General features: G+C 47.7%; 38 protein-coding genes across 38 annotated transcripts in view; 16 read left to right on the forward strand and 22 right to left on the reverse strand.

Moving 5' to 3' along the window:
- VFPPC_05389 (corA-like mg2+ transporter protein domain-containing protein) overlaps window positions 1–399 on the forward strand; it is a gene marked incomplete at both ends in the record, with an annotated part of 2,922 nt that extends 2,523 nt beyond the window's left edge. Inside the window, one exon of the mRNA XM_018284594.1 lies at window positions 1–399. This exon is cut by the window's left edge and continues 554 nt beyond it. Within this exon, the coding sequence (XP_018141360.1) occupies window positions 1–399 (399 nt within the window).
- Window positions 400–1,962: 1,563 nt separating this feature from the next.
- Window positions 1,963–3,756, reverse strand: VFPPC_16148 (hypothetical protein; the record flags this gene model as incomplete). Its single annotated transcript, XM_018293901.1, has 4 exons — window positions 1,963–2,211; window positions 2,261–3,220; window positions 3,278–3,382; window positions 3,466–3,756. 4 exons carry the CDS (start codon window positions 3,754–3,756, stop codon window positions 1,963–1,965), a joined length of 1,605 nt encoding a protein of 534 aa, XP_018141361.1.
- A 19,221-nt stretch (window positions 3,757–22,977) lies between these two features.
- Window positions 22,978–23,295, forward strand: VFPPC_05392 (NADH:flavin oxidoreductase / NADH oxidase family domain-containing protein; the record flags this gene model as incomplete). The annotated part of the gene is made up of 2 exons (XM_018284596.1): window positions 22,978–23,127; window positions 23,188–23,295. The coding sequence occupies 2 exons, from the start codon at window positions 22,978–22,980 to the stop codon at window positions 23,293–23,295; spliced, it is 258 nt and encodes an 85-aa protein (XP_018141363.1).
- A 1,714-nt stretch (window positions 23,296–25,009) lies between these two features.
- On the reverse strand, window positions 25,010–25,501 carry VFPPC_05393 (hypothetical protein; the record flags this gene model as incomplete). Its single annotated transcript, XM_018284597.1, has 1 exon — window positions 25,010–25,501. The coding sequence occupies one exon, from the start codon at window positions 25,499–25,501 to the stop codon at window positions 25,010–25,012; it is 492 nt and encodes a 163-aa protein (XP_018141364.1).
- Window positions 25,502–27,339: 1,838 nt separating this feature from the next.
- On the reverse strand, window positions 27,340–28,389 carry VFPPC_05394 (fatty acid hydroxylase; the record flags this gene model as incomplete). The annotated part of the gene is made up of 1 exon (XM_018284598.1): window positions 27,340–28,389. The coding sequence occupies one exon, from the start codon at window positions 28,387–28,389 to the stop codon at window positions 27,340–27,342; it is 1,050 nt and encodes a 349-aa protein (XP_018141365.1).
- Window positions 28,390–32,581: 4,192 nt separating this feature from the next.
- VFPPC_05395 (lactonase, 7-bladed beta-propeller domain-containing protein) lies at window positions 32,582–33,715 on the forward strand (the record flags this gene model as incomplete). The annotated part of the gene is made up of 1 exon (XM_018284599.1): window positions 32,582–33,715. The coding sequence occupies one exon, from the start codon at window positions 32,582–32,584 to the stop codon at window positions 33,713–33,715; it is 1,134 nt and encodes a 377-aa protein (XP_018141366.1).
- A 96-nt stretch (window positions 33,716–33,811) lies between these two features.
- On the reverse strand, window positions 33,812–35,044 carry VFPPC_13832 (2,6-dihydropseudooxynicotine hydrolase; the record flags this gene model as incomplete). Its single annotated transcript, XM_018291604.1, has 1 exon — window positions 33,812–35,044. One exon carries the CDS (start codon window positions 35,042–35,044, stop codon window positions 33,812–33,814), a length of 1,233 nt encoding a protein of 410 aa, XP_018141367.1.
- A 689-nt stretch (window positions 35,045–35,733) lies between these two features.
- Window positions 35,734–36,294, reverse strand: VFPPC_05396 (ADP-ribose 1''-phosphate phosphatase; the record flags this gene model as incomplete). The annotated part of the gene is made up of 1 exon (XM_018284600.1): window positions 35,734–36,294. The coding sequence occupies one exon, from the start codon at window positions 36,292–36,294 to the stop codon at window positions 35,734–35,736; it is 561 nt and encodes a 186-aa protein (XP_018141368.1).
- Window positions 36,295–37,277: 983 nt separating this feature from the next.
- VFPPC_05397 (penicillin-binding protein) lies at window positions 37,278–39,190 on the forward strand (the record flags this gene model as incomplete). Its single annotated transcript, XM_018284601.1, has 4 exons — window positions 37,278–37,830; window positions 37,893–38,015; window positions 38,073–38,331; window positions 38,386–39,190. 4 exons carry the CDS (start codon window positions 37,278–37,280, stop codon window positions 39,188–39,190), a joined length of 1,740 nt encoding a protein of 579 aa, XP_018141369.1.
- Window positions 39,191–39,451: 261 nt separating this feature from the next.
- VFPPC_05398 (Zn(2)-C6 fungal-type DNA-binding domain-containing protein) lies at window positions 39,452–40,612 on the reverse strand (the record flags this gene model as incomplete). The annotated part of the gene is made up of 2 exons (XM_018284602.1): window positions 39,452–40,317; window positions 40,369–40,612. The coding sequence occupies 2 exons, from the start codon at window positions 40,610–40,612 to the stop codon at window positions 39,452–39,454; spliced, it is 1,110 nt and encodes a 369-aa protein (XP_018141370.1).
- Window positions 40,613–43,711: 3,099 nt separating this feature from the next.
- VFPPC_16149 (hypothetical protein) lies at window positions 43,712–46,072 on the forward strand (the record flags this gene model as incomplete). Its single annotated transcript, XM_022428996.1, has 3 exons — window positions 43,712–43,769; window positions 43,835–45,156; window positions 45,206–46,072. 3 exons carry the CDS (start codon window positions 43,712–43,714, stop codon window positions 46,070–46,072), a joined length of 2,247 nt encoding a protein of 748 aa, XP_022284251.1.
- Window positions 46,073–46,505: 433 nt separating this feature from the next.
- VFPPC_05401 (C6 transcription factor) lies at window positions 46,506–48,578 on the reverse strand (the record flags this gene model as incomplete). Its single annotated transcript, XM_018284603.1, has 1 exon — window positions 46,506–48,578. The coding sequence occupies one exon, from the start codon at window positions 48,576–48,578 to the stop codon at window positions 46,506–46,508; it is 2,073 nt and encodes a 690-aa protein (XP_018141372.1).
- Window positions 48,579–49,073: 495 nt separating this feature from the next.
- On the reverse strand, window positions 49,074–50,411 carry VFPPC_05402 (ADP-ribosylglycohydrolase; the record flags this gene model as incomplete). Its single annotated transcript, XM_018284604.1, has 1 exon — window positions 49,074–50,411. The coding sequence occupies one exon, from the start codon at window positions 50,409–50,411 to the stop codon at window positions 49,074–49,076; it is 1,338 nt and encodes a 445-aa protein (XP_018141373.1).
- A 593-nt stretch (window positions 50,412–51,004) lies between these two features.
- On the reverse strand, window positions 51,005–52,002 carry VFPPC_05403 (short chain dehydrogenase; the record flags this gene model as incomplete). The annotated part of the gene is made up of 3 exons (XM_018284605.1): window positions 51,005–51,205; window positions 51,274–51,387; window positions 51,448–52,002. 3 exons carry the CDS (start codon window positions 52,000–52,002, stop codon window positions 51,005–51,007), a joined length of 870 nt encoding a protein of 289 aa, XP_018141374.1.
- Window positions 52,003–52,654: 652 nt separating this feature from the next.
- On the forward strand, window positions 52,655–54,997 carry VFPPC_05404 (dihydroxyacetone synthase; the record flags this gene model as incomplete). Its single annotated transcript, XM_018284606.1, has 4 exons — window positions 52,655–52,821; window positions 52,873–53,986; window positions 54,039–54,200; window positions 54,257–54,997. The coding sequence occupies 4 exons, from the start codon at window positions 52,655–52,657 to the stop codon at window positions 54,995–54,997; spliced, it is 2,184 nt and encodes a 727-aa protein (XP_018141375.1).
- A 1,116-nt stretch (window positions 54,998–56,113) lies between these two features.
- VFPPC_16150 (hypothetical protein) lies at window positions 56,114–57,816 on the forward strand (the record flags this gene model as incomplete). Its single annotated transcript, XM_018293903.1, has 2 exons — window positions 56,114–57,295; window positions 57,412–57,816. 2 exons carry the CDS (start codon window positions 56,114–56,116, stop codon window positions 57,814–57,816), a joined length of 1,587 nt encoding a protein of 528 aa, XP_018141376.1.
- Window positions 57,817–57,942: 126 nt separating this feature from the next.
- VFPPC_05405 (ring finger domain-containing protein) lies at window positions 57,943–58,377 on the forward strand (the record flags this gene model as incomplete). Its single annotated transcript, XM_018284607.1, has 1 exon — window positions 57,943–58,377. The coding sequence occupies one exon, from the start codon at window positions 57,943–57,945 to the stop codon at window positions 58,375–58,377; it is 435 nt and encodes a 144-aa protein (XP_018141377.1).
- A 797-nt stretch (window positions 58,378–59,174) lies between these two features.
- VFPPC_16151 (RAS-like GTPase, Rho2 subfamily) lies at window positions 59,175–60,111 on the reverse strand (the record flags this gene model as incomplete). The annotated part of the gene is made up of 5 exons (XM_018293904.1): window positions 59,175–59,465; window positions 59,532–59,723; window positions 59,783–59,788; window positions 59,850–59,928; window positions 59,990–60,111. 5 exons carry the CDS (start codon window positions 60,109–60,111, stop codon window positions 59,175–59,177), a joined length of 690 nt encoding a protein of 229 aa, XP_018141378.1.
- A 3,986-nt stretch (window positions 60,112–64,097) lies between these two features.
- VFPPC_05408 (stress response protein nst1-like protein) lies at window positions 64,098–67,742 on the forward strand (the record flags this gene model as incomplete). Its single annotated transcript, XM_018284608.1, has 1 exon — window positions 64,098–67,742. The coding sequence occupies one exon, from the start codon at window positions 64,098–64,100 to the stop codon at window positions 67,740–67,742; it is 3,645 nt and encodes a 1,214-aa protein (XP_018141379.1).
- Window positions 67,743–68,828: 1,086 nt separating this feature from the next.
- VFPPC_05409 (adenovirus e3 region protein CR2 domain-containing protein) lies at window positions 68,829–69,635 on the reverse strand (the record flags this gene model as incomplete). Its single annotated transcript, XM_018284609.1, has 1 exon — window positions 68,829–69,635. One exon carries the CDS (start codon window positions 69,633–69,635, stop codon window positions 68,829–68,831), a length of 807 nt encoding a protein of 268 aa, XP_018141380.1.
- A 1,377-nt stretch (window positions 69,636–71,012) lies between these two features.
- VFPPC_05410 (hypothetical protein) lies at window positions 71,013–71,320 on the reverse strand (the record flags this gene model as incomplete). Its single annotated transcript, XM_018284610.1, has 2 exons — window positions 71,013–71,139; window positions 71,190–71,320. The coding sequence occupies 2 exons, from the start codon at window positions 71,318–71,320 to the stop codon at window positions 71,013–71,015; spliced, it is 258 nt and encodes an 85-aa protein (XP_018141381.1).
- Window positions 71,321–71,621: 301 nt separating this feature from the next.
- Window positions 71,622–72,280, forward strand: VFPPC_05411 (PUA domain-containing protein; the record flags this gene model as incomplete). Its single annotated transcript, XM_018284611.1, has 2 exons — window positions 71,622–71,635; window positions 71,683–72,280. The coding sequence occupies 2 exons, from the start codon at window positions 71,622–71,624 to the stop codon at window positions 72,278–72,280; spliced, it is 612 nt and encodes a 203-aa protein (XP_018141382.1).
- A 488-nt stretch (window positions 72,281–72,768) lies between these two features.
- VFPPC_13833 (hypothetical protein) lies at window positions 72,769–74,103 on the reverse strand (the record flags this gene model as incomplete). Its single annotated transcript, XM_018291605.1, has 1 exon — window positions 72,769–74,103. The coding sequence occupies one exon, from the start codon at window positions 74,101–74,103 to the stop codon at window positions 72,769–72,771; it is 1,335 nt and encodes a 444-aa protein (XP_018141383.1).
- An 861-nt stretch (window positions 74,104–74,964) lies between these two features.
- Window positions 74,965–76,798, reverse strand: VFPPC_05412 (serine protein; the record flags this gene model as incomplete). Its single annotated transcript, XM_018284612.1, has 4 exons — window positions 74,965–75,409; window positions 75,488–75,629; window positions 75,695–75,824; window positions 75,887–76,798. 4 exons carry the CDS (start codon window positions 76,796–76,798, stop codon window positions 74,965–74,967), a joined length of 1,629 nt encoding a protein of 542 aa, XP_018141384.1.
- Window positions 76,799–78,291: 1,493 nt separating this feature from the next.
- On the reverse strand, window positions 78,292–79,386 carry VFPPC_05413 (1-aminocyclopropane-1-carboxylate deaminase; the record flags this gene model as incomplete). The annotated part of the gene is made up of 2 exons (XM_018284613.1): window positions 78,292–79,147; window positions 79,199–79,386. The coding sequence occupies 2 exons, from the start codon at window positions 79,384–79,386 to the stop codon at window positions 78,292–78,294; spliced, it is 1,044 nt and encodes a 347-aa protein (XP_018141385.1).
- A 522-nt stretch (window positions 79,387–79,908) lies between these two features.
- Window positions 79,909–81,493, reverse strand: VFPPC_05414 (delta(14)-sterol reductase; the record flags this gene model as incomplete). The annotated part of the gene is made up of 3 exons (XM_018284614.1): window positions 79,909–81,011; window positions 81,077–81,384; window positions 81,447–81,493. 3 exons carry the CDS (start codon window positions 81,491–81,493, stop codon window positions 79,909–79,911), a joined length of 1,458 nt encoding a protein of 485 aa, XP_018141386.1.
- Window positions 81,494–82,929: 1,436 nt separating this feature from the next.
- On the forward strand, window positions 82,930–84,806 carry VFPPC_05415 (siderophore iron transporter; the record flags this gene model as incomplete). Its single annotated transcript, XM_018284615.1, has 3 exons — window positions 82,930–83,147; window positions 83,199–83,486; window positions 83,543–84,806. 3 exons carry the CDS (start codon window positions 82,930–82,932, stop codon window positions 84,804–84,806), a joined length of 1,770 nt encoding a protein of 589 aa, XP_018141387.1.
- Window positions 84,807–86,610: 1,804 nt separating this feature from the next.
- On the forward strand, window positions 86,611–87,758 carry VFPPC_05416 (short chain dehydrogenase protein; the record flags this gene model as incomplete). The annotated part of the gene is made up of 4 exons (XM_018284616.1): window positions 86,611–86,693; window positions 86,761–87,043; window positions 87,121–87,419; window positions 87,470–87,758. 4 exons carry the CDS (start codon window positions 86,611–86,613, stop codon window positions 87,756–87,758), a joined length of 954 nt encoding a protein of 317 aa, XP_018141388.1.
- An 86-nt stretch (window positions 87,759–87,844) lies between these two features.
- On the reverse strand, window positions 87,845–89,705 carry VFPPC_05417 (fungal specific transcription factor; the record flags this gene model as incomplete). Its single annotated transcript, XM_018284617.1, has 6 exons — window positions 87,845–88,501; window positions 88,570–88,666; window positions 88,732–88,792; window positions 88,845–89,168; window positions 89,241–89,454; window positions 89,532–89,705. 6 exons carry the CDS (start codon window positions 89,703–89,705, stop codon window positions 87,845–87,847), a joined length of 1,527 nt encoding a protein of 508 aa, XP_018141389.1.
- Window positions 89,706–90,310: 605 nt separating this feature from the next.
- On the forward strand, window positions 90,311–94,462 carry VFPPC_05419 (ankyrin repeats (3 copies) domain-containing protein; the record flags this gene model as incomplete). The annotated part of the gene is made up of 5 exons (XM_022428456.1): window positions 90,311–90,737; window positions 90,795–91,044; window positions 91,113–91,667; window positions 91,732–92,129; window positions 92,445–94,462. 5 exons carry the CDS (start codon window positions 90,311–90,313, stop codon window positions 94,460–94,462), a joined length of 3,648 nt encoding a protein of 1,215 aa, XP_022284252.1.
- Window positions 94,463–95,527: 1,065 nt separating this feature from the next.
- Window positions 95,528–96,721, forward strand: VFPPC_17989 (hypothetical protein; the record flags this gene model as incomplete). Its single annotated transcript, XM_022429654.1, has 1 exon — window positions 95,528–96,721. The coding sequence occupies one exon, from the start codon at window positions 95,528–95,530 to the stop codon at window positions 96,719–96,721; it is 1,194 nt and encodes a 397-aa protein (XP_022285292.1).
- A 371-nt stretch (window positions 96,722–97,092) lies between these two features.
- VFPPC_05420 (hypothetical protein) lies at window positions 97,093–101,781 on the reverse strand (the record flags this gene model as incomplete). The annotated part of the gene is made up of 5 exons (XM_018284619.1): window positions 97,093–98,002; window positions 98,048–99,251; window positions 99,457–100,337; window positions 100,450–101,470; window positions 101,523–101,781. The coding sequence occupies 5 exons, from the start codon at window positions 101,779–101,781 to the stop codon at window positions 97,093–97,095; spliced, it is 4,275 nt and encodes a 1,424-aa protein (XP_018141392.1).
- Window positions 101,782–102,734: 953 nt separating this feature from the next.
- VFPPC_05421 (subtilase family domain-containing protein) lies at window positions 102,735–105,665 on the forward strand (the record flags this gene model as incomplete). The annotated part of the gene is made up of 4 exons (XM_018284620.1): window positions 102,735–103,516; window positions 103,574–104,632; window positions 104,683–104,998; window positions 105,057–105,665. 4 exons carry the CDS (start codon window positions 102,735–102,737, stop codon window positions 105,663–105,665), a joined length of 2,766 nt encoding a protein of 921 aa, XP_018141393.1.
- Window positions 105,666–105,801: 136 nt separating this feature from the next.
- VFPPC_13834 (hypothetical protein) lies at window positions 105,802–106,605 on the reverse strand (the record flags this gene model as incomplete). The annotated part of the gene is made up of 1 exon (XM_018291606.1): window positions 105,802–106,605. One exon carries the CDS (start codon window positions 106,603–106,605, stop codon window positions 105,802–105,804), a length of 804 nt encoding a protein of 267 aa, XP_018141394.1.
- Window positions 106,606–107,541: 936 nt separating this feature from the next.
- VFPPC_05422 (ethyl tert-butyl ether degradation EthD) lies at window positions 107,542–107,938 on the reverse strand (the record flags this gene model as incomplete). Its single annotated transcript, XM_018284621.1, has 2 exons — window positions 107,542–107,764; window positions 107,853–107,938. The coding sequence occupies 2 exons, from the start codon at window positions 107,936–107,938 to the stop codon at window positions 107,542–107,544; spliced, it is 309 nt and encodes a 102-aa protein (XP_018141395.1).
- A 796-nt stretch (window positions 107,939–108,734) lies between these two features.
- On the reverse strand, window positions 108,735–109,906 carry VFPPC_05423 (hypothetical protein; the record flags this gene model as incomplete). The annotated part of the gene is made up of 2 exons (XM_022428457.1): window positions 108,735–109,627; window positions 109,696–109,906. The coding sequence occupies 2 exons, from the start codon at window positions 109,904–109,906 to the stop codon at window positions 108,735–108,737; spliced, it is 1,104 nt and encodes a 367-aa protein (XP_022284253.1).
- Window positions 109,907–110,724: 818 nt separating this feature from the next.
- Window positions 110,725–113,033, forward strand: VFPPC_16153 (P-loop containing nucleoside triphosphate hydrolase; the record flags this gene model as incomplete). Its single annotated transcript, XM_022428997.1, has 2 exons — window positions 110,725–112,707; window positions 112,815–113,033. The coding sequence occupies 2 exons, from the start codon at window positions 110,725–110,727 to the stop codon at window positions 113,031–113,033; spliced, it is 2,202 nt and encodes a 733-aa protein (XP_022284254.1).
- Window positions 113,034–114,637: 1,604 nt separating this feature from the next.
- VFPPC_05424 (acetyl xylanesterase) lies at window positions 114,638–115,760 on the reverse strand (the record flags this gene model as incomplete). The annotated part of the gene is made up of 3 exons (XM_018284623.1): window positions 114,638–115,060; window positions 115,168–115,247; window positions 115,325–115,760. 3 exons carry the CDS (start codon window positions 115,758–115,760, stop codon window positions 114,638–114,640), a joined length of 939 nt encoding a protein of 312 aa, XP_018141398.1.
- Window positions 115,761–119,324: the final 3,564 nt, after the last annotated feature.

Consider the following 119,324-nt stretch of genomic DNA (forward strand, 5'->3'; position numbering starts at 1 on the left):
CGCCGGCAGATCCCAGGGATCGAGACGGTCCAAAAATGTGGTTCAAACAGTTCCGACGGTTCCTTCACAGCCAAGGGCCTATTGAACGATTACGAACAGCTCTGTGCTCGCTGCATCGACTTGTCAAAAATGTGCACTCGAGGCATGACTCTGGCAATGAACAAAGCTACGATTGAGGAATCCAGTAAGGCTATTGAGCAGTCTGAACGACTGAAGAAATTGACTTTGCTTGCAACGTTCTTCATTCCTCTTAGTTTTAGCTCCAGCCTGTTCAGTATGAATATTGACCTCCTTGAGCAGAGAGTGAAGTTTTGGTGGTTTTTTGTCTTGTGTATTCCAATCACTCTGCTTGCCTACATTCTTTACCTTTGGGACTTCTCGGCAATGAGGCAGTTTTAGGTGAGATTCTGGAAAGTATATCACGGCGTTAGACGAGACAGGGCGTTTGGAAGCAGCGAAAAAGATCCGAGTTATGTTGTGTAATCACGTGTTTTAATATGTAATGAGACTGCTGGTACCCATGCCTAGAATACTTTAACATATGCGGAGTACTCTTAGCAAGGACACATGCAGTTTAAAGCGGAATGCCTGGGGCACCGCACCTTCGAGAGGAGGGCCATCTTTCTCTTCGGCGGAATAGAACACGATACGGACTAGACGTAAAAATAGATAAACTTCTACTCATCAGAGAAGATACCCGTTGTCATTGTGTCCTATGGAGCCTCAGGTCGAGAAATAGTGCACTTTTACAAGACAATCGAGCGGTGATGTTCCAAAGGACAGACAGGAGTTGAGTGGAGACCAGCCAATAAGGCGAATGACTATGTGAGTACATGCATGCCCCCGAGCAAGGAAACAGTAAAGCAGCTTTTAATCCCGTGCACTAATGGACTTTACATCAGCATAGCTGGCGCATTGTATGAGAAGGCCGTTAGGACCGCTAGTAAGGGACGGCAAAATGTCACAAAAACAAGTGGACACCAAATTAATACAGTAGCGCAATGTCCCGCCACGGGTACAAAAGTAGTGGGTCGCGCTGCAGCAATCGGACAAAGGCCCAGTCCATGGATCCCATGTACTTTGAAAACACGTACACAAAAAACACGTGCTATCCGACATGTGGTCTCACCATATGCTAGAAAGATACGGCATATTTAGAACACGAACTCTGCTTTTGCTGGATATCAAACTATCGGACGTTTTGCGCAGATCCCACTGCAGATTGAAGGTCAGGACCCAAATATCTGCTCAGATCTTATTGCACATTTCGCTCCCGATACCATCACTTCGGACTTAGTCGTCATCTAATACTTATGGCTGCCCAAGACAGAGAGTGAGTGAGCTTAACAGAGACATCCATGCATGGCCGTTAGCAGCGGCATTTGCGGTGCCTACGTGAGAACACTACTGTATATCCCGATGCTAATAGAGACTACCGCCAGCTTCCCCGCCATCCGGGCTTGCATTTTTGACATGGACGGGCTTCTCATCAATTCTGAAGACATTATTACCATCTCCACAAACCAACTTCTTGGGAAGTATAGACGGCCCGGTTTTACTCGGTCGATTCGAGCTCAGCTCATGGGTGTTCCAGACTCAACAAATGGCGACGTGTTCCACGACTGGGCCAAGTTGCCTATCTCCCGCGAGCAATTCGCTCGTGAGTTGACTGACCAATTCCGACTACAGTTTCCGAACTGCAGGCCACTTCCCGGAGCAGAGAAGCTTATGATGAACCTCAGCCGTGTACGTAATGTTTCTTCCGGAAACAGGGTCGAGCTGGCCCTGGCATCCAGCACCAAAAGCCACAGCTACGATTTAAAAACATCGGCACCAGAAACAAAACGGCTGCTTAGCTTCTTCGAGTCCGACAAGCGGGTTCTGGGCGATGATCCACGAGTGCGGCAGGGTAGAGGGAAGCCAGCACCCGATATATACTTAGTCGCGCTGCAGTCGCTGAACTCAGCCGTAGGTGATGGCGAAAAAGTCATCACGCCCAATGAATGTTTGGTCTTTGAAGATAGCATAGCTGGGGTAGAGGCTGGGAGGCGGGCTGGGATGAGGGTTGTCTGGGTACCACATCCAGATGTGGCGGTCGAGTATCAAGAAAGGCAGAAGAGCGTTCTGGCTGGGAGAACGGGGATATTTGGGGTAGGAGACAACTGGCAGCTTGGGGATATAGATGACGGCTGGGCTGAAAGCATACCTAGCCTAGAACACTTCAATTACGAGAAGTACGGCTTTAATGTGCCGTCCTAACAGCTTCTTTAGGGCCGTTCCGATTCAAACTAGCGCTTTCACGGTAGGATAGACATCCTCTTTCACGGAACAGGGGAAATGTTGGGCATGTGGTCAGTATCCCGTCCACGGCAAGCTGCCGGCCTAGATCAAACACTGTCCAGTCGCGAGGGAACGGGGGATTGGTCGACCGACGGACCGAGGACAAATCGCACGAGCTGCCGGATGAACTGCCGGATGAGCTGCCGGTGCAGGAAGCATGGGCATCTACAAACGTCGTGGAGAGCTCGCACTCGGCCCGGCTGTAACTGTTTCTGCCTGAGTATGATTCCCATATGAGCTTCCTGGAGGCATTGCGGGTTGCTCCCGATGTGCTGAGACTACCCCTACTACATGGTGCAGAAATCGCGATTTGATACTGAGTGCCGCCAGCCCCTGTGGCCCATCTGCAGTCATAACCATTGTTCGGAGACAGGGCACTGGGCGCAGTATAATCAGTATAGTTGGCCTGAGATGAGAGGCCGAAAACGGGACAGGAGATGGACAAGTAGGAGCCAGGAAGAATAAACGACGTGTTTCCCAAACTAGGCAGCGGCTTAACCGGCATTCCGAGAAGCGACGAGTACGTCATGTTATCGCTGCGAGGCATGGCTATCCAGCCGCTCGTCCCTTTGGTCCCATTTTCGAGCCTCTCAATTGCCGGAATTCGGATGTTACCCCAGAGGTCCTGATTACGGTTTGCAAGAAGTGGAGCGGCCATCAGGGAAGCAACTACGGTATTGATAATCTTGGTATTTGCCGTGATTAGACCAGTGGCATCGCTGTACCGGTACTCAGAGGATGTGTTAAGCGCAACCAGGCTCGTTGTGCTGCTGGTCGTACTCGTTGTGACGGTGATAACGCGGAGGGATGCCTGACTTCCCACGGGCGAGAGGCACCACAGACTTACAGAGAGGATACCGAGAAAGTTAAAAGCTCGCAACTGCAGCTACGTCGTAATTGCACGCGTAATGGTCTGGCTTCCTAGACATTGCTCTACCATGCCAACCGTTGCTCCCCGGCGGGACTGAATTCGCCAAGATGCAATGCTCCTCATGCCGCCTCCGATAGTGGCAGCGAACAGCACTGGAAAGATGGTCGGCGCCTGTTTGGCGTTTATAAGCATATTCCAAGAAACAAGAAGCGGAAGAAGAAATCATAGGGACAGGAAAGGATGGATCTGCTCACATATCGTGACACCTCCAGTAGTTTAAGACCTGTTGAGCCTGGAGCGGCCGAGGTTCCATCACTCTTGTATACCAGAAAGCCAAATATTGCGTAACATAGCGCCATGGAAGCAATAATCAAGTCCAGTGACAATCTTAAGCCTCTGTCAAGGAGAGATGTCTCCAGAGTCTGCGGAGGGAGGTGGTCTTGTTTATCGTGCTTATCTTTTGCCGGTTGATTGTCCTCGGTGGAGTTGAGCAGACGGTCGAATAGCTCCTGCGAAACGGTTGGAGGGTGTTTTCCATCTTGCATCGTTGTCATTGATCGAGGTTGAGTCCGTCTTTTCTTGTATTGTACCGCACTCGTCTACAAGTTAGATGTTGAAATCTGGGCAAACGCATTGCGTTGGGTTATGTTCCGAAACGAAACCTCTAGTCTTTTGAAAACACGCCAGCCGGGAGACAAGGCTGAATCACCCAGCTTGTGTTCCCCTAACCCCTTGTCAATGCATGCTCGGCCACTCAGCGCTGAAAGCGAGACACGGTTGTTCAGAGGCTAGGGTTACCTTTACTCAGGGTTGTTTGGTTGTTTGGCAGAAACAATTTAGGGCACGGAGGACAAGCCCGAAGTGGTTTCTGGCACAGAAATCTCCAGTTCAGTCAGGCGTAGTTATGCAGTATTGTTTGTAATTGGCAACATGATTGCTTACTAATTCAAAATTGCGCGTCGATCGGTTCGAGCTGCCAGTTACTTCCAGACACTTCAGGTCAATCTGGTGACATTTCGAATTCAGAATAGACCTACCGAACGACCTTGTTCAGCGAAGAACCCCGATGAGAAGGACACGTGGCAATCCGCCCTGTAGACTGTCGCCGTTTGCCTACCTTTTGCAGAGAGCCTAGCGTCTTGAGCCTCTCACAGGAACGGGATTAAAGTGCCTGTGTATAGTACGGTAATTATAGTACGCTCAGACAATCTTCATGCCCTCCTTTAACCCCAACTGGCAAGCCGGTGTCAGGAACAAAAAATCGCGCCGAGACTTGCATCGGAGGCTGGCCTCATCGAGCTTTCGGGCTATCACGATTACACCAAGCCCCGCCTAGAATGATCCTAGCCCCGGGTCTAGAACTTGTCACTGGTCTCACCTGGGGCGCAGCAATCAGCGGCCCCGCGTCGCCTGGCCAGGTTCCAGCCGGAGGCACATGCATTTGTCGGAATCATGAGGTGGTCGGTTCAAATGCTATTCAAGTCTGTATTTTGTAGTTGAATTTTCTTCTTATTCATTCATTTATTTATTTATTACGTCTAGTGGAGGAATACCAAAAAGGCAACTTACACCTATGATACGTGTACATTCTGAAGCTGAGCCTTTGTCCCATTCAAGCCCTGAAGTCCTCATCATCCAGATTCTGCTTTTTAATCCAAGAGGTCTACAACTGATTTATAGTTGGAGATGCCCCCTAACACTATAACGCCGCTCCAGTACCCTCATCTTAGGGTATTGTAGCACATACCACTAATGTACCATATTCGGGTACACAAAGGCACTTTTTGTCGCTTTAGGTTGTCTGTTTGCGAAGAAGCGGAAAGTTGCTATTTAAAGCAACTGATATTGGGTTGTAGTTAGCGGTTACATGGGTTGGGAGGGGTGGGTTTAGGGCAGAGCTTGTGAACGGGCGAGAACGCGACTTTTGTCCGTATTTAAACCTCCACAAACCGCTGTTCTGCTACTAGTAGGCGCTTGCATGGTAGCGGTAGGTTGGTACAGTATTTTTAGGTGACAAGAAAGAAAAATCCAGAATCGGCGCACGTAATTATGATTACACTTGCATTTTCCGCCTGTCTGCATTGAGCAGGATATCACATGGTGAACTGCTATTACTGCATCCGATGGCCAATGCAATCGTCCGAAATTACTCCGCTAAACTTACGAGTATGCAACATCCGAAGAGTCAAAAGATAAGAAGCACCTGGTGCTACGAGGCCTTATTAAGGGTTTGATACGGTTGGCATTCTAAAGCTGCTATGTTTGGCTGGCCATTTGCTATCCGTGAAAGATAGGGCATTTTCTACTACCTTCTATAGTGGCCACGTACAATCTTAAAATGATTTCTGAAAAGGCCCGCAGAGATATTACTGCTTCATCATAGGAAATGAGCCTGGCGTTACCGAGTTTGCATACTATTGTGGTCTGGACGGACTGCCTATTAGGAATAATGGACGAGGCAAAAAGTAAAAGTAAAAGTCTTGGTTAGCCAATAGCACTTACACATGTTGGTTGCGTCGACGTTGCTGAGTGAATATGTCACTGGTGGCTAATGAACAAAACTGACGTCCACAGGTATGCCATACCCCCTAAATCCTTGTGAACGTCTTGCCATTCTCTTGCTTAGTGTCCTTAATATCTGTGGGACATATTGGTGGATTTGGCAGGCGGGGATCATTTAACACATCCTTGCGTGTAAGTCTCTACTATACAAAGTTACATTACATACACATGGCAAATCACTTGCTTGCCCGTCCAAGTTCTTACATGAATTTTTGCCCTTTCGGTGTCAGCCACCTCCGCCGCCTTCACCTGGAATAACTTGACCAATTTGAGCATTTTGACCATCTATACCGTTATGACCGTTTTGACCGTTTTGACCGTTTTGACCGTTTTGACCGTTTTGACCGTTTTGGCCATTTAGACCATCTCTACCATTGTCACCATCTTTGCCACGGTGACCACGGTGACCACGGGGACCACGGGGACCACGCCTGCCATAACAACAGAGCCATGTCACTCCAAAGCTTACAACAAATAAGCCTAGTAAAGTTCCCAAAACAATAGCGAGTGTGCTATTGGAGTCTGGTTGGGTACTACCCTGGCTAACTTGCTGAGGTGGTCCGGTTGATGGTATAACAGTTGTCTCCGTTTTCGCGCATGGCGTGTCGCCCAGACAAACTATCTTAGTCTTAGTATAATGTTCTCTCACTATGGTGAGAGTGATGAGCCGCCGCGCGGAGATTATTGCAACTGTATCATTTGCATTGCTATGGGTGGGTGGCGTAGATGGAAGAGATGATGGGACGATCATGTTGGCACTTGCATAAGTGACTGATTCAATAAGATACTTAAACGGGCAAGAGGTCATACCCCTACGCTCTTTCCGTTAGACCAAAAGCTGATAATAATAGTAATAATAATAATAATAATAATAACGAGAAGCTAAGTTGTCCTGGCAATGTAGGGGATGTTGAGATACAAGACCAGCTACAGTTTTTATACGAGCAGAAGGAGACAATTGCAAGGCCGCGCTTGATAGCTATCTACCACGTTTGCTCACAGAAGGCTGAATCATTTCCATCCCAGATGGGTACTGATTAACTCATACCAAATGACACGTCATAGAGGGATGTGCCATCTCAGTTAGTTGTTGGCCAACTGCATGAAGTGTAAGAGCCAACTGCATAAAGGATTCCAATTAGCATCTTGTGTGCTAAAGAACGCAATACGAACCAACGTCCAACTCGCCAATCAACCATATCTTTCAGTAGTCTGAGACTTGTATTGCAAGCTGATCTACTCAGGATCGTAAATTGTGAAAGTCGAGCCCAGTTCCAGCGGAGATATTGAAGTCACATACGCTTGCCATGTTAGAGCCAATTGACAAAAGATGCTTCAATCGGACCAGTAACTGTCAGCACCTAATGCGATACCAAAAGCGTAGCTACAGTCAGCTGCCTCAGCTTCTGTAATTGCCCAATGAGCATCTGACACGACAAATACCTGTCTTTCGATAACAGCAAGTGTGGAGGTAACAGACCCCCTGTTGAACGGCCCGGCCCGCGAACTGACTGGTCAAGGATTCCCCAGACTGCCGGATGGGCCAGATCTGGTGTAGTGCAGAGAGAGACAAATAGCTGCTCAATTTAACGTTTGGGTAAACCGCTCATAACTTGTTGTCGTTGGGCAGCCATGCAGTTTAGCCGTAGACAACAGGAAGCCTGTTAGCTACTAGGGGGCGTGTCAAAAGCGATCGGTGCCGCTTGCCCAAAGTTGGACAAAAGGGGGGGGTCTGGATGGTGGGCGGGCCGTATGAAGAGCGGGTAACGCAGGAAGATTCGGAATGGCATTTGAAGGAGACGGAGAAGAAACGCCTGGAGGACGTTGGGAAGTTCCTGAAGGACCTCCAAGAAGCAGTAGAGACTGCTGAGTCTGGAAAGCAAACCATTTAGTCAGAGCATCCAAATCCGCAAGTTCCTCGGGGTCCCATTAGAACAGCCGATCACACTCGCAGCCATCACTCATGACCGCTTTCAGGTATTCCATTAACTTTGATGCCCAATCAAATGGGCATCTCGCCAAGATGGACGGGATATTCACAACTGCCTCCCTTGGAGTCGGAGACCTAACCCAGGGCAGACGGACTCGCGGCACTGTGATTGGCCCTTTCACCGAGCCAAGTGAAAGGTATCAAGAGTGATTATCGTACTATTGTACGTGCTGAGCTAGTTACCATTTACCTGCTCTGGGATCAAATGGTGAATGGAGCGCAACGTTGCTTCAAGCATAATTATTCCCGGAACTGGTGACTATTCAGATTCACATGATTAGAGAAGAGGCAGGTAAGGCCGCAGCAGCCGCCTGCATTTGACAAGGTGCATTTGACAAGAAAGACCTTTCAAGCAGAGCAACTATTATAATATTACGCTGTACTTTAAAACGTCACTCCTATTATTAAAGCAATCGGCCACGCTAACTAGCTTTAGAGAGAGCATCTCTAGCATCTTGCTTTACTAAGGCTGGCAGCATATTTCACGTAGATTTTTTAGTCAACTTAAAGCTCTTCCTATACTGCTTCTTAAATTTAGAATGCCGCTTATTTCCCGCTTTACTAGCTAATACTATTAAAGTCTTACCTACTAGAGCTAACTTGTTTTTACCAGCCTAAATATTAATGCTCACTATATCCTTTAATATTTATTGCACTATCTTTGTTGTCTATGTGCTCTCTAACCTGCCTTGTCCTCTACCTAAGCCCTTAATTTATACCGTAAAGGGTCTTCCCGTCAGTTAAGACTATAAATTACACTATATTGCCTATTGTGTGATTCTTAATTACGCTTATAGTCTTATTAAAATAGTTACCTGCCAATAATAGGATATCTATTAATTTGCGTGTAGATTCCCACTCTTCTCTTAATCTCACAATATTAACTTTATCCTCTAGTAATAAAGTTAAAGCGCTTATTTTCTGTGTTAATTAAGTAAATAGGTCTTTTTTGTAGTTTCTTAGCCTTATAGTTATGCGTGTAAGGCTATACTTATACTCTTCTAGGCCCTTATTAGTTATATTTTCTAGTATAGAAGGGGAAGCTATACAGCTATTAGAACTAGCAGTCTAGCTTGTCTTAAGTTAGATCTAACTAATATATTTAGAGAGCTAAGTATATATTTCTAGACTTTTCTCTATGCTTAGTTTCTCTTCCTTAATTTACACCACATTAGATACATCTAATATTAACTCTACTACTACTTTTCTAAGCATTATATTAAGCTTCTTATTAATCCTCTTAAGTTAATCTTCTAAGTCTACTCTAGTAGTATTAAGGAGATTAGTATAGCTCTTAATACTATTTGCTATTATAATAGATTTATAACTGCTTAGTCTAATTAGAGATAGCATTAGAATAACTTATAGATAAGAATTATAAAAAATACTTATAAAGTTATATCTATTAGAGCAACTATAATAGTTATCTTGTAACTTGCAAGCAATTATCTAAAACTATCCACATTATCTCCCATATATTTTAGCCGCGCCTAATCTTAAAAACTAGCCTAAGACCCGCTAGATCTTACTAAATATTTTTGTATTTCTTAGTTAAACTTATCGCATGCTTTCCCATATTACTTTAAAGGAATCTTAAGGGCAGAAAAGTCTAAGTTAGAAGTAGAACTAACAGTCGCAATAAGCAATTCTAACACCCTACTAAGAGCGCCTGCCTCCTCTGTGAGATCTTACACACGCTACTAATATAACTAATAGCTATTAATTGTCTGGTAAAGCGCAACACTAGATTAGAGTGTAATAGTACCTATGCCTGCTATCCTAGAGGCCACGCTAATTACTTTTGCCATATTAATAACTTATTACTATTTTCTCCAGAGAATACCCTAACAAGAAAGCAAGAACTAGGTGATACGGATGAGTGTAACTCGAGGTTTGCAGGCTGAGTTGGCGCCTTTAAATAGCACCCTGCCCCTTAAGCATGGTAATTCGGGAAACATATTTTGTTAGCCCAAAACAAACACACCTAAGAGCTTAGAGTGGCCCGCGTAATACCGCACTTACACGCAGCTTATTAGCAATTTACTCTAGATTATTACTTCCCTTTAGTCTAAATAGTTAGAATTCTTCTAATTAACTAGATCAAATAGTATTTAATCTTTAATTGCTTTAGTCTTTCTAGAAGACTTTAGTAATATTATTTAGTAGTATACCTTTATAAGGTATAACCTATAGTAAAGAAAGGTACTCTTAGTTAATAAGAGTTTTAGTAAATAAGTATTAGATATACTAAGTAAATAGCTCTAGTTAAGAGAATTGCGGTTAAGTCTATTAATTTTTTTTTCTAGCTAAAGGGGGAAGAACCTCCCTTTTATCTGTGTGCTAGCTACTAGATTAAATAAAAACACTAAGTTCCTTCTTTCTATCCCCTTGTTAGGCCCCCAAGTGTGAGCAATTCTGCCCACATAATACTAATTATTTAGTTATAAGGTCTATAGGCTATTATTTGCTTATTAAGTGACTAATACTATAGGCCTATATAATTAAGGCTTACTGTGGTTTTTATCGCCAGAGAATAGCCTATATATCTGCGCTAATTTCTCAGCTTAAGTAGTAACGCTAGAATAGTATTAAGTTTGTATAACCTATAGCAAGATTTTACAGCGCCTTGCTTATATTAGCTATAGCTAGAGTAAGTTTAAAGCACTTAATAAGAGATTAGTTAGGATATACTACTCTAGTTAAATTTATTTACTGCGTTATAGCGCAAACTATAGAGAATAGTAGGATATTCTAACCCTAAGACTTTGCTAACTCTTCTAATCTACTGTGTAACTATCTAGTAGGAGATAGGCTTATCCTAAGATAACTTAAAGCTAGTTAGGGTTTTTATAGCCTAATAAAATATATATGTCTCTTTTAATTTGTCCTTTAATAGTAGAGGTAACTCTAGCTCTTATAGGTAAATATTAAGGTTAGCTAGCTGTACAGGAGAGGTAAGAGTTATAGCACAGAACGCATAATAGCAAAATAAAATACTAAGTAAAAAGACATATAAGCTAAGTAGCAAGAAAGGATTATATAAGTTCTTAGGGACTAGGTAAGTTTTTCTACGGTATATTAATAAGCTATTTCTAAAAAGGATAAAAAGTAAGGTTATTGCCTTCTTATGCGTTTTTAACCCTAAGATATATCTTTATAAAGGCTAGTATAAACCTAATTAGAATATTATGTGGCCTACCTTCTAGGTCTCTTGCTAGCACAAGCTAGATATCTCTAAACCGCATACGCAAAATAGATATAGAGCGTGCTCTTATAGGTGTAAGGAGGAGGAGAAATAGAATAGCAAGAATACGTAGCTCTTTTAGCTTAAATAACTTCTTAGTTATGCTTATTACTATCTTAATTTGCTTCTTAAGGTCTTTAATATTATATAATAATTTATATAATGTACTCCACAAGCAAGCTAGACACACAAGCAAGCTAGACACCTTACTAGATTAATAGACCTTTCCTTCTTTAATATTATATTTCTCCACTAAATATTATAGATTTATTAAGTAAAGAGAGCTAAATAGTCTTAGCTATTAAAGCTATTTAGAATACTTCTAAACTAAGCATTTAAGCTATAGTAAAGATCTATATAGTACTCTATAGTATATTAAGTACTTATATTAAGAGAATTAACTTATAATATAATATTATACCTAATTCTTAAAAACTTATAAATCTAGAGGAATTAATAATTATTAGATATATTCTTAACCTAGACTTAAGATTATTTTCTTTCTAGCTTAATAGTATATAAGATATAATAAATTACTTACTTGCTAATTATAATATGCTTTCTATAGAAGTTAACTAGGCTTTAAACTTTATTAAGCGCTAATTATAGCTATCTATATATTTTATATATTAATATAACTATTAGAGAGCCTTATATAAAGATCTAAAGATAATTAAACCTTAGTTTAAGCTTATATATAATATAGTTATAAAATATAGCATATAAGATAAGGATTTTTATAACTTTAATAAGACTAGCTTTATAATAGGTATAATCTTAACTATAATAGTAATTATAAGCTTAGATAAATATAGTAAGCTAAGTTTAGCTTAACTAGGTAATAGAAAATAGGTTTTAGTACTCTAATCTATTAATTCCTAAGGTAAAGCTATCCTACTATTTATTATAGCTATAGGGTAATATTACCTTAGAAACTAGTATAAAGATAGCATGCTACTAAAGAATTAGATTATCTCTATAACTTATAATAGCTAGACTATAAATAAGAAAGCTATAGATTAGATCTAGTACTTTAAAAAGTATATTAAACCTAAAAGTTATAGTATATATTAACTTCTTATCCTAGATAGATATAAAAGTTACTACTTAACTAAATTTAAAGTCTTCTATAAAGACTATAAGATTATTATGCTTTATATGCTATCTTATTTATCCTATATTCTTTAGCTATTAGATATTAGCTATTTTAGGCTACTAAAGAAGGCATATAGTAAAGAAATTAAAGGACTTATAAGAGTATATATTATATATATTATATAAGCTAACTTCTTTCCTATATTTTATACTGCCTTTAAAGCTATAATAACTAAAGAAAATATCTAAGAAGCTTTTAGAGGTATAGAACTTATTCTATTTAATCTAAATAATATCTTATTATATCTAAATATAAAGCTATAAACTCTAATACTAATTAAAGAGGCACCTAAGCTACTAAATCTATAGGTTTTAAAGACCCTAAATAATCTAACTAAGGTAACTTTATAGACTAACTGTAAGGTGCGCGAGCGCATAGACCCCGCTTTACTACCACTTACGTGTTAACACATAATTGCTGCTATTTAGCTAGCACCTTATACATCTAGATGTACAAGAGTAAGCTTAAGTCTTAAATATAATATACCCTATTGCTGCTACCTAGCTTTATCTACTACTATTATAGTGCTTATTATAATTCTTAAGCTTCCTTTTAAGCTACCTAGAAGCAATATAGGGACTAAAAGCACGCAAAATACTCCTATACCTATAGCAAGCACCTAAATAGCCTTAAGTATAGAAAATACTATAACCTCCTACTAAGAGATAGTAGTTCCCCTCCTAATTAAGGCGGAGCAGGCAGCTATTTGCGCGTAAATTATATAGCTAGAGAAACTATAGAAATTATAAGAATAGGAGAACTAATTGCTCTAACTTATAAATTGCATAGGCAGCCGCTTATCTAGCGATACTATGATAAGGCATTAGTAAGACTCCTAGGACTTCTTAGGTAGTAGTAGCTAGAAGATTAAGGTTAAGAATATTATAGCTCTCTCTTACCTAACTAACCTGTAAAAGCATAAGATCTAGATAAATAACCTAACCTATACCTTTAATAGGGCAAAATATAAGTACTATTATAACTATTAAAAGATCCTCTTTGCTCTTAACTATATAACCTCTACATGTAGGGCAAGATAGGACTAATATCTTAATAATAAACCGGATAATAAGCGGGGGGAGATTAAAGATAACTAGGATAAATTCTAGGCTTAAATACTTACCCTGCTAAAGGACGCTATAAATAGGGAAGCCTAGATAGCAATATAGCTTAAAAAGGCCTAATAGCTTAGCAGGCAAAGCCCTATAGACTTTAGCATCTATCTTAATTTACTAGAGAAATACCTAGAAAGACCTAGCAAAAAGGCCTAGGCGCTTACCTTCTTTGTAAAGCTATACTCTAAGCTATAAGACTATATTAACCTATACGCCTTAATAACTAGCCTAGCCTAAGAAGAGGTTATATAACTAGCCTAGTAATTCTAGGAAGTAATACTAGGGAAGAATAAGCAAAAATAAGAGAAAGCCCCTAGTAGGGAAGGGAGCTATAAGGCTAGTAAGTACTAACCTAGTAACTTGCTAGGAAATTGCTCCTTCTTCCCCTTTATACTGCTACTAAAATACTAGCCTTCTAGCCTAAATAATATTAGGCCTCCCTAAAAACCTTAGTGCTATAACTATAGAAGTAAGAGATACTTACGCTTAGCCTGTAATAAGCTACTAAAAGACTTGCAAAACGCTCTAGGAAATAGCTAGCAGCAGAAGTAGTTACTCTTGCTTTTACTACCTAAAAGAAAGTACCTATAGGGTGCTACTTTAAGAGCAAGGTAATTATATATAGCTAAAAAGCTATTAATATATATATAAATCTTAATAGCTATACTGCTATAGACCTTATAAGCATCTAATTTATAAAAGAATACTAACTCCCTAAGGTAACTATAATTGCTCCTATTATACACATAATTAGTAATCTTATAGTTCCCTAGTATAGTGTGTATAAAGTCCCTCTTACTGTAATAGACTTATAGGGCTAGGAGAAGTAGTTCTCTATACTATATATTGCTGTTAATAGAGACCTAAATCCCTAGGAAAGTCCCCTACTAATTAGGATGTATATACTAGCTACTTATAGGATATACCTATCTATATATAGCTAAGAATAGTAGTATAAGACTTATAGAGACCGTTTTAAGCTACTTAATGCCTAGCAATTTGCTAGGAAAGCTTAAGATATAGCTTTTATATACTCTATATCTATAATCCTAAGCAAGGATTTATTACCTATAGAGGATAAAAACCTAGCAAAAGGACTAGAAAATCTAGGGGATATCCTAGTAGAGCTAAGAGCATTTACGGACGTGTTTATAGATATACAAGTAAGTATTCTGCCCTCTTATAAGGAATCTAATTATAGTATTAACCTAATATCTAGTATAATGCTACTATATAGTCCTATCTACCCTCTCTCTTAGGGGAGAGCTAATAGAATTTATAGTAATACCTTAAGAATAACCTAGCAAAGGGATAGATAAGACTATCTAAGAGCCTAGTAGGAGCCCTAATCCTATTTATGCTAAAGAAAGATAGAACGCTCTAACTATATGTTAACTATAGGGAACTTAATAAGATAACAGAAAAGAATTACTATATATTACCCCTAATTTTAGAGATCCTAGATAGGTGCTAAGGAGCTAAATTCTTCTCTAAGATTAATATTAAAGATGCCTACTATTAAATCTATATTAAGGAAGGGGATAAGTAGAAGACTGCTTTTAGGACTTACTATAGCTATTATAAATATCTAGTAATACCCTTTAGGTTAACTAATACCCTAGCTACCTTCTAAAGCTATATCTACTAGGCTCTAAGAGAGCTAATTAATACTATTTATATAGTATATCTAGATAATATTCTTATCTTTTCTAAGACTAAGAAAGATTATACTAAATATATATAATAAGTACTAGAGAGAATAAGAGCAGTAGAGTTATTTGCTAAACCCTTAAAATACTCCTTCTACTAGGACTTAGTAGAGTTTCTAGGGTTTATCCTCTTAATTAATAGGATATCTATAGACTCTTAGCAAGTTAATACTATCCTATAATAGAAGGAGCCTACTACTTATTAAGAGGTATAGGTCTTCCTAGGATTCTATAACTTTTATAGGCGGTTTATATAGGGATACTCTAGTATTATAGTACTATTAAATGCTCTTATAAAGGGTAGCTAATAGGGGACTAAGCTAGGGCCTATTATACTAGAAAGTAAGAAGAAATAGGCATTTACTTGCCTAAAGGCTGCCTTTAAGGAGGCACCTCTCCTCTAATATTATAATCTAGAACTTCCTATACATATAGAAATAGATGCCTCTAATTTCGCTATAGTAGGCATCCTCTTATAGCTAGATATTTAGGGGTAATATCACCTAATAGCCTTCTAGTCTTAGAAATTTACAGACATAGAAAGGAACTATAGGACACTAGACTAAGAACTACTTGCTATAGTAGAGTTATTTAAGCACTAGCAATATTATATTAAAGGGGTAGCTAACCTAGTTAAGGTTCTATTAGACTACTAGAACCTTTAGACTTTTATACGTTAGCTAAGATTAAATAGAAGATAAGCACGCTAGTATATATTCCTAATGCCTTTTAGTTTTACTATTAAATATTAGGCTAGGAAGTCTAACCCTACTAATAGGCTATCTAGAAGGCTAGATTATGCTAGCAAACCTATAATAAATAGGGAGCTATTACTAGACCTTAAGAGGAAAATAGCACCTACTTAGGTAGTAGAAACTATACTAATGCATTAAAGAAGATATAGCAAAATGCTAGGAGCTACTAGCTCTATCTTAGTTAAAGCTAGTAAAGAAGTCCTAGTGCTTACTACTTAGAGAAATATAGCTCTTATAGCTTATATAATAGCTAAAGATATAGTAATTATGCTCTAAATTAATAACTAAATTAGGGAGAAAGTAGGGTCTATATAGATAGTTATAGTAGAGAAGGTTTAATAAGCTCTTAGGCTATAACCTACCTATAATAATAAACTAGCTAGGCTACTAATAGAAATACTACTTAAGGCCTAAAAGGAAGATGCTAAACTATAAAGGCAGGCTAGTATAGATTCTATAGGGAATAGCAGGAGAAAGAGTAATACCTATACTTATACTATAAGTAGCCTAATATTATATAATAATAGAGCTATTATCCCATAGGAACCTAGCCTTAGGCAAGAGCTATTATAGCTATATTATAATAATCTACTAGTAGGTTACTTTAGAATAGAAAGAACTATTAACCTGCTATAGAGGTATTTCTATTAGCTTAGAATAAGAGCTAAAGTTAGGAACTATATTGCTAGCTATACTACCTATTAAGGGGTTATTACTAGATAGTATTGCCTATATAGATCCCTTAAATCCCTACTAATACCCTAGTAACTCTAGGTTAAAATCTTAATAGATTTTATCATAGGATTGCCTATAAGCTATTATAATAACTAAGAGGTTAATGCAATCCTAGTAATAATAGACTAATATACTAAGTATTCCCTCTTCCTACCTATATCTACTACTATTAACGCTATAAACCTTATAGAGCTATTCTATAAGAAAGTAGAACTTTACTTTAGAGCCCTAGAGGGGATTATATTAGATAGAGAGCTAGTCTTTACTAGCAAGTTCTAGGGAGACCTCTACTATATATCTAAGATAAAATGCAAGCTATTAATAGCTTTTTACCTCTAAACTAATAGGCAGATAAAGCAAATAAACTAGATAATTAAGTATTATCTATAGTACTTTATAGGCAAAAACTAGGTTATCTAGCTACTATTACTACTATAAGTATAATATGCTTGTAATAATACTACTAGTAGTATAACTAGCTATATACCTTACTATGCCTTAATAGGTTATATACTAGAGTTTTGCCTTGCTCTTAAGGCTAAGAGCTATAGGGTAGAGGTGCCTAGCGCTAGGAACTATATTTAGAAACTCTAAGAAGTCTATAGAAGACTAAAGTAATACTAGTAAAAGGCTATAGAAATACAGGTAAAATACTATAATAAGTAGTACTAACCTCTTACTCTAAATAGAGGAAACTTAGTAGGGCTTACTATAAAGAACCTTTAGTTTAAGAAAGAGAAAAGAAAGCTAATTCCTTATTATATTAGCCTATTTTAGGTTCTTAAAGCTATTAGCAAATAAGCATACTAACTAGCTCTACCTAGCTAGTATAGCTGCCTCTATAATATATTCCCTATAAGCGCGTTAGAACCCTAGAAATACTAGTAAGAAATAGAAGAGAAGCTACTTTCTATGCCTAACTTAGATAATAATAATAATAAGTATAAGGTAGAGGAGGTTAGAGATTAGAGAACCTCTTAAGAAGGTACTTTATACCTGGTAAAATAGAAGGGATAGCCTTTAGAATATAATTAGTAGGTGCCTGCTAAAGATATATATATGCCTCTTGCTATAGTAGCATATAGATAGGGAAAAGGCAGTAGAAAAGGCAGCAAAATATCATAATAATACTAGCTAAAGGAGATAGAAAAATCATAGAAAAGGCATTACGCTACTAAAACTCTATTTCTGTGAAACTACTACTATCTACCTAGCAAAAAATAAGTAAAAACCCTATTAAATCTAGGGGATAGGAATTAGAAAAGCTTCTAGAGTATCTAGGAAGTTAGCATTATACTTATTAGCAGTAATTACCTTCTTAATGCTATAAAAAAGACGGTAAATTGCTACTGCCTAGGGGCAGTATCTAGGGTCTAAGGGACACAAACATAACACCTAGGTAGCCTTCTAGGTATCTAGGGTACTGCTATAGGCCTTCTAGAAGGAAATTAGTAGGCAAAATTATAGCAAAATAAGAATAAAGAGCCTATATATACTAAGTTAAAATAAGAAGGAGAAACTATAGTAACTATAAGTTGCTATTAAGTAATAATATACTGCTTGTAAGTAGTAGTTATAAGCTAAATAGAGATATTAGCTAGCAATATATAGGCAATTATACTGGGTAACTATATACTAAATGCGCTTTAGCAAAACTAGTTAGCCTATAGGTAACCTAATAGGCAGTCTTAGCGTGATTAAAACTATAAGTAAGGTCTAGTAAAAGCTAGGCAAAATAGAGGCAAGTTATAAGCGTAAATACCTAAAACCTATTATTATCCTCTAGGTTATCTAATTGCTTCTTTTTAGGGACTATTGCTATAATTAAGCCGCATAAAAACTCTAGGAGCTAGAGGAAATCCTATATATCTCCTGCTATTCTAGCTATAAGCTATATATAAATATTAGTAAAGGAAAGGAGAAAGTATAGTAAAGATATAGCAACTTACTGCTTTATAGGTATTAGCACGCGTAATATACTACTAGTATCTCTTACTTAGCTCTTTCTTAGAGTTAATCTTAGTATTAAATTAATAGCAAATCTCTAGCACTTTAGGAAAGCTTATCCCTCTAGCGCGGAATTTATTAATTATAGTTTACAGGTAGTATATATAGAAGTGCTTTTCTATGGTAATAAAAGTTATTTTAGCAGTAATTAGGTAGTAATTTGCTTGTGAAAATAAGTTTAAATAGTAATCTAGGGTAGGAAATAGTAATAGAAAAGATAGTATAGTAGGAAGGAAAGATAAGTAAAGAGTAGGCAAAGAGGTAGTAATATATATATAATATTAGTTACTATATAATAGTACCTTAGGTTATACACACTAATATTTTTATAATAATAGATAGTTATATTAATATTATAAGGCAATTTATAACCTAATAGCTAGCAAACTAACTGTAAGGCTGTCTGGCAACTAGCTATAGTGGGGGGGGATAGTTATAAGGTGCGCAAGCGTATAGACCCTACTTTGCTATTACTCACGTGTTAACACATAATTGCTGCCATTTAGCTAGCACCTTGCACATCTAGATGTGCGAGGGTAAGCTTAAGTCTTAAATACAATGTACCCTATTGCTGCTACCTAGCTTTATCTACTACTATTATAGTGCTCGTTACACTAACTATATTAAAAGATAAATTAATTACTATTAGGAAAGCTTACTAATATTAATTTTAACTACTATAGATTAGATTATAAAGGGAATATATAGAATTATATATTAGGTTATACTCTTAAAGGCTAAGGTTAACTAACTTTAGAAAGCTAATATACTACTAAGTAAGTAGTATAAAGCTAAAAAAATATAATTATACTAAGGCAGTAGTATAACTATTTTTAAGGGATAAGCTCTTTAGGATTAGAATAATATAGAAGAGTAGATATAGCAAGAAGATTATAAAACTAGAGGTTAAAAGCCTTAGAATAAGATAAAGAAATAGTAATATAGTATATATAGTAATACTAGCTATAATATATAAACTTATTAGATTAATTTAGAAATATCTAATAAAGAGAATAATAGTAAGAATTAATTAATTTCTTATATTATAGTTATGTTTTATTATACTCTTTATAAGAGGATAGGTTAGGCTGTCTAGCTTGCTTGTGTGTCTAGCTTGCTTGTGGAGTACATTATTTCTTATTGCTTAAGCTATATTTTTTAGCAAGATCTTAGAGTACCTACTTAGTTAGCTGCTTACATTTGTGTAACAAGCACTATAATAGTAGTAGATAAAGCTAGGTAGCAGTAATAGGGTATATTATATTTAAGACTAAAGCTTGCTTCTATATATATATATATATAGCGCTAGTAATATGCAGGCAAAGAGGCAGTAATATATAGTAGAGAGTAGGATATTACTTATGCGCGCGTGCACCTTACAATTTGCGTTAGCAGGGATTAGCTATATCTTATATATACGCTAATTTAGCTTTAGATTAAGCTTATTTCCTATAGCTCTCTTATAGATAAGATAGAAGACTTTCTAGTACGTGCCTAAGAAGCTACTCTTTCTAGTTTCTCTCTTCTTCCTTCTATTCTTACTAATTTTCTAATTAAGTAACTAGTTAAAAAGGTTATAGAGGAGGCACAAAGCGTTAGCCTTAGAGATAGACTTAAAATAGCTTTAAGAGTTACGCTCTAGCATTTAGCAGTATCTAGAGGGTAGAAAGCAGATAAATTAGCAGCTAGCAAAGAGAAGGAAGTTATATAGCAGGTTACATACTAGCGCTATTACTTCTTATAGGCGTCTAGGAGTAGCAAGCTACTATTACTATAGTTCTAAGTTTTATAGGCTCTCTTATTAAAACTCTTAATAGCATATTAGTAGTACTCTAGAGGATAAATATTTTCTCTAAAGAACTAAACCTAGTTATTAGTATTAATATTATTATAGCTATCCTTATTACTAAGGCTTAGATCTTTAATATCTATGGCCTCTATTTCTAATTCTAAGTGGTTAGCACTATTCCGGTTAAACAGCTTATCTTTAATATTATTATCCTTAGGGAAGTATAAGGCGTTAGAGTTGTAAGATAGAGTAGAAGAGTATAGTTAACGTGTTATAGCTGGAAGCTTCTAAATCTAGGCGGTAGCAAGTCAGTTAGGCATAGCAAGTGTGTGCAGGAAAGAGAAAGATAAATGCTATACTCCTAACCGCTCTTAACGCGCGCGAGTGCCTCTTAAGTACAATCTGTGTAATACTGCCATGTTTGGTAGTTGTGCCTTTGTATTGGGGTGTCCGAAAGGTGTTTTTGAGAAGGCAGCCTTAACTTGCCTGGAGGCGCTTACTTTGAGAGTTTAAGCTTTACTGCGGTGAGTTATGGTTGGTAGGGCGAAAAGGGACTTTAGAGGTATATGGCGCTAGCTGGTGAAATTGCCCTTCTAGGAGAAGCAGCCGTAAGGTCTTAAAGCGGCGCTGGATTCTGGGCAAATTGTCCACCAGCCTTAGTGGGTAAAACTACCATAACCGGTGGTGAAATCGCCGTCTTGTTGTTTAAGGTAGTAATAAATTATAAACTATAACTAACGTAAGTGCATACCGGATGCACCACCCTAAATCCCATACAAATAGTTAATTTTATATCCCTGCAAAAACCCGCATTTATAGCTAAAAATAGCTATAAACTTAACATAAGGTATTTAACTGCTAAAAACACCTAATTCTAGATTTTCTAAGCTTTAGGGTAGCTACTTAGCTAGAAGTCTAAAAAATTCTAATTTACACTATATACTTTATAGAATCTTAAAATATTTATATATTAGTAAGGCCTAAAGGTTAGTTATTAGCTTTAATATAATATAGATAATAGAATAGTAAAATAGCAATTAATTTTATTTACTTTTTGCGGTTTTAACTAGAAGCTTAAATGCTAATTTACTATAGAAGTGCGAGTGGTGCATCTAATGTGCTGGTGCATCCGGTATGCACTTACGTTAGTAATTAATATAATTACTTAAAGTATAAACTTGAAAATATACTAAGGATTATTATATTAGAAGCTGAAAACTAAAAGCTATCTAAAAAGAGAAATTTAAAGAACGTATATACTAGTAGTACTAGTTACCTTAAAAGTAAGTCTTAAAGATACTTGTTTGTTATGGATTTGAGCGTAGTGCGGATCTTAAGGGAGAAGGAGACAAGTGCACTAGAAGGGTTGCCCAAGGACTTGCCGCGGGTTTCCACTGGAGCTTAACCGGATTCTATAAGGGTCCCCTATGGGGGCCAAGCCAATCTCTCTCCCCTTTCTCTTTTCTTTCTTCTCTCTATGAGAAAAGTTACTACTAGTGACGCTAGCTCGCAGTTGCCGCTAGGCCAGTCCCTTACATTGTTATACATTTAGTAGTTAGTATTATATATACTTACTTATTTTAACTAAGTGCTTTTCTTGTTAGTTATTATTCCAACTATTACTCTATGCACGCTTATAATTCTTCTATAAAGTAGCCTCTATAACCAGCCTAACCTGCAGCCTACAGACAACCTGTGAACTGGGAAGTAACATAAATTCGCAAGTTTCTCGGGGTAGGCACCGCTATTGTTAACTCTGAAAATAGTGCATCCGAGAAGATGATCAGTTCTGCCTTCAAACCCATCAAGATTCGAGGCAAAACTTCCAAAACCGTATCTGGGTTGCGCCCATATGCATGTAAAGTTATCGTGATAGCTTGTTTAGCAACTTTCATGTCACTTCTTACGGACGGTAGGCATTGCGAGGCAGTGCCTTGATCACTCTGGAGGTGACTGCAGTTACAGCTAGGGTTATTGCCATCCATCCTATGTCGATCTTATATGTACGTGCTGGCTAACATTGGACTCTTATACCTAGGGCCACAACACTCCACAGGATGCTGCTCTGTGGTCTAACAAGCACATCCAGCCGCTAAAACGAGTCGTTGATGTGATTCATTCGCAGTCGCAAAAAGCTGCAATTTAGCTCTAACAAGTAGGTCGCAAGGGTAGCGTCTGCCCGCCCTGGATTGGACTCAAGCCTGTACCTGACGAATTTGGAGGGTATAGCAACGACGTTCAGGGTCCTACAGCGCCTCTTGGAACGAGAACTATGCTACGCCGGGTGAAATGTCAGAAAAGAAATTCTCGAGACTATTAAAGCATATGGGCAGGCTGCTCGTCGAGCTATTGAGGCTGGTGTCGATGTAAATGCAGCCCACGGAGCTCACGGCTATCTCTTGCACTCGTTTGCGTCGCTGGCGGTGAGCAATGACTGTTCTTTGTCTAGATATCATCATTGAATTGGCGCGTGTGTGCCACATGGACGAACAAGCGAACCGATAGATGGGGAGGTTGTTTTGCGAACCGCATCCGTATCGGCGTCGAGGTCATTCGAGCCATACGGCGTAACATCTCAAGAGACGTCCCCGTTTTCTGGAAGATCTCTGCAGTAGATTGGCTGCCCAAAGGCAAAGGTTAGGACCTGGACGATACTCTCCGTTACGTCCCTATTCTAGCGGCAGTGGGTGTAGACCTATTCGACATGTCAAGCGGCGGCACGGATAGACGACAACAAGTCCAGCTTGGTCAGCAATACCGAGTGCCGTTCGCTGAGGTCGTCAAAGATCTGAAGTTGCCCAATGTATTTGTTGCTGCGGTTGGCTGGATTAGGGATGCTGCTACGGTTCACGATGTAGGTCACCATCTATTCCTTCTTCATGGTGTGAATAACCAACGAACGATGTAACTTCAGATTTTGAGTAATGGAAAGACTGATGTCGTCCACGTTGCGCGCGAATTCCTTCGTGACCCCAACTTTGTTCAAAAAGTTGCGTTGGATACGGGCACCGAAGTATCTTAGGTGGATCAATACCACCGCGCTCCTAGTAAGTCGGATTATGAGATATGCCGCGGCCAAATAATTAGGATCTCTGACAAGATATTTAGTGAATAAAAAATATGTCGAGTCCACTATCACTATTACGACGGATGAAAAGGTGTCAGAAACGGTTATACAGTCGCATGATTACCAGATAACGAACAAGTTGGCGGTTTCGGCATAGCAGCATAGTATAAAACCGGAATCACGACGGACCCAGTTTCCTTTCTCAAAGGAGTTCCTAAGTTGTGACTGCTTTTACCTGAGCAGTTTCTAAACCTTAGTAAGCTGGGCTCGGCTCTAACATGTAGTCTGTCTGGTACTCGTGCGATTCCATGACGGATACCGGGCTGGATCTCCGAGAGTATCAATATACGGCAAATGTTCTGTCCCAATGATTTGTCGACGGATAGCTGGGAGACTAGAAAGGTCACTAGATATTGTGTTGTAATTTTTGTTAACATTATATGGGTTCCACGGACTCTTCATTTGTAGCTTTGAGTACATGCACTGTCAACGAAATATAACCTGTACTATCTCTCTGCATCAGCGGAGCGTTCCCTTTTGCTGAATGACCTAGCGGTCATTTTCTTTGATATGCACACTATTAACTTGCATAACTTGCAGGTTTTACCAGACTGCACAATATCTGTGTATGCATCTGACGCCTTAATCTACTTGACTTGTTGGGATGGTGGGGGGCTCTTGTATTCCACTGAAACGTGACTATAATTGTGTCAAGTGGTTCAAGTGTCAAGTTATCACTGGGGCAGTGCAACATGGCTCTTGAGTACTTCAGCCTCACTACCGTACCCATTGCCCTGCTTTTGTGGTCATGCTGTCGAACGTGAACTGGTGTGCGAGTGAGCCACTTGAGCTCGTTCGCTCCATGTATTGCTCATCTTGCAGTTGGCCAAGTATGCGGGGGTAACATTGAAGGGTGCCTCGGTTGGCCAGGTGTCTTCAAAATTGCATGTTTGTGGCCAATGCAAGCAAGTAATTTAACTAATTTCTAGTAAAAATAAACAAGAGTTTTGGGGCTGTTGACGGAACGGGAGTGAGGCTGTCTGGGCGGGTATGAGCCCAGATGAATTCATTCGCTATTCGATGACTTGAAAAGCTTCGGGCTGTGCACAACTGAGCTGCATGGCGGCCCAACGATAGCATGTTATGAGCCAGGCCGTCCAAACCATGCCTTGAAATGACGAGCTGTAACTTTTCAGAGCAACGAGACCAAATTTGGCCGATTCAGCAGACTTCCCAGTTTGGCATCATCTTTGACGAGACGAGTCCATGAAATAACTGATAGCAACCCACTCGCGTACTTGTACACTTCTGTGGGATGGAATCCTGATATGGAGCCTGAAAACAACTTCAATCAATATTACATCACTGTTCCCCATCTATTTAGCACAAAAAAGTGTGGCACTTGTACTACACGTAGCTCCATCGTACACTTGCGGCCATGTCACCAGGCGCTGGCATTTTGGTAAGACATGGCGGCTGGGAGGATAGAATGGCTAGGCGCTAATATCAAATTTGCAGCCTCCCAGTTAGTCTGTAGATCACACGGCAAGCCCATAAATTGTAAATTGCCTAATTAATTCTAGCCGTTGAGATTGATTGGCAGATCCCGTGCCACTTCATAGGACCAGACAACAAATCCCAGTGTCTGATCAAGGATCATGCTGTGTCATCAATCTTGCACCCTCCAGTCGACCTCACTCCGGTCGACGAGGTTCGCCTTCGTAAATGGTTCGCAGATGATGTAAACCAGATCCTTCGGCACATTCAGCCCCGCGCCCCGGTATGAGACACCCTCAGCGTAGTTGTCCAGCCGTCTGTACTTGATCGGGGGTACGCATTGCGTCAGACAGACAAGCATGATATCTAAACCCTCTCGACCCTTGCTGCGCAGCAGCTTTGCTCTGGCGATGGCATCATCCTTGTCTTTATAACCGGGTATAAATGGTGCACGGCAATCCAGACTGTCGAAGACCTCCTTGAGGCCCTCTCGAATATCCTCCATGAGTTCAACTTCGGTGTTTTGGGGCACATCTGGAGAACCAGGGAGGTGGAAATATGTCGAGGTAGCTCGGCATGCGGTGAAGCTCTGTCTGCGCATCTCAACATCTCCAGCAGCCACCCAGCACTGTACTCCATCCTTCGAGCCTGTTCTAGAGGCCATTGTCAGATCAAATTCGAATAACGCGGACACGATGTGTTTTGAGTGCCGTAATGTGACAAGGGCACTCAAAGGCCCTCGAACCGTCCCGCCCCGTGTGACATGTAACGTCGATGGCAGAGTCGACAATGACTGCCCCGAGATGAGGCTTCGAGAGGCTATTCGTCTAGGGGCGACCCTGGAGTCGTCGCTACGAAAGAGGAGATCAGCCTTTAAACTGTCTGTCTCACTGAATGTATTTAACAACCAATTACGGAGTAAATGCTCATAAATTGCGTGGCGAAGGGTGATCTAGCCCTCGGAGTTTTTTCAAGGCAATATATAGGAATACCAGGACATTTTCAGACAGGTGTCGTAAGCTTGCAGTACGCTAACCCTTTAACAATTGAAAATAGCCAGAAGCAAGAGCAACAGGCTGAGTGAGGCTGTCGACATTCGACCTGCGGCTCGCCCAGAAGAGAGCTGCTTATCCGTGCGTGCAGAGTGTGATGGTGTGCTCGTGTCCAAGAGATCCATCAGTAAGTCAGACACACCAATGCTACGTTAGACACACCAAAGTGACCAGACAATTTTGTTCCCCCCATGCTGCCTCAAGATACTCATTGTGTAGGTGAACAAGCCATGCCAACCAAGGTTGGTGAGATTGTTGGTGGGCTGTAATGGACTATCGTATTGCTGTAGTGTTGTAGCCATGCTTCACCGGAATTTCTCTGGTCAGGGATATGCAGCTGATACTGATACCCGAGATTTATATGGTTAGATGCTTCATCGTCAGGCAGCAGTGCGGCTCAGCTTGTTGGAGTGCAGTTGGGTTGCACGCAGGTGCAACAACGCATGCATATACATACGTGAGGTATGCAAGGATGCTGTGACGACCCGCCGGTTAAACTGATGAGCTGTGATGAACTCTTGGTAGACTGGTTATACAACAGCAGTCCACTACATACTGCTTGTCAAGAGCCTCACTCAGACTGTGTGGCCTTGCCATTGGCGTTCTGCTTGTTTCTGGCCTTGTTATCTCCCCCGCATTCAGCGGACGTAGGGACATTTAATACATTTTGCGCAGTACAACCACAGCCTTGATGAATAATGGGGTCTTGAGCCATGCTGATGCGTGAAGCCCGCTGAACGCTAACAAGCATCAAATTTTGCCATTAAGTGCTCCAGTCTGATACTCTTTTGTATTTGATTCTACTTCTCCCAGGTTGGCAAAGAGGCTGATATTTGAAAAGCTGATTTCCCGCCGCCGCTCAACTTTCCACCGCCGCAGCACCCGTCGAATTCCTCCGTATAAGATGCTGAAAGAAAGTCCGGGTAGGTAGAGAGAAGGGCGGTATTCGCGTTACCCCTGTGGCTGCTCGTGAACCTACTGCAAGATCGAGACGCAGTCAAGGCAAACCGGTGTGAAAGTAATGCTGCATACGGAACAGGTCAGCACAACTCGGCGAATGTGTAGATATCAGTAAGACTGATAAACATGCTGCCAGCAACATCAAAACAAGAGGCATTCACGACATGATGGACCTACCTACAACTAATTGCCTTGGATGGCCAACACAAGATCCTATCAAAGCAGATTATTAAGGATAGCTGGTTTCAAATTTTTGTAAACTCACTAGTCCACCCTTGCAACAATCTTGGACCAAATAGAGTAAAATATTTATTCATAATTTCATAACGGGATATCTCATCTATGCCAAATCATCACATAACCCCCCGAACCAACCATTTTTAATCCAATTAATCAACACCGCACAACCTGCCTTGCATCGTTCATTCATCGTAGAATCCATTTTAGCCAGCCCCTCTCCTCACACCTCCCTTCTTCCTCAGCACATCCTCTACAGAAGCGGCATAGCAACTTGATTATCAAAATCAATATTCGACAAGTCACACTCAATCCGATCCTTGCAAGTCCCAAACACACGGTCCCACAAACGCGTCTGCTTCCCATAATTACCACTAGACTTCCACCCTTTACGATGGTGTAAGTCATGATCCTCAATAATAAGCTCCGCCTTAAACATGCGAAGGAAGAAAGTCAGGGTATTAGGAGGTGAGGCATGGATCCGCAGGCCACTATGGCCAGCCAATTCCGCAAAGACGACGTACTCATGGCACACCCACCACTCGTAGAAACCCATAGGCATGCCGAGTAACTTCATGGTGAAGTAGGTCATGAGTGGGATGCCTGCAATATCGAAGAATTCCTGCTCGGTGTCGGCGTAGAGGGTTAACAACGGGTTAGGATGCTTGGTGAGATGGTGGGTGCGGTGGTACTGCCACAGGCCGCCGATCTCGTGCATCAGACGGTGGTACCAGTAGAACCAGAAGTCGAGGATGATGCCGTAGAGGCCGGCCTCGAGAGGCAGCCACCACCAGTTGAGGTCAATGGGTGCTTCGTTGGCGCGGTAGGCGAGGAAGACAGTAAAGATGGGACGGATGGTGGATGTCGAGATTAGGGACTTCATGACCTTCCAGACGCCAACGTCGGGGACGCCATCTCGTTCGTGGGCGTCGCCGTCAAGGTAGCCGGTTTGGTGGCCGGTGTTGCGGAGGACGTGGATTTCGCGGATGGCTGTGAGTTTGAACGCGGCGCTGTAGAAGAGGAATGCTTGGAAGGGCGTCAAGTTGAGGCCTGTGTAGTGCACGTAGAGTTGGTGCAGGATGAGAGGGATCGCGGCGTGGAGGATAACCCATCTGTGCATGTACCAGTCTGACAGATGGGGAACCTTTTCGGTCTTTTGATGGACGGGGATGTCTTCGTCCAGGTTTGTGGGATGCACGTCGGTTATCTCGTAGAACCAGTGTGCGAGGTTCCACTGCCGACGGTCCTTCTGCCGCCAGGTGGACTTCATGGAGTCCTTGGGGTTCGGTTTTGTATCAGACATGGTTGCCAGAACGCAAATGAACGTTTGGACTTTGTTGCAAAAAAGTTTACCAGTTGAAAGTAGGTTCAAATGAGTTGGTTGTAAGTTGTGGTGTTGTTGTAAGGAATGATGTTGATGTTGCAGTTTCGAAACTCAGCGGTCATGACGGTATATTATATGCTTCACTCGCCACCCCTCTTTGGGACTAGGCGTCTGGAGTAGAGTGTCGTGGCGGGTTGCGTAGAGGCACGGAGAGACGGACCATCCTAACCATCCACCCACCGATTTAGCAACATGTGAAGGCGATCAGGCATTTCTCGCAGCAACCCTCTGCCTTTGGACCAATGACGCTTCGCTGAGTTGCCCCAGATCGGGAGTCTCTGACCAGAAGCCCCACTGTATCATGTTTATTTCGCATCTCGAACCAGAAAAGATTCATCGCTGTAGAGAAGGTATGAATCGTACCTAGAGCGTGACTACAGAATGGCCGATTGATGGTATCGAGCGGAACATTTATTCACAAATGACTTGGTATTGCTTCAACCTTCTCTTTTTATTATCAAGTACATGTTTCGTTTCAGTATTTTGCTTTAGGTACGCGGCATCATGCAACATGCTTGATACGGAACCTCCTCACTCCCTCACCACCCGGCAACCCGCGACAAACCACACAACTTTCAGCCTCAGGGCCAAACATTTTCTGTCCACCACAGTAATGACTCCGATTTGACGGCCCTGGCGGCATGTTGAGTGATCAAATTGTTCGGATCCATGAGCGTGGACAACATTGATCCACACGCTGCTCTTGCCTAATCCGGCAATGGTTGCGATTGCGAGCAACTGTGATTGGTCAGGGCAAAGACTAGTGGCGCGACTTTGGCTTCATTTTCTCTGACAACTTCACGTGCTTGCTATTTGCCTTCTACGTCAGAGACACCTTCATGAAGTAAATTTTCAGATGTTGGTGAGTTTCAGAGCGTGTTGCTACATGTTCTTTCGTGGTTTTCTGCTTGTAGCGTTTGTAGAAAGACTGAGCTCATCGCCACTCTGAATACTTTGCTACCAACGAAATGCGATTGTGGGACAGAAGAATCAATATGACGACAGCGAAATCATATTCGCCGTACTATCGTGATCGTCTTGTTCATAAGCTATGCGTGTCCGAGACATCCCGTAAGATTCACGAGGTTCGTAACACGCCGCGTCAAAGGTGACGCCGCCTGGATTGTTGGGTTGCCAAAGTCGTAACGTAAACAAAAAGTCAGCGTCACAGCTCTCAAGCACGAGCTTTGCCACCAACCCTTCTGTTGCATGTGAAGAGTCTTGCCTAGGACCAGAACCTGTATGGCCAGCTTAAGCATTTGATCCGCGCTATGAATGCGGTACCTGACAGCCGCCCATAACCCGAACCCATGAGTGTTAACGGCGCCAAGAACTGCCGCTCAGCCCTTTCCCAGATGGAGAGTAAACTGGTGTGTGATTGTAACTGCAACCCTTTTCGGCCAGTGTAGCAAACCCGCCATGTAACGTCGACTGGTGGAAGTGCCCTTTCCGCTTTGAGCCTGGGAGGCTGTCAACTACATAGGTCCAAACAGCTCTTTAGGCACTTGCCTGCATGTAGGTGTCTGTCGCTTTAGTGGTGGGTTGTGGATGTTCCTGTTACCCTGAAGTGCTTGTCGCTTCATGGTGTTTATACCGATCGGTATGGAGATTGCTGAATGCCTTGTTGAGTCTGCATTATTATCGGAAGGCACGGGGCCTGGATCTCACTTGGTCAAAATACGGCTCCAAATGAGGAATAAGGCTTTTTCTCACTGTCTGTCGTTGTGATGTTTTGGTTTCGCAAGTTTCTGCTCGCAAACGAAGGATGAGTTAACGTAGTTATGCGGCTACCAATTCCTTCCCTGATCCACAACATCCTCGTTGCACGACGAGAGCTTGCGCAGCGTTGAGGAGAATTTGCGGCGGCGATGCAATGACACCAGTACGTTGAAACTGACCCTGCTCTGCCCTCCCACGATCGTACTGAATCGCACCAGAGTGTATGCCTGTAGATTTGCTCACTACAACATGACCTAGACGGACAGTTCCGCTGTCAGACTGCGCCGTGAGTATACTGCCTCCGATACCATCCAACAGGCCATATCTGAGATTGGGAAATGCCATTCTCATCTGAGAAACAACGGCAGCTGCGGAGCAATTGCCAGTCTGTGGGAGGCCCGAGATGATGATATTGTGGCCATTGATGCTACCCAAGTGATAGATGTTGTTGGTCTGCCGGTTTTTGCGGTAGCATATTGTGCTCTTCAAACAGCATCTCCATTGCGGCGATCTGCTCAGCCTCCATTGGACAGATCCAACCGGCCCTGTACGCATCTTGGTCCAATCCCCTTCGCGGCATGTTGATGTCCCGCATCAATGAGGTCTAGTTGCTGAGATTTGCCCGAGACCAGCTCGGAGTATATCAGAGGAAGAGATTCTTGAAGGTGAGACGGAATGAGAAGGCCCGAACGCGGTCGGTTGCCAGTGTAGTCTCTTACTCGCGCGTCAGTCCTGCGCAGCTGCATCACGTCGATGCCATTGGCCAATATTGGGATCACAGGCTCCCAGCCGAACACGGGTCCGTTGTACGTACCATCTTTGAGCCAGGCACTCGTTGGTATTTGAGAGCTAACGCCTATACTCGTCAATCTTGTGTTTGTTAAAACGAGTCAATGTAGAATACAGGCAAGGTTTCAGTCGGCAATTCAAAGGAAAGTGAAGAACGATATAAACCTCAAGCTCTGAACCATTTAGCGAGCTGCTTTGCTATTTGCGTCTCAAGACTTGTCATGTCATTTTGTCACTACTTCAGGAATTGACAACTACAAGGACGGGATGAGCAGGGCCCATGCTAAGACAAGTCGCATGAAAGCTTGAAGTTGGTTCTCTCCAGTTTCAGAACTTACCTTTAGCAGCCATAATACCTAGCTATCGTGGCTGTAATGATTAGGGTCGAAGGGGAACAGCAGACGGGGTTAAGTCAGCGGAAATATTAGGGCAGTCATAGTTCATTAAAAAAGTCTTCCGGCAGATAAAACCAGTGCAGTATCTTATTTGAATGGAGCGGCTATGATCGCGAATTGATTGAAGCAGCCTTCAGACACCATCTTGCCTGCATGCAATCTGTGGCATCACGACTTACAAAGCGACACATCACGGGCAGATTAGAGACCGATGTTTCCGCCGGCATCCATTCCGGGCCCTCAAATAACAATAATGACGTTTAATTCGCCTCATATTCCACCAACCGGTAGCCAGGAAACAAAGTTGTAACAGCCAACGCTTGCCAATTTAGGAAGTCAAATATGATTCCACAACATCCATCACAGTGGAGAGCCGATCTGCGCCATCTCCGCTCATCTCCACAACCAGCTCCGACAATTTGGGCTTAGTTCTGACGACAACCGGCAACCAATGGAATCGAGATGAGACCTGATTCCATATAATGTTTTAATTCGTGTTGTGTCTTTCATCTGTTGATTCTGTCGGGCGTGGCGCTGCGTTTTCCATTAGCTCATGGCTCCTTAATGAGCTTGCGTAATAGTGCTTATTCTAGGATGAGCGTATGCATGTTGATCAATCCCAGTTACGCCTTGGAGCTGAATCTGAAATCAGATTCTATGTACGCAGTCATTATGTGCGACAATTGATGTCGAATAACGTCCATGTAGTTCTTATAGGTTGTGGGAAAGATGGCTATCGCAAGATAATACCCGCTAGGTCATTTGGCCAGCAAAAGGAAACGCTTTGCCGACGCAGAGAGATGGTCCAAGTGGTATCCGTTGACAATGACCGTGTGAGCTAGCATTCCCTGATGAATGAGTATGTAACTGCTCGTACAGAATAATGTAAATTTGACCGTCATTCTACATTGTCGCTATCCCTATTAGAGAGGTGTCTAACTACATAGAAAATGCCGGCTGCCGAATCTGTGGGGGCGGTGGACATGTTTTGGAATCGGCTGAATATTCCCAGATCGAAGGCGGAGCAGGGCGAATCTATGGACAGGAACAATCTCCCAGCGTTATTTGCAATTACGGTCGTATTCACTACAAATCAATTTCAAACTCTAAAACATAAAAGAAACCACATCCCATCCAATTCATGTCAATCTCATCAACATCACCATCCTTCATAACCTGAACAACCTCAACCCTTTACCAAAACCAACATGAAAGCATCTCTGCTCCTCTCCCTCGCCATAAGCGGCATATCCGCCCTCCCTTCCAACAAACCCCCTCAAAACGAAGCAGGCGCAGTCTTTGCCATGACAAACGTAGCGTCCGACAACAAAGTCATCGCCTTCTCACGCTCCTCAGCCGGAATCCTCACCCAAGTCGGCGAGTATTCTACCGGAGGACGCGGCCAAGGCGTCGACTTCGACACACAGGGTGGTCTGACGCTAGGCCCTGACCATAAATTCCTTTATGCTGTGAACCCAGCGGATGATCTTGTGACTGTCTTCTCCGTCAAGGGGTCTAGTCTGTCTAAAGTTCAGACAGTTTACGCCGGCGACCAGCCATTGAGTATCAGCGTCAGCAGAAACGGGTATGCTTATGTTCTTGACGGATCTGTGGCTTCCACTGGCATTTTTGGCTTCAAAATCAATTCTCGGGATGGCACGCTGTCACCCTTGACGAACAAAACTATCCCGTTGAGCTCACCGATTGGCGTTCCTGGGGTGGTTGTTTTTGCCCCCGACGGAAAGTCACTGGTCGTTACCAATAAAGTCGGCAGCACGCTCGATGTTTTTGCCGTCGACGAGAACGGCCTTGCTAGTGCTTCGCCCATGACGACAATTGCATCAAGTGGCATTCGACCCTTTGCAGCGACCTTCCACAACGAAATTCTCTACGTTATCGAGTCGGGTCTCCCGTCCTTGAAGAACGCAGCCCTCTCAACATACCGCTTAAACAGTGGGAAGACGCCCAGCCTAACAGCCTTGACGAAAGCCGAGCGAAATGAACAGACTGACGGATGTTGGGTTGTCGTCACTCCAGATGGCAAGTGGGCATACACTGCGAACTTTGTGTCTGGCTCCATTTCAAGCTACCGTCTTGCTAGCAACGGGACTGCCTCGTTGATTAATGGAGCTGCTGCTTTGCCGGGCGGTGAGGGCAGCGAGCCTGTGGACTTGGCGCTGAGTGCTGATGGGAAATATCTGTACAATCTGCTGAGAGGAACGGGTGCTGTTGCTGGTTTCGAGATTCAGGCTGACGGGTCGTTGAAGCAGGTTGGCGAACTGGTTGGTAAGGGCAAGGGGTTGCCTGCTATGGATGGAGCATCTGGTCTTGCGGGATATTAATCGCTAGACACATGCCTATTTGGCACTGTACTTCTATTCTTTTTATATACTCTTTGGTTCCCCTGAATTATATAACGTATGTCACGTTAGTAGCACCTAGTGTTTCCCGTGAATGATGCCATCGAACCAATCGTAAATAACCTGATTATGCTGCTTCAACGCCCCAATGCCAGAATGCGTCCCGATAGCATCCTTATTTTGGAAATGATACAACGTAGCCCACTTGCCAATCGCCTTGGCCAGTTTCTGCGGCTGCCCCTTGAAGAATATATCGTCTTCAGCATCACCAATAAACACCGGCGTTCGAATCTTATGCGCAACCTTTTCGACCGTAAATTTCTGCACCTCAGTGACAAAATCAAACGGTGAAGTAGTGTTAAATGACCACATGCCCTGCTCGAGACCCCATCGCAGACCAGTTGGTACATCCGGCTTGAGATACTTTTGCGCAAGCTCATCAAACTTGGCTTTATCACCAGACTTGTGTATCTTCATGGCTTCTGGGCCGAAATCGCGCCTTATCACCTCGCCAAAGTCCCATACACCGTCGATGGCCATTATGGCAGCGAAGCGGTGGTCGAATGCAGCAGCACGGGGCGCCATGTAGCCTCCTAGAGACAGGCCATACAGTCCAACGGCTTTGGGGTCAACGGATTTAGTCATGTTGAGGACGTGGTCCATGACGGGGGTGACGACCTTTTCCCATTCTGCGATGAAGCCCTTGTTTTGGTAGCGACGGGGTGACGGCTGTCCTGGACCTTCGTAGGTGAGGACGTTGTAGCCTCGTTCGAGGGCAGCGAGACCTGCTACGTGGTACATTTCCTCTTGCGATCCGTCATAGCCATTGCCCATGATGATGGTCGGTCGTTTCTTCACCTCTTCATCTGGCGTGATCCAAATGCAGGGGATGTCAAATTCGGGTGTCTTGATGTTGAATCTTGTGCCGGGGGGGGAGAGGAGAGCTAGTCCCTGGTCAAAAGCATCAGTTTGCTTCGCCCAGTAATCCATGATTCGGGGATCTGCCGGATTGCCGTGGAGGTAGAAGTCGGCGCTCCGGAAATACGTAGCCGCGCTGAAGAATGCGGTTCGTGCGGAAACAGGGAACTTCTTCTTGGCGATACTCAGGGCTCGCTTGTATACGGTGTTTGCGATGCTGAGAAATGAGCGGGCGAAGCTCTCGAAGTCGCCGGGGATGATGGAATTGGCTGCGACAAGACACTCGTCGACGTCGGCGCCGTCGTAAGGTGCCATTGCTAAAGCACGGAGAATGCCAAAATGGAAATTGGAGTCTTTGCTGAGTTGATACATGGTTGCGTTGGGGTCTGCCATTGTGAGGGCTGTTGGGGCGAGCCCTTTGTGAAGTTATCAGAGGGACTCGGAAGGTGGTTGGTATAGAAGTGGCAATGAGATTATTCTATGACATGGATATAATCTCGCTTAATTATGATGGGTCAGGGCATCGATGCCTCTTATACCTGCGAGTTTCAGCCAGCGGCAGAAATACATCACAGCGTTGCAAGTTCATCTTCAAATGTGACGGCATCAACAAGGTGGGGGCAAAGATCGGTGTTCCGTCGCGATACGGAATGTATTTGTATAAGAGCGAGCTAAAGAATAGCTACAAGTCGTTCTCGTTCTTAAACAGGAATGGTACACAAAACATCCTAGAACCAACAACATGAGTGAACCTTGTTGAGGCTTTGGCCTCGAATCGGGACAAATGTTAAACGAAACACGTCAACTATGCATAATATCTGCATTGGCGTCTGTCCACTTGTGGGGGTAAAAGCAACCCAAAGTCGATCCTGGCTTGGGTCGTTGAACAATTGCAGCTTGATTAGTTCCCGCTCGTCCTTCCTAGTTGCGATGTCGAATCTTGGCATGATGTGAGAGCTTTGTTGTAGAATATAGCTAAGCCGTTGGAGTAATCGCGCTTTGTCCGCCCTTTGAACTTGACACTCTCATCCTAACAGAGATCGTTTATGCGGCAGGAACCCGAGATTACTTGATCATCGCATTTACGATGGCGGCGTCAGCACCACCCATCGGCCACTCCAGCCATCAAACTCCGTCTTTATCACAGCCGACGTCTTATCCCAAGGAACCCCAAATGCCCCAGAGTTGAAGAGAGGAGAATATATGACAGCTTCCGCAGCCTCTGGGGACTTGGCCTCCAATTGCTCCCGGAACGCCTTCAGACTGGTCTGAGTTTGCGACAGGATCTTACCGACGCCATCCCTACCCGGCTTCCCGGTCGCATCGTTGGGTCGTCCAAATCCGTAGCTTGTAAACAGACAGACGATATAAATCCGGGGAGCGCCCGCTTTTACGTCCGACTCCTGCGGCGGGATGATGAGGCACTTCCCTGCGAGGGATCGTGGCGGCCACTTCTCAGATGGGCTTTGCTTGGCGGCATTGCAGAAACGTTTATATTGCTGGCAGGCTGCGGGAAATATTGTGGCCAACTCGGCGGCGATGCCTGCGCCCCATTGGGCGATGCAGTTTGTTGCGTGGACGAGGTATGTGTTTTGTGGGAGTTGTCGTAGAGGGACGGTGGCAGATTCTAATTGGAAAGCCATGTTTGGTGATGGTTAACTAAATAGGAAGTAAAGTTGCGATGAGTGACTTGGGTCGAGTGGATGAAGCGTTTGAAGTTGTAGATGTGCAGAGTCTGGATGGAAACAATTACGAGCGGGGTGATGCTAGTCGTTTTCACTGTGTGATTTTATTCATTCATTGAATCCATTTCAGCTCCCCTCCGTCTCGGAAGATTTGACTCACTGCCGATCAGATGGGGCTGAATCTGACTAGAGCATCGCAACAATGAAGTCAGCCTTGCATCCAGGAGCCAGGCTCTTTCACCGATCTTTCACCGATTAAATGGCAATGCGCACTATAAATTGTGTTGTGGATTTCGGCAGTTTATCTAGTCACATCCCCTGACAAACCACATTCCCAATAGCTAGGTAGTTGGTCCTGTGATGATTGTGCGAAATTAACCCCATCCGCAGATGCTCAACCAGCGAATGCGTCTTTTCCGTTCATTTTAAGCATCTGCGATTTCGTATGTAAACAGATAATGTATTTTTGCAGAAAATTTAATCAAAATCATTCTGTAAGCAATTACTCTTCAAACTGAGAACTGAGAGCATAGAACATCCACAGTAATTCGCCAACCGTGATAGCATCACTCAGATTTGGGCTTTGACCTGTGACCTCCCAGAATCCTAATATCGTCAGGCACAACAGCCACCTAAACTACAACCTAAACGAATAAAACGGCATCTTCAACGATGTATCTAAATTAGTAGCCTCATCGCAAAGACCTCCACTAATTAATTCGTACCCATCAGTAATTCGCACTCATCGTACGAATTACCGCGAAACCGCCGCCCTAATCGCCGCAAAACCTCCGCAATGTCACCAACATCATCATTTCACATACGCGAATATCCCGTTACGCAGAGCACACAATACCATCTCAAGGCCTATATAAGACCGTCAAAGGTCGGACATATTCCCTCATCCACATTCCAACCAACAATTCGTACACTCGCTCAAAATGTTACTACACCTCTCTTACCTCGGAATTCTTTCCCTCGCGTCGACGTCCGCGGCAGCAGACTTTGACCAGAAACTCCTGGGAGTAACGTACCTCAAGCCTTCCAACCTCGGAAAAGCAGAAGCCATCAAATCGGCGGCAGCGTCCATCTCCAAAGAGCTACAGAATGCTCTGAACACGGGAATCTCCAAGTTTGGCAACTTTACCGCCAAGGCTAACTCGCTGTCCGCAACGGTGGTGTCTGCGCAGGATGCCGCGCCCTTTCTGGACTTCCAGTACACGGCTGCCAATTTGAACGTCTCAGGAGGCAGCACTGCACGAGTCACCGGGGAGAGCATCTACCGAATCGGAAGTGTCTCTAAGCTGTTCACCGTCTACACTCTCCTGTTGAACGGCGGGGAGAAGATATGGGATCGACCTGTGACAGATTATCTTCCTGAACTTCGGGAGGCTCTCCCCCAGACGGAGAAGAAATCTTCACTGGACTACGTGCAGTGGGATCAGGTCACTGTTGGTGCCCTTGCTTCTCAGCTTGCTGGCCTTGGAAGAGATGGTATGTATGACCTTGTATATCTGCTAGTTCTGGCTGTGATTATTAACGCTGACCACTTGCAGTGAATAATGCCGATTTAGCCAGTCAGGGGTTTCCTGCTGCGCAAGCCGGTATGCCTCAGCTCCCTTCGGATCAGATTCCAACTTGTGCTGGCAACAACAGCCAGGCCCCTTGCTCTCGAAAAGGTTCGTCCACTTTCCCCAATAGGTGATGCTGACTTCCATACTAAAAACGAAGTATAGAGTTCTTTGACGTGTTAGTCAAAAGGAGTGCCGTCTCCTTGCCATATACCACTCCCACGTACTCCAACGCCGCGTACCGACTCCTCGGGTACGTAATCGAGGCTGTGACAGGCACAGCATACCATGAAGCAGTTGCAAAATCGGTCACCGGCCCCCTGAAACTGAAGAAGACAACCACACTTAGTCCCAGTGGCAATGGGGTAGGCGTCATTCCCCAAGGCACCTCGGGCTGGGACCGAGCTCTAGGAGATGAAGTTTCGTAAGTACCTTCATTCGTGCTCCCTCTACCATCCATCATCTAACGGAATCGCAGAACCGGCGGCCTGTACTCCACGTCCCACGACCTAGCTGAGCTTGGGCGTGCCATCCTAAGCAGCAAACAACTATCGCCCCTCCAGACACGTCGATGGATGAAACCCCACGCGCACACTGCCTCGCTCTCCTTTTCCGTCGGCGCACCATGGGAGATATGGCGAGCCAGAAGCAAAGTATCAAGCGGCTACGTTGTCGATGTCTATGTAAAAAGCGGAAGCGACGACCAGTACCAGGCGCTGCTGGTCGTTGTCCCCGAGTTCGACATCGCTGCCTCAATTCTGTGCGCGGGACCAGACGCCGGAAAAGCTATCGACACGGCTTCTGAAGTTGTTCTGCAGGCATTCCTACCTGCACTAGACAAAACTGCTCAGAGCCAGACTGCTCAGCGTTTCAGCGGCCGCTACATATCCTCTGATAAGAAGAACTCGTCGTTGGTCCTGACTACGGATGCTCAGCCCGGTCTTTTGGTCAAGCAGTGGCTCAGCAATGGCGTTGACGTCCAGGCCGCAGCGCAAGCCTACGCTGACTCGACACAAGGCGGTCGTATTCAGTCCATGCGATTGTATCCCATGATTTCCAGCCCCAATCGAGTGTCTTTTCGGGCGGTTTTTGAGACCGTTCCTGTTGGGTTTGATCCAGCTGTGCCGCAAATACTCAAAGCGGAGGCCGGTCAATGGGGCCAGGTTGATCAATTGATGTATGGGGGAATATCTGTTGACGATTTTGTGTTTCAGCTGGACGGTAAGGGCGTGGCTACGTCTGTCCAGCCGCGTGTGCTTCGGGATACGTTGAAGCGGGCATAGATCAGGTAGTACGTCCGTCAACTGGTAATCGCCTTAGAATAGCCTCTTCACTTCTTGATACATTTCATTTGGTACTTTATTGACATAGTCATAGATCTTCAATCTACAATTTCATAGGTCGTCAATGTACAATTTATCAAAGAAAATCACTGCTAGGTCACTCCAGCAAAAATGAACGCTCCAGTAATGCAGAGAGATAGTACAAGTTATATTTCGCTAACACAAATCATTGCTAAACCACCAAGTAAAACATACATTCCCTCACCAAGTGATCACCTCCGAGAACTCACTCCACTCGCCATCCATACCATTCGGCTGAAACCGAAACACAACCCTCGCAGATTTACAATCACCTTGGGGGTAAATATCCGCCGAGTGAATACGATACCATTCCGGCACGCCAGCAGGATCAGTTGGCGGTTCCTCCAGACTCGCTTCCTCGAGCTCCATCCGGCGTTCTGCGATTTTCGCATACAACTTTGCATCCCATGTTCCTTCGGGGCTGGGTGCCATTCGCAACAACTCGATCGCTCGTCGACGGATGAGTGAACTTCTACACTTGGAGGCGGTAAGGTACAGCGGGTGTATGACGCCCATGTCGAGTGTGGACTCTGAATTTTGGGGACTGCTTCCGTCGGTGAGAGGCGTTATTGGGGGTTGAGCTAGTAATTCTGATGCGCAGTCTACTATGCTGAGAAAGTCGCAGGTGAACTGGTCGTATATTGCTTCCTCCGTGTACAGCGATGTTGCTATAAGGATGATTCCTGTAAGACACTTGATTCGCAGGCGTGTTTCTCTGATGGATGACATAGAGCTGCCGTCAGAGAGGAGTCCAGGCGTCAGGTGTTTCTTTCGAAAGTGTTGTAGTTGTTCTTCGAGCGTTTTGGCCTCTATTAAAAGGTCCAGTGGAATAGATCCCGGATTTCGGTATCGGTAGTTATCTGCTTTCGTTCGAAGAAAGGAAAACACGCAGCCCATTAGATACGTAAGCTCGGCCTCCTCATTGTCAAAGCCATCGTCGTCTGTTGTTTCGCTGCAACTTGAAGCAAGCAGAGGTGGTCGAAGGCCCAGGAAGACGGTGGCCTGAAGATCGAGTCTCGTGAAAGCCAACGCCAAATCTTTGTCAACTTGTCAAGTTAATATGGATCGTCTTGTCCGCCGTTTAGGTATAAACATACTCGTATCAGTATTAGAGTTTAGTATTCGCAAACTGTGCTCCAGATGACACAGCGCCACGTCAGGACTATCCATCAGAAGCTCGAAGCATATGCACACCATTGCACAAAGCAACACCACATTTATCGACCGTCCGTAATTCTCTGCCACAACATGCTGCATGTTCTGTATACAGGCGCCATAATTCTGGACTGCCAGTCGTACATCCGCCGAAATATCTACAGCCTTGCGATCCCACACGGCCATTGTTTTCCGAGCCTCTTCGTGGGTTTTACACAAGGCGCCGAACGCAATAATCGCATTGCAAAACGACGGTTCTTCGTAAGAAGCCTGTAACGTTAGCCTTTTCCAAGCAGGCTGGCCAAGATCTTCCACAATGCAGCTGATTAAACGATGCCGGAAATCATCTACGCATTGTAACCCTGTGTCTAGGTTGTTAATTTCAGATGGCTGAAAGTGCGAGAGAGTCAAAGGTTGGATAAAGGTGACGTTGTTGGTCTCTTTAGCAACCTGTTGAGCGACTCCATCACATTGACGACCTGTTCGTTTGCAGTTGTTGCATTTCGGCCAAGTTTCATCACATCGTACTTTACGGATCCTAAATCAGCCAAAAGATGTCAGCAACTCTGACTCCAAAGCTAGTAGATCTGTCCATGGCAGAATAGAAAACCCTTACTTGCACGTTTTACACCCAAACTTCGTCTTGGTATACCTCCTTCGCTGCCCCGTCCCGCGCTTCGGTTCCAGAGTTGTCTTCCCAGCAGATGACTTCACCATTGTCGGCGCAAAATGACCATGGTGTAAGTCAACGACCGTGCATGCCCAGACCAAAAAGCCCGCCATACAATGAGACAAAAACCAGGGTTGTCCGCGTTTCTTATTCCCCTCGCAACGTTTCTCGAATGTCGTACGAATACGCCCAGTCTAAAATGTGTCTGCCTGCCTGGCGTATCGCACTTCAGGCGGCGAAATAGAGCTGCAAAAAGGGCGGCCGGCGGGCATGCTTCTTTACATGTACCTTTTTCTCCGTCGGCCGAGAAAAAGAAAGCGGTGACATTTGACGAATACAACCTCATCCCACCCTCATTTCAGACTATATTGCATTACATGACGGAGGAAGTGCGGGAGTCGTCAGCGGTTCGGGATATGCGCCACCACCACGCTGCCCAACCGGCAGGCATTGTCTCATTCTGCGGATTGCACCTTGACCATGTGGAAGCCGTTCATGGTGCTTTCTGGATTCCATGGGTGTCTCATGTCCCTGGTTCATCTAGGTTCCCACTTATTCAAGGCAGAGCAACCCAAGTTCCGCCTTTAATTCCGCTCTGTGACGCTCTGTGACATCCTGGATGGCTCCCTCCCACGTTCTGTGCATCGTTGCAAGCGAAAAAGCTGAGATTCAGCCCGCCAATCCGCCCACGGTCAATGTTACAATCTCTGGTACACATGGGTTTATCGACACATGGTTGGCTGGCTCTTCTTCTTCTTCGACCTGCCTGCCTTGTTCCTAGCACCGGACAAGGTTATAGTTGAGCGCAGCCAAAGCGCCAAGACACCGGCCGGGTCGGCATCGCTAGTCTGCTACCTAACCGGGAATAGCTTCAAATCAATATTTAGCCCTCTGTTAACATGTCCGCGTGTAGATCGTTGCAAAGTGCCAGACGGATGAATGCCTTTCTCTACTCTGCTGGGTTGGGCGAACATATCATCCTAACTCACAGACAGAGGAATAGTAAGGGACTACAAGTTCGACTATGCCAAGATTTCCTCCGTAGTCCGTACAACCCCTGACCATCGGTTTGCTATGAATGGCACCCACAGATGAGCTCACAGCTCAAAAGTCCGCCACCCTCACTATAGCCACACTCAAACACATCACTTACAGTTCATGTCGCCATTGGGGGTGGCTAAATGCACGAGCTGCATCCAACGACATGCATTTCCTCGTGGATACAGGGTCTTTTCGTCTAGCCACCACCACGCCGGGCCTAGATGGTCGACGAGTGGGAACGATGGTGGCACAGCAGACTCGGATAAATAAGCCACCTCACACCTGTGGAAAAGGACCATTCAAGTCCTTCGAATCACAGCATGATGTCAACTTGAAGGACGTTTCCCGCCGACGGTGGGGATGCAAGGCTGTTCATGGGGTCATATTCCGATGCAAGATGAGCCAGTGACAATCAACCAGAGCAAGCGAATACGCATTATCAGCCCGTGTCGGCATCAATAAATCATGACTTGCCCCCTTTCACATTAGTTTTTGGCCCCCTTCATGATGTAGGGGGCCACACCTGACCAGATCTAATTTCGTCGAATTGAATTTGTGCGCTCGAATGTCGTTTGTAGACCAACCCTCTCTTCGCCACGTGGTTGCTCCATCGAAGCTGTCGATGCATGAGAGCGCCGAATGCATTGGTAATCGAGGCTGTAACATTCATTGTAGGTTTCACAGGGTACTGTACCATTTGATCTCGAGCTTGTTTCAGCTCCAGATAACCAACTTCTGAAGTTGAGCCATGATTCGCCTCTGGGCCACCAAATGATCACAGACTGCAACCCAATCGTCAGACATGGTCGAAAGATATTAGAGATGTCAAACAACTTTTGATTCAATTATTTGCATTAAGAGGCAATAGATGACTGTTCTCATCCCAGAATCTCCCCAAAGCCGCCTCAACACTGAACTGATCGGTGTTGGCCAACAACTAATCATCACAGAATAGAACCTGCCAAGCAAAAAGTACTACACAAAATTGAAAATACCACATTTAGTATGTACAACACAGCTATGCCCACACCCAGAGCTTACAAACCATCATCTCGCACCAGCGTGAAGAGTCCCTATCCAGTGAAGTAGTCCACCTGTTTGCCATGGCCAAAAAGACAAACAGTAAACTAAAGACGTTCCTTTTTACCGTTCACCTGAGCCCCATAATCTGTTTACGTCTTTCACTCATAGTAACTGCCTGACGCAACTCCACAAGCTAGTAGTCCAGCCTGGCTTAAATATACCCAGCGTCCATATTTCCAACTTCACAGCATGAAGCACACAAGCCCATGATAACCAGAGCCATGAGTTCACTGCTCTCAAGCTACCGCAGATAAAGTGACCCAGTTAATTGATTGCTTTGATTCACTTTTCCATCTCGTGAACGTTTCTGTGAACTTCAAATTTGTTCGTTTTAACCCCATGCCTCCAAGTACTAAACAAAGCCTTTTCGCGACACTTGCAACACTCTAATCCAATACTCCAACTGTCCAATTTTTGAATGTTTTCCTAGCGATTGCAGGTGAGTCAAAATTTTGTTTTAGCGCCGTCATCTTCAAAGACAATCGCCTGGAATGAGCAACCAGAGCCGCAGTGAAGTCGACTCTGGGCATCATGGCTCATCGCTAGCTGGTAAGTGCTGTCATCCTTTCATATACCAGCGAAAACATTGCTAACCATAGAACCACTGCTTCAAGTCCCAGTTCCAGATCGAAATAGCTCCTCCTCGAACCCATCTGAAAGACACCGTGCCAGTTGGCTTACTACCATCGAAGTTTCACCTGATCAGACTCAGCAGCACCTCCAGACTCAACTTCCTGCTCTTCAAGAGTCCCGTGGAGGACTTGCGTCCATCATCAAGCGCCAAAATTCCCGAGGACCTCCAATCAATCCAACCGCTTCTCCTACAACTTTAGTTTCTGCAGTGCAATCTCTCGATCTGACAGTTCCAAGCGTTTGTCAAGGTGGCCCACAAGCCAGCAACGGAGACGGTATCTCTCAACAGAATCCTAGCAATAATTTTCGGTCTGCTGTTCCAAATTTGGAGTATCCCATTAATCCTGAAACGACTGGGCTCAGTGGCCCATCGGTAGCTTCGCAGCAATTTGCATCAGTGTCTGGCAACAGCGGAACGAAAGAGATGAATCACGAACCCCAGCTTCAGAGGCTGACGATGACACCAGAAATCTACAGCGACCTCGTTACAAATCTTATTCAGCAATCGATCCAAGTTGGCCGTAATACCGATTCTCTTCTGCAAACTATCTCTGCTGAAGCCTTCGGAAATGGAACCGCTTCTTATCCAGCTCATGTTGGCACTGTCAGCACAGCTGTCCTACATGGTCCGTCAGGCTTTCCTCGTCCTATTGATCCAGTTGGATTTGCTGCGTCTCGTAAACTTACTGGTCATGTTGGTGCCATCACGTCTGTGAGCTCCAATGCTGCTAATAGCTCTTACGCTTTTCACAACGCCGGTACGATCGGGGGTACCAGCCCTGCCGCAACTCCAGGTTTTAAGGAAAATGATGCCGTTAATATTGTCATGAATGACAGGGATCTTACTCTCCTCAGGCAAAGAACTGGAAATGATAATTCTTCTTGGCCTACTGCTAACAATCTTGGCGAGAATTGCCAAAATGCTGTTTTCGAACAAGTTCCTCGTCCCGCTACTATTTCTGCCGCTCATGAACCTACTCAGGAGAACCTAGGCCATCACAACTTTATTTCTTCTAATACCGGAGCTCTTACTCATCTCGAAACGACAGGACTACCCAACCTTGCTCATCCTGGCATCCCCCATGGACACACTGGACATAAGAGCCCTAATCAACCTGGCTGTCCTGGAAGTCGACCCTTTCCCGAACCTCGAGGCTCCTCTCATCATAATGCTCCTTCTGCTCCCGCAGGTGTCCCCGGAATTAATCGACCCTCTGACACACGAGGACCCTTCAGTCGCATCAACTATCCTAATATGCGTCCTGTCCCAGAAACTCCCTATCACCAGGTTAACACTACACAGGTAAGTTACGTCAACCCCTTACACCAAATACATCCTAACCCCCTACAAGACCAGAGGAACCACCTACCGCGCAACCCCCGTACAAAACACCACGCAGATAATCTCAACCCCAACAAGTGCCATCACAACAGGCACCCAGGCCACCGGCTTCGTGCCCATGCTGGCCGTCACCCGCCCCGACATGATCGGCAGAGACGTCACCCCCATGCCGCTCGGCAGCCAAGCCGTCGTGGACCTCAAATTCTCCCCCCGCTACCACGGCATGCACACAGAATCAAACGCCAGCGCAGACCACCTCCGTCCCGACCAAAACTGCGCCCTCTGGATCACCCAGCTGCCGCCCGACGTCACAGTCTCGGAGCTCCTAGCGGAGATTCGACAAATCGGCCGCGTCTTCGCCACGTTCATCAACCGTTCGGACGGGGTGCAGCATCCCAAGTCCGCTGCGAAGCTGGTGTTTTTCAAGCCGCAGGAGGCGCAGAAACTGCTTTCGCGCATTTCGCATAGTCCGCTTGTTGTTCGGGGACATAAGGCGCAGATGGCGCTGAATAGGATCAAGTACGAGGAGCATACTACTGAGAGGGGGGAGTCTCGCGTCTTGATCATCACGGGGCATAGGAGGTTTGTAAATGAGGATAGTTTGACGGCCTATTTTGAGGGTAGGTTTGCGTTTCAGATCGACCAGGTGCAGACTTTGGTGCAGTTTGGGAATAGGGCGGTGGTTGAGTACAAGTTTGGGAGTTATCGGTGTCAGTCGCAGATGGGGATGAAGGCTTTGCTGCTGGATCGGCCGATTGGGCTTGAGATGGTTGAGTTTGGGGCCGATCCGTGTGAGGTCGGCAGTGAGACGACTTCGTTTTCTATTGCTGGGGAGAGAATTCAGGGGCACGGGTTCAATCTCTCCGTCATGGAGTAATTGGATCGTTGATTGTACAAATGAAGGGGGTACGACGTGTGAGAGGAGGTTGGCCTGGTTGTTGCGCTCGTTTGGAAGAAACTTGTGAGTCGATTAGGTGCTATTCGAGACGGGGGTGCTACGGTTGGAGGGATAGATGGATTTTGTGGTGTGTTCGGCTCATGCGCCATGTCTGAGTGTATCAACAGTGTTTGGAGTATCTGCGACTTGAACTTGAGGGAATTGCGATTGGGGACTTCAAAGCAGGGAGTTTTAGACAACAGCTAGACAAGGCGGTTTGGAAAGACGATTTCTCACCGCAGTATGGAAACGGCGGCGTTGGCTCTAATTTCACAACTGAGTTAGACGCAAAATGCATCAGATGGACGGCAATGGACCAGATCGGCGTTGACGCAGAAGATAGCTTTGTATTTCTGAGGATGGATCACATATCTCAATCTTCCAAGTCGCCCCAGAATGTTTTGAGATCCTCCTGTCGCCACTTTGTCCCCCACCCAGATTCCTTCTCAATCCTCTCCAGTATATCTAGAATTGCCTTGTGCTCAGCAGGATGACTCATGCATCTGCCGGCCACCCACAGCGGTTGAACGGCGTTCGTCCACGCGCCGTGGTGGGCGTTGGATATGCTGATTCCACAAATTCGACGTGCATGCCACAGAATGCTCTTTGGCATTGGCGTCAGTTTCACGTTTGCTGGCTGATTTTGCAGCATCAGCACCGATGCGGTGTGATAGAGCTGGTTGCCGGATATGGCGGCTGGGTTGGAGAAGATGATGGTCGGGAACGGAGATGATTCAGTTGATGGGGTTGTCATGACGGGTAGGAGAGGCGCAGGTCGTTTATCCTGCCATTCAGATATGTACTTCCACAGCTTCAGCCAGCGTGTGCGAAATTTCGGATCCGAGCGGTTTGTGACTTGTAATGATGTCATGCCCGACAATGGCGATAAGAGGTTCAGAACTTGAGCTGTGAGATAGACGGCGTAGTTTGCCCATCCTGAAAAGTTTTCGACGGACTCGAACATACGGACATCATCATCGATGCTCAATTTAGATGCCCAATGTGAGACAGGGATTAATGTCGTCACGGACGATATAAGAGCACCACATACATCCATCCTCGCAAAACACCAAAATAATGCCTGGTCCACTCCGCCAACAAAGCCATTGATTCCGACTGCCTCCATTAAGCTGGCACATCCATCAAGGTGCCGTTGCCATGCTTTGGGCGAGCAGCTTAGCATCTCTAGAACGCAAAGGATGACACAGGACGCAATCGCGGCCGTTGAGCGAGACGCAAGGTTCGGAAGCAAGAGGTGTATTGCTTCTTGGTATAACGCCAAGCTCCGATCTGTGGGTTGCGTCGTCTCTTTCAGCTCTTGTTGTCGAGCAGAGAGCGCAAGAATGGCGTATCGTAAGTGGTCGTTAGACGGTGCCAACGTTGGCAGGGAGAACTGAAAGTGGCGTTCTATGTCAAATTTGTCCAGCCAAGGAGCAACTTCGTCGAACCAGTTTCGCCAAAGATTACACTCTTCTTCTTTAGACAATACAGGCTTCTCTATCTCGAGTGTTATTGCCGGGGCTTCAGGAACAGTACCAAGTGATTTGTCGTGTCTGTCGCCCTCGCCGTTTTCGATCTCAGCTCCATCAATGTCAACCCTCGGCGTGGTTGGTCTTGTGGACGCAGTGGAACGAACTTCTTGGATCAGGTGTTGCCTCAAGGTAGAGTGCAGCTCATGATACGCAGTTCCCGGAAGGAATATCCCATCTTCAAAGGAAGTTCCGTTGGGTGTGAATGGCTGATTACGGTCGAGGTAATCTGCTAGGAGGCCGATTGGCATTGGAGGATCCAGTCGCATCCGTAGAGCATGATCTGCTACTTCGGTCGATTGTCCGCCTTGGCTGAAGTACAGCAAGTCGGCGACAGCGTTTTCTGTCTGCCGACGAGATACTGGCGAGGCAGAGTCATTCGTGAGCAATGGCGACTCCGTGTCTGCATATGAGACGCCCATTGGTCCTACACCAAGCGCTCCAAACGATTCCGCCGGCGAGACCTCATCGAAGACGGATATTCCAGGTGTATGTGTGTTTGCAGCTCCACCAATGTAAAGGCTGTTGTCACCAGCAAGGTGTCCAGAGCCGAAACGCGTACTCTCTTCATCGTCGTCAAAGTTTAGTTGCGGAGGTGATGAGATGTTGTAATCGCGAATCACCTCTGAGGTGACGTCCAAGATCTCGTAGTGTTTTGGTGCTCGTCTCGCAACTCGTCGCATAGAAGGATGATTGTCCCCAAGATGCTGAGCATTTTCATCTCGAAAGCTTAGCTTCAAACCCCAGCGACACTGTTGCTTCTTCTTGCTGCAGCCGCCGCATGTTGGTCGTCGCTCATCACATTTTCTCTTCTTCTTGCGGCAGTTGAGGCAGCCTGTGCGTGTTCTGATTCTTTTCACAGGCATGGAGCTTGACTGACCGTCCCCTTGGTCTGCATCAGCGGGAGACTTGGTCATTGTGGTTAAGCGGAGCCGCTGTTCGAGCTTAATGCAACATCAAGCATGGAAGCGCATCAAGGTGGGACGTGGATTTCACCTCTCGTTCCCAGCGATTGCTACCATCGCATTGAATTTCCGTCACAATGAGGCAAGCTCGGCTTGCATTTACCCGGGAAAGCAGAGGGTAGTTGGTGGGCGCTTCTGGTTGCCCTTTGAAGCCGCAGCCGATTGCGGGTGGAAATGCGGGGCGCTTGTTGAGGCAGTTTTAAGCGCTGCCCTCACCACAAGAGGTGAGAGCAAACTATTACTAGTTGACATGTCAAGTGTTGCCAAACTGCTTACATGAGGCAAAGGCATTGATGTTGTCAACTGGACAAGCGTGGTGCAAATTCCATCAAAAGTCTCCCCAAATAATTTTCCATGATTTAATTATACCGTTTGTCATAACAAAATCTGCATTCTTCCCACAATACAATACATTATACTCAAAGCTTGCCTCGTGCTTGCTTTGCCTCATTTCCATTTCAACCAGCTACTGCCTTTAGCCTTCCTTTGTTCCTCCTCTTCCGCCTTTGTTCTCTCTTGCTCCCTTTTTGCCATATCCGCTTGCAACAACATTACTTTCTCCTCCATCTGCTTATCTGTAGGTATTCCTCTGCCTGCGTGAGGTTGTGTCTCTTTGTCCTCAGACCCTTTGTAGGTTCCCTCAGCCACGCCAAGAAGTTGACACAGTCCTTCAGCCTTTTGCATCAACCACGGTCCATGCCGAAGACCATCTCGCCAATGTGGAGGCAGCGTCCTGTATCCAAGATACGCACCAAGAAGAGCACCAGCGAAGCATGCATTTGTGTCAGCGTCTCCTCCTCGCATAATTAGATCCGTTATCAACGGCTCGAAAACAGCCAACTGAGAAGCCAACGAATGTCCCGATTCGGCCGATTTGCGCATTGCCATGCGGAGGACATGAATGCCAGAGCCGAATGTTTTGTAGACATATCCAATTTTATATCCATCATCGAGCTGCAGCACATCAAGGCTGTTAACTTTAGCATGCCTCCGAAACTCGGCAAGATCCAGGTCCGGCTCATCTCGTCGCTCTGGATCTTGTAACAATCGGGCCCTGTAGCCGGTCCACCACGATAATCCTTGGGCAATCGTTGCGTCAATGTCATCTTCTGTCCTAATCTCCTGACGCAGCAGTCCACGAATAAGAACGGTTCCGATGGCACAAGAAATGATGCATCGCGGGTCGACATGAGTGACAACCGAGTAAGATGCTGCAGTTTCAAAAGTGTCATACAGTGGTTTGTTCAAGCAAAGCAAGCCTAGGGGGTGCGTTCGCATGAGACTTCCATTGGGGGCGACATGATAGTTCGTATTCTTCCAATGCGTTCTAGCTGTGCCTTCGGGGTCTTCGAGATATGTTTTTGTCCGGACAATAGATCCAACGGTTCTGCCCAGGCCTAGAGGCAAGGTATCCAAAGCACGTAGCCCAAATTGAACCCAGATCAAGAGTCGTGACGCGAAATCCTGTGCATCGAGCTCTTTGCAATCTTTGTGCAGGCATGACAACAGAATTAGCATTGCATGGTCTGTATCGTCAGTCCATTCTCCCGGTCGATGCGGGTTCCGATGGGCATCACGGCGGAACAGGGTGGCATCTGATTCGGGATGAAGTACAAACTTCCGTGATGGATATGCGATAGAGGACATATGGCCCGATAGAAACTCGGTATATAGTCCAATAGCATCTCCCAAGGCTGATCCAAACAAGCAGCCGATAATTCGGTCGTGGATGGTCTCCTTTGCCAACCCATTGATGCCTTCTGGAGCGATGCCAAAAATGTCCATATCGTCAGTGGTGATGTGATTTTCGCATCTGCTTTGTCACGAATTGAGGAAGTCGCGGTTACGAGGAGCTGTTCATTTTGAACGATTTTCTTCGTCAATTGTCTTCAAGGCAGCCATTTTACAGGTCTTTTATGTAGCTGCCTTGCTTCAGCTGAGGGACAACGAACAAGGCAGACTCGTGGATAAAGTGATCCATGTATCGCTGGCTGAAGCCAAGGCCAGATGCCGTTAGCGCCCTTGTCAGTTGCCAGACAGGTGGCAGGCACCCATATTCTAAATTTACAGCTGTCACTTCAGCCCATGTGCCTCCAGCCACTAAAATGTCCAGGAGGGCAAGAGCGTGTCAGGCTGGCAGGTCACCGTGGGAAACAGCCATCCATTGTGAAGCTTCACTGTTGTCTTCCACACACAACTTGGCTCTTTGGACAAAAACACTTGACATTTGACATCTTATGCACGCTCCATTCCGATTCTGCACCCTTTGCATGATCTATGGTCTCCATTGTTGCCATTACTACTTCAAACCACGTTTGCCAGGGAGCACATCCGGCAATCAGGGCATGCCTCGCAAGATAGGTCCATGAATTACTACATTACGCGGAAGCGCAATGTCCGCCATCAACTCTCAGATCAGACCCATGCATAAAGGCAGCACCTTCGGAAAGCAGAAACACAGCCGGTAACTTCAAGTCCTCTGGCCTACCGAATCGCCCAAGCAGCGCTCCCTGCTTCCACGTCTCTTCGAGTTCTGGTCTTTCCGCTAGTAACTGGTCGGTCATGGGTGTGACGATATACTAATGGCGTTCCAATTAGTAACCATTCGTTCGACATCGACCCGCAGGCTCGGGTTGTAGGTACTCACTCCTGGAGAAATGGAATTCACTCGAATACCAAACTGCCCCCATTCTTGGGCAAGCGACCGACACATTTGCTGAGCAGCTGCTTTGCTTGCATTATATGCTGTGCAGTAAAGACCCTAGCATCAAGTAGTTAGTTACGAACACGGTGTAACTCCTTCAGCCATGATCAAACTTACTCTGTTGGCAATATTTCCAGACATGCTAGCAATGATGACAATGCTACCTGGTCTTTTTGCCTTGTGCAATATTCTTGCCGCATGTTTGCAAGTGTTGAACACGCCAGTCACATTGACTTTGAGTATTCTCTCAAAGTCCAACGAAGGATAGTCCAGCGCTGGAATCGTTTGCTGGACACCAGCACAAGCAATAGTGCCCCAGAATGGTGAGCCGAGGACCTCAGCATCTGCAGCTACTGATTCCATGACGGCTTCGACGGCGGTTTCATTCGTGACGTCGCAGTGGTTGTACGAAGCGACTACTTTGTTGGCTGATGCAAGTTTTTGCAGATGCGCCCATTCCGCTGGAGCTGGTGTTTCTAAGATATCTAGGCAAGCGACATTGCCACCCGATTCTACGACAGCCATCGCCAAGGTAATACCGATGCCTCGAGCGCCACCAGTGATGGCAATCGTCTTACCGGCAAGAGACAAGAGCTGTGGTGTGGACATTGCTGTGCTGGTGGTTGCTTGAGATTCCGGCGACTCGGTGTTATTCACAATCCATGGTGCCATGGTGCCGAAAGATCAAAATTGAGAGAAGGAGGCGAGCAACAGCTGACGCTTCAAAAGCTGAAAGAGCACCGCCAGTGGTCTCATGACATGAGGCGCCGTAACAGTTGAGGCGGCAGTGCGGTTATAAGAGCTTCCCCTCAACCATTCTCCTCAACGCCAACCGACATCGCAATCGCAGCTGCATTCCTGTGCTACCAATTTGAGTTTGCCATTATCGGCAACACCAGCAACGAATGGAGTCTACAGCAGTAATCGCAAGCGTGTCTTGCGGGTTCTGGCGCCACAAGTCCTCAAACACATGAGCAGTGAATTGATTCGAGACCCGGTAAAATTGGGCCCGAGAAGCCAAAGGCAATATAATCGAGCTGAGGGGGTTGCTTGAGTACAGCACTGCCCTTGGTGCTTGGTGCGCTTGGCATTGCCGTTTATGGAACAAGGAAATCGTATGCGACAAACTCGAAGCTCCATCATGAAGTTGTAAAGTGATCTAGATACTCCATGACGACACTTTTCTAGTAGGTGGGTTGATCAGACGTAAGTTAAATATGTGTTTTATTCGGTATCTCAATTTCCTGTATTTCGATCAAACTCTTGCCTTGTGACTCCCCGTTTCGTTGGTCTCGGGTTCCATTCAATCGCAACACCCGAATTAATGGCGCCTATTGCAGTCACACCAAACGGAACGAGCTTGCGCATGCAAGTATCGAAAGATTTGAATCGTTACAAAAATAAAGACCAGAATACAATTGACCTGGTCCTGAATCAATTCCGTTGCTTGATTGCGGACTTGTGCCAGCAGTTCAATGGCGGTCATCCAGGGTAAGTTTCAGACGGTGATCGATGTGTTAGCCAACAACTAATACATCACAGGAGCGCAATGGGCATGGCAGCCATCGGAGTTGCTCTCTGGAAATATGTCATGAAATACTCCCCGAACAACCCTAATTACTTCAATCGCGATCGTTTTGTCCTATCGAACGGGCACACATGCCTCTTCCAATACTCATTCCTCCACCTTACAGGATATAAGGCCATGACATTTGACCAACTCAAGTCATACCACTCGGCACGACAAGATTCGTTCTGTCCTGGCCACCCCGAGATTGAGCATGAGGGCATCGAAGTCACAACGGGCCCATTGGGACAGGGTATTGCCAACGCCGTCGGTCTGGCCATGGCCACGAAAAATCTCGCAGCTACGTATAACAAACCAAGCTACAACTTGGTCAACAATACGACTTGGTGCATGATAGGAGATGCTTGTCTACAAGAAGGTGTTGCGTTGGAAGCCATTCAGTTAGCCGGCCACTGGAAGCTAAACAACTTGGTGGTCATCTACGACAACAACCAAATCACCTGCGACGGTAGTGTTGATCTTTGCAGTACAGAAGACGTCAATACGAAGATGCAAGCCTGTGGCTGGGAGGTCATAGACGTACAAGATGGTTGCTATGACGTAAAGGGGTTGGTATTAGCCCTTTTGCGAGCCAAGTCTTCGACTGAAAAGCCTACATTCATCAATGTTCGTACCATCATTGGTATTGGCAGCAAAGTTGCCGGCGATGCGAAAGCACACGGCGCTGCGTATGGTGATGAAGATGTACGCAGTATCAAGCAGGCATTTGGTATGAACCCGGACGAGCATTTCGTCCTTCATGACGAGGTGTATTCGTTCTTTGAGGATTTGAAAGAACGCGGAGACGCATTGGAATCCCAATGGAAGCAAATGTTGGACAGTTACGCAAATGAGCACCCAGAGCTGCACGAAGAGTTTATGAAGCGGGTTCACGGCGAATTCACCAAGGATTGGAAGTCAATAATCCCATCCAAGGATGTCCTACCTTCATCTCCTACTGCGACAAGGAAATCTGCCGGTCTGGTGTGCAATCCACTCGCCGAACAATTGAAAAACATGATGGTTGGAACTGCCGATTTGTCTCCCTCAGTCAATATGATTTGGAAAGACAAGGTCGACTTTCAACATGTAAGAAGCCCATCTCCCTAATAGCCAGTCTGCGGTTCTAATTCGAGAGCAGCCTGAATTGAAGACCGAGTGCGGAATCAATGGCGACTACAGCGGCAGATATATCCACTGGGGGATTCGCGAACATGCCATGGCCGCTATTTCGAATGGTCTCGCCGCGTTCAACAAAGGAACATTCCTCCCCGTCACGTCCAGCTTCTTCATGTTCTACATTGTGAGTGGTACCATGTACTATTGGAATATGACTGACCCGGCTAACTTTCGCTCAAGTATGCCGCCCCCGGTGTTCGCATGGGTGCGCTTCAAAACCTTCAAGCAATCCACATCGCAACTCACGATTCCATTGGCACTGGCGAGGATGGTCCCACTCATCAACCTATTGCTCTCGCGGCATTGTATCGTGCAATGCCAAACTTTCTGTACATACGCCCCTGTGACTCAGAAGAAGTGGCAGGCGCTTTCATATCTGCCCTTGATGCTAAGGACACACCATCGATGATTTCACTCTCCCGACAAACTGTGGAGCAGTATCCGCGGTATTCAAGCCGTGACGGCGCTCAAAGAGGCGCATACGTATTTATAGAGGAGGACAGAGCAGACGTGACACTTATCGGTGTAGGTGCTGAGATGTGCTTCGCCGTCAAGACACGCGACGTCCTGAGGGAAAACTTCGGCATTACGGCTCGGATTGTGTCCTTCCCGTGCCAGAGATTGTTTGAGAAACAGCCAGTAGAGTACAAGAGACGAGTGCTGCAGTACCGATCAAACATGCCTAGAGTTGTTATTGAAGCGTACGCTGTAAATGGATGGGAGAGGTACGCAGACGCGGGGTTTTCGATGGCGTCTTTCGGCAAGAGTCTCCCTGGTAAAGATGCGTACAAGTTCTTTGGGTTTGATGAAAAGGTTATTGCGCCAGAGGTTGCTAGACTTGTCGAAGATGTTCGAAGGGATGGCATCGAGAGTCTGAGGGGGGAGTTTAGAGATTTGAATCCTGTAAAATCTGCGCATTAGAACACACTAATGTACCATATAATTAGAGGACTTGGCATGTTGTGCTTCACGAACTGACAGTAGAACAAATTAATGAGAATTCTGTGAATATGTTATGTGTACCTGCTGTGTGCCGGAGGATCGTGAAGGAGCGAAGAGGGATGAGAGGGATCGACTACGGTACAAAGCTCAAAGTAATTAACTAGGTTTGTGATGATGACGATGGTATTCCTAGGTACCTAGCTAGTTTGGAAGAATGAGTCTATCGAGAACCTTTCGATGGAAATGCTCGTAGGGGGTCCACGTCACACCCCCTGTTCTAGAAACGACGGCCTCATCACAAAAGGTAAAAAGAAAGGCACGAACTCAACGATAGCTCCATAATCGGGGCTGAGCTTACTATTTTCTAGTGTTGAACTATCTGCCGTTCGATCATGTCTTGCAGGGGTATTTGAGCATCAGCGAACTTAAATCGGAAGGGACGAGGGCCTGGAAAATGAGTTCGGGGGACAGCAACTTAGAAATTTAGTCTATAGAAAATATAGTTTCTGAAGAGCTTGTTTTGCCGTGTGGAGTTCCATGATTTCTTGTGTGGGTTTTCAATGCACTCAGGAGATGAAGGCGATATGCACGTAGCCATTGCCAGAGTGAAATATAGTTGATGTCCTGGTCGTTGGCTGCATAAGGGAATGCGTAGGGACAGTAGATTAGCTAGTGAGTGAAGACAGAAGCACATCGACGGAAATACGTCCGCCAAACGCAGTGAATTCACAACTGAGTTCGGTGTGTGGTGTGGCGCGTTGTCATTTCCCGTTTGAGTTCACAGACATGTTTAGGTTCCTCGAAATTAGACGAAATAAGCATATCATGTGCATCATGTCTGCAGCATTAAATAGAACTAGAGCCAGGGGACATAACATAAGCCGAACCTTATCGAAACCTTGAATTTTTGCGTAGATTCGGTGGGCGTATTTAATAAGGGTGCTGTATCAAGGATGTCGAGGGAAGGATAGGGCGGCAAAGACTGCAACAAGAGGAACCAGCGCAAGTAGACAAAAACCACTTGACTTGAAATCACTAGTGACACTGCTGACATCTTCATCAGTCACCAAAGGACAGTCCATCGCACCAACCAGAATGGGCTCAATTGGCATGCTTAGGTCAATCTCTGGGGCGGCGGCCGAAGAAGTTCCAGTGAGCTGGACAGCCGCCCAGAGAAGCCACTGTGATGCCCGGTGGGAGGAGTACTTGCGCCAGCAGAACCTGGAGGGCCTATGGAGAGGCCCGCTGGGGAAGGAGCAGGACAGGTACCGACCTGTGTTGGAGAGTTTGGCTGCGGAGGATCGCGTGAGGCAGAGGCAGTCAACGGCAATCCGGGAACAGAAGATGAAGTGGTCGGTGAAGCTGCGGTGCCGGGAGACACGGGAGCGACTCGCACAGTACAAGGGCGAGTTGAAGACCATCTTTGACGCCGCCAACGAGGATCTGAGATATCAGACGCAACGGCAGCAGATGGAAGCGGCGCATCAAAGGCATCTCGCAGCTAATCATCGCTGCGCAACGAGGCTCGTTAAGCTTCCGGGTGGTAGTGACGAAGATGCCTGTGAGCTGGAAGTTGCTACCTCGTTGTCTCGGACAAGGTATTACCTTGGCCACAAGGGAGGCGACTACATTTTTCGATATCAGGAATTCTATGCCTTCTATTCCCTTTATCGTGAGTTTGGCGCCGGTGGTGACGCATGGGATCCGAACGGGCCGGTATGCCATCATCCCGGCTCGGAAGTCAACCTACAATGCGACGAGGAGACCAGGAGCGACTTCCAGTACTGTGGACAAGTTCCAAGAACTTGGAAAGAGTACGCGTCCAGGTTCGAAATGGTCTGCCAGGACATCATGCGGCTCTTCGGCAGTGTCATTTCGTTTGAGCCACTGGGTGATGGTGTGCTAATCAACGAAGTTTACCGCCCTTGCTTGGAAGTCACCAACATTGGCGTCAAGTCGCTGAATCGGCTCGAAAAGACTTGGAATGTCCGTGTCGCGAAGGATTCAGCATTTTTTAGCTGGGTCCAGAGCATGGCCGCTGGCAATTTCAAGCTGCTCGAGTTCGCATTCCTGCTCAATCGCCTTGATGAGATGTCTGGAGGCTTGTTCAAGAAGCAGGTGAGGTCGCTCGTTGAACTGTTCGGGTCAGTGACGGACAAGACCCTTCCGGAGATGTGTGAGGCCTATGAAGGCATCATGAAGGAGGAGGCAATGAAGGAACTTCTTGATGAAAGAAACTTTGAACATTGCATGGTGTTTGAAGATGATACCGTCGAGGTATGTTCCTTTACCCGTTGTGGGAGCTTCCGGGATTATCTTATTCCGACCCCACAGGGGTATCTCCATCTGAGGCTGGCTGTTTGTAGCTCAGAGCTAACATTGATTTTTTTTAGGATCCTCACGCATTTTATGCCAACAACGAATTTTGCTCCGACCTCGACCACCCAAGAAACCGTTTCAACCCGCCCCCCATCCAGCGTGCCTTAGAGACAGCGTTCAATCTCTTATGCTACGATTGGGACTTGCGCGATCCTACTTCCGAAGCGACCTTGACTCAGCTCTGTGACCAATTGGGGTTGTGCAGCTGCCGCGACATTATTCTGCCGGCCGCAATTGAGCGATTGCGGCAGCGAGCTCAGGAGCCTTGCTCGGAGCCTTCATCCAGAGACGACAACGCTGCAGCGGCCTCTCGACCAGTAGCGAGAGCCGCACGTCGTGGCCGCCCACCCAAGCGAAGAGCATCTCCATCCGCTCAAACCGCCGCTAGGCCAAGGAGCTCCAGACGACGCAACGGATAAAGATTGAATTCTTCGTCAGCATCTACCATGGCATCAATCTTCTCTCTCGGCAGCCTCTTCGGCAAGCCATCCAAATCAACCATTCTCCCCTCCGCCACACGCTTCCTGTCAACCACAACGCCCACCATGGCGCGTCAAGCACCGAAGCCCGCCGCAGGCTCAAAACCCGTCCGCAAGAGCCGAGCGGCGCCAAAGTCAGAAAACTTCCTACGCATCAAGACGCTCAAGCAGAACATGTTCTCGCCTGCCCCCCCGCCCCTGAGAATGGCCCGCCAGCGATACCTGCGCCATTGGACGATTCACCGCGCGTGGCAGCTCTTTCGACGCCAGCAGCGCGACACGATTGGCAAAGAGAGACAACGTATGCACGCTGGCATGTATAACGCCTGTGAGGAGTTGAGGAAGACTGTTGGCCCTGAAGGCAGGGGTGAGGGCTATCTCTACAGAGTGGCTATGGAGAAGAAGGGTGTTTGGGGCACGAATGCCGTTCCCATTGAGTATGCGAGATTTCAAACTGATAGTCCCGCTAAGGAACCCTGGAATCATGACTGGAAGAGGTAGAATTGCGGTTTGTTTCTATATGAGGTGGATTCCTCATTGTATAGCACTCTTTATGCATTTTGCCGCGCCTGTCGCACTGTACACTTACAAAACGTTGAAATTATCATAGCATGGCATGGAAGCCACTCATAATTAAAACATCTCACATTCACACATGCCGTCCAAGAAATTTAAACAGTTCCAATCACGCCGAGTATAGAATCATCGTGGTCATTAAATGCCAATTATGACACCTAATCTGCCTGTCATCCTTCACCATTTTAGACAAAATGCACCCTAAACCTATCCTTTAAACCACATCATGTATAACCGCAAACAAAATTGAAACAATGGCAACAAAAAGTGGCGATCCAACACGGTCCAACTATGTGTTACGCACTGGGCCCAGCTGATGTGATCTATACCCTTTCCACGCCGTATTAGTACAGAGAGTGATGAAAACTGCTTTTGTACTGCGAAAAGCAGATCCGTATGTGCCTCGCTGCAAAATTCCATTCAGATTGGTAGACAGAGAGAGAGAGAGAGAGAGACAAAGAGAGAGAATATGAGTTCGCTTGCCAAATATCACGACCCAAGAAAAAAGAGCCAAATCAAGTGAAGAGAAGTAAAAATGTCGAGAAACGGAGGCTACTGGTGTGAGCGCCACCGCGTTACCAGAGGATAAAGGTGCTGCCCGCTTGGAACAATGCTTGTTCGATTGACGATTCGAGCGCTAGTGAAAAAGCCTCAATGTACGTTTGCACGTAGGCTCCTTATTCACCACATGTTTCGCTCGAGACCGCCAGTGAGCCCGTGCCTTACAGCACGACGCAGCACCCGCTTCCTTCACCCTTCTCAAATGTCAAAAGAGCGGCACGTGTGGCGGCCTCGAAAACGTCGTCAACTCCCTCACCGCTCAAACTGGAGCATTCGAGATATCTCCTCGCACCAACTTCTCGAGCAGCCATTTCTCCGTCGTGGGGCGTGAGGAATCGCTGGGATTTCTTGCGCATTTCTTCGATTGCCACCGGGTCTTCTCGTAGATCCTTTTTCAATCCTACGAGAATGATGGGGACGCCAGCGCATAGTCTGGTCGCTTCCTCAATCCACTGCGCGGGGAAAGTGCCCAGTCAGTCGTCAATGCTGCGTCTAATAGCGGGCTGCACCATGCGTACCTTGTTCTTCACGTTCTCCAAGGAATCAGGCGTGTCAACCGAGAAGCCAATTAAAATGACATGTGCTTTTGAGTATGCTAACGGCCGTAGTCTTTCGTAATCTTCTTGTCCTGCTGTATCCCACAGGGCCAATTGAACTGATTTACCATCTACTCTGCAGTCGGTGACGTAGTTTTCGAATACAGTCGGAATCTAAATGTAGTAAGATTAGTATTCGAATTCGGCAAGGGTCTGCTTAGGACAAATCTCACATATCGCTGAGAAGAGCATGTTAGCTACAGGATCGCAGAGTGACATTGAGGATCGGGGGGAACCAACCGTGGGGAAGTAGCCCAAGGTGAACACGCTGAGCAAACTAGTCTTTCCGCAGGCACCATCACCGATAATGACAAGTTTTCTGTAGATAGTTGGTGGTATGTCAGCAATTATTCTCAGAAAAGATTTTCTCAAACCAATACGGCGAGTAGAAATTGGCCGTCGGGTTGGTGCACGAGCAATGCAAGGGTTGGTCGAGGCGCTTGGGGTTTGATACGCCGTAATCGTACCTGCGGATAACATTTTGAGAATTTGAATTGGCCATCTTGAAGGCTAGGTAGCTGAGACGCCAGACGTGCAAGAAATCGGCAGCGAGCGATTGGATCCTGTTGGCGTTCTTCAGAAGTCCACGGCCACGCAATCGACGGGATCCAATTGGGCCAGGTGAGGCAGCTGCTGCAGTCGACAGTTGCTCGGCGGTGGTTGATCGAAAGGAACAAGGACGACAAAGTTCTCTTTTATCCTTCCTGACTGGTGTTTATCAAACGCAAGAGGGCAAGGCAGGTCTGGGGAGTTCGGAGGCCGCAGTGGGACGAGGGCTTGGTTGGGTGAGAGAGGTTCTGTCGAATACGAGCCTCAGGAGGACTCCAAGGAACAATTGCCGGGTTTCGGTTTCGAGGGCCGTTGGTGATGGGGACGAAACGAAACGGGAAGAGCTCGTAGGACGTAGACGCGGTGGAAGTTCCTTGTCAAGGACAAGAGCGGGGATTCAATCCAGCTTTTAGCAAAGATCCGGGTCGCAGGGTCGTGGCATGGAGGAGTGGACAAGCAAAGTCAAAGCAAAGCTGCATGTGGTGAGCAAAGTAACTCGTCGCGACACTAAGCGAAGGTAGGCTTCGGGAGTACGAATTGAAAGCGAAAGCAACTGAGGTAAGCAAGCAAGCAAGCAGCAAGTCCCACGAACGAACCACCAGCTTTAGGAGTACAGACGGTCCGAAGGGAAAGAAGGAAGCAAATCAACGGTCAAGATCCGTCGGAGCAGAGAGCAGAGCAGACATGCACAAGCTTGGTTTCTAGGATTGGGGGGTCCGGGTCTCTGATGGATGGGACATGGAGAGCCCCAGCCAGCCCTCAGCCAGACGCTAGAATTGGGGGCAGATGGGGCGGTGATCGCTGTCTTGTGCTGAGCTCGGAGCGGCTGTGCTTACATAACGGCGATTCCGGGAGGGAACTTCGTCATCGCTGGCACCAAAATGACACCAGACCTTCAATACTTGGCCCAGGACCAGTCACAAAGTCCTGCTGGTAGGACTTGACTTGAAGAAGCTGTCAATTGGCATGACCGGGGTTTATTGCGGGCAGGCAGCATTGAATGAATTCGCGACGACACGACTGGACAGATCAGGCAAAGCAGGGACTCGCCTGCATGGGCATGGACAGCACGCGCAGGTGGGCATGAACTTGAGACCCGGAGAAAGGACCAACTTGGCATCAGTTTGTATCACACAGGGACAAGCTGTTGAACGTTGAAAGGGCAAAGGCTATCCAGACTGGGTTGAACTGCCATACCGAGCGCCGCAAGTGTCCAGTCTGAGGCTGCCACAGCTCTGTGCTGGCCCAGGTTAAGCCGAGCTCAAGCCCAGCTCACACATGGACCCAGTTGAGCCCAGCCAGGTCTCCATCCAACCCCTGGCCTTGCTTGGGGCTGCGAGTGAGTTGATTGGTCACAATGACAGTTGACTTGTGGGCAGCTCGTTTATCATTGACTGACATCTGGACTCCTTGACAGCTGGCCAAGAGGTGAAGCTACGGAGTACTTTAAAAAGTATCTGATCAAATCAATTCTTGTCATTTCGGGCGCAAACTTTAAAACCGCGCCTGGCCCAGTGTCCTGTATTCCAACGTGTACCTCTCCAAGCCACTGTGTCCATTTTTACGATTCCATTGCGCAATGCCAATCGGCGAATTTCTCCTTGTGCCATATGTCATGTCATGCCGTGCAGCGGCGAAGCCGTATACGGAGTATTCCGGTTCATCAAATGTCTGGTCACATACTAGGTAGTTGTTGGTTTTGCCCAAGTCGTCAAAGGGCTGCCATGTGCGTGTGCCGCGTTTAATATGAGTTGCAGCTTGTCTCTCGGCGAACCGGAATACGACTTGACGCCCACCAGACGGCATCAGAAAAAGCAACGGGCCTGGCACTTTCAAGGTACGAAGTGGAAGGTGTGCAAAGTTGCAGAAACTCATGCACAACAGCCCGCGTGCTGGGCCACACCTTTTGGTGATGGTGGTGTGTGTGTTTCCGCGCCTTCGGAGTGCATCTGACCAACTTTGACGGCACAACATCCTGTTGCTTGTCTGGAGGCCAAATGGAGAATTTATCCCCAGCAAGTGGACGCCTCGGACCCTTCGCTGCTGTGGCTGTCAGGAGGTGCCAGTAAAATACAAAGTAATTGCGCCCGTGGCTTTTACTTTGTTTGACGGTTGGAGGCTGTGTGCACCCAGACAAACGTAGCAAACAATTTAGGACATAGAGGATCAATGACAGGAGACCAAGTGGAGGGTTTTGGAAAGTGCAATTATCGACACCGCCCAATGACTCTGTCGACCTTTGCATTTGCATGGGCAATAAACAGCTCAACGGGGACAACCTCCTCCAGCTGAAGTCTGATAGTCTGGGGCGTAAGCAAACAGACATCATGGCGCGCCATATATTGTTTTACAATCCTGTACCTGTCCAGAGTAGTAGTGGGCTGGAGACGAGGCTGACAGGGGGACTTGTCCTGCCTCGATCTTGGCCAAGTTCCCTCCTCGTATCCATTGGCTTCCGTTGGCGAGGCCTAACGACGGGCCAGTTGCCCTTGAAAGTCCCTGATGACGAGGCCCGGCATTTGAACCATGACCTCAAACGTGGTTTTGTGTGGTCATTCGGATGATGTTCCCGTTTGGCTGGAACACACCCCTGCACAGTGACCATCTGGTATAGCTCCTCCGAAGCCTTCGAATCGATATACTTGAAACGGCCTGCGTACTCCATATCAGGCCCGGAAGCCAGGCAATACAAACCAGTGGAGAGTAGGAAGCGTCTTGTTCTCGACAGATTTTATATAGCACAATGCATGCACAGGGGCGTAGTGACGAGTTGCTGACAGGTCGCAGCAATGGAGCAATTATTTAAGTATGGGATAGCGAGAATGCCGATTCTCAGAGTGAATAAAGACGCAGGCCCCAGATTCTAAAATTTCCGACCTCTTCGAAAAAGATTTTCCATGCCGTTCAATTTCTGATTATGTTCAGCCACTGTGCCAAAACACCATGGTGCATTGTCACTTCTTTCCAAGTCGAGCGCGTGTGTCTGCGTGTGTCTGTGTTCAGACAAAACAGTCAATTATGAATGGCAGCTTGTGAATGCAGAAATTGCACAATTGAACAATTCTACTACTACCTCAGGACCCAATGAATCACGTTATTCACCAGGCATCATCTATTCATCAAGGTTCACAGCACTGTACTTGACAATTGTAGATGGAGATTGAAAAGGTCCACAATTGCTCGTTCATCCACCATCTTCGGCGTTCACAGGTGGCAGCTCTGCAACATGGAAACAAACGTCAAGAACAATGCCGTCACGTGCGCCATCACGAGTGGTGGTGTATTCTTTCGTCACCGCACAGCTGCACCACAGAATGGGTTTGCTTCAAGGATGAGACCCAGTTTTTATTGGCTTCAAGAATGGCCCGTCCTGCATGGCCCAAATGTACCGCCGCCATGTAACTACACTACGTCGTGACTTTCACCTCTCAGCCAGCCTGCCCGATCATCAACCTCGAAAACCACCAGACCTACAACAACTGCTCGCCTTTTCGCTGCTTTCTTTCTCTCTGCTCGTTCTGGCTGCTAGGAGCACCCACGCGCTACATCTCACAGGGACGAATTCGTTCCAACGAGGCACGCGGCTGTCCCCCCACTGGCGTCATTGCTGACCTAACCCTCAAATTGGCCAACTCGAATCCGAGTGGGTGAGTACCTAGTGTGCCTCAATTTGAGCCGCTTTCCAAGAACATCCACCAAATGCCATCACAACCTCACACGTCGCCCTCCGCCCTCCGCCTTCCCGCAGCAAACAACCCACCCCCTGCCTCCTGTCGCATGCTGAAGATTTATTACAAGCGTAGCCTGCTTTCCGACCGACGCTGACTTGTCCCTTTTTGTGCGCACCTCAGAACCCGACCATAGGATTCGCGGCGAGCGGGCCACCAGCAATCATCACCTCTTCATGGTGTCGCCCCCCGACGTTCCGTAGAACGTACGATGCCGGCCACCAACCAGAAACCGGCCCCTCTTACGCCGGCATCGCCTCGAAATACCGCCAAGTATACGAACAAGGATGGCTCAAAGTTCATCACCGTCCCCAAAAGCACTCCCTCCGACTCGTCCCAACCTTCTACCCCGACAATTGCCGCCAAATCGACACATCCTCCGCCGAATCATTCCAACCCAGACGTCCCTGTTCAACCCGTGAATCGCAAGAAGCAGAAGCGTCGCCAAAAGGCATTGGCAAAGGCCGCGGCTGCGGAGCTAGCAGCCAACGGGCTTGCAGACCCCGCATCAACGTCTCAACAACCCAGTAGGCCTTCTCCCGAAGACCAGGAAGCCGCTTTCAGTGATGATGAAGCTGAGGACGCGTTGAACGGGGACTTGGACGGTACAGGATCGAATGGACACAATGACTCCACCTCAAAATCCAAGAAGAACAAGAAGAAAAAGAAAAAGAACGTGGCTGGCCAAGGCGATGCTGATCAATCTCCCGCCGTCTCAACTTCTGCTCTTCAAACGGCCGCTCAGGATAGCTCTCGGCCGTCAGGCATGTCACGAGATAAGATTTGGAGTACAAGTAACCATGAAGAACGAGAGCGGATTAAAGAGTTCTGGCTCGGACTGGGCGAGGACGAGCGAAAGTCACTTGTCAAGGTAGAGAAGGATGCTGTTTTGAAGAAGATGAAAGAGCAACAGAAACATACATGCAGTTGCAGCGTATGTGGACGGAAACGAACAGCCATTGAGGAGGAGCTCGAGGGTCTGTATGACGCGTATTATCTCGAGCTAGAACAGTTCGCCAACCAAGGCGAAGGGCCGCCAATGCTGTCACCGCCGGCACGAGATTTTCCCCCTCGACCTCCCCCTCGACTCCACTCGAGTTATACACCACAACAACCGTCTCACGGTAGGATTGTAGAACACGTGACCGACGAAGACGACGACGACGAATTGGAAGAAGAAGTGTACAGTGAAGACGAGGTGGAGGATGACGAGTACAGCGACGACGAACCCCCGGAACAGTTTCACAATCCCTACGAACGAGATATGACGGATTTCTTGACATTTGGCAACAGTTTGCAAGTCAAGGGTACGCAACTTCTTGAATCTCTTCTCAGCGTATATGGTAACATGGACTTAGGCGGCATTCTCACCGTAGCGGATGACCTCCTTAAGAACGACGGCAAGCGATTCATCGAAATGATGGAACAGCTAGCAGAACGCCGAATGGCTCGCGAGGAGGACGCCAGAGAACACTTCTCTCGCGGCTATGGTCATCCCAACGGCTCATACTCCACTCCTCATAATCATGCTCCTCAAGATGACGACGACTACGAAGACGAAGAAGATGAGGAGGAGGATTATGAGGACAGCCAAGAAGAGGAGTATGAGGATGAAGAGGTATATTCCAATCCTTCTGTGATGCCGTCCAAGTTCCATACTGAGTGCTGCTGCCAGGACCCAATGACGGATGAACAGCGAATGGAAGAAGGGCGTCGGATGTTCCAAATATTCGCAGCTCGCATGTTTGAACAACGAGTCCTGTCTGCATACAAGGAGAAGGTCGCCAAAGAACGGCAAGACAAGCTGTTAGAGGAGTTAGAGGAGGAAATTAGGCAAGTTGACCAGCAAAAGGCCAAGAAAGCCAAAAACGCCCAAAAGAAAAAGGACAAGGCGGCCCAGAAGAAGCAAGCCTTGGCCGAAGAAAAGGCGCGGAAGGAGGCTGAGAAGGCTGCCGAAGAAGCTGCTCGGCTTGAGTCAGAGCAGAAGAGGATTGCTGAACAGAAACAGAAAGCCGAAGAGAAGCGACGATTAAAGGAATCTCAAAAGAAGGCCGAGGAAGAAGCTCGACTAAGAAAGGAAGCAGAACGCCAACGTCGCCTTCACGAACAGCGGGAGAAACAAGCGGAACAAGAACGCAAAGCTCGAGAAGCCAAAGAACGCGAAAAGAAGCTGAAAGAAGAGCAGCGGCAAAAGGAAAAGCAGGCCCGAGATCAGAGAGAACGGGAAGCTCAAGAACGAAAGGAGAAGCAAGAGCGGGACAAACGTGAAAAGGAGGCGAGAGCCGCCAAGGCGCAGAGGGAGAGTCAAGAAGCTGCTCAGCGAGCAAAAGAAGACAGGGCCAACCACAACACCAACAAATCTTCAGCTCAAGCTGCGCAATCTGCTCCATCGCAACCTCTCCAGATCCCCAAGCGAGGACAAACTCATTCCGCCGCTCCTCTGCCGACCGTTCTGCCACAGCACCCACCCAACCCGGCTAGTTATGCTTCTCCAAAGATTCCAGTGGCCACGCCAGCGATCCCCAAGGCGCCCACGCCGATTAGATCCCGTGCTTTATCACAACAGCAGGACTCCGGCCCGGGTAGCTCTGCGGCGTCCCAGTCCGCGTCAGTGCCCAGTCAGAATCCGTCACCGCACCCAGGAACACCTATCCAGGCCAGTCCCGTGCCCATTGGGCAAGAGAGAAAGGCCAGTGCAAGCAGCTCAATTATTGGATCTCAACTCAATCAACCAGCATCTCCCCATAGCTTGCAGAGCAGGCTGCCTAGCCACACGCCACCTTTCCAAATGCCACCAGGGATGGGTCTACAACCGCCACCAGGTTTGGCGCAACACCGGCCACAAGGCTTTCCCAGCCCAATCTCGCATGAGCCCATGTACCCGATGGGATACCGCCCGGGTCCTAACATGATGATGGCTCCTCCCGGTCTCAATGGTCCCGGGGCTCGAGGATTTCCACCTGGTCCAATGGTCCCTCCTGGATTCAATCACGCATCGACCGACCCCTTCCCAATGAACCAAGGGTTTCCAATGGCGAAGGAAGGGCCAGTTCCGACACATACACGTCAAGGATCTACAGGATATGACGGCGGTGCAGGAGTTCCAACCCAGCCTATTGGGAGACCTGCACCGATTGGTCGTCCCGGCAGCTTAAGTCAGCGACCCTCACGCGATGAGGACGAGGATACCCAGCATTTGGGCAGCAGCGCTCTGGTGGCTGACGACGAGCCTCTGCTGGAAGGAATCAATCCGGGCAGTTTGCGTAACCAGCCCCCGGGCCCGCGCGGAGGGTTCGCAACGAGCCCGTTTATGGATACTGGGTTCTCCATGGCACAGAATCCCTGGGGTCCTCCGGCCGCAGCTGGACAACCATTTGCGCCGCCTGGCTTTCCGGCTCCAACTTGGGGCTCTCCCTCAATCCCACCGGGCTTTCCCATGGGCTCCCCGACGCCAGGGATGAGCACCATGAGCACCATGCGAAGCTCATCTCAGCCTCGTCATGTCACGGTTCGATCGGCCATGTGTGCCGTGTGCCGGCAAATGTCTGAGTCTGCAGTAGCGGATACAGAAGGGTATATTGACCTAAGCATGGTCAAGGCACGGGTCGAGATTTATGCCAATGATGCCTCGCTCACCGAACCGTATTTATTGAACCTCTGTGACACTGAGGGTAGTAATTCGAACGGCGGCGGGACGTTTGAAATCAAGCGCGACATGGGCGACACTGGCAAGCACAGAATCCGATGGTCTCCAGATCAAGGCGATACTTTAGGGCACCATGGACATCGAGCGGTCGGGGCGCCGGGAGAGATGTGCAGTCCCCAGACAACCCGAGCGCCCTTGCAGGGCCACTAGAAGAGCCCCTCTGAAGTGGGCAGGGTCTCTGGCAATGTGAGTCCGTTGAGACGAGAAGCCGCATTGAGGGTTGGCAATGGTTTGGCCAGGAAGGGAACCGTGGGATCAGCTTCTAGGTCCATGTCAGTGTCAGTGCCATGGACGGCTCGAGATGGTCTAAGTACCCGCGCTGCCACGCCGGCCGTAACCTGTGGTGTCAGATTATTGAACAATACGTCCTGGAGACCGACCCAGCAGCAGAATACAGCAGGGTCCGAATTCGCAACGAGAACAGCCGTTAACCCCGGCGTCTTTTTGGTGGGCCACCGTTCTCTTGCTTCTCCTGACCGTACAAGAAGACACCACAGCGAGGGCTAACTCTACACTGCCTTTTGTGATATTGCAATTCGTACCGTAAGCGGGGCCCGACACACAACCACGGGCCATCTTGGAATGTTCTCAGCGGAACCAGTGGTGGAGATACCTGCCGAAGAAACGAGACGTCATGGAAAGCATGGATGGGGAAGGCTGACGGAAATGAGAAATAGTGAAGGATATGGAGATGAACTGTGGTTGGTTTTGCAGTGTTCTCAGTCACCGATGGCTTATGTCAGCCAGTGGTCATCATGGTCGCCTGTCATTATAATATGGCCACCAGCGGACTGAAGGGATCGCGGAAGTCGTTATTTTCATTACTCTTTGTTCGATTAGCAGATATCAAGCATTGCCCGCCGAGGATGACGGAAGGGCTATTGAACAGTATTTGGAGTGCGTCGTGTGTCCTGTGACAGTATCATGTGCAACACCATGTTCTTCTGGATTAACCCATAATCATGATTCAGGGCAATCCTAACAGGACCAGAATTGTTGCCCATATCTACAATATGAACATTGTCACAAGAAACTCCAGGTACGCCTCCACTAGCGACTCCACTTGACGAATGTCTATGCAAAATATTGATTTATATGCTGTGATTACAAAAGAATTCCCAAACCAAATGCATCATTTCCATCCAAAATACAACCCGCGCTGGACCATATTTCCAATTTGTTTTTTCACCACCCGACTTGACCCACCCCCAGGATACAACTGTGTCCACTTCCCATTTACGCATGGCCGGGCTGGTCCTGGAAGGGATTGGGACCACTGGCATCCTGTGTCTGCTGCATCAACGGCGCACGCGCCTCCTGCGCACGCTGCTTCTTCGTAGCTGCGCGGGCGAGCGCAACGGCTTCGGCCTTGGCGGCCACTTTCTTGTGGTGGCTGCGTTCGCGGCAGCACGCAAATGTCAGATACGCGAGACCAATGACGATGAATGCGGCAAACACGATGGCGATGATGATGCCGCCCGTGTCGATGGACTGCTCCTTCATACATATATCCTGGTGGCCGCCGTCGACGGTGCAGATCCAGCCGGAGAGACAGTCGCTAGAGGTGCCCTTTGAAGGCGTACAGGTGTTTGTCTTGGTCTTGCCGTTCTCGGTGACCACGTCGCAGGACGTGGTGTCGAATTCCTTGACGTCGAAGCAGTCTTTGCCCTTTTTCGTGGGCGCAGCCGTGGTAGTCGCCCTGGCCATCAGGGGAACGCCCTCGACGGTAGTCGTGGCAGCGACCATGGCGGCGCGGAATCGCTTTCGCAGCTCACCCGCGCGGAGGTACTCTGCGCAGCGGTCGGAGATGTATTTGACGTCGGTGGCGGCTTGGGCGGCAGAGCAGCCGGCGGTGGTGTAGCATGACTCCAGGTCGGACTGCTCAAAGGTAGAGAGCGAGGAGAGGCACTGGCTGACGATTTGGCGGTCGCCGCAGTCGGTGTACTCGGCGAGTTGTTGGCTGTGGAGTTTGAAGCATTCGTTTTGGGGGAGGGCGGTTGCGGTGCTGGCGAGGAGGGCCGCCGCGATGTGGATGGACCGCATGATATATGTTTTTTTTGGTGGTAGGTTAGGCCGGTTTTCGTAGGTGGCTTTTGGAGGTTTGGGTGATTCTCGTATTTTTTTACCCTTTTGCTGCGAGGTGGATCTGGGGTTCTGGGTCTGGTGTTTATGCGGATGGGTGGGAAAATTGGGGACGACCCTGACGCCCGCAGATGGATTGCTATAAAATGTTGGAGGAGGAGAGGGGGGGATTGTCGTTATAATGGACTGCGGAAAGGGGTGTTCTTGATGATGGGAAGAGATGAGGTTCGGTTTCGTCTCACACGCACCTGGGGGGAGAAGAAAAAGGAGTTGCGGCTCGAGCCAAGACGGACATGGACCCTTCAGCTGCTCCAATAGCAGATGCGGGCTAGCTGATTTTGGTTCCGTGCGACTGACCAGGCCAGACACTTGGACGATGGATGGATCAAATGGCATGCAGCGAACCAAGGATGGGAAATGGCACTGGGCAATCTGTCCGGGGTGCGTGAGACGCAGCTTGAGGAACGAGGCCATTTGACTGGTTCGTCGTGGTCCGAATTTACTGGTCTGGTGTCAATGGCATGGGAATTGAGGCGCTGTCAGCCTTAGCTCAGCCGATTTGTGGCTGACGGCTTTTGTGAGCATGGTCTGGACTGTCAGCAGTGGCATGCGGCAGTGCATTGAAATTTGACAGGGAGAAGATTTCATAGAGCGAGGCTATTTTTAGGCTGTTCACGATGCAGCAAGCACAGAGTGTTGATACCCAACATGAATCAATTGATGTCAAAATGCAGTCCCTCCATCCATCAGCTGTGCCTGCCAATCTGAATCTTGGCCACTACAGATTCTGGGGTCGGGTATCTACCCGCTTGTGTCACAAGTAAGGGGTCGCGTTGTGGAAGATCGACACGCTTGCATCATGGAGGTGCTGGTCGCGGAAGTCCGGAGTAGTGCAAATAATACGGAGTAAATGGTACGGAATTGATGTATCTGTCTCCATCATGCCTGATGTAGATGAAGTTGTGGCCGGACCAACAGCTCACTTGACTCTACAGCTCCAGTCCAATCAATCCATCAAATTTATACAAAAAGCCGGTTGAAAAAGTATTATTAAAAAAACCATTTAGATAGATAGACTACCTTCCACAAACGCTCACTGCACGCTTGGCAATCCCTGATGCCCACATGAAAGACGTCATCGCCTACGACACCAATTCGTCAGTGTGTCACTCGACTACCCTATAAAGAAGGTGGTTCCAAGTTTTGCCTCCCAACGACGTTATAAATTAAATAGATGGTCCGTCCTGAATCCCCAACTTTATTGTTCATTTCAACGATTTCATCAATTTAGCTCTGCCTCAACTTCAGTTCATTGTTCACGTTTCGACCCAAAACAAACTACCAGTCAACACATTCAATATGCCCCTCGTTGTACCCGGAGTCACCAGCCAGCCCGGCAATAAGACCGAAGAATGGCAGAACAAACTCGTGGGGAAGAAGCTCTCCGACACAGAGCACACTGAAACTGTACGTTCCAACTCACTGGTATGATGGTCGCGTGCTGACTTTTGCAGCTCTTTTGCAAGAAACATCTCCCTGAGGAGCATCGCGTCATTTCGCCGGGGCAAATGGTGACTAGGGACTTTAGAGAGGACCGTTTGAATGTGCATTTGAATGAGGAGGGGGCAGTTTCGCACGTCACGCATGGATGAGCAAAGGTGTACAGTTAAGATGAGCCTAGGAAAAATAGTTTAATGTACTCACTTTACCATGTTCTGCCAATTCAGCCGTGTAAATTTGCAAATATTCTACATTTACCGTTTGATGCACAGCTATCGTCCGTCAGTCCCAGCAATTGCATGCCTTCATCAATGCTAGAGCAAAATTACCCCGCCACACCTACAGCGGGGCATCACCATCACCAACTTTTCCCCCACCAACACCAACTCCAACGCCAAACTCAACAGTGACACCATCAAAGTCACAACACAATACAACACCGTCAAAATGTTCAAAAAAGAGTACGTCCAGCCATCACCCCCCAAACCATCCCATCTAACAAGAACAGCATAACCGCCTCCCCCAAGCAGAAGCTCAAGTCTTCAGCCCAACGCTCCCTCCGCCAATCCCTCCTATCGACATACCCCCTCCTCACACCACACATCGACGAAATCCTGCCGAAAAAAGCCTCCCTCTCCAGCATGAAGCTCCCTGACCGCAACACCCTCTACGTGCTGGACTCAGAGCCCCTGTTCTACCAGCAGGCCACGTCCGAGATCCTCCCGCACCTGAAGCTGGTGCACCGATTCCCACAGGGTTTCCCCACGATCCGCATAGACAGAGGCGCCATTCGGTTCGTTCTCTCGGGGGCGACGCTCATGGCTCCCGGGCTGACGTCCAAGGGCGGGAGGCTGCCTGTCGATGGGGCCGCGAAGGGACTCGAAGAAGGGAAGGAGATGGAGCAGCGGGTGGACGAGGAGGGCAGATGGAGCAGGGAGTTGGTGCAGGGGGAGCCGGTGGTGATTATGGCGGAGGGCAAGGAGGAGGCGTGTGCGGTGGGGGTTTTGGTGTCGGGCACGGAGGAGGTGAAGGCGAAGGGGAAGGGGCCGGTGGTTGAGGATGCGCATTTTTTGGGGGACGGGCTGTGGAATTTGGGGACGGAGTAGGCTGTACTTATGGCATTGGAAAGCGGTGGTGTTTGGGATATGGAGGTGCTGTGGGATAAAAGACAGACACCGCGGACAACAAGACATGGACATTGTTGGTCACTTAGATGGGCAGAGACTTTGAAAACAGAGTGTATTGGATGTACATGGGAGATATTCCGAGCTGATAAGTACATGAAGTTGACAACACGTGCTGTTGCACAGAAGACTTTAAAAAACAGAGTGTGTTGGATGTACATGGGAGTTATTCCGAGCTGTATGTACATGAAGTTGACAACACACGCTGCTGCGAATACATAAGGAAACAGGTACGTGGTTAACTACCACGGCAATCCCACTTGCAAACATTGATACCAGAACATCAGTGTAAATCCTCACTTGGCATTACAAGATCCAAGCCAAGTTCCATCTTGACACCCGCACCTCCAGTTCAAGCTAAATCACCGTCGCCATACCGGCAATATGCCGTCCCGTGTGACAGGTGACCATTACCAATAGTGACCAGCCGCCATGGCCGATTTTCGCTGCCTCGCGATCTTCCTGTCTCTCTTGCGAGCCATCTTACGCACTTCGAGGAACCAGTCGTTGTGGAACGCGAATGCCGTGGACCCAATACGCTTGTGGTGCTTTATAATGTAGTCCTTAACAACATCCATGTGATAGTTCCCCGATGCGTCTCGAATGCCCTTCCACAGCTTGATGCCGTACTTGGTCTCGCCCTGGAGGATAATCTCTTTGAGGGCATTGACGAGAAGGATGCGGTAGCAGCGTCGTCTGTAGTCCGTACTGGGTATCTCTTCGATTTTGGCCTTCGGCTCTTCCAGCTGTTCAAAGTTGTTGATCATGTAGATCCAGATGTAGTGCCGCTGCTCTTCAATGGAGATGCGCGTGGAGCGAAGATATACTTCCGCGTGCATGTGGAAGAAGTTCACTGCGTGCTCGAAGACCCGGCTGGGAGATGTACGCGGCTTGATGTAGTAGCCCCTCGCTAGACAGTAGGGCTTGAAGACCATGAGGAAGTGGTTTAGTGCGGAGGGCTGGAATAGCAATTTGTCGAGCTTCTTTGCAGCCTCTTCCTGGTGAGGGTTCATGGCCGGCCACTTGGGGTAGTCTGGCTGAGAGCAAAACATGGGACAGTCCGCCACGTACGTGTACATTTCGTGGACGGTTTGGAACTGTTCCTCCCAGAATGGATTTGCTGGGAAACCAAGGAAGAGGAGCATCTCGTCTGGGTCAGACGTCAGGAAGAAACTGGTCTCGGATCTCTCTTCGAAGTTCTCGGCGGCGTCGTAGTCGATGCAGAGATCATTGGGCTGGATGTACAGCCCCTGATTGTGGATGTAAAGCCCGTATGGCATGATGGTTGACTCGATGATGGCCCATAGGGCGTCGTGCGCATGTTTGAATACTTTCCAGTTGAAAACGTCGAGGTTTGGGCAAACTGTGACGGTGGCCCGCATGGGAGGCTGCTGGGCAAGGTGATGGGGGCAACGCTCCTTAAGCCAGGGCGTAGTAATAGCATAGCTTGAATCGTCGAGTTTTGTAATTTCGGTGCTGGCAAACGGTCCCTCAGAGACGACTTTGCCTGTCGTGGCCAAGAGATCCAAACTCCCCATCGTGAAAGTATACTTGGGATATGCAACAAAGTACTGGATGCCGCCGATGGGAGGTCCTACTTCTGCCGGAGGGTCAATGGGCGACGCAACGAAATGGAAATGATCCCTGAGAAAAGACTTATGAAAGTCTTGGATCTCAGTGTACTGGTTCTCGGGTTTCTCTGAGCAGAGGGCTAACTCGCCACCGATCCCTGTATTGCGGCGCATAGTGTGCGGTTTGATTTGATCTGATCATGAGATTGGTGAAGTATTTTTGAGGAACTATTCCGTCCTTTGAAAGAGCCAGTTTGAATTTGCAACAAGGATTAAAACGAGGACCAGAGGAACCGGTGGGAAGCAAGTTTATATACGCAGAGTAAAAGCCATGACTTCTGTCCGGGGCCAAAGGGCAACCTGCGAGCTCGTCCTTCAATTCAACACTACCCCCATGTTCTCCCACGATGGGGTGTGTAAACCAAATGTAAAATAAACTTAAATTTTAAGCTTAGACGAAAAAAGACTTGTCGGTTGAGACGTTATGCGGAAACTGCTTGAACTATAGATACTAAAGTTGACGGTCTATGACGTGGCGTAGACTTGTCGTCCTAGTAATCTGATAGTTCCATGTCTGCCTTGCTTAGGCGCACTGTGTATAAACCTTAGAATAACCTCATGCTTCCGGTAGGGGGGGTTAACTTCCGATCTCTCGGTCATTTGGTTGTAGAAAGGGGACATGTCATAAACGCGGTCCGTCAACATGTACCATGTACAATGTACCATGTCCACCAACATCGCTCGTACCGAGAACCGCGAGAAGCCTAATTTAGGAAGGGAATAGCTGGTGCAGGAAGTGACTGCTTTGACCTGGCAATATTTCGTCATTACCTTTGTAGCGTTGTGTATTCGACAGTTCCTCGTCGCATCGACAAGTACTCGCCACGTCTTTTCCGATTGTACGTAGTTCACCCGCAATCGCAAGCAAATTTCCATATCCCTCCAGAGGTTAGGGTGATGACATGTGCATTTTTGATATTATGAAACTATAGAAAGAGTGTATGAATATAGATTCCAAGTCTATACATCTCTTTTCTATTCCTTTCCATCGTAATATTCATCTACCCACTTCTTCATGGTGCCTAGGATATCATCCACAATCTTTCGAAGTTCCGGATTGGAATCGGCATTTTTGGTAATGAGGTCATTACAGTGAGCAGCTTTAGGTATAACCCAAACGGGAGCTTCTGGGGTAGTCTTCAAAGGACCGCCTGGCCTCGCGTCGGCCGACATTGTGGCAGGGCGCCATGGATCATGCTCTCCATTCACCCACATGAGCCGTGTCGTGTTATTGAACCCGTTCCAACCTCCCGTCTTCTTGTTGACTTGATCGGCAGTTCGACCAGCAGCTAAACCATGAGTGTGATTTCCTTCCTGGGGAAAGTAATTGTCACACTGCATCCGCCAATATTCTACGCCTAGGAATCGTGATACGAGACCGGTGGTATCTTGAGGACTAGAGACCTGCCACCACTCGAACCTAAAATGCCGCCCAACAATTGCGTTAGTTAAAAGAGGGTCGGTTCCATGAACCCCAGGTGTACATCTCTGTACTTACGGCTCGTTACACGTAAACCAAGTCCATTGTCGGTTAATCTTGGCCAATACGGTTAGATCTTTGTACATTGGGTTCTCCTTGTTGTTCATATCCAAGCATGCCAATGTATTATTGTCGGCCCAGTAGCCATACTGCGCACAGACTAGACACAAATTGTTAGTTTCGCCGAGGCTAGGTTGTTCGCCTCGCAGGAGGCGAGCAGCTTACCTTCAGGAAGATAGACCTCTTTGGACCATTTCGCAAACCCGTCCATGGCCTTGCATGTGCCTACACCCTCTGGCCCTGGAAGAACCGCGGGGTATGTCCGAGTACCATTCTTGTCATCGGGGAAGACATTCTGTTGTATGAGGTTAGACGATGATAGAGTTTGCTGAGGCACATTGGCTGGTCTGAAATCACCTCAATGTAGTCGCAAAACTCATACAATGGGTTAGTTTTGTTGGACTTGTAGAACATGGTATCTTGCCACCCCTGAAGACCGCCAGTGAGGACTTGGGCAAAGTCATTATCATGGGTGAGGGACTCGAGCCCAAATTTCTTCTTCAAGCTGTGCTTTTGCTCCGCAGTGCCACTGGACAAGATTCCGTCAACCTGCTTGATGGCCCTCTGCATGTCCGCTGTACAGTTTTTGGGCATGGCATCCTTGATTGGCTTATTATATTGCCAAAAGTCAGAAATTGCTTCAACAACAGCGCTTGAGCAATGGTACGCCCAGAAGGTACCTGGGGCTAGAGCGTGTGTCCAAGCCGCCAGAGCACCAGAGTAGGAACAGCCGGTCAACACCCAGGGCGCCTTAGTCGGTCTTGTTGTTCCATTAACATCAAAAGGCAATTCCACATTGTGAGCAAAGTAGATCAAGTCTTGAATGGCATTATCGAGATTGAGGTACTGGAGATTGGTCGTGGTCAACTTGTCGTAGGGGGAACTCTCGCCCCAGTACCGATGTTCGATGACAATAACAGCACCGCCGTTGGTCTGAGCGAACATGCCGGAGAGAGTGTCATTTGTCGTGTAAAAGTCGTCAGCCTCGCTTTCGCCGGGGGCATTCAGCACGATGGGTGATCCAGGCCCAGCGTAATACTCCGCATTGTACCAATATCGCTGCGAGAAGGTCCCTAGTTCCGGGTGATTATGGTCAATCAGCTGCTGAAAGACGCCTTGGTGAGAAGGTTTAGCATCCCTTCGTACTATGCCGTCCTCTCCAAGGGGACGAGGTGGTCGACCGTTTGGGTAAAGCCGGTCGATTCGGGCTGCGGAGGGAACGGTGAGCAAAAGAGTAGCTACAGCGCCTAAAAGAGTACTCGCAAGCATTGTGAGGGGCTTATCAATGACGTCTAAGAAATACTAGATGGCCGTGAGCCAAGAAGGCCCGGGACCTCGCCATCAGGACGCGGTAGGCACTCATCTAAATATCTCGTCAACCGTTTCGCAGCTCCTGCTGCCCATCCAGAGTCCCAGTTTCTCGTGACCACAGCTTCCATGTTCGCCGTGCGGCATACTGCTGATCGCCCCTGACCTTCCAAATTTACAATCTTCAACTGGCCGCAGTCCACTAAAGTAACGTAACAGAACAGACATGGGGCGTCTACGTTCGAGGTTCCTTTGCTTTGCCAAGTTGACTCGCCTCGCTGGAGATCGGCTACCGGGCCGGAGTTTGTGGATCAATTGATGTCAGCCGCAGGTACCCAGACAGTCTGATCAATGAGAAACCATTTGGGCAGCCAAGGGCAAGCTTTATTACGGCAGCCACCTGAAGTGCCGTGTAGGGGTTGAGCCGTGTCGAAACCGAAAACGACATCATTGAGCAGAAGACTGGAGCTGCATTGACGCCAGCCACAGTTTGGACAAAGAGCTTCCCGATTAGGAAAGCAGATCAATGGCAGCTCCAGCACTTTTGCGATGTACAGCCTCGATGTCCACCAAGACCATTTGACTACTCCACGATGTTTGGAGGCTGTACTGAATTGGAAAAATGTGACTGGAGAACTAAGATGGCGCCATTAACTCTATGACTAAACCGGACTGAAATTTGGCGAGATAAAATCGTGCCATGGCAAATCCACGAACCAGACATCTCCGTAGACATGACGGGGGGTGGTCCAAATCATCGGCATCAGGATCCGAGACTTGATTTTCTTGGTATCGAACTTGTAGAGTGTACATGCTCGCGTAGCAAGCCTCTGCTTGATCTTGGTTAGATATAACACCGGCGGAAAGGTAATTACCTTCCATGTCCAAGAGCCCACAGCATCGACCATCGAACAAACATGTGAGAGGGGGTATGTTGGGAAATTCTCGCCCAATTTAGGTGGTCATTGACCGCCATTACGATGAAGTTTGTGGAGGATTTAGTAGGTTCGCCCGGTCCCAAGTTTTGAATAGAGGCGTGCAGAGAAGGGGGTAGAAGCGAAAAGAAAATTGGGGGGCGGGGGGGCGCTTATTGCTAACCGCGATGCCACTCCGATCTGGAAATGTCTTTGTAGGAAGATTGTTAGGAAGATTGTCCGGGGAAAAACTTGTCCTTGATATCATTTGAGTCATAATTTTGTTCATTTCTACGCCAGAGAACATACGTAGATCAAATTTCTTGACTCGGACGCCCCTATGCTCATAAGGGCGGCTACCATATCAACTCGACAAACCACACGCGCCTTCATCTTCCTAACAATGTGTACTCAGAACGGCTAATTGCACACCCAATCCCCATGGTTTGCGCATTGACAGCAGCTAATTCCAAGTCCACCCCGCAAGGTTTGCAAAAGACATGTGTGTTCATGTCACAAACCCAGTATCAGCCCACGGCATCACAAGCCCAGCTCAGAGTACGCATTCAAGGCCAACTGTCCACCTAGATGAGCGTACAGGACATTCCCGGACGCAATCTCGCCCGACCTGACAAGTCCCATCAAGCCAGCTAGACTCTTCCCCTCGTAGACCGGATCCGTGATGAAAGCCTCAGTGCGAGCCCCAAACTTCATGGCCTCAATGGTAGTCTCGTCGGGAATGCCGTAAATCTTGGCATTGTAGTCATTGTTCATAATGATATCCTTTTCTGTGATGTCCCCCTCAGATAGCCCAATCTTCGCAGCAGTGAACTTGGAAATTCGCAGAACCTGGTCGAAGGTTTCCTGTGGCTTGCCCGACGCGTCTACGCCGATGATCCTGCGCGGCGGAGAACCTAACTTCTGCGCGAGTTTGAACCCGGCGATCATGCCAGCGAAAGTCGACCCCGTCACAGCACAGACGATGATGGTGTCGAAGAAGACGCCCATTTCCTTTTCCTGCGCTTCCACCTCGAATGCCCACCGCGCGAAACCGAGGCCCCCTAGCGGATGGTCTGACGCCCCTGCAGGAATGTAGTAGGGTTTGCTGCCCTTGGCTTCAATGTCGGCGGTTAGCTTGGCCAGCGTGGTCTTATGCTCGATGCCAAAGGTTGAGGGGTCGAGGTGGACGTCTGCGCCCATGAGCCGCGAGAGCTGGATGTTGCCGACTTTCTCGTAGCCTGCGTCCTGCCAATCCACCCAGTGTTCTTGTACGGTGGCCGCTTTGAGGCCGAGCTTGGCGGCGATGGCTGATACTTGGCGTGTGTGGTTGGATTGAATGCCGCCGATTGATACGAGGGTGTCACATCCTTGGGATAGTGCCTCTGAGGCCAGATATCTGTTCATTGTTAGTGTCGATGATGTAGGGAGGGAGGAGGAGTGAACGAACTCGAGTTTACGTGTCTTGTTTCCGCCGTACGCCAGGCCAGAGTTGCAGTCTTCTCGTTTTGCGTAAATGTTGACTTTGCCACCGAGTTCCTTGGACATGCGTGGCAAGTGTTGAATTGGCGATGGCCCGAAGAGGAATGACTCTCTTGGGATGCTTGCGAATGGTTCGGGTAAGATTACGTTGGCCATGGCTGAGGACGACGAAAAGCAGTGAAGACGATGGCGATTGTGATTGAGATTGAGATTGAGGTTGATAAATACTATTCTATGATATATAGTATTTATCTCATGTCTTCTATCTCAATTGCCGTCAAGGTTATGGCCGTGTGGTTGCATCTCGCCGGTTCAAGTCCGCCGCTGTGGGGAAACATGTCGTCCGAAGGCGCAAAATGGGCCGTCGCCAAGATGGCGAATGGTCTGGTGATATATGACATATATATGGGGAGAGGGAGCAATATTAATTGCAACGAGTGGAAATCAATCTGGGTTGTATCAGAGAACACTTCATGTTGCCGAAAATTCCCAATTGTAGTTCATTGCGTGCGGGGTAATTAATACCGTACCTTTCGCTTACATAAAATGAAACACAAACATCCAATGTTTACAATCAATTTGGCTGAAAAGTTTATGTTGGGGTTGGATTAGGGTACCGCCGTAAGAAATGACAACGTGCGTTTCCCATGGTTACATCTAGAATCTGAAATCTAGAATCTAGTAAACACCAGGCAAGATGCGCCATTTCACCTGCTTCTTATACTCTTCCCAGTCATCGCCATACTTTTCACCACACGCGACATCATCCCTGCCCTCACGGTGAATCAGCAAAGTGGCAAAGTACAACGCGTAGAAATACGTGTACACCATTCCCCATCCCCGAGCCGCACCCTGCACAACACCCCGACCATCAACCATGGTGAATCCCCCGGCACCGGCCGTGGCGATGGCACTCCCCGCCGGGAGGATCATGTAGCCTGCAATACCGGTTGGCAAGCTGAACGGCGAGGCTTGCAGCCAGTCTCCGAAGTAGTTGATATGGCGAGCCATTCCCCACCAGCCGGATGTGAGGAGTCGAGTGCCGCGTTTTGTTTGTATGTACGACATGTTGGCGACTCTGGGGTCGTCTGGAGACTTTCGGAACAGTGCCTTTTGGTTGTTTGACGAGCGGAAGATGAAGAGGCCGATGGCGAATGCTACGCCGACGGCGGCGATGCCCGGCCAGGTCAGTTGGACGGGGTAGATGGACAGGTAGCGACATTGGGTGGAGTATAGGAAGGGAACCCATACAATGTCACCGAATGTGAGCATGAAGCCTAGGCCGTCGGTTGTGATGTCCATCATTCCGAGGAGACCTGTCTCGGCGTACTGTCCCTCGAGCACGTAGTACAACTGAACGGCACTGATGAAGAGGATGCTATTGGAGAGGTATCCATAGTTGCGGTACTGCTTGGCGATAAAGGCAAGGTCGAGGATTGCCCATCCGGTCAGACCAGGGCGCATCTCAAGCCAGGCCTTCAAGTCGATTTCGCCGAAGAAAGGAAGCGTGATGCGCGGGTTTAGTTCGCGACCGATGTAGAAGTCGTAGATGATGCTTCCGGTGTGACCTCCCTGAGCTAGTTCTCGCAAGTCCTCGTTGCCGGATTTGACAGTGAAGCTTCGGACGTAGACGAACAGGGAGACGGCGTACGCAAAGATGATGTTGGCGGTTAGGAGCTGCAGGTAGTTTCTGTCAATGAAGGTCCAGACGGCAAAGTCTGCGCCGTAGATGAATGTTCCCACAGCGCATGCTCCTAGTTGAACCACAGTAGACGAGAATGCTATATGGAAGTAGATAGTTAGTATAGTTCTGCTTTGATGTGTGAAGCCTCCAACCAAGACATACCGTTGAACCGATATTTCAGGGGTCGCCCCGACTCTCGCAACTTGGTGCCGTATACCTCTGTAGCCGGAAGAATTCGATACAATGCCAAGCTTAGCAAATAGTATCCCATCATCCAGAGAGTTGCCTCCCAAGAAGCAAAGCCACGAATGCCATTTTCCGGCCAGGGGATTTGAGACTTTAGCGTCTCCCACGAGAGTGTGCGCAAGTTTAAGAGCGCAGGTGCCGGACAGCCAGTTACATCATTACAGGTGAAGAAGAAGGCGTACAAGAGGATTGGCAGGCCGAAGACGATGGCAGCAGCACCAGGGCTGGATGTGTGATATTAGCAATGCGTGCCAAAGAAAGGGGGTCATGGAGGCAAATCACTTACGGCCCGCCAAACTCGTACTTGGGTTTTGTAGATGCAGCTTTAGCCATGACTTTATTTCCAAATCAGCCTCCAATACGTCTGGAGGAATTTCTGTTGATTCTGAAAACAAGGCAGTCAACTAGATTCCGAAAACAAGCCAGTGAGTGAATCGGCGTTGCATGTCATCTTTATTCATGCTGGCAGGATTCGTTGTTTGCCAAATGAGGACCCACAAGAGTTTGCAACTTTCCTCACCCCATCCGGAATCCGGGAACCCGAACATCGCGTGTGGCTTGGACAAATTGGTGACGCATGGCCAGTGGTAAGAGAAAATGATACGTCTCGGAACCGTCGCTCCCGATTGATGGTAGGGTCGCAATTGGACTCATTTGCTCATTTGAGTGTGTCTTTAAGGTGTGGCGTTTCCGCCCGGATAAGCAAGTGCACACTCAGGTACATGCATCAACTTTATCCGGCATCTTCACCAATTCGAAACAAGTTCGTAGTTGGCTGCCCGAAAGTGTCAATCATCCAACCAGTTGGTGAAGGGGACGCGGCAGTTCAAGACACATCTCTGCCGTGGGAAAGGCTGCGCTTCCGCGGTAACCGACAATGCAAGTCCTTGCTACAATTGCAATGACCTATTGATGGCCAGTGCCATTTCTTGGACAGCCATCGACGGTTGTCGAAGAAACTGCTCCGTACTCCTCTTGATGAACTGCTGGTCCTATGCTGTGAGATGTATGAGATGCGCTCAGGAGCTATCGGGCAGATGCACAGCTAACGTGAATTGAGCCTAATAAAACTCGACAGCTAAAGCCAGCATTACGACTTCAAAAGTTGAGGTCTTACAGACAGCCAATTTCGGCCTGTTTCCGGCGTGGAAAATGTCTGCATTCTGTCCATGTGACACATGACCAACGAGCAGGCTCAACTAGCGCATCAGATAAGATAAGATGATCACAAACTTTCTCACCAGCCAAGACAACCAGGCGATCAAAGCATGAGTTAATAAATCGGACACACAAAATCTTAATATGGAAGGACTAGCGATTTCTTGGCAACCACGTCTCCTGTAAACTAGCTACCGACTGGCCCAATGACTTGTTTCCCATCCCAGGCCGGGGGTTCTTAAAAATCTGGGCAAGCCACCAGATCTGCAGGTGAATACAATCCTTCAGAGCTGAATGTAGGCTTCACGGCATTGCCGGCGCCAAAGAAGTGCCCAGCATTCGACCCTTGGTGTACCTTGGCATGGGCGAAATCAGCGTGGTCGTACAACGCTGCCAAGACATTCTCGACCTTGAGCCCTTTGTTGGCTGGTGCATTTTTCGCACAGGACATGCACTAAACTTGGCGGCCAAGAAGAAAATTGTTCATAAAGTGGAGGGTATGGCCTTGTGCCACGCGACAGTGTTGCATGGGCCCGAAGAAAGTCTTAAGTAGATAGTCCTGCCACTGCTTGAAACTAGTCGAAAATTGCACGACACTTGACTCTGTAGATATGTTTTTGCCCAAGATCTTTGCCCGTCCTGATGACGAGCCCCCCGTGCAGAGGGGGGCTTTGGAACCCAGTAATGAGAAAACGACGGACAACGAAACTCGAATAACTGCCCAGGCGAACGACGATGCTTCGTCTATTGAAGTTCAGGATGGGGTGCTGAAGATGGAGGCAGTCTCCCAAGTATGGAGCAGGAACCACATCATCATCGCATATGTCTTGTAAGTACCCCAGATTGACAACGTGAATATCAGTGGAAATTAACAGATCAGCATCTGGATCATCTACTTTATGGACTCGATGCATTCAAGCATGTCATTCACACTCTCAGCATACGTCACCAGTTCATTCCAACAACACGGTCTCACCGCAACGACCAACGTTTTCGCCAACTTAATCGGCGGCCTCTTCAAGCTCCCGCTCGCCAAGATCCTCGACATCTGGGGCCGACCGCAAGGATTCGCTCTAGTCGTCTTCTTCCTGGTAATAGGGCTCGTCATGATGGCGGCGTGTCAAAATGTCGAGACGTATGCGGCCGCGCAGGTCTTTTACTGGATCGGGTGAGTTCACGGCTTTTCACTTACAAAATAGTCAGAGCTGAGCAGAGTGTTTGCAGATTCAACGGCATAGCCTACACTTTGCAGGTCTTCATCGCAGACACATCTGATTTGAAGAACCGGGCTTTCTTTTTCGCAATGACAACGTCGCCGTTTCTGATTACCACCTGGGCGAGTGGTCCTGCGGCGAGTAGCTTTCTTACTGGCGCGGGTTGGAGATGGGCGTTTGGAACGTTTTCCATTGTGGTGCCTGTGGTTTGCGCGCCGATTCTGCTCTTGTTTGTTTATAACTATTTCAAGGCGAAGAAAATGGATGTCTTGCCGGCGAAGCAGCCGAGCGGGCGGACTGCTTTCGAAACAGCAAAGTATTATTTTATCCAGTTTGATGTCGTGGGGTTGCTGTTAGCCGCAGCTGGTATGGCGCTGTTCCTGCTGCCGTTCAATATTTACCAGTTCCAGGCGCAGCAGTGGCGGTCGCCGATGATTATTGCCATGGTTGTGGTGGGTGTGGTTCTTCTCGTTATATTCGCCCTGTATGAGAAGTTCGTGGCACCAGTTCAGTTTATTCCCTATAAGTTGCTGGTTGACAGGACCGTCATGGGCGCATGTGTTTTGGGCGCCATCATCTTTGTCAGCTTTTATATCTGGAATGGCTTCTTTTCGTCGTTCCTCCAGGTGGTTGTTGGGCTGACGGTGACGGAAGCGACCTACGTTGGACGCATCTACAACATGGGAAGTTGTTTCTGGGCATTGGTTGTCGGTGGTATTATCCGATGGACTGGCCGTTTCAAATGGCTAGCTCTCTATTTTGGCGTGCCGCTCATGATTCTGGGGATTGGGCTCATGGTGCAGTTCCGCCAGCCCGGGGTTCATGTTGGGTACATTGTCATGTGCCAGATTTTCATCGCCTTATCTGGAGGCACGCTTGTCATTTGTGAACAAATGGCTGTCATGGCGTCAGTCTCCCACCAGCACGTTGCTGTTGTTCTGGCAATGCTGGCCATGTTCACGAGTATTGGAGGAGCGATTGGGTCCAGCGTCTCGGGGGCCATTTGGAATGGTGTTTTCCCCGACAAGATTGCTGAGTACCTCCCTCCAGAGACAAAGGACCAGGCGATGCTTATTGTCGGGAATCTGTCCAAGCAGCTTGAGTATCCTTGGGGCAGCCCGACCCGTATAGCTATCATGGATGCCTATGGAGCTGCTCAAAGGATCATGCTTATTTCTGCTACTGCGCTCGTCTGTTTCAGCTTGGTTGCTGTTGTTGTATGGCGTGACATTAAAGTCAAGGACTTTGATCAAGAGAAGAAGACAACTGCATGATGGAGGATGACCTCGGTTGGTGATTCTACTGGTGTTGCGATTGATAGCTGTGTGGCATGTGGTTGTGTCAGTATACTTAGCTTGAAGGAGGCATTCAACCCGTAGATTGGATTCTCTGGTACCTGGTAATACCGTCTCATGGTCAAATTGAAGATCTTTCAAGGGGTTGGTTGTGTTCTTCACAGTGCCTGACGGGCCAATGCGTCTTGCCCATTCTTGAACCTAGCCATGAAGCCGGATAACTTATCAGAAGACTCTGAGTTAGAGTAAGACTCTTCTGATTTATCTTGTTAGCACTCTTTGCAATGGAAAGACGCATCTCTAATGATGGATTTTATAGAAAATCAGTTTCTCTATGCTCGTATTTACCCATACGAAGCTGCATGTATGGCTGGAGTTCATGTGCGTCGGCAAGAGTGCCAGGGAAGCAGTCTATGGCTAGTTTGAAGCACCATGAACATTCTCATGAGGTAGTGGCAGTACCACGAGAGAATTAGAACAATACAGTACCTTTGACATAACACAAATTACGTCAATAATAGGTCTGTTCGTGCACTTGTGACGAAAACCACGAAGATGGTGGCTTGGGGACGAGTAAGACGCCTTGGTCCGTGTGTTTGTGAGCAGCAGCTGAGGATTGTCCGGATTTGGCAAGTAGAAAAGTCGTCTTAGGTCATAGAGCGAAGCATATTATCACAGAAGGGTAGCCCGGGCCAATTCATCTGGTCACCTTGTGCCGTATCCTAATGTCAAATGGTCAATGCCACTCTTGGTCCAACATTCAGCAAAAGCAGTCTCAGTCACCTCCGCCTTAGTAACCCAATATGAGAGTTCCATTTTGCGTATGAATCTTCCCTCAAATTTGCCCCCCCCCCCCCCCCCCCCCATGACGATAGAATCGTCCAATATTCAGGTAGAGCAGACTGTTCAAGTGGGTTACGCTGAGTATTTCCTGGTGTCAAATGCCGAGGTATGCCAGACATCTCTGCCAATGTTACTCCTGTCTTGTCTTTTAATAAACTCGAGTCTTGTTGGCATTTGTTGGTAGTCATGGCTAAACAAACATTAATCTCCCAGAATTTCCTGTCCGACGTGGCCCTCGTTGTCGATCCAAACACCAACTACAGCCTGGTTCTAGTCTACCTAGTCGAATCTGGCCGAGTCATCTCAAAGTCCAAGCTTGTCGAATTTCGCTCCAAGGTGCTAGAAAACGATGATGTTTTGCGTCCAGAGTTTTTCATCAACGTAGTTCTGTTTGGAGCCGACACAGCAGATGTATCTCTGGACACAGAAGCCCGTCAGCTCCTTGATGAATGGACGGGGAACTGGCAATTTCGTCTAGCAGTGGCGATGCTACATAGATAATAAAACCAGCTGTACCTAGACTTCTGGAAGCAAGTCACTGTGACTGCAATGATAATCGTCAATACCTTAATGCCTAAGACACACCTAGATTGACAAGTCCGAATTGCCCGTTCGATCCCTAGAGTCCTGGTCCTGAAAAGATGTCGAGCCCAACGTGAAGTCCTTCCTTCCTCAATGATCATGCAAAGCGGGCGCTAGCGGACACTAGCGGACGCTAGTAAGATTTGGGTGACAATAATGGACCTCCCGGCCGCCGGTCTTTCATCAAGACACGGACTCGTCGGACCCATATAGATTTGGCCGCAAATTGGAAAACAGTTTGTCCTCGAACTAAAATATAAATAACAGCCTGCGTCTCCTTATTCCATGTCTCGTAAATTCGATACCTTGTACGCTCGCTTTCTCTGTCATACCAGCTCCGTCTCCAAAAACACCCATCATGCCTTCCTCCAAGTTCTCATTGGAATCCATCCCAGATCTGACCGGCAAGGTGTACCTTGTCACAGGTGGCAACACCGGCATGTAAGCCCCCAAATTTGATATGCATAGAGCAATTCCCCCAACATGTCTGGTAGTAACCTCAGTCCAGCGGGTTCGCAACTGTACTTGGTCTCGCATCACACGGCGCAACAGTCTACATGGGTGCCCGAAGTAAAGAAAAGGCTTTGCCAGCCATTGAAGATATTAAGACACAAACAAAGTCCGGCACGGTTCACTTTCTGCAGCTCGATCTTTCTAGCTTTGAAAGTGTCATTTCTGCTGCCAGGGAGTTGCGACGCAAAGAGGAGGCTTTGCACGGGCTCGTCAACAATGCGGGAATCATGGGTGTGCCATTTGGAAAGACGGAGAATGGGTACGAGGTCCAGTTTCAGGTATGGTGTTCAAATCCTTCTGATCCAGCTGTAGAGAGTCAGTGGTCGAGGGGTATTGCTGACGCGGATACCTGAAGACGAATTATATGAGCCATTGGCTTCTGACCTACCATCTCTTGCCGATATTGACGGCAACCAGCGCCGAGTCCCCAGGCTTCGCTCGAATTGTCAATGTGACGTCCGATGGACATGAACGGTTTCCTCCTAAAGGCGGAATCAAGTTTGATGATACAGACCTCGAGAACGAAGGAGCAATGACACGCTACGGGCAGAGCAAGCTCGCCAACGTATTACACACCAAGGAGTTGAATCATAGATATGGCCCGACTTCGTCTGGACTGCGCGTTGCGGCTGTCCATCCTGGGCATATTGACACGTATGCATGCACATCTCTATGCGGTATTGACCTCAGTTAACAGCGGGTAGAAATCTGAATAAACAAGCAACCGGAACAGCTCCTAGCGCGGTGTTGCGCGCAGTTACTCCGATAATGCGCTGCATCGGCATCCTGGAGGACAAAGAAAAAGGAGCATGGTCGTCGTTGTTTGCAATTGCCAGCAACGATTTCAAGGCGTCCGATTCAGGCGCCTACGTAGTACCATACGCAAAGATTGGAACGCCGAGTGCGTATGCGCAGAATCAGGGGCTAGCGACAAAGCTATGGGAATGGACCGATAGAGAACTGGGAAGCAAAGGGCTCCTAGATCAGATTTAGGATTGTCGGTCTCGTTGTTTACTCCGGTGTGCATGTAGAAGTCAAATTTCAACTCGATTCCAAGATATTTTGATATGCATCTGCCTTCAGTTAGATATGAACAGCATGTAGATAGAAACAATCTTACTAGCAACTTGTAACTTTTGTCCAAGTAGTCGAAGCGTTTTGAGCAAGAGCGCAATCCTAGGAGAGTACTCCTCTACTTTGCCTGTCTCACGAGTATACCAAATGTACAGCTTGGCCACTTGATATATCGCCTCGGTCGCAAAGATACCGATCTTGGCGCCAGCTGCATTGGTCTCAAGCAGACTTGCCAGCCTTGATGCAAACTCGCAAGTCGCCGATCCTACCTGATGCAATCCGTCGAGTGAAATCTGCTGTAATTGAAGCTGTTCTGGTATACCGACGCCTCGCGTATCATCTAGCTCGGCGCAGCTGTGCGTACTGTACAGAGTAATCATTGCGCTTGAACAAATGCCCAGTGCTGATAATCTTGGGGCGAGTTCAGGAGCGTTCTGTGCAGCGGCGAACTCGTGAGAGACTACTCCGTGAAAGGCAGTCAGAACCTTGTGCAATTGATGACCTTCTCCATAGTATGTGCTACGATCAGCAATACTTGCGTTGGAGTTCGTGTGAGCGAGGACGCGTGAGAGTAAATGCGCGGCCTGACAGGTTCGGGCAAAGGAAGAGGCTGGAAGGGTAGTTTCTGCTGAGACTGCTAGGGATGGGATAGCTTTTTGTTCCTAGTTAGAGATTTGTTGAGTTACTGTTGGGTTTCTTTGTTTGCGAGAGGCTTATGAGGTAGACCTACTCCTTGATCCCAGAACTGGTCATCCATGGGAAGCATGTCTTCCGGTTTGGCATCTTCACAGGCAAAAGGCCGATTTTGGATACCCAATCCAACGAAGCTGAATGAAGGTGAATATGCATGTTAGCACAATCACAATGGAACACAGTCCGGAGCAATGTTTACCGGTCCAGCACAATCACTGCCCACCAGGTTCGCCGCAACTCTTCCAGCTCGGTCCAAGACTCTAATCATACATCAATACCACGCACGAATAATAAACACCGGGACATACTAACGGACGACGGGCCACATTTGGAGAGAGTTTCGCCTATCATGAAGCCCGATGGCTTGGCCGAGCCGAGCACAATGACCAACCGTCAGGAATGCAGCAGGATAGATGGCATGACTTATTTCGTAGAGCGCCGCAAGGATAGTTGCCTGCAGGAGCTGGATAGATATAGTTCCTCCTCGTTCCAACATGCTGAGAAATCCCTTTGCCTTGTCGTACATGTCTACGTTTATGGTCTGCTGGCTTACCATGTGCATGCAGAACGCCAGCGTGAGTGTATCCGAGCTGGGGTTGGTCTCTGTCATGCGCTGCCTAAACCTTCTCTTGGAAACTACAACCATTTAGAAGTAGGAAATATTAGCCCCTGGAAGTACAGATCGCGTAGTTGGGAAGGGAGAATCACCAATGGGAAGCATTGTATGGGTGGACTGGAAATAATGCTCGACATATTGCAAGAAACGTCCTCCCTCATGCTGTGCAAACTTGAGCAGTTCTGGAGGCGGCGCTGCCACATTTGGCTCAACTATTGAACGGCGTGAGGTGAACTCGTCGGAATCCAGGAAGAATAGAAGAGAAGCCGATGGTTGAGCTTGCGTGCTCTGTGCTAATGTTGACGCCTACAGCATCGCCGATTAGCGTCCTCCATGAATGGACATTGACAACCAGGGGTCGGCAATTGACGACATGAACTCACGCTGCTCAGTGCTTCCGCATCAGAGGAGACCCAGAGACTGTCATCTGAGTATTCACAGAGTCGGCGGTTCCTCTGACAGAGTTCGCAGGATGGGAGTTGCCGAGAGCACTTGCGCTTTTGTCGGCGACATGCCAAGCAAGCCGTTCGTGAGGAGAGTTTGCCATCTGTCTCCATTGTGCGGATGTTGTGTGCACCAACAGTCGCCGGTATGGTCGAAAGCGATGACATCAAATTGGCTGATGGCTGGGGGAGAGATTGAAAGAGGCTAAGAATAAGTCTGGTCCATTCTGGTGGAGTTGGACTTGTAGTTGGTAACAAAGCCACCAAATTTAGCTGTAACAAGACTCAGACACACATGAGCCACCAGTTGACCTGACATTCTCTGATTATTAGGGTCATCCAAGCAACGTTCACTATGCACAGCGTAGTTCAATATATCTTCTCCAATACCAGCATGGAAGATTTGAGTAGTGCAACGTCGAAACGACTGAAATAGTCACGTGTGCAACAGGTGGCAGCTGCAAGACATCCAACTCCTTCAGTCCAGTTCTCATTTTCCTCGAGACACAGCATAGACCAAAGGAACTTGGCCATGTCACGGTTCTTGGATGCATTATTTAACATTCAGGCTGCCCTGATGATATCCAAGGGTTGCCCTGAATTCGGTCGATCTGGCTAAAGTCACTAGACATTCTACTTCCGACTCGCGCACGAGAACCTTCACCATGGCCACTTCGTTTCGCCAATCCCGCTAATCGTCTCTGTCGTTCACCCACGCCATGGATCCCGTGTCGTTCGCTTCCGCTGCCGCCAGCTTGTTAGGCGTTACAGTTCAGATTACCGGGTCCCTCTACGGGCAGTGGGATTACTCAAGCCCGTTGTTGGCTGAGCGTCTAATCTATGAACTTTCACAGCTTCGAAACGTCCTACAATCTCTTGAATTAACGGCTTTATCCTTGACGCAGCCGATTATTGTCTCCAAGGATTTGCTTATTTGCCTTCATGACATAAAAGACGCCCTCGTCTCTTTGGGATCCGAGCTGCTAGCGTCAGACTCTTCTCAGGTGTTCCGCTTTCAACGTTATGATCTGCCATGGAACTCATTTGGTACTCCGGGGCTATCACGGCCTACCAAACTTCCGTTCACACCTTCCGCAGGTCTTGCCCACGTGCATACCCTCCATTCTTATCTTGTGAGGTTGAGAGGTAAGTGAGTTGCGGCAAATGTCCCCTCTTCCAGACGACAGCGCTGACTGAATCTAGTATTGAAAGGTCCGTCTGCCTCTCGTCAGAGACGCTGGCCCCCGAAACATACGGTAGATCCGACAGGGACATTGTGGCAGAACTGTGCAGAGTATATCGAAACTCATCAATCGGCCCGCCAAACTCGCTTGGAAAACACTGGGATATGGTTCATTGCACATGCAACTTTCCGTAGATGGCTCGTGGGAGCAAGTGCAAGCAACATTCTCTTTTGCCCGGGAAAGCCTGGCTCAGGAAAGACCCTTTTAACGTTAGCCACTATGTGCCCCTCAAGCCACAGATTTATGTACTCTTGCTAATCGTGTTGATACCATTTAGGGCCTTGGCAATTGACCGAGTACGAAGATGGCAGCAAAGGAGAAGGTCCTCGAACACGGGTCTGGCTTACTTTTATTTTAGCTATAGGAAGCCTAGCCCAATACCCAAAGTTGTATTGTCGCTACTGCATCAACTTCATTTGCAATCCTTGTCACCAGTTGATGAATTGACTGAGCTTGAAGGCCACGCTGCAAAATGCGAGCATGTTTCGTTCACGACCGTCATGTCTGCGCTTATGGCCGTTACAAGACGATTTGCAACTACTTATATCGTTCTTGACGCCTTGGATGAATACGAGGCCGACGTTAAGCAGGATTTGCTGCGTCTCCTGACGTCGATAAAAGACTCGCCAATCCGACTACTTGCGTTCTCTAGACCTGACCAGACGTTCAACATCTTGGACTCTAGTCCAAAGCTTGAAATTTTCACTCCAAAAGAAGACGTTGAACATTACTGCACTGTCAAGTTGCGACGTTCACGTATACTGGTTAGCCATCAGGACTTACTGGACAAGGTTATATCTGCTCTTGTGGATGGCAGCGAGCGGCTTGGCATGTATGTATTTCCACCATCTACCCTTTAAAGCGAACGAAATACATCGGTCTGACATACTCGGCAGATTCTTACCTGTTGTCTTACAAATTGACGCTATCCTGCAGAAAACCAGCAGGAGACAAATAGAAGACCAATTAGAGCAGCTTCCACAAAACCTACAGGCGGCTTACCAAGATAGCCTAACCCAGATAAAAATACAGAAACCTCGCCTCGCAGAATTAGCAAAACTCACTATTACCTGGTTATTCTACTCTCAGAGACCGCTTGAAATGGCCGAACTTCTCGAGGTCCTCAGGTTCTTGGATCCAGTCACTTCAGACATCACTGCTCCCCTCATCATGGAAGCATGCATGACACTGGTACAGGCCGGGGAAACTATAGCTTTTACGCACTCCTCCGTCAAAGAATTTCTCGAATCTACACGTGACGCTATATGGGATGAGTCTTTTGTCGCAGCCCAATGTATGCGTTATCTGATTGAGTGCAATGTTGGCCAAGCAACAACTTAGGAGTCTGTTGATCACCAAACTAGGAACCACCCGTTTTTACTGTATGCTGCTAGCTTCTGGGGTCGCCACGTATGCAGCGCGATGAAAAGTAATAATGCAGACCATGAGACCGAGATGCTGGAAGAATTGTGTTCAGTTTTGTTAAACGATTTGTCGAGAGTAAGAATCCTATGCCATATTGTTTCCAGGTCCGCCCATACGGAAGCAGTGGCGTTTCATGGACTGATCAAATCTTCATGGCTGCATCTTGTCTCGCATTTTGGACTAGACTGGGCTATTCACCCACCGCTCGTTGAAACAGAAGCGACAAACGAAGTGGATGAGTGGGAGAGACCTCCCCTCCATCTGGCTGCTGCCAATGGCTTCATCGACTGCGTCACACTCCTTTTAACAAAGGAATCACAATGCCGGCAAGATTTCTACGGAAGGACGGTGTGGCACCATGCGGCGATGAGCGGAAATCCAGAGACTATGCGCTGCTTGATCGCGTTCAACTCTGGGAACTCAAAGTCCTGTCCACATTCCTCCGATGGGTTGAAAGTCGATAAATTAGGCAAAAGCCCACTCGAATACGCGGCAAAAAATGGGAATGCCAGCGCATTCGGCATGCTCCTCTCAATGTATACTTCTGAATCCTCCAGTCATCTAAGGACCGATGCTTTTCGGGCTGCGTTGGACGAGGGCAAGACGGAAATTGTCGATCGTGTTCTGTCTGAAGGTGAGGATATCCAGTACGAATATCTTCTGAGAGCAACCAAGACCGGGTTCGAGGACACAGTGAGACTTTTAATAGATTATGGGTCAGACGTTGATAATCCAGACGAGGATGGGGACTCGGCACAGCACGTTGCCGCGCGAGAAGGTCAGAACAGAATGCTTCAGTTTCTGTTATTGAATGGAGCAAAACCACACAGACATGATCGACACGGTCAGAAGGCACTTGATATAGTCATTAAGATGGGCAATGCCGAAGGGGTGAAAATTTTATTGCAAGCTAGGGCTAAGCCAGAAATATCCATCAACAACGAAAAGTTTGAGCACTTTGCAGTCGCCCACGACCAGGAGGACATTGTGCAACTTGTGTTAGCCCCGGGAGCAGATCCGCTTGCAAAAGCCTGGAGAGCAGCCAAAACGGGCGGTGTCGAAATTCTGCAAAATCTTCTCAAGCTAGGGCTGCTCCCTGATCCTAATTCCCATGACGGGCGGAGCCTCATTAACATAGCAAGAGAGTCGGCACAGAGCTTCATCTTGGATATATTACAGCCACGTGGGTCAGAAGTCTCTTCATTAGCAGCCTACTCTATTCTAACGGAAGATGCAGTTGAGACTGCCGCATCGCTTCACAACGTTGTATCACCAGATGAAGAAGCTGCTCCGCAGACAGAAGCGGCCTCGGAAGCAACAGTGGCATCTGATGAGCAGGTGGAAGAGTTGAGCTCGAAAATTAGTCAAGAGGAAGAATCAGCCGCAAGATTAACGACAGAACAACTTGACGGTGCCTCACTGCCAATGCTCACTCTTCACTCCATTAACAATCGTCGATCGGCACCAGTATCAGCCCAACCGACAGTCCAAGATGATTCGGAGTATGTGCGAAGCTTGGACTTGATCCATGCAGCTGTTCCTTTTCTACTGCTCTCGCTGCCTATTCCGGCTGGAAGCATTACTCTCGGTACCATTGTCGCAGACCCAGCTGACCCTCTTTTGGCGTATGTGCCAAAGAATAACACTCCCCTATTCAAACTAGTGGGAGGCGACCGATACGAATTAGTACAATCGGACAGCCAGACTACCAAACGAACCAAGTCTACCAGCAAGTTCGCCTTTGAAGTTTTACAGCAAACTCTTAGCCTTGGGGAAACTCAAAATCGAGTGGTTGAGACCAGATCCACTAGCGTGGTGCGGCAGCAGCTTCGCAACCACGAACAAGTTCTGTCCCGGATTCTCCATGATCCTTTAATGAGGCAGGAAATATTTGAGGGCGCTAAACGAATTGGCAAAGAAGAATTATGCATGGTAGTTGGAATATTGGTCGCTACTGATCTCCATGCTGGTAGGATGAGGGAATATAAAACTGCTGCCGAATCTGGCACCAATTCGAATGAAGCAGCCCTTTCCGAGACTCCAAAGGCGATACATCAAGGCGACAAGATATTTGCCATCAGTTACCGTTCCATCAAGTTTCAGCAACGTTCGGTCCAGCCTGTTCGTGGGGGCCAGTGTACCGTATCTGAGGTCTTTGTTGAGGACTACTTCATTCCGAAACCGCATGAAAGACTGTCGTGAGCAACACTTATCCGCTTATTCTTTGGTCGCACTGGGCATTAATGGTGGTGTGGGAGTATTTTCTTACTCTGCCTTGTGTTTACTTTACTTTATATATTGAGGGTATAGAAGCTGTAAGAGTAGTGCTCATCGGAATACGGCATCTGATGATCTTTTGTAGCTACTTTGAAACGCACTTAGACGCAAGACAAGACTTTCAGTGAGATAGTGGTAATTGAACTTGGTCAAATTGCATGTAACTTGTTGAAGAATCGACTGCGCTTCGCTTTGTGAACGAGATAAGTATAGCGAGCATAAGATGTGCTCACGAAAGGGAGTTGACCTACGAACATCATATTGTAAAAGCAGGCGTTAGCGGGTGATCTCGTTTACAACAAGAGCCAAGAGATTTGCATGATTCCCAAAATCCGTGTCGCTGTGCTTATTGAGGGCAAGAGTGATTCCCAGTCTCAGGCTGCCTTTAAACTTGCGGCTCAACGCAGCTTGGCTTCGGTCAAAAGACCCAGGAGTTAAGGCCCCCCCGGCTTTACGAGGTTGAATTTACCATCGGATATCACGCCGATGGCTTTGGCAGCGTAACCAGAACTCGTGCGGTAGACCATGCGAGTCAACCTCTCAGAGTAGTTGCTCGTGGCACGCCGAAAAGAGATGGTATACCTCGTTGTTGATGCTCCGCTGCGTAGAGAGGACGATTGGTCTTTACTCTCCTCGTAGTAACATGATTTATGGCCCAGAACGGAACACCTGATATCATCTTCGTGGCGCACAGCTTGGGTGTCATCGCCTTAAAAGGGTATGCCGATTCCCCCTTGGCTGACAGGAACCAATCGAACTGGTTGTCCAGACCTATATCTGCCGGTGGAAGAAAGTTGGCCGAACGGGCTTGCCACTCAATAGTTCCACCGCCATGCATTATCTCCGAAGCGCGGCGCATCTTCATTGCCAGGATGGACAACCGGCTCTAGCATCCGTAAGACTTCTCAATGTGGCCAGATACCAGTAGTTCGTTAGTGTTTTCTGGATTTATTAGGACCTGGCCTTTTCACTTTCCAGTTTCAGCCGGATATGCAGCAATATAACCTGGTCGACTTGGTTGTTCGAGAGTCTAGGCCAGAACTGCATATTACAGCCGATTTTACACCACAAAACTCACTTGGCGTCCTTAGTTCACCTCCCGAACTCTTGCAACAGCTAGTCGTTGAAACACAAGGTGGCAACACTTGCGCTTGCGTTCGGTGTATCCCACGGACAACTATTTGCAGCTCTACGCCCATCGTCGCCAGAAACGACTTGGCATTCATCATGACGTACGACATCCGAGCTGCCGAGGGAGTAACCAACACAACTTTGATAACGAATCTCGCGACGCACATGACCATAGCGGCATTCACAGTCATCGCTTGGTACAATGTTGTCAAACTCAACATCGCCATATACATGTGGTTTAAGAGAAAGAAGGGTCTCTACTTCTGGTCAATGCTCTTATCCACGCAAGGCATCCTTCTGTATTCACTCGCTTTCATTCTCAAATTGTACAGTCTTGTGACTCAATACGTGATTACGTGTACTTTAATTACCGTGGGCTGGTGTCTCATGGTGACCGGGCAGTCTCTAGTTGTATATTCACGCCTGAATATCATTGTGCCTGAGCATCGGAGCATCCCAGCCATGCTTGTTATGATCATTTGGAACGCAGTTACCTTGCAAATACCAACTACTATTCTTGCATATGGGTCTAATTCGCCGCAGCCCGATAGATTTATAAGCGGCTACAGGATCATGGGAATAATCCAGATGACATTATTCTCAGTCCAGGAGCTCATTATCTCTGCTACATATACATGGGCAACGATCCGATTCCTGCGCCCGGTTTACAATAGCCAGGTTCGATCAGTTATGATACAATTGCTGTGTATTAATGTTGCGATAATACTGATGGATGTAGCATTGCTAGCAATGCAATACGTCAACTACTATTCCATCCAAGCAGTTATAAAGTGTGCGATTTATAGCGTGAAGCTAAAGCTCGAGTTTGCGGTACTGAATCAGTTAGTACGCTTGTCTAAGCCACCTCAGGTTTTCATTTGGTTTACAGGAACAGCAATACGCATTACCATCGAGAATAGGGTTGAGCCAAGTCAAACCAGTTGGGGCATCGGAAATGGCGAAAAAGGTTTACCACTCAACGACAGGAGATGGCAATACAACATCGACCGTGATGACAGTTCTGGAGACATGCTAGCGCTTGTCGGCTATTGATCATCTAGAGACTGAGTTGAATATGGGTCTTGTTACCGTCTAATCGAACCGAGGGTTGCCGTCAGTTGTTCCACATTCCCGCGTCTGCGACTCATGACAATGGATAGGACCCGATGGACATGATATTCACGTTAGAGAACATGGGAGCACTACAATGAGATACCAGTCCAGCAAGTTGCTTGATACAATCCCAAATGATGGCAAATTCGGGCGTAGTGTACGGAAAACTGTCAAACACTCCGCCCGGACACTGGCCAATACCATCGTGAACCCCCCAGAACATGCACAAGCCGATGCTCAAGATACCCAAACAGAGATGTCGACAACTGCGAGATCACACTCCCGAACCCTTTCAGAAAATAAGATGGTACCTACCTACCATCTGACAAGCTCGTGTCTTCAACTCTTGATACGATTTGGCCAACTTCCCCGGCAGAGTGGATGGAACCTTCGGTGGCCCAGGACGAGAGAGAGCGTTCGGAATCGAACTGACCCGCGCTGGATCCATCCACGAAATAAACATTTTGGGAAAAATAATCCTCCTCCGCCCGAGCCATCAATGTCGACTCATTCTTGTCAGCGGCTGGTGGATTCAGGTCAAAGCTGCAGAGCTGCAGCGACGGTTCGTGTGGGTTGCGCTTCACGATCGAGCCTTCTACCGGCGAAACTTCCACCTCGACCTCGTAGCCCTCAAAATCGTAGATGATGTGGCCTCCATCGGGGCCCTCCTTGAGGGTTGGAGCCACACTTTCAGCCCATTCGGCAATATGGGAATTCCGTTCATTGACAGTATCGAATGTTCCGACGGGTTTGTCTAGGCTGATAGGTTGGTCCATAGGCCAAGGAAGGGAGCGGAGAGAAAAGTCATGGACATGCTCCAAAACATGTTCCTCCAAGTCCAATGAATCCTGAGACCCTTTGGCGTCGCATATGGGACATGTTGTAATCCACGGCACGTCGATTTCGACATCTGAAAACAATTTATCGACATCGCCGGATCTAGCATATGGGTGTTTGAGCTCCAAGAGTTCGGCAGTTGAAAACAATTTCCCCCAAAGACCAAGATCCCTTTCTGCGTGCTTGGACAACAAATGACTTTTGATGTCAAGACGAGACTCGAACATAGGAGTGTCTCCGTCGCAGTCAGGGCATTGCCATTGACATAGATGGTCGTTCATAACATGATCCTTCCACTCCTTTTTCGTTGCAAAGAGATCATACGGCGTAGGACAGTTGTTAACAACACAGGTGTAAGGACGTAGGTCGTTTGCCAAATGCTTTCTAGTTTCATCAGCATCCTGATCAAATAGTGAAGGATTTTCTTACCTCCAACGACTCCTGGCCAGTTCAGTGACCGGAAGAGCTTGACAGCAACAGGGGCATTTGACCAGATTCTGATCTGGGCTCCGTGGAGCATGCACTCTGGGGTATTCAATTGTTGGCCTGGCCCGAATTGTTGTTGGAAATCCTTCTTGTTTCAAGTCTAGACCGGACGCCGACGGCGCGTATATCGTGGATACAGTTAGGCTTTCAATCGAGGGCCTGTATTCCCTCAATTTGGAAGCAATGTCTTCTATCGGGCGAGCTTCTTGGTCTGTGTGGATTGTTGCCATTGGGACAGGCTGCTGTGGGATTGTGGTATTGGAAGCCTTGGTGGAAGGGCGCTTCAGCCCGCCAGAGAGCTGCTGAGCTTCCATAAATCTGTGCCGGCGTCGCAAATTGGCCTCCACTAAACGCTCCTGGATCGGGTCAAGTTTTAGTTTGGCGAAGTAGTCAAAGCTTCTCGTGTCCTTGTCGATATCTATGGGGCCTGCAGTAGGCTTTGACACGAGTACGGCGGAGAGATGTGCTCTGAGGTCGACATATTTGTCCCTATTCCTATCGAATGAGGAGTCTGTTCCGGGAAGTTGAATGACTTCTGCGATGCCAAGCAACTGCGCGGATGTAGGGTCAGTCGTGGATATTATAATTGCTCCAGCACAGGAACGAGGGAGCATGTTCTCCATCCGGAGATATATTGCCCCATGGGCCTCTAATCTGTCAAAGACCATGATCCAAAGCCCTTCGTGCATCCAAGAGAGGTAGTGCATAAGTGCTTTGATACCACATCTAGGCATGTCATATTCTCCTCCTGGTTTCACTTCGATGAGTGTTTCCAGAATTTGCAGATATGACTTTTCGATGGAAGCTATGCTTCGAGCATCAACCCAGAAAATTGACCAGTCTTCTACCCGCTCTTTCAAGTCATTGACTAGCGCTATTGTAGCTGTAGTGTTCTTGCTAGGATCAGGCCCAGTAAGGATGATATTTGGCAGGAGACTCAATTGTCTAACAAGTGCCACGTCATCCCTTGTCGGCTTCCTGAACTTTTCGCCGAGAGGCATAGGGCTGTTTTTGTACTTATTCGAGTGCCTGGTCAGGTCGGTGTCCTTGGTCAAGCCAGTGTCTATCATTTCCGCAATGTCTTCAATTTCGACTCGGTCTGGGCCGGGAGACGGAAGTGGCAAATCCATGAGATACTTGGCCGTTTCTAAGCTTTATTTAGCCAAGCTCCATTTACAGTCTGTGGTCAAAGGTATTTGAACATATCCAAGCATACACTAACACAGCTCAATATGCCTCAGCACACAAAGCGATATGCGATACCCGTCCTTGTTCAAATACTTCTGACCTCCCACTGTACCTAACCATACAGTTGGCTTGGTGTATAACGAATGGGTGAAACTTAGACTTACTTTTGAGGCGAAGGAGAAAAAACGAGTATTCTTGTATTTCGCGGATATCCAAGTCCAAAACCCGCTGCATTGCAGCACTTAAAATATTCTGCTCCATCTCAAGTGTGGTTCTGGAGTTGACGGTGTGGCAGGCCTCCTGTAGATTGACGAGCGGAGGATTATACGTTTGGGGTATGTAGTCAATTTGGTAGGAACGAAATCCCAATTCCACAATATCTCGACATTTTGCTAGATTTCTTCGGGCTTTCTGCTTGAACCTCGGTTCAAGTTCTTGGAATTTCAATTCGAGGTTGCCAAAGAGTATCTTCCTCACTATTTCTTTGGGGATAACGGCATCATCTGGAGTACTGACATGGACAGTCCAACCGTCTTTCGTATACGACAGTAGACTGGCGCTACTCGATGCCTGAAACGAAGTGCTGTCTTTCTCATTCGCTGGGGCAGCGTCTCCAGGAAGCGCTCGAAGCGCGAATTCGTGTAAGTGCTTCAAAATGTGCTCGTCAATTCCTGACCTCAGCTCCGTGGGCTCGGTTTTACACAGCGGACACTCTAGTGGGCCAATGAGCTGTCGCTTGCTGAGTTCCGCGAGGATATCCCGCTGAGGTGCTGGTTCAAGGCTGCCGTGCTCTCTTTCTGTGTGGGCCAGCCAGCTTTCGGCACTGTCAAAGAATACCAGAACTTGGGAATCGGGCTGACCGATCTTATCAGACTCAGCGGTCAGCTTAGTGTCAGTTGAGCAGGGAGTGCAAGTCCATTTAGTTGAGGAATGCTTTGCTTTCATATGCGCAAGTAGCTGATCTGCCTTGAGGTACATATCATTGTCGTTGCTGCACTCTTCCATAATGCATGAGTAGGGTAGAATGTCTTGAGCGACGTGTGCCCTGGGATGTATCAGTAAAAGAGAGATTGCCAAGACTGAACGACAAGACCTTGAAAGCAATGTCTTGTCGTTACAGGTACCTGTATGGATGCCAACTAGCCTCTGATACTTACTTCCAACTTTGCTCATTCTTCGCATACGATTCCGGCAGTTTATCACCGCAGTACGGACAGATCAGTGTGCCGTTTGGCTGGGGCTTTGGACAACCTGGATAAGCCTGTGATTCTCCGATCTTTGTTATCCCAGATACCCTTGATGGCGTCTTTTCCGCAGATAGATCCGCAGCATCAAAATTCGGGCCAACATCGGTAGCCGTTACTGCGGCAGTGTAGATTGAGCGGGTCTTTTCGACTGGTGCCTCATGCACTTCAGGAGCAATTTGGGTGACTGGTCGACTTTGTCTTTCTTTTGCTTTAGAGGATACAATGCTTGTAGGAGGAGCTTGATCCACCGCAGCTGGAGCCTTGTCTGGCTTTTGCATCTTGACTTCCTGGGGTCCTTCCACTGGAGCGAGGTTCCTGGTGGCTCGTGCTTTGGTGAAATATTCAATACGATGTTTTCGGAGAACATTTGCTCGTATGAGTTTCCGCTGGACGGGGCTAAATTTGCTGTCATCATAGACTCGTTTCATCTTTTCTATGGCCGACAAACCCTGTGCGCCATTGTCGGGAAAACCAGAGTTGATGATGGTTGTGAGATGCCGACGGAACGCTTGGACTTCTTCCGTCTCCTTCAGGGCCTGGTCCGCCCTTTCAAAGCGGTATTTGGCGCCGGCTCTCCGGATTGTGAGAGATATTCTTGTCAGTTGGTCTAGAATAGTTCTGACATATGAGATGTATTCTCCAAGGGCCGAGTCATTGGTCGAGGTTGAGCCGGAGTTGCTCAAGGCATCGTCGTTTTCATTACTCTCGCCTTCACGACGGTCATCTTTGCGACTCTCATCTTCATGATTCTCAGAGTTAATGAGCGCATTGGCTGGTGAGTCTGATCTTGTCGAGGAAGACTGTACTTCGTCGGATTCCTGTGCGCTATCCGAGTCTTCCAACTCTCCCTCCCAAGCGGGGTCATCGTCCTCTTCCAACTCAGGAATATCATCTGCCAAGTCTTCTGAGTTGCCATCTTCAAGCTCTTTCGCTTCGAGCCTCACAGTTAGCTACAGAGCTATTGTTGGAGTCCAGAAGCTCACCATAGATAGCCAGTGCGCCTTCAACAGAGGTTTTCAAAGCATCGAGAAGATTGCAAATGGACTCTCGTGCGTCTGGATAGTTCCTCAATCTGTGACCCATCCCCGACTTGTCCTCTGACGTGGCTTTGATAGTGGAACACCACAGGTTAAAGTCGACTTGTGCCGACCGCATCCATGTATGCCCTGACGGCGCGTCGAAAACCTTCTTACACGCCTTTGCGCTCCTCGCTATGTCAGTGGGTATCGTGGCGTCATCCATGTTTGCAAGGGGTTCGTAGTGTGTGCTGACATATATTGAGATGTGTTAGCATAGCCGTGTGTGTTGACACATATTCAGATGTATTGGTGTAGACTTGGATGTGGGCAAATACTTTTTATTACAGTCTGTAAATCACATGGCCAACCGTCTCAGTCTAGTATTCAGCCTGGTGGCTGATCTCTCCACGGGAGATCGATACGGTTGGAATACGGGCCGGGCCGCAAGAAATGGCGTTGGTGATGGTTCCTGGATGCTCGAGGATGGAGAATGGTGCGGCTGAACCCGAAAATGAAGGTCGACTCTCAACAAGCTGTCAGCACTTTGCAAAAAAGGGAGTAATAGTAAATGAGATAACCAAAGGCACGCGTTAAATATATATCATCTATTTTTAAGCTTTTTGTTGCGGCGCATTTTAGCTGCCTAAGGTCGCACCCTAGCAATTGATAGCTCAAGGCGCTTCGAAACTCAAGGCCAAGATTGAACATTGAAGGTGGGTGAAGGCCGCTGGCGCCTGAGGCAGCATCTTTCAACATTGAATGTTAGCTGCAAACACGACTAACTGTCCTTGACCTTTGGCAGCTAAAATGCAATAACAACTATATTTACTATTACTCCATCAGTGCTATAGACTGAGAATGTAGCTAGATGCTGCCTCTTGGTAGATTGTACGATTTTGCAAAATCGATTTAGCTTGATTCTGCGTCGCTTAGCTAATGTGCCATCGTACCCGACCTCCAAGATCGACACTCAAGAGACCGTCAGCTTGACTTGACCAGACTTGACTTTTCAGCGTTCACAGCTGACCACTCCGAAAATCCAACCCCGCTCCACTTCCTTTAGAGTACGCAAAACACATATAGGTATACACTAACACATTTGAGTATACACTAACACATCACAATACGTTATAGCACACACTGCGATATGCAATATCTTTTTCCAGTCAACTGTCAATGACCTCCCGCCCTGAATTTATGGACGTCCATGGCCAGAGACATCAACTTACGCCTTCTTCGGCGATATCCTTCGCTCTCAAAGTCCTGTCGCCTTTTCATAACATCGTCAAGTCGTTGGCGCGGCCTTCACCAACCACAAGTGCAGCGCAATCAAGTCGGACTGCTCTGCCTCGACCTTTCTTCGCTATCCTGGGGCAATATCTAGAGGAAGCTGAGAAACGCATCACGCAGTGGCATGCGGAGGGGTGCCCTAAAGGGTCCTCAGAGGAGAAGCAGGTCCTAAATCTGCTCACTCTGCTTGAAGAGGCAACGAAAGTGACCCCGAATTTTCAGAGAAAGAAGCCCTCTACGTACAGTCGGTCATCCTATTCCAATCTCGAGGCCATTCTTCGCCGCTCGCCGCTGGAAAAACGAAACGACGCAATAAAATGCGTCAAAAAGTTGGGGCATAGGGAGAGACAGAGCCTTCAGGCCGAGCTAGAGAAGTTGGGGGAGCTAACGGGGGATAAATCACGAGAGTGCCTATTAGACCTGCCCACAGAGGGCATCAAAGACGCCGACTGGGCCGAGTACGTGCAAGAGCTGCACTCGATTCTCGGCGAGGCATGTGCCTGCTCTTTGGCGGGCGACCCTGGTTTCATCGCAAACGTAGGGTTGGCACCCTACGAAGTCGAGAAAGAAAAGGATGCAGTACCATTTAGCCTGTTCATTTCGCATCTTCATGCCGATGAAACTCTCTGGTGTTGGAGGGAGACTCAGATAAGTGTTATTCTCCAGAGGTCTGTATCCAAACTAATTCCTTTTTTACGCTTTGTATAATATCTAACGATATGCAGTAAATGTATCCCAAATCATTCCCATATCGCACCCGAGGAATTCTGCAAGCTCGTTCGGAAGCAGACACTCAGTTATCCGGTCCTCAGAGGCACCAAAGGCAGCCTCACAAAGGAGAGAGATAATCCACAGTCCATCATGGTTGTCAATGAGCCTAGCGTGTCCCTGGGCAATCTACTTGACGGGAAAAGGCTAAAGAATGACGACGCCTTGCGGGTCAAACTCTCTTATCTTGTCGCGAAAGCCGTGTGGCAATTCTACGACTCCCACTGGATGTCCGAGGCTTGGTCAAAAGACACGATTCATTTCATGAAAGAGGAGAATATCATAGACCAATCAATCCTAGTATATCTCCAGAGACCCTTCATCTCGGCCAAGATAGGCCCCGGTAAACAAGATCCCTGCACTCCCTGTTCATCAAAGTCCGGGACGGATGGGAAGCCGGTACCTGCATGTCTTCACAGCTACCCAAAGATCCTTTCTCTGGGAATTATTCTTCTGGAAATCCTCCGCGGCGAAGGAATCGATAGGTTTCGCATGATGCAAAGATTCCGCGATAGTGAGGGTAACCTGCACAAAGATGCCGATCTGGTTATCGCTGGCTTCCTGATCGAATCAGAGAAGAAAGGAAAAACTGGGAAAGACAAGTACATCAGCAACATCAGGGACCTTCTGAAAGAGGTAATCGACTTTTGCATCAAACCAGACGTCGAAAAGCTCGGTTGTGACCCCAAGGAAGTCCGCGCAAACTTGCGTACCCACGTCGTTGCACCGCTGTATCAGCTCTACTCCAAATCGTGTCCCGAGAACTATGCTCCAGAGCCGATTGAACTGTCTCTAGATTCGGGTTCGAAGGGAGTCCCATCGGTGTCTCAAAACCAAGGGTTTGGAATGTCGGCACCTCTCACTGCCTCAGACCAGCAAAGCTTTGAATTGCGAAAAGTCCAGCATTCTGACCCCATTCGATGCAGCATCCCCTGTTACGATAATATTGCTAACGATGATGGCATCGACGGTGAGCTGCAGCACGAAGAGAACGAGGCCCAGGGAGAAGACGCAAGGTGAGTACAAACAGAAACCTGTCACAAACCAAACCCACTGACTATATTAGCCGTCGACGGACCGATAAATGGATCGAGGGATTCCAGAACTTGCTAATAAAACACAACATCGAGGCTCTGACTGGCCCGAATGTCATCAAGGTTGCCATAATTGACTCTGGGATAGAGTACAATCATCTAGAAGTGGATCTAAGCCGCATCAGGGACTGGAGATCTTGGATCGAAAACAGTGATGCTACAGTTGACAAAGTCGGCCACGGAACGCATATTGCTGGTATAATCTTGCAGCTCACCACCAATGTTGAATTGTACATTGCCAAGGTGACGGACACCAAGAAATTCAAGAGGAGGGACCTGATCACAGAGGTACGAATTTTCCACGTCCTACAGTTTATATGCGCAGGCTATTGCTTATACAAAACAGGCTATAAAACATGCCAGAACAGAGTGGAAAGTAAACATGATCTCCCTCTCCTTCGGTTTCGACGAGCCTGATACGGAAGAGAGCCGAGAAATCCAAGCATGCATCAACGGAGGAATCATGGTGTTCTCCTCGGCGTCCAACGACGGTGGCGAAGGGAGTCGAACGTACCCTGCCAAATACGACCACGTAATGTGCATCCACTCGGCGTCGCCACAGGGAATCGTCGGCCCAAGCAACCCGAGTGCTATAGATCAGGAAAGCAACTTCAGCACCGTTGGTGAGATGGTCAAGTCCTATTGGCATCTGCCGAAAATCGAAGAAGAGGGGCAAGATGAAGGAAGGGCGTACGAGTTCAGGTACCAATCCGGCACGTCGATGGCTACTCCTGTGGCTGTCGCGATAGCTGCATTCATGATAGGCTATCTCCGCAAGTACGCAGGGGGGCACAAATGGGGGATTGACCCGTGGACGCCGTTGGGGATGCAAAAAGTATTCGAGAAAATGAAGGAGAAACGTGGTGGATACGACTGGGTTAGCCTGCAGAGGTATTTCCGTCACAAAAGGACAGTTGGGGAGGTTTTGCGCAGCCTGCAGAGAAAGCTAAGATGATGCATGCTGAGACGAGACTTTATGATGTATGATGAAGTATTCAGCGGTAGAGATTGAATTGCATTTTCATGTCAAGCTATGAGTGATTCGTATCTCGTTACACATGCAACACCATTCCCTGCTTTCGCATGCCCGACTACTCAAGAATGAGTTCCTCCACCGCAACAGGCTTCTTAAGCTCCTGAAGCGCCTCATCATCTGAATCCGAATCATCAGCAGCTAATCTCCCATCCTGGACATCCGGTCCCGAATCGCCCAACTTCAGCACCTGCGACCTAAACTTGGACGTCGTCACCCTTCTCAGTTCCAGCGCAAAGATCTGGTTCCTACCAGACTTGGCCTTGAAGACCGTCGCCTTCTTCTTGTGCGTTCCCGCGCCGACCTTTGGATTCGCGACATCCCCAAGTGGCATTCCCGCCACAGTAATTTCTCCAATCGGGACCTCAACGTGCCCATCAATCTGCAATTCTTGCTTATTTTCAAAGTTAATCGTAACATCTTCGCACGTCATGATGCCCACCACCACCCACACAGGTTTAAGATACGGCCACTTCATCCACTTGGGAACCGTCTTCGCAACTGCCGGGTCGGCTTTGCGCTCTTCGAAGAACTGGTCGTGCTGCAGCAACCGCTTGAACCGGATGAATTTTCCCTCTAGATGCACCTTGTCCTCGTTATCGGCGTTGATGTTGAACCCTGCGACGGACCCGAGCGAGGCGGTGGCCGAGACGCCGTCGCCCTTGCTGTTGGTGAGGTCGAAGTCGGTGAGGCATCCTTCAGTGAAGTTGAGTTTGTTCCATTGTGCTTCTTGGACGGGGCAGTACTCCCATCCGGGGTTGAGGTAGTGTTTCACGAAGGCGCCGACGACTTGCTTTTCGAACTTTTCTGTGTCCAGCCACGATTGGTACTTTAGGATGACGAACTCGGGATCGCCTTTCATGGTGGAGCTTGTGTTTGCGGAAGCTGTAGTGTGATGGTGCTACGCATGCAATTTTGCATGAAAGGTTGAATGAAAGAGCCTAATTATCACCACATGGACCAGCAAGGTGTGAGTTGAGTCCTTCGAAGCAACTCCTCAACTGATCGGCCAACTGGTTGGCCACAGCCCCTCAGCCAGCCTTAGAATTCAGTCCATGTCAGCCAACCAACCATCAGTTTCTTCAATATTATTTGACGCCGTAAGCAACGTGCATTGGTGGATGTGATGTGCAAAGGCCTTGTGAAGAGTTGTGTTGTGATGAGACACAATGCCAGGCGCTCAAAGGTGAGACGAAGTACGGTCATCAGCATGAGGCCAATGGAAGGGCAGGATCCAGATCTCAAGCAGGTCAATGAATAGCAGGTGCGGGTGTTCCCGCAGTCTGTTCTCTCCACACCCGCAAAATGACGCTATTTTCCAGTCCGTCTTAAACTGGCGCGGTGTCATGAGAACATTGAATGTCTGGTGCGGTGGCCGAGAGCAGATTGCAGTCTGTGGTAAAACCATTTGCCTACGTCCAAGTATACCCTAATACATCGCAATATGTGTTAGTACACACTGCGATATGTGATGTCTCTTATGACATAGAGTTTAATACTTTTGACCTGTAATGTATTTGGAGTAGAGCACCAAGTTTCAAGTTGGGTCTCCGCCATCCATGTCCATCCAGTGCATTCACGCAAGAGCGCCAAGACATGTTGCGATGACTAGCTCAACCACGAGACACTATAACCAACTTGGCAAGCAGGCGGGTTTAGCTACAGTGGGAGGCACAAAACATGAACTTATTAGACTTGGATGAATTAGGCGACGCGCAATTTCTCAGTGCCGAAGCATCAGATTAAAAGTCATTGTCAAGCAGAACTGAAAACATTGATTGTACCATACGCCTCAGCCCTAGGCCACCTTCTCAACAGCCTGGATACCTCCTTTCAAGACAATCGGCTTGGCAGTAGTAAACTTGGGGATGTCGCCAAACACCGCAGCAGAGTTGGGTCCCGCCCTCGCAGTCTCGTATGCAGCCAGCGACTCAAACTTGAGGATAGCCTGGATCTGATAAGGCAGATCAGCGGCAAACTGGGTGATTTCCCAACTCTGTAGACCGTCGCCGCCCCAGGAACTAATAGATGAGAAGTGGTCAGTTCTCGATGTTGTGGTGGATTGCCGAGGTTGAGCGGCAGCTTTCGGTTGGAGCTACAACTACTTACGCTGATACGAGGGGCATGTGTGTTTCCAAGTAATACTTGAGATCGAAGTCGTGGCCCGAGGGGTACAGGATGGTGATGGAAGCCATTTTGGTATTGGTTGTGGTGGTTGGGAATGTGTATGTTGAAGATGGTATTGGGATTGATGTCATGGCAAGATTGGAGTCTGTAGAACCAGACCCAATTTAAGAGGCCGTTTATCTGGTGTAACTGACTCATATTCTGACATAACACCGCAGACGGGGTTCAGCTGCTTCCATCATTGGAACACAAGGTGGAATTCGGCATGCAATTAAGATGGAGGAAGAAGTTACCCCGCTCCTTGATCGGATCAATTGATGGAATCAGCGGAGCGTTCCTTTTTGCTGGTCAAATGACCCAGCGGTTGTTTTTCCTCAATAGCAAGAGAGCATCGGGCTTCCGTTGGCCGAGGGTTTAAGTGCTCTAACGGATATAACTTTTACGCCTGAAAGAGAGTCAAGATTTAACATGCTCCGAAAAAAAAGAAAGAAAGAAAGAAACACATACATAATCTTTGGTATTGTTTACCTACGTGAAAATTGAAGCGTTATATTCTTTACTATCCTATTAGCATTTTATTGCAACCTAACCTCAAACCGCATAAACGAGCACCCCTCTGCACGTCACGTTCAATACTGCCGTTGAGAGCGTTTATAGGCAAGCTCTAAAAGACATTTATTTAAAGCATCGACTTCCTAAACAATCAAAATCCCATCATGAGAGCCTTAGTGAATGTTCACCTAGCTCTATAAAAGGGAAAACTCCCTTTTGAATAAACTGCCTTTGACTTATACAACAAGACACTTACGCACTCACAACCACAGCACACTTACAGACATGTATTATAACACACCCGCAGACTTATTAAGGGATGTGTTGAGGAGACAGCCCGGGAACAACCGGGCTGCTGATGGTGTCCCCTGTTGGCGATAGCACCGGTCTCCTTCTCAAGACCAGGACGGGATGGTGGGTTCTATGGTGTTGAGAGGCGATGTCAGGCAAACCATCCGCGCTTGGGCCCGAACCCGTTTCCTCTGGACAGGTGACGTCCTCGTCCAAGGACTCTACGGTATCGTGCCTCGTTCCGGATTCACGAATGTAGCGCTCCATCTGCGCGCTAGTCGAGTCTACGGTGGCCTTCTCATAGTTGATAAACTCGTGTCCAGCGTGTCGTCGTGAGTGGATTTCGAGGTCAGTGGCGGAAGAGAAGCCAGTCTCCATGTCTAACTTGTGACAAGGAATGCATTTGTAATAGGCCCTGCGATCAACAAATGATTTGCAAGTGGGGGAATGACTTGCAGCGAGCATGTCGAAATCCACGGCGGGCTGACCGTTGTGCGACACCCGAATGGCACAGTATCTTCCAACTTCGAGAAAGCAGTACTTGCAGGTAAAGCCCCACCGCTTGGGTTCTTGAGGGTTACAAGCTACAGATAGCTCGTCGGCGGTTGCCATGCCAAGTTGACAGAGAGTTGCTCCATGGCAAAATCTCAGAGGCTGACCCGGGAGCGGCAAGGGCTCCCGGCCGTGTTGGAATGTGTAGCTGCCGCGATCCATGAAACTGGCCAGAGACTTCTCGACTTTCTTATTCAGCAGATCTATCTGCCTAAAGAGTGTCTTTGCAATTACTTCGACATTATCTGCGTCGGTTTGTGCCTGAGCACGGAGTGCTTGTGCTTGCAGTTGTAGCTTAGAAAGCCTTGACCTTAGGCGCCGGAGCGAAGGGGACAGTGCTAACACTTCATTGTATAGTTGATCTGTTTCATACACCCGAGTCAGTGGCTGACTTGCCTTGAAAGGAACTCTAGATGGGTCAAGTTCCTACCATCTAATTTGTACCCTAGAAAGCTACCAAATCTCGATGCAAGAGCATTATATTGTCGCATTAACTCCAAAACGCTGTTTGGCGCGCCAGCACACTGACCGAAGTGCCCATCTGCTTTGTTGGGCAAGTATTTTACTACTAGGTCATGGATTGCCGTACTGGCCGAAATAAGAGTGCAGATGGTCGCTATGATTGTGATCGGATCGACCATGTTTGATCACCAAGAGTATAAGTAAGGACAAAGAGGACCCTCTGAGAACAACGAAGAGATCAGAGAGACATAACCTAGCAATTATGGTACAGCTGGCCTATTTTCGTGGTCAGATTTGCTTATATTGTAACAAGAGAAGGAGTATTCACTTTCATTCCTGACCACTGAGACCCCGAATAAAAGTCTCTCAACCAGACCCGCCACCAGAGGTCCATTCCGAGCACACCAAACACAACTGCCGAGTTGTATCTCAACCATTGTGGCAAGAAGTGCCAGTAATTCCTTTTTTTTTTTTTGAAACTGCGCCTTTCAGGTAGAGATCAATACTAATACCTGCCATGGCTGTGCATCCATGGCAATATTTCTCAGCTCGTCTGCCACCATAAGGCGCATTTGGAGACCACGCCATACAGCTAAGGAGCTTCATGCTGTTTAACAGGATGAAGCCCAAGCCCCCGCGGCACAAAAGTGCCGGTTGTTTCTTCTAGACCGCAGCTATCATAAAATCGTCAAAGGTACTGTTTGGTGAGGCTGTCCGGCTGAGTTGCGAGTCACAGGCGCAACGCCACTCCTCTTTGTACAGATGCTGACGTCCACAAGGCTGCGAGTCTGGACCTAGTAGACCTGTGTCTAACATACGATGGGTCTTTTTGATGCTTAATGTCGCGCGAGAGTGATATACCGGGCTCTTCCGTTGCAGAACAAATACTTGGAGCTCCTAATTAGAGAGACAGGTTGTTTCCGACAAGTGGCATTCTCTACCGTCCAGTTGTCCCTCAATATATACCGCCAGCGCATGACATCAAACGTTATATGCGATGGATAGTGTCCCAAGCCATAATGGGCTTAATGGAACTCAGCGAACGGGTCCAGGCAGCTTATTTTCCACAGAGGATTCGGAGTACACCGGGTTCCTGGACGCTCTCCAACGGCTTCGTGAACTGAACATTCACCACGTACATGACCTTCCTCAGATTATAGTTTGTGGGGAGACGTCTGTCGGCAAAAGTTCTGTTCTAGAAGCAATCATTCAAGTGCCATTCCGCCGAAGACATGGAATTTGCACGAGGTACGTCACGCAAGTGACAATTCAGCCGAAATCGCCCAAGTCCATCACCTTTCGCATCGAGCCCGACGCCACTCGACCGGAGCATGAGATCGCTAGTTTGAAAGCCTTCCCGCAGTTTGGTGACGGACCGAATTCTGCCGACGACATCGTCCAAATGATGGAGATGGCGGACCGGGAAATATTCTCCGGTAGCCGAGAGAGAAGCGATATTGCAAATGATGTGTTGGTTATTGATATTTGGGCGGAAACAGGGACACACCTCACGCTTTTTGACCTGCCTGGACTCATAGCCAATGACGAATCGGGTGCTATCGAGGCAACCGAGCACTTGGTCTCCAACTACATGGCCATGAAGCAGTCTATCATCCTCGCCGTGGTGTCGGCCACGCAGCACGTTATAAATGCCAAAATTCTGCAGCGGGTCAGAGAGCACGATCCAGACTGGGAGCGCACACTTGGGGTTTTAACAAGACCAGATGTTGCCGAAAACACGGGCAAGCACGACTGGATCAAGGTTATACAGGGGACCCATGAGATATTTCAATTCTCTGGTAGATGGCATGTCATTCGAAATCGGACAACAGAAGAACTCGACAATAATACATTAATGAACGAGCGCGACAGACTGGAAAACGAGTTATTATTCCAACCACCATGGAACACGGTGGATGCGGAGTTTTTGGGTATTCAAAGGCTCCGCGATCGACTCCGCTCAAAGCTGTGGATGGCAACAAAAAGAGAGCTACCTCACCTTCGGGACAAGCTCAAGACCAAATTAGTTGAAGTGACAGAAGACCTCCACGATTTACTTGGGAATCAGTTCGAAGATGACGATTTAATGCGTGTCTTCCGATCAGCGGCGATGCGGTTGCAGAATGTCACCCGTGATCTTGAACGTGGCATTTACAAGAGCAACATTCCGGGCTTTGCCCTCAACCCAGCCATTCCCTTACGAGCCCGCATTGCTGAGCTGGACGACATCTTCTGCGATAACATGCGCAAGCGTGGTCACGCCTGGAGGACACCGAGTGAACTCTTGCCTGCCGACTCATCGGAAGGCGATCCAGTCTTGGCTCCTGGGCCGATCACTGCCAATGCGACGGACAGTGGGGGGTTGCCAGAGCCAAGGGACGTCAAAGACCTTGAGACGGAAATTTCAAATGTCGTTAGGATGTTGCATGAGACTCGTGGCACTAGTCTGCCGACATTCTTTGACCCAGATCGTATAAACGAACTTTTCTGGAGCATGTCCGCGCCGTGGAATAAGATAGCTCACGCTCACACTATGAACGTATATCGGTGTTGCATGGAATATTTCAAAGCCGTCACCCCGATTGCATTTGCACCCAGTCATGATCGACTCAAGACCGAGGGGTTCAGAAATTCTACCAAGGTAGCAAAGAGGTTTGTTAGAATGTACGTCATTCCGGAGCTAGACAGATGCCTCGGGGAGGCAGAAGAAGAGCTACAAAGGCTAGAGAATGACAGGAAAGACTTTACAAAGAATGGCACTTTGCAGTTTTTGAAGAACCAAAGGCGTCATCGGCATGGCCGTGAGTTTCGCCGAGTCATGCGAGCAATGAATGGCGGCCAAGATTGGACCTCTGGCGACGGTGGTGAAGATCGCCTAGACCAGACTACGTATGCGCAACGTGCCCAGAATTATACTCCAGCACAGACGGATGGAGTTGTGGCAGAGGACTTTTTAGCGGCGATGCTGTCGCACTACGTGGTACGTTCAATGTTTCTATTACCACCTCGGGGCTACGTTCCCGCGGGGGGGGGGGGGGGGGGGGGGCAGCTCTCCACGCAATTTCCTAACAACTCCTCGTGCTGAAGATCGATCGAGATGTATACATTATGAACGTCCTGAAGCAAGTTGAAGAGCGCCATTTCCTACGCCACCTGGCGACGATTGTTCCACTGCACCTCGACATCAATAGGGTCAAAGCATTCGTCCTGGAGAACCGGATTAACGAACAGAAGAGGAAACGACTTGAAAGTGAGCTGAATAATTATAAAACTTCTCTGTCACTACTTGAAGAATTATTGGATTAGGTCTTACAGGGGTTGTGTATCCCTAGAGTTCCGGCCCTTGATAAATAGCAAGAAAATACCCCTTGAAGTTGTGTAGCATGCTGGAGACTTGGATGTCATCGCAAGTCATAGCATTCACAAATGCCGTTACTCAGCTTACATCTCCTAATTTATCGATTCGCCAACATGACATTCAATAGTTTTGTTGCTTTGCCTTTGCTACTATTGCAGTGATCGTAGTGTGGCGCCGCATGAATCATCCGCTGATACCTTGTTGTGAGCTCAAATGCCGGTAAAGCGCACGATCCAAGCCAGTTATATGCATAAATATAGATTTCTGTTCTCTTTGATCTTAAGAGAATAGCACTAGTATAACTCTTAGTAAAATACTTGATGTAAGAGTTACTTCCCATGGCACTCACCAGCAAGACATCAGCTCCTTTGTCAACTCCACATCCATGTTCAGAACTCAGAACTGGTACTCACCCACTTGCTACAACGAAAATGCCATTGAATAACTCTGGGTAATAAGAATAAGATGCAGCTATATTTTCCCGCTGACACACAAAAACGTATCAAATATTTGCAGTCTCAAGTCACTCTCAGAAACAATTGACACAATGCACGACCCTTCAATGCATGACATCGGCACCAGCTCCGAAACAGACTCACTCCACTACGAGCGGGTACTGAACATTTGAGCCGTCTGGTTCAGCGGAGCACTAATTTCGCATCTGTGCGGCCGTCAATTCTAAGGAACATGATCCCAGTGACTCCATCCGGACCGCGCTGCCGCATACAAGCAAATCCGTGTAAATCAATGGCATCAACGAAAACACAGCATGCAAATTGCCATGAATCTCAGAAATATAACAGCATGCAACCACCAAACCCACAGTCACCAAAAATACTTACCCCGGTCAAAGCCATAAATTGATGGCAAATCTTCGGCTACATCATCGGCATCCCCGCGCCGGCCGAACACCTAGACCAGGTTGCAAAAAGCCCCAACCGAGATTTGCTCCGGCCATCTCCGCCCCAGATTGGGACATGGGCCCCGGCGCTATCGAAGTGGCGGCGCTGAAAGAAGAAAGTGAATTATGTTCGCAGGAGGAACGAGTCTGGGGAATCAACTGAATTGTTGTCTGGGTTGGGGGATACTGTAAATGACTACTGCTGGGCATGAAGGCGCCAATATCGTAGATACATTGGCATGAAGACGATAGATCGTCGGCCTGACGTGTTAGACACGAGTTGTCTCATGTTAGTCTGTGATCGACGAAAAACCGCCGAGGGGCTTTTGGCTTGGACAGGGATCATGGGTTCACTCCGCCTTCACAACGTCAGTGAAGGCTTACGCACTGCACAAGACGGAGGCTTTTATGTCCGATCGTGACACAGATAGGTCAGGCGGTTGATTAATTTATTGATTGATCTAGTGTTGCGTGTACACGTCATCATTACTAGCCAACGCTGCATCTAATCGTGCATGCAAGTTACAAAGTTCAAGATTGGTGGTATTCAAATTCCAAACAGACGGCCCCCAACGAGATTAATGCTTGGTGTATTTTTGTTTCTGCCTCCTTTTCCCTTCAAAGGAACAGCATCTCCGACCAAGCGGCCATTTACAGTCCCTGGACCAGGGCAACGACGGCAATCGGCAAAGCAAGGTACAGTCCCTTTCGGCCCACCCTCATTCCTGAAGCAGCTCCGGGAGTAGCAGTCGTTGAGGTAGCAGCGCCGCCCGATGCAGTGGGGGATCCAGAACCGGTGGGCTTGGCTGTGGTGATAGTCGAGTTTCCGCCAGTGGGTGCGGCGGTGCCAGTGGGAGCAGAGGTTCCGGTAGGTGTGCTGGTAGAGTTGCCGCCACTCTTGCCGTTGTACTGGTCAACAATGAATTGAATGATTTGGTTGCCATACTTGGAGAAGTATTGGCCGTGGACGGCCCTGTCTTCTCCAGTGTCGCAGTAGACATCGCCCGTGTCACACCACGAGGCAATCTTGTTGGCGTATTTCTTGCACTTGTCGCTGTTCTTGCGAGGGAAGAGCTACAAGCACATTTGTCAGTGCACTGCCAAATGTATACTTAAGTACCGACTTTGTGGGCCATGTTGTTGCAGAATTGAGTCTACAGGCGTCGAGGGTTGTCACTTACACCATCTTCTTTGCTGGTTCCTCGGTCGTAAGGGACGTTGGGAACGTGAGTTGGGTCACCAAACAGGGCAACCGCGACAACTAGATAACAAAAGCAATTTAGCATTTGCCACTCACGTACATAGTAATCATAGCATGGTGAGAAATATTCGTCTTACCATTGTCCATAGCGCTGGAAGAGACGCCGGAAGTGGTTTCGAAACCATCCTCATCGGTTCCGCAAATCGTGTCCAGCGAGACTTGGGCACCCTGGGAGTATCCAATGATGGCAACCTTGCCCTTGGGGCAGCTTTTGTGGTAGTCCTCGAGGAGCTCAGTCATGTTCTTGGTGCCATTGCCGACAGAAAGAGGGTATGAGGGGTCCGCGAGGGTGGCCGGATATTGGAGGGCGACAACCTTGCTGCCGTTGATTTGGGCGGCGACTTTCTTTCCAATCAAGGTACCAGCAACGCCAATACCTTGCTGCTCACCAGTTCCACGAGCGCTGATAATGTAGAGGCCTTCGGCGCAGCCCTTGGGATCATCACCAACATCAGTGGCTGGGATTGTTGCACGAGCAGCAAGCAGGGCGATTGGGGCGAGAAAGTGCTTCATTGTGAATGATGTTGAGAGTGCGACTTCGTTATGTCTGGGGTGTAAAGTCGAGTCGTCGACAATCTCGATTGCTGTACAGTTCGACGACAGTACGCGGCCCTGCTGGTGAGGATGAAGGCTCCCAACAACACGTTCTACCCTTGCTTCACTGAATTTTGGCCGACAACAAACATATATATGTGCGAGACGAGAGAGGAAGGGAAAGACAATCCCGAAGGGAATGGAGGCGGACCCGGCCTTAAAAAGAAAGCTTCAGGTCGCCAAACCAAGGCAAGCCTCCGGCTGGGCATTGCCTTGACCAAGCTTGAGACCATGACGGCGGGCCACGTACGTAGACGCCGGCCGGTCATGGTGGGAACATGCACCGATCTATTCGCTTTTTGCCAAACGAAGCAGAACTAGCGGAGGATGGCATGCGAGACCATCGGCCACTTCGGGATGGGCTGCGTTGGCTGTGCTCCAATGTGCTCCACGGTTGTAGATTCCCTGTGGCGGGGACCAGGCTAGGTTTAGTGCCTTGTTTACCTAGGCCATTGAATTCCACCAGACCCAACCTCCAGATGCTGGTCCATTGAAGACCTGCGAGCAGACTGCGGGAGGTGAGTTTGTGGAAGAGTTTGGCTGTATTAAACTGATGATTGAGAATGAAGAAGTGGATCAGAGTTGTTTGGTAACTTTTGCTAAACATCACGATATCCAAGACATGGAAAAGCACAGAAGTGAAGGACAGAAAAAGAGAAAATAAGCGGCTGGTTTGATGCAACCGAGCTTTTTGTGCCGCTAAGCCGTGCCCACGCCATGGTCGTACCTTCTCCAGATCCTCACTGATCTTGCGGAGGAAAAGTGGCGCCACCATCGAAAGGACCTTGGACCCCGGACAAATATTATGCACACTGACGCCTAACAGGGAGTCTGGTCCTTGCAGACTGGGACTGGGACTGGGATTCCCAGGAAACTTCACTGACAATATTGTCAGATCATTGAGCTTCAGGGCTGGCCGCGGAGGTCTTGGTTTGTAGGCACTTGTGTTTGTGCCAAGCGAACACTCATTGCCTCACGCCATAGTCGCCCGTACCCTCAACGACCAGATGTCCTAGTGATCAAAGTATCGACTCTCCCCCATCAAGTTACTTCTTCAATTTAGCTCGTCCGCGCTGAAGGATAATACAAAGAAACATTTGAACTCTAAATCATCCAAATGGAAATTCCATTCCTCGGTTGCATCCATTGTCGACACGAGCCCCGCTCAATCCTTGCCCACCATAACCCACCAGACTTACTGGCGCCACCACATGGGGAGGCTTGGATCGCATACATGCAGACATGGATGGTCTTCCGAAGTTCAAACGAGCACTTGAAGCTGGTCACATCATTGAGCCATTCCGGTTGGAGCAAGACTGAGGTCAGAATTGTCAATTCCACCAGGAAAGCCGAGAAATACTATCTCTGCTACACCTAGAAAATTTCACGAACAAGTTCCTCACGCGGGGAAACACTCCAACTTTGACATGGTCCCGATCTGACCCTCAAATGGTGGGATAAAGACCTTTCGCAAGGAACTCTTGCGTCCCTTACCCTTGGAACGTGGCGCTATTCGGCATTCACATGCAAAGCCTCCCATGTGTAGCTCGGCATCTTTGTCCGGTGCGTGTCCAAGTTTCTGCCAGTTGACCTTTCCCAGTTATTGCATCTCTTATGGACTGAGAACGCGTTCTCAATTGATTATTAGATTGGAGTGCCTGGCGCAATTCCCCATGGGGTCAATTGCAATGGGTGGGTTGGGGAACCTGCCACGAGGGAATATGCAGCCACCTGCTCGCCTTTAATGCAGGCAATGCCGGCCATAAGTTAAGGTTCAAAGTCGATATAAAAATAAATTAAGAAAGATTTCAAAAAATGAAATGAATATGAGTCACTGATGAGCTAATGGTCAATTAAGTGTCCTGAGGGTGATTGACTTTACCCCGCTGTATGAGAACTGGTGGTCATGATGAATGGCAAATCCGCTCCTGAGCAAATTGACCAGACTTGATAGCTCAGTTACGTAATTGAGCTAGTCTCCAGAGTGTTAATATATATTTTACGCGACGCGCTAGATCACGACCAAAAGCTTGATGGCCACTTGTAAATGGAAAAAATTTCTTGTATTTGTACCAGACCTAAGTCTGTAGGGTGGCATCAGAAATTGTAGGGTGTGCAAACTAAACATTGAAGCACACTCCATGCCGTGTTGCAGAGAAAACATACAATGTTGCAACAATCTACCCAAGTACACACTTTAAACTTCTTAGTCTCATCAGACCGAAGCTACGCTTTATGAATCACATTTTCAAGTAGCGCAATTTCTTGACACCAAGAATAAACAAGCTTCCCGTCTCGAAGGGACAAGTGCATCTCCAATGCCGGATACTCCTCATCTAGCGTGCCCTTACTCACGGCATTTCACACCCCCTTTGCAGAAATGGAGTCAAAACCATGTAGCAATGAGCTACCTTGACTCACAAACGCCAGACTCCATGTCCATCTTTCGACAGAACACATTTGTGGCGTAGTCTGGCGAGCGACTGATCTCCAGAAAAGCAGCATCGCAGCCACACGGCGCCTCCCGACATGCACAGGCCACAAGTTTCACTCGCAGCGTGTTCTCCTGGATATACTCCGTAATTTCAATTTCCAGATGTCGTCAACTGGTTTAGACTTTATCCGAAGAACTACTCCATACATAACATGCACAGACAACCCAGTGCCTGCATCCCCACATGAATCTCGCCCTCCAATTGGTCTCGCATTCTTATTCGCAGCAAACATCAACATGATGCGCATCATAAGACTCTCTCGTAAGCCAGCATTTAGTAATTTCAGGCCAAGTCACGTCAAAGTCAGCACGTTTACCAATGTCCGGCCTGGTGCCTGCCGATCCGCCAAGGTGACATTGCGCCCCAATCGTCTGGTGGTCTCAGATCTAGATCTACCGGACCCATGTCTCAACGGGAGCCGTTGAATGAAACCCTGAGCAACCTCAATGTTATTTCAGCTGTAATGTAAAGCCACTGAAGCATCTTCCATCACCATCGCAGCACAAGCATTCAAACATCACAAGCCCGGACAACTCGCAACCAGGCAACCGAAACACCTTGACATCTTACAACCAGGCATCTACCAAAATGTAACCCAACCACACTCTGCACAAAGCGGAACTCAAAACCGCGCAACATAGCCACTCATCACACCGACCCTCATGTCTGATGCACCCATCACAAGACATCTCATGAACCACCGGCCCCCGAACACACCGACCCGAACCACCAAAACAACGCAATTGCCAAACTCATCCGTCCATTCACACCAAATGTGGAACCGGCTTTCAAATCACCAACAGAAACATCATTCAAAGTTGGCTGCACTAAGCCCCAAATGGCAGCCAAGCCTCATGTCGTGCTCCACACTCGTTCAAAACTGCAAGCAAAATTCAACGCTTGACGCTTAAAATGCCTGTATTGTGACGCCTGTTCCCCACAGTTTCTGTGGCCATACCCAGTAGAATGATGGATTTTTGTTCGTGGG

Source organism: Pochonia chlamydosporia, chromosome 5 (genome assembly GCF_001653235.2).
Source record: "Pochonia chlamydosporia 170 chromosome 5, whole genome shotgun sequence".
In the NCBI taxonomy this organism is placed as follows: domain Eukaryota; kingdom Fungi; phylum Ascomycota; class Sordariomycetes; order Hypocreales; family Clavicipitaceae; genus Pochonia; species Pochonia chlamydosporia.